The sequence below is a fragment of the Panthera onca genome, chromosome E1, assembly GCF_046562875.1.
Source record: "Panthera onca isolate mPanOnc1 chromosome E1, mPanOnc1 haplotype 2, whole genome shotgun sequence".
In the NCBI taxonomy this organism is placed as follows: Eukaryota; Metazoa; Chordata; class Mammalia; order Carnivora; family Felidae; genus Panthera; species Panthera onca.
Genome location: NC_138352.1, coordinates 4,866,441 through 4,988,448, shown reverse-complemented (window position 1 = coordinate 4,988,448; position 122,008 = coordinate 4,866,441). Strand labels below are relative to the sequence as shown.

General features: G+C 42.4%; 1 protein-coding gene across 6 annotated transcripts; it reads left to right on the top strand.

The window, feature by feature from the left end:
• The first annotated feature begins 5,833 nt into the window (after nt 1–5,833).
• On the top strand, nt 5,834–97,407 carry ABCA8 (ATP binding cassette subfamily A member 8). 6 transcript variants are annotated; one of them, XM_060645586.3, is made up of 42 exons: nt 5,834–5,996; nt 9,090–9,210; nt 11,738–11,858; nt 15,163–15,429; nt 33,708–33,809; nt 34,850–35,054; nt 38,350–38,514; nt 42,191–42,297; nt 43,200–43,426; nt 45,488–45,629; nt 45,935–46,120; nt 47,137–47,284; nt 50,213–50,381; nt 52,487–52,545; nt 53,526–53,636; nt 54,686–54,861; nt 55,307–55,426; nt 55,672–55,810; nt 56,622–56,712; nt 59,858–59,997; nt 63,314–63,433; nt 66,951–67,149; nt 67,836–68,002; nt 71,691–71,824; nt 72,622–72,759; nt 75,472–75,579; nt 79,840–80,013; nt 80,205–80,318; nt 82,567–82,689; nt 83,516–83,581; nt 84,032–84,123; nt 85,773–85,893; nt 86,538–86,655; nt 87,337–87,428; nt 90,468–90,628; nt 91,834–91,909; nt 91,984–92,078; nt 92,734–92,853; nt 93,053–93,193; nt 94,933–95,012; nt 96,804–96,859; nt 96,991–97,407. In XM_060645586.3, exons 5-42 carry the CDS (start codon nt 33,714–33,716, stop codon nt 97,087–97,089), a joined length of 4,875 nt encoding a protein of 1,624 aa, XP_060501569.3. In that variant the 5' UTR covers nt 5,834–5,996; nt 9,090–9,210; nt 11,738–11,858; nt 15,163–15,429; nt 33,708–33,713; the 3' UTR covers nt 97,090–97,407. The 6 variants fall into 6 exon arrangements, 5 of the variants coding, with proteins under 5 accessions (XP_060501569.3, XP_060501568.3, XP_060501565.3 ...); XM_060645585.3 differs by lacking the exon at nt 5,834–5,996 and adding an exon at nt 6,127–6,356; XR_013552218.2 differs by lacking the exons at nt 5,834–5,996; nt 9,090–9,210; nt 11,738–11,858; nt 15,163–15,429; nt 96,991–97,407 and adding exons at nt 26,635–26,745; nt 93,279–93,387 and having other exon boundaries at nt 96,804–96,863.
• Nucleotides 97,408–122,008: the final 24,601 nt, after the last annotated feature.

Below are 122,008 nucleotides of genomic sequence, written 5' to 3'. Positions count from 1 at the left end.
GGAAACCACATTTCCTGGAAACTATCTTGGGAGTTAGCATTTGGAGATGAGCTGCCTACAGAACCATCTGGACTGCACAGGACCGAGCCATGAAACACACACCACATACTCTAAAACGAAACCAAAAAATGGAACCACTACAAAATACTTTCTGGTATTGTGCTACCAAGATTAATGAGTTTATCGGGTTGTTTGTTACAACAGATAGTCACTTATATGTTCACTAACACAGATCGTGCCAGGAAAGGTGTGGGGACAAAAACCTGGAGTAAATTTGATCAGGACACTGATGCAATTGCCAAAGACCTTGAACTCGTCTAAGCTGCGTGTCCCCAGTCTTTGCCTGGATCAAGATCCTGCAAGGGTGACCCCGTCTTGACTCTCAACCCATTTGGGCCACACCATCCTCAAAGTATAGCCAAACAACAGTAGCTTCCAACCCAAGATATGATGCCTTGGGATCAGTCTACCCTTCCCCATATTGTAAAACATCAGGAAGGATGACCTAACTTAGATGTTATATACAACAAAGTTATATTGAGTGAATGTTTGCAGTATTTGAAGTGGAAAGTAAGCATAATTTATTCCAAGGGCTTGATAAGTGAATCACTACAGGGATTGTGAATAATTAAAAAAAAATTTTTTTTAACATTTATTTATTTTTGAGAGACAGAGACAGAGTGTGAGCAGGGGAGGGGCAGAGGGAGAGGGAGACACAGAATCAGAAGCAGGCTCCGGGCTCCAAGCTGTTAGCACAGAGCCCGACATGGGGCTCGAACCCACAAACTATGGGATCATGACCTGAGCTGAAGCCAGACACTCAACTGACTGAGCTACCCAGGTGCCCCAGTAAATAATTTTAATGACATAGGGTTCATTTTTCTCATACTAGATGTGCGTTTCTCACATTTTATGCCAGATAATTCTTCGTTGGGGGGAGGGAGAACAGAGGGGCTGTCCTATGTATTATAGAATATTCTATGGCAATCCTGACCTCCACCCACTAGATGCCAGTAGCAGTCTTCACCTCAATATAACATTCAAAAACTTCTCCAGACGTGGCCCAGATCACCCCATCGCATTACAGTTGTAAGCCTTTAAACCAGCGGCTTGGTAATTTTACCATTTTGGAATGAAGTAAAAAATGAATGAAAAACAGTCTTTTTCATTTGGGGGATGTGGTTTCTTGCATTGAATACTCGGGACTAACCTGCAAAAATTGTTCTTTTTGCAGACATCTAGAAAATCAGCATTAAAAATGGTCAGTAACACATTTTAAAATGTGTGGGCCTTGGTGTAGCTTCTGTTTGAAGTTCACGTCTCTTTGAACTTTTTAGAGAGCACAAGCTTCAGTGCTGTATTGCACAATGGTCTGTAAACTATTTCAGGGAGGGAAAATAAAGAACTCAGCACCCTGGTATGTCCTGAATCAGTGCAGCCTCTGAAAACACAAGCATGGCAAAAAATACTGAAAACTAAATGAGATTTCTCTGGTGTATTTTAATTTATTTTTTTTAAGTTTATTTATTTTGAGAGAGAGAGACAGAGAGAGGAAGGGGCAGAGAGAGAGAGGGGGAGAGAGAATCCCAAGCAGGCTCCACACTGTCAGCACAGAGCCCAAAGCAGGGCTCGAACTCATGAACCATGAGATCATGACCTGAGCCGAAATTAAGAGTCGGATGCTTAACTGAGCCACTGAGGTGCCCCTGGTTTGGTGTATTTTTTAATATGCTTCCCCAGGTATAGATGGAAAGCCTTTCCTTTGGGTGGTATCTTGATAGGAAAGGTAAATTTTGAGGCAGACACATCACCATATATGGAAAAATATCCTTATTCAGCACTGACTCCTGGCCTGGGGTTTAAAAGCACATTTTAACCATCAGGGCAAATTAACAGTAAAATTCGGAGCTGAACATGACCTCAGAGATCCTACCATCATTTGCTTATTTTATAAACGTAGGAAGTGACAGATTACATGGCTTGCTTGTAGAGCATTCAGAGAATTTGATCGTTGGTTATCATAAATTTTTATAGACTTAACTTTTTGAAAATGCATGATAGGATGAAAACTCACTGTTTATATCACTAATTCTATATAATGGAATATAGGATTGTACTGGTAGGTTGAATTCTGGTTTGCAGCTCTTCTCTCACTAATGGACACCAACTATATTGTAACCTGTTTGGCTACAAGAAAATTCTTCTTTATGGATTACTTTGGATGTTCAGTCTCTTCTGCGTAGTTCGTGCTGATCTTGAACTACATTGCCCGGTTTTCACAAACTGACAAAACCGAGTGAAGAAGTTGAAAACCCTTGATACTGAACAAAATTTTAAGGTGGAACCCATTGACTTGTGATGTTGAGTTCAGAAAAGGATGGGCTGGAAAAGTGACAAAGACTGTCCCCAAAAAGAAGGAAAAAGTAAGCAAAAAAAATATTCCTGTCCCTTAAGGCAGATTTTCTATTGTCCTTCTCATCATTCATTTCCAGCTATTGGAACTCAGGTGCTATCTATCACTTTGCTTGATCACCTTGTTCTATATTTGCTTATTTTCTCACTATTTTCAAACCCTGTCCTAGAAATTCTCTAGGTCATTTATTTGGATGATCATAAGATAATGTATAGTTTCAAGGCCCGCCCATACTTTGACCTGCCTTCCACCCACCCCTTTCTTTATCATTTGAATCACATTCATTGGGCAGTTTTCCCTTACAGCCATGCTTTCCTAGCACACCCATTCTAAACTCCCAAACCTGGACCCATGAGCCATCTGGGAGACTGAGCACTGCCAGAGAAAATCAGTTACTTTGCTCACCAAATTCAAGAGAACAGTGTGTATACTCATTCCGCTTATGTCCCTCAACATACTGTAGACTCAATATTCTTGGGCATTCCAGACATGTAAGAAAATTGCATATTTTCATGTTGTTTTAGCGTTGAAAAAATAGACCCTAAAATCTTGTAAAAACTCCTCATGGGTACATGTTTCTCAACCAGGACTTTGATTAAAATTTGGATCTATTACTCGAATTTAAAATCTTTCTCAATACTCTAAGGTGCTCTGTGTTCCTGATTAGAAGACTGATACCCTATATATATATATATATATATTTTTTTTTTTTTTTTTTTTTTGAGAGATAGAGAGAGAGGGTGCGGTGGGGGGGGGGGGGGGGCAAAAGGAGAAGGAGAGAGAATCCGAAGCAGGCCCCATGTTCAGTGCAGAGCCTGATGTGGGGCTCAGTCTCATGACCGTGAGATCATGACCTGAGCCAAAATCAAGAATTGGGCACTTTAACCGACTGAGCCACCCAGGCGCCCCAGAAGGCTGGTATTCTTAATGCCCAACTGAACACGTGCTACGTTTATGAACAGTAAGATAACGAAGAAATAGAAAATATGCCCCACTTCTACCCGAAGGAAGACCGAGACCATAGGGAATTTTAAGAACGCCTCTGGAGTCACATGCGCTGCAGGTCAACGCTGTTGCTGTGGTGTCATTACTCTACTGCCACGAGACACCTAAGACAGTCCACTCAAAGGCAGTAATTGAAACCGACTACAGATCAATACTTTCCGAAATACCAAAACATGTTATGAGAGGTTGTAGAAATGTTAAATTTCTATAAAAGCTTCTAAAGCATACTCTCACATCCTTTGCTATTTTGACCTTGAGTAGTATCGCCTAAGTGCATGACATACAGTGCTTGAGGATGGTGTCTATAGCAAAAAGCACCCCTCATCAAGGAAGATTATAAAGGAGCATATATGCCTTAGTCTGGCTCATATCATACCTTCATCCCCAGTCTTGCTACTAACCAAGACTCCAAAATAGTAAATAACATTTCTCCCCACATCCAGTTTCTCCTGCCCAAGCATGCTCAACTCGATTATCTTTAGTATGCCTTCCAGACTCAGATTATAATCACCCACTTTATAACCACGCCATTGTGATTCTCCCAGATGATCAAAGACAGGAAGCTTCAGGAGACAGATCAACAGGTCTTGGGTATTGAATCCAGCTAAAATGTGTCTAAATCTCCATTTCGGGGGGAGAATTCCCATTCCCTCAAGTATATCACGGCCTTCCCATGGCCACCGGTGACGGCCATTCACGCATCAACTCAGTTTCTGATTTTAACAAACCATCTCCTCTTGTGTATTATAAACAGAAAAGGTGGGACTCAAATTCCATGCAGCAATAGCACGGATGATGGTGATTGGAACTTCCACAAAGAGTTAAGGTATGTTGGAGTTGCTTTCTTGTACAACAAGATGACAAAGACAGTAAGTAATGTCAGGCTTTGATAGAACAAGTTACAGGTGTGAAGGAACATTCCAAAATGTCAGGATTAAACACTGAAGGAATGAGATGATTCATTACCGAAATGTTCCTAAGATTTTTCTTGTCGAAGAAGGTTTCTGAGATGTTAAGATCTGGAAGATGTGGAAAGGTATATTAGGACAAGTTTGGCTGCGATATGGGATCAACCCAGAAGAGTAGAATGGCTCAAACAAACGAGATTATTCTTCCTCACAAAAGAATCCCAGGTGGCTATTTCTGGCCCACGGATATCTCTGCTCCAGCGGTGATTTCAAGAAGCAGACCCGCCCACCTGTTGGCTCAGTCATCTGCTGTGGTATCCAGGAAAACAAGGTGAATTGGGCAAACCCCATTCATAAAAGGTTGACTCAAAACTGTCCTGGGTGGATTTTTCCTTTGTGGAAAAAGCTGCCACGGTTTTTGGATTTTAAACTGCTTGTGGCATCTATGTTTAAAACACGGGATTATTTTCCTTTAAGCTCTAGATGATTGTTCTCAGAAAGATACCATCGCTTGCCTGGCACCTGAATTCTCTTAAAAATGTTCTTCAGGATAAGGCACAATAAGAAAAACACAGAGCCCAGCGGGAAAGATAGCCTTTGTTATACTTTGTTTCTTAAGAAAAGCTTCCTTCAGCTGTTTTTAATTTTTGCGTTTAAAAAAAAATTTTTTTTTAACGTTTATTTTTGAGAGAGAGAGACAGAGCGTGAGCAGGGGACGGGCAGAGAGAGAGAGAGGGAGACACAGAATCCGAAGCAGGTTCCAGGCTCTAAGCTATCAGCACAGAGCTCAACGCAGGGCTCGAACTCATGGACCGTGAGACCATGACCTGAGCCAAAGTCAGAGGCACAACTGACTGAGCCACCCAGGTGCCCCTACTTTGGTGTTTTTAAAGTAGATTCTTCCCACCCGCCAATCAAGGAGCTTAGCTATGAGGTGAGAAAGCAAGGTTAATCTCCCTTTTTTAAACATAAAAATATTTTCAAAATTACGAATATTTCTCATTTTGGAATAAAATACCATTAAACTCTAAAAGAATAAGAAATTTTATAAAAGTGGAAGTTTAGATGAGTTTTCCAAACTTTTTTAACAAGTGAGAACAATTATCTCGCACTATGTTTTCACGCAGGTGCGGGGAAAGCTCTGGGGGTTCAAAATCACCTCACTGGACAGTAATGAGGTTATGGGGCTTATAGACGATATAACCGAAGGCAGCTAGTGAAGACACAGAGTTAGTGCTAAGGACAAAGTGATTAATTTCTAAAACACATATATGTTGTGTTTTTTCAGAGCACGTCCCTAAAAATCACCCCTTCGTACGATGTGCTTGTCATTTACAGACACTGGTCATTCTTGCCAGCTGCCTGCAAAGGAGCATACCGACCAGAACGATATTTTCCAGCACCGGAAGATATTTCTTGTCGCTTCCACCTTTGGCTAGAAATTTCCTCTGCGAGTTAAGGTCCTTGAACAAAGAGCTCCACGCTCTCAGAAGCTACTGCGATCTCTCATGTAATGTGCAAGCCTGTCACCGACTGTTTCTTTTCCAGGGAAATTGTCTCCTCGACCAGGGACCTAGTTACCGTCGACACCAAAACCACAAGCTTTCTTTTAAAAGAAACCATGGAAACCACAGCCTTTCGACTTCACTAACGCAATTGACTCCCTAATGGTCAGTACTGCCGTTAAAAAACTAAATTCAGTGGGTAAATGTGAAAGTCTAATTGGCCTTATTAAACAATTCATGAATTGGAATCATCGAACAAGTGGAGGGGGGAGGGGGAAGGAGCCTTCTGCTGAGCTAAAAGAAAGAAAGCTTTCAAAGGCAGAGAGGGGACATCAAGAAAAGAAAGGAAAGAAGGAAGGAAGAAAAAAGCAAACAAAGGAATTTAGTAGCGAGGAATGCCTTGCTTAGGAGAGGCTGCCCTCTTAAGGAGAGGGGAAGGGGCCTGTCAGTAAATTTCCGAGCCCGGACCGAGAAATTCTACGTTGACTGCTTAAAGGTTACATTCCGGGCAAGTTGAAACTGCAGGTAGGTTACGGATTAAGTCTGGTTTACTGGGAGACAAACCATCAGAGACTCTTAAATACAGAGAACAAAATGAGGGTTGCTGGAGGGGAGGTGGGGGTGGGAGGGTGTGGGGGGGAGGGATGAGCTAAATGGGGGATGGGCATTCGGGAGGGCACTTGTTGGGCTGAGCACTGGGTGTTGCGAGTAAGTGATGAATCGCTGAATTCTATTCCTGAAATCATGATTACGCTATAGTTAACTCACTTGGATTTAAATTAAAAATTAATTAATTAAGAGAAAAAGCCTGGTTTTCTGTACATGCCCTAAGGGGCACTATGTGGGGCCTGTGGTTTTCTTCGGGCCTGTGGTTTTCTTCTTAGCACTGTTCACGAGGAAATTGCCTTGAGGCCTTGCGAGTACATGCTGAAATGTTGACCAACCTTTACAAGAAGAAAGAGCCTATTTTGCTGACTTCTGCCTTCCTCCGTTCAACAAAGCTGGCTTTGCAAATGTGGCTGTCATTCCCCAAGTGTGCAAACTTGGGAAAGTAATCCTAACCCTGAGAGCTTCTGTCCCCAGATCTGTAAAGAAGGGATCATACGGGCGCCTGGGTGACTTAGTTTGTTAAGCATCTGACTCTTGATCTTGGGGTTGTGAGTCTGAGCCCTGCATTGGGCTCCATGCTGGGCATGAAGCCTACTTAAAATAAGTAGTAAATAAGGAAAGAAAGAAGGAGAGAAAGAGAGAGAAAAGAAGGAAGGATCGGAATCTTACCTCTCAGCTTGACAACTATATGAGATACTAACGGCATTTGCCACATACTGAGACTTGTAATCTTTAAATTATCAATATATTTTTTCCAGGAGAGCTTTTAGGGTTATTAGGAAAGAAAGAAAGAAAGAAAGAAAGAAAGAAAGAAAGAAAGGGAGAAAGAAAGAAACAAAGAAACAAAGAAAAGGGAGAGAGAGAGAGGAGATCATAATTACACCTCTCAGCTTGAGAACTAAATGAGATACTGTATATAAAGCACGTAACATAGCTCTTGCCACATACTGAGACTTCTAATCTTTCCATTATCATTAACATATTTTTTTCCAGGTGAGCTTTTAGGGTTATTAGGACATAACAGAGCCAGTAAAAGCACATCCATTAGAATGTTAACTGGAGACACAAACCAAGTGCAGGACAGGTAGATGGATGAGATAAATAATATGTAATCTAACAACACCCAGGATAAGTTTATAAGATATGACACTCTAAAACAATGTTGCCACTCGGGCACCTGGGTGGCTTAGTCGGTTGAGCGTCTGACTTTGGCTCAGGTCATGATCTCACGGCTTGTGAGTTCGAGCCCGGCGTCGGGCTCTGTACTGACAGCTCAGGGCCTGGAGCCTGCTTCGGATTCTGTGTCTCCCTCTTTCTCTGCCCCTCCCCCACTCTTTCTCTCTCTCCCTCTCCCTCTCCCTCCCTCTCTCTCTCTCTCTCTCTCAAAATAAATAAACATAAAAAGAAAAAAAGGCAATGAGGCCAAACCATCAGAAAGCTCAGGGTTGCCAGAGGGACAGAGATCACAGGACAGAGACAACATATTTTTCCCCTTGTTAAAAAACAAAATGCAAGGGTAAATTTGGAGATCTAATTGGCTTTACTGGGCAGCATCCCATCCGGCGGGAAGAGAGATACTCTTCTCACCTCTGGGGACAGTATCTGTGGTCGCTGTGACACCATTGTCTTCTCCAAACTGAGCACCCCGACTTTCTGGGCCATGTGGTCATTTACAGCACTCCCCAGATTGACGCTGAGACCACTCTTGGCCTGGGACGTGTGGCGGCACATTTCCGATCTGCTGGGCTCCTAGAGGGACCGTACCTGCACTTGCCTGTCTATTTTGTTAAACTCCAAGGATATTTCAACTCGATTAGGGGCAAGTTGTAATGGCTTTTGGGGGAAAAAAAAAAAAAAAGCCCGAGAGTCATCTATCTGTTCCTTCGATAGCCATAGCGGTCTTTTATAAACTTATTTATTTATGTATTTATTTATTTTTTAATGTTTATTTTTGAGGAAAAATAGAGTGTGAGTGGGGGAGGGGGAGGGACGAGACAGGGAGACACAGAATCCGAAGCAGGCTCTGCACAGAGCCCGACGCAGGGCTCGAACTCACCAACCACGAGATCATGACCTGAGCCAAAGTCGGAGGCTCAACCGACTGAGCCACCCTCTCTGCAATCTTCTGACGCTTCCCTTTTCTACGTGTCGTTTCCCCCCTTCCTTCCTTCTGGCTGCCGTGTCAGCTCTGCTAAGCACTGGCTCACGTGCGGGGACGGAAACCTTGGGGCTGTTTCCCCCCTTAGAGATCTCAAAAAGTGGGCACCACGCAAGCGTAACACAAGTGCCTTCCATCCCCCAGACCTAAGCAGACGTGTGTCTGTTAGCTAGAAGATGTGCTCACTACCGGGGTATGTGGGTGGCTCCGTTGGCTAAGCAAATCAGCATGCTCTTGATTTCGGCTCAGGGCACTATCTCACGGGTCCGTGGGCTCAAGCCCCGCGTCGGGCCCTGCACTGACAGTGTGGAGCCTGCTTGGGATTCTCTCTCTCCCTCTCTCTCTCTCTCCCCCACCTGCGCCCTCTCTGTCTCTCTCAAAATAAATAAACTTAAAAAAAAAAAAAAATACATTAAAAACAGTAAACTTTGAAAGATGGGGTCAGTCGCCTCACCTCATTTAAGATTTGCCCGTATTTTCTGTGTCCTAAGGTGATGTAGTAAACCATCCAGATTTAAAATATACGAACTCCCAAAGCGTGCCCACCCTTCCGCAGTTCAACGGAGCTTCAGCCTGGAGGAGTACGGCCTCTCGCAGCCCACCCTGGAGCAGGTGGGTCGGTCTTCGTGATTTCATTTATTTGCTTATTAATTTTTAAGCGTTTAGTTTTATTTTGGGGAGCGTGCACGCAGGGGAGGGGCAGAAAGAGAGGGTCCGAGGATCCGAGGCGAGCTCTGCACTGACTGTCTGAGAGCAGCGAGCCCAACACGAGGCTCAAACTCACGAACCTCGAGATCGTGACCTGAGCCCAAGTTGAATGCTCAACTGACTGAGCCACCCACGTGCCCCAGGATTTGTGATTTTATATCAGCCGTGAATATTAAAGTACCGTCTGTGAGTAGACACTGCACTCAGTCCAGAGCTACTGGAGGCCGTGTGGCCTCCTTCTATTCTATTCGTTTCCAGAAGAGGTTTTCTTGGACCTCTCCAAAGAGCAGGAACTGGATGATTTGGAGGAGGAACTTCAGCCCTCAGCCAAGTGCAAGCTTCTGCTGGAACAGCCCGGAAGCCTCAAATACCCTCTGTTTCTAAAAAAGAATTATGCTGTTTTAACTTACTGAAAATGTTTTGGAATGATAAAGCTGCAATATTATAATTATAATGTTATAAGTTCTCCAAGAAACACAGCATAGTTCTTCCTGTAGTGGAGAGGCAGAGCAAGGGCTGGGCAATGGCAGTGACCACGTGAACAGAGGCACATGGCTGAGCCCGCCCCAGGGTCACAGCCTCTGTGTTGTGTCTCTGCACATCATATTTTTCCTTCTTTTTTTTAACTCAACATTATCTGTGAAATCGGCATGGCAATGGGTCACTTTTATTTGTTGTCGTGTGGTATTCCACTGTGTAAATACACCATAATTTATGTATCCATTCAGGCTATTATGACTAAACCTGCTGCGAACATCCTTTTATAGGTCTTTCGATGGACGGCGGCACTCATTTCTGTGTATCTATGCCTACACTCCCAAGTGCCGGTCTTAGAGTAGGCACTTCCCTACCTGTAGTAGATACTATCAAACAGTTATGAAAAGTGGTCGTACAACTTTACAGTCGTCTCAATAGTATGTGAGAATTCTGAGCCGCCCGCATTGTCCTCGGTTTAATAACAGGCATTCTGGTGCGTGTACATGATTTTAATTTACGTTTCCAGACGACTAATGATGTTAAACATCTTTTCATACGTATTGGCCATTTGGAAGTTCTTTTGCTGGAATACCTATTGAGATCTTTTACCCATTAAACAAATCAAATTGTATGCTTTTCGTTTATTGACTTGTGGTATTTCACATATATTATTAATATGAATCCTTTGCTGAATAGATAGATCGATCTACGGTGGAAGTACACAATGGGTGTGTTCTCTTATTTTGTGATTTTTAGTTTCTCACTCTTCCTTTTCACAAATGGAATTTCATTTGTGGATAGTCCTGCTTTATTTTTTTTAATGTTTTATTTTTGAGAGACAGCGCAAGAAGGGGAGGGGCGGGGGGGGGGGCGTGGACAGAGGATCCGAAGTGGGCTCTGTGCCGACACCAGCAAGCCCAACGCGGGGCTCGAACTCACAAACTGTGAGATCATGACCTGAGCCAGAGTCGGACGCTCAACTGACTGGGCCACCCAGGCACCCCTAAATGGTCCTGCTTGAAAAATACTTTGTTTTTCCCAAGGTTATGAAAATATTCCTCTGAATAAGTTTTAACTTTTCCTTTCTAAAAATTATGACTTCTAAGTCATTTTTCTCCATTTGTGAACTGCTAAGACAACAATGCTGAATGCCTATATTGATTGTGGACATCCTTCTTTTTCCCACTCACAGAGGTAAAGCATTCTCTATTTCACCATGAAGAGCGATATTAGCTGTGTTTTTTTTTTTTAAATCCTTCATCGTATTGAAAGATTCCCTTCTTTTCTTAATCCGCAGATAGTTTTTATTATGAATGCGTAGGTAACGTTACGAAATGATTTTTTTCTTCTAGTGAAATAATCATTCATCGCTAGTGGTTATGATGATTAATTAAATGGTTGGATTTTGGAATGCTAGCCAGCCTTCTCGGACCAGTTCATGGCCAGTTAAGCCATGGTCACCTGGATTTGATCTGGTAACATTTGGTTAGGACTTTGCATCCATGCTTATGAGGCATGTTGCTCTATCATTTTCATTTCTTGACATGCCCTTGTCCGACTTGGTATGCAAATAGTGCTGGCCTCCTAAAACACGTCGGAAACTTGGGTGGATCACACCAGGTCAGATGTCGGAAGGGACACTCAGACTCCTCACATAAGCTGTTAAAGGTAAAGGATATGCTAGATCAGAGAAAAGCATAGGCAAGCATTGGGCTCTGGAAATAGTGCCCTGGGCTTCTTTCTCAATCACATGGAATATGCTTCTTGGCCTGAAGATCCACCAAGATGTGTGCAAGAAATGTGACATCAGGGAAGTCTGGGAAAAAGTTTCCAGCAAGATGGTCTATACCTCACTGCTCATGACGCCAAGCTATCTTCAGGAGTTGGGCCAAGAGACCCTGGCCCTCCCATCGGTCCGGATCATAATTCTCTCCTTTGTCTCCCACCATATCAGCTGACTCTGGCTTTGCAGGAACTGTAGATTCCTCCTTTGACTACTCATCAAATATTGAAAAAGTCCCTGATGGCAGCATAAAGAGGAACCTTCACCGGTTCAGTTGCAGCTCTACAGGTTGGTGGAACATCTGGATCATCTACTCTCTTTAGTTTTCCGCTAAAATGTTAGCAATTACTCTATTCATTTCTTCCACTTTCAAGTCATTTTTAATTAAGCTTCTACACGGTCGACGGCCTCAGAAGGAGTCTTCCACTTCCTATGTATGACTGGCGTTGTACAATTCTTTTTTCATTATGCGTTATACAACCCCACATTTACCCTGGCTAATAAGCTGGGGATGGGGAGTCTGTCCCTTTATACAAATCTCTGCAAAAGCTGCTGCGACCTGACGGTCTGGTTGAGACCCTAACCTTCCCTTCCACTTGGGTGTATCTTTGACATTCGTGTGTAAAATCCGCTTCAGTAGAGGGTCCAAGGAGTTCCTTGGGGCCCCTGGGTGGCTCAGCTGGTTAAGCATCTGACTCTTGGTTTCAGCTCAGGTCATGATCTCACACTTCGGGGGACTGAGCTCTGCATCAGGCTCTGTGCTGATGGCGCAGAGCCTGCTTGGGATTCTCTCTCCCTCCCTCTGTCTCTGCCTCTTCAGCGTTCATGCTCTCTTTCTCTAAATAAATAAATATAAATAAATAAACAAATAAATAAAAAGAGGGGGTTCCTTAAGATCGTTCACAGAACACCCTAACTCTTTGACCACATCTCCCCATGTTTGGGTAGTCTTGATTGTCCTCCAACCGCCTGCTACCTATATAATCTTTTTGGTGATCATTGATGGGACAGGGACCCAAGCCATCAAAACAGATTTCCCCCAAACTCCTTACGATGTTATGTCCCTTTCTTACAGACTGAATCGCCAGCCGTAACTCAGCAATTCTGGTGGCCCACACTATTTCTCAGTTACTTTCATTTTTGGTGAATGAACCCAAAGCAGCCAGGGTACCATTTTCCTGGCTGACCTCAGCCAGAATTTCTTTTGTAATGTACTTGTAATTCATAGAGATATACCAACACCAAAACCCCAGATAAACTTTTCCTTTTGTCCATGGCTACGGTGCTTTAGCGACAACCCCCAGGGATGGTTACAAAACCCAGCTGGCAACGGTAGTTCTTCAACAGGTCTTTCTTCTGCAAACTTTTGTATTTGTCTCTCTCCCAAACAGAGCCACGGCCATTATTAAAACCGTGGAGCCAGAGAGACTTTAAAAAATCTTCTACCACGGTGCTAATTCCATAAATTGTATAGAGGCAGATAATTGAAAGGACTCACAAGACCCTTTGGGGTGTGTATTTCTGTAAGGTACAGCAGGAGAAAATAAAGGAGGGGCAGGGAAAGTATCGGGGGCCTGAGAAAATTCCAGAAGTAGATCCCCATCATCCTTTTTCAATCACACAGGTAACTGTTTGTATTTGAATCATCAGCCACCAAGATAATGTGCAAGGAATACTCGTTCCAGGAAAGCCCAGGTGAAAGTAAACAGAGGCATGTGTACCCCCCCCACCCCCCCACCCCCACTGGTGATTTATCCAAACCAGGCTGTGTAACTGGTTAAATTAGAAGTAAACTATCAACCCAACATCGCTATACAATGAAGACAAGGTGGCCCCAGGTACTGGCAGGGGCGTTTCACACTTTAAGCGGCACATTGTAAATTACTAGCTGGCCCTTCTAGTGTTCTCTTGGCCAAGTGTCAGTAGTTAACTTCTTAGAAAAATTTTCCATCGAGACCTGGATGTGTCCCTCTTCTCCTCCAGGGAAAGGTTTGTGGTGATACATTCAACTCCTTACATTGTGAAAGAATGATTCAATTTTGAAAATATCTTCTTGCGTTACTTTGGGTAAGTGTGCGTGTGTGTGTTTTTTAAAGGATTTCTCATTTAATCCAAATTTTCAAATTTATTAAGATATGGTAGTTTATAACACCCCTGTTCCTTTTTTTTTTAATGGAGTTTGTTTATTTGTTTTGAGAGAGAGACAGACAGTGCAAGTGGGTGAGGGGCAGAGAGAGGGAGAGAGAGAATCTCGAGCTGACTGGACACTGTCAGTGCAGAGCCCCATTCGGGGCTCGAACTCACGAACCGTGAGGTCATGACCTGAGCCAAAATGGAGAGTCAGATGCTTAACCAACTGAGCCATTGGGCGCCCCCTTGTTCCTTTTCTATATTAGCAGGATTGATAAAGAAACTTTCCTTTTCATTCCTGATAAGTAATTTGTCTCTTATTTTCTTAGTCGACCTAGTAGATTATAAAATTTTATTATTATTTTTCAAGAATCAAATGCTGACTTTGTCGGTCTTTCTCTTTGGGGCAACTAAACTTCTCTGTCAGGTTGAACTTACTGTTGTATTTCTGGCTTCTTAAGACTGAAGCTTCAATCACTGATTTTCAAACTTTTTCTTTTCTAATATATCCATTTAGAGCTACAAATTGCCCCCTAATCATTACTTAGGATATAGTCACAAGTCTGATATGTTGTATTTTCATTATCATTGAGAAATAACGTTGGGGCACCTGGGTGGCTCAGTCAGTTAAACATCCAACTTCAGCTCAGGTCATGATCTCGCGGTTTGTGGGTTTGAGCCCCGCATCAGGCTCTTTGCTGAGAGTTCAGAGCCTGGAGCCTGCCTCAGATTCTGTGTCTCCCTCTCTCTCTCTGCCCCTCCCCCACTTGTGCTCTGTCTCTGTCTCTCAAAAATAAATAAACATTAAAAAAAATTTTAAAGAAATAATGTTTTCTAATTTTTCATTTTGATATCTTTTTTAGTAACACTTTGATTTTTTTTTTGGTACCATTTCTTATTTAGAATTGCATTACATTTGTGCAAACACATACATGTACATATACACATGTGCACACATTACTATTATATTTTAGAAAATATTTCATTTTAATCTATATTTTCTTTCAGGCCCCCCCAAATAATTAAGTTAGTTAGTGGTTTACATCTTTAAAAAAATTTTTTTTAATGTTTTTATTTTTGAGAGAGAGACAGAATGCGAGTGGGGCAGGGGCAGAGAGAGAGGGAGACACAGAATCTGAGGCAGGCTCCAGGCTCTGAGCTGTCAGCCCAGAGCCCCAAGCAGGGGTAGAACCCATGAACTGGGAGATCATGACCTGAGCCGAAGTCAGACACTCAACCAACTGAGCCACCCAGGAGCCTCAACATATTTTTAAATATTTATTTATTTAAAAGTTTCGGTTAATTAGTGAGATCTACTGTCCTCCTGTTGTGGCCTTATTAATTTTTACTTTTGTTTTTTTGGCTCTTTGATTTGGCTTTCTTTTTCGTTTGTTTTGTTGTTATTTTTTCTGACTTTCTGTGCTGGACATTAAATTTGTATTTTATTTTATTTTTTTTTCATATAGGAATATTTGTTGGAGGGGGCTATCAGGAAGACCCCGGGGTTGGCCGCAGCAGTCAGAGGCTGCTCGCCCCTCCCCTGTCCCTGGAATGTAGGCCCCATCCACCAGAGCCATTTTGAAGGTCACAACCCTGAGAGAGCAATGTGCTGCTGAGACCATTTGCAGGGTTTACGTGATCGAACCCCGTTAAGGACTCTGGGTAAACATTTAAGATTCTGGCCTGGGTGCAGACATCTACTCGTCTGGAGGTGTGGGACACAAGCCTTATAAGTAAGTCCCTTTGTTTCTTAAACCTAATATATGCCACTGATTCTGATACGTAGTGTTTTGTTATCATTTCATTTTATAAAATGTTTAACTTCAATTTTTATTTCCCTTTCCATTCAAGAGATGTTTAATAAAAGGTTGGGCAGTTTCCATGTGGAATGCCTTTTAAATTCCGCTGCTAATTCTTAGTTTTACCACATCGCTTTTTGAGAATGTTGTTTATATAATATTTCTATTTGATATAGAACTTGGTGACTGATTTTTGTGACCCAGTGGAGGATCACTGTATGTGACTGGTTCCTGTGCATGAGAGGTGAAGCTGTATTCTCAGTAATCAGGGTGTAAAGTTACTTATATTGACGTAGGATACATTTTGACATTAATTCAGATTTACGGAAAGGCTGCAGGAATATTTTCACACATGCAAAATACACAAACACGAGCCCAGCCATACATGCATACGTACATACATAGTACATGCAGTAACTTGTTCATTGTGATTTTTAAAACAGATAGAACTTTGTATAGGAATGACTGTAGTTTTATGCATTGATATCTATATATCAATATAGAAAATGTATTTCTTTTTGAGAGGGAGAGTGGGGGGGGGGGGCTGAGAGAGGGTCAGAGGAGCAAAGCGGGCTCCGTATTGGCAACAGTAAGCCCGATGCGGGGCTCCAATTCACGAACCAGGAGATCACGACCTGAGCCAAAGTCCAGTCTCAAGCGACTCAGCCACCCAGGCGCCCCTGTATATAGTACCTTTTTAATTATGGTGTTCCCGTCTTCTGGATCCTTCCTATGTTTTGTCCATTTCCTCTGTCTTGTGCTCAAGGTGGTGTGTTAAAGTATTCTACTATTGTGGTGCCCTGTTGCTGTCTCCTTTGCATCTCTGTAATTTTTATTTTATAAAATTGGTTGCTGGGTTTTTGGTGAATAAATATCATAATTATTATACGGGGCGTCCGAGTGGCTCAGTCAGTTAAGCGTCCGACTTAAAGTCAGGTCATGATCCCACTGTTCCGTGAGTTCGAGCCCCACCTCGGGCTCACTGCTGTCAGCCTGTCAGCCCATTGTCCACTTCCGATCCTATGTCCCTCTCTCTCTCTGCCCCTCACCTGTTGGCGCTCTCCCCAAAATAAATATTTTTTAAAAATCATAATTATTACAAATTAATTGTCATGTTCAGTTTTTTTCCTTGAGTTGTATTTTGCTTGATATCAGTATTCCTACATAGGATTTCTTAATAATTTTTTTAATGTTTATTTTGGGGAGATAGAGTGGGGGAGTGGTAGAGAGAGAGGGAGACATAGAACCTGAAGCAGACTCCATCCAGGCTCTGAGCTGTCAGCACAGAGCCCTATGCTGGACTGGAGCCCACAAAGCACAGGATCACGACCTGGGTCAAAGTCAGACACTCAACCGACTGAGCCACCCAGGTGCCCACCTACATAGGATTTCTTATTACTAATCACCCGGTGTATTTTTGCCAATCTTTCATTCTTGCTAGTGACAATTTGCGTGTTTGTGTGTTTATTAATGGTTAGGTTAGCTAGAGCTCAACGATGTTATCAGTCTTCGCGAAGACTACAAATTCTAGTTTCATTGAATTTCTTTATTATTTTCCTATTTTATTCTAGTCACCAAAACTAGAAATTGTCCTCTAAGTACTGTTTTAGCTGCTTCTCACAAATTTTGATATATTGCATTTCATTTTTACCTCTTCGAAATATTTTTCTTTTTAATATATTCTTTGAAAAATGCATTATTATAAGTATGTTGTTTAATTTCCAATTATTTGGGGATTTTCCAGGTATGTTGCTATCATTATTTTCCATTTAATTCCCTTTTGGTCAAAGTGCACTTGTAAGATATTTTTAATTTATCAAGCTTATTGAGATTTGTTTTGTGTTTAATATATATCTACTATGATGAATAGTCGATGTGCATTTATTTTTTTTTTTAAATGTTCTGGGGGCACCTGGGTGGCTCAGTCAGTTAAGCATCCGACTTCGGCTTAGGTCATGATCTCATAGTTTGTGGGTTTGAGCCCCACATCGGGCTCTGTGCTGACAGCTCAGAGCCTGGAACCTGCTTTGGATTCTATGTCTCCCTCTTCCTCTGCCCCACCTCTGCTAGCACTCAGTCTCTCTCTCTTAAAAATAAATAAAATGATAAAAAAAAATCTTTTTTTTAAATCTGTTCTTTTTTTTTTTTTTTTTGTGCCTGGAGTGCTCAACAGGAGTCATTTAGTTTAAGAAGCTTGGTTGTATTCAAATTTCCTATATAGTTACTTTTTATCTAATGATTTTACCAGCTACTCAACTCAGCTGTTGAAATCTGCAGCTTTAACTGTGGGCTTGTTTGTTGGCCTTTTCTGTTCTGTTGTTTTTCTTTTCTTCTTTTTTTCTCTTTCCACTCATTTTTTTTATTAAATAAATATGGCTGCTAGTAGTCCTGTTTTTTTTTCATTCATGAGTTTTCAAGCTCTGCTCTTAGGTCTATATACACTTAGTTTTTCATGTCTTTTAATGAATTGACCTCTGCATGATTAGGAAAGACCCCTCCCTCACCAGCAATAATTCTTGTCTTGAAGTTAGTAGAGCCACACCAGTTTTCTGTGATGAGTCTTCTCATGGTGTTTCTTTCCCAGTGTTGGAGTTTTCATCTTTGGGTCTTTAAAGTGTGTTTTCGTTCTTTGCGGATCGCATGTATCTATGGCAGACTTTTCAAATTAAGTCCGGAAAACTCTCTTATAATTGGGATGTTTTCATAATTTGTATTTGGTGTCATTATTGACATTGGTTGAATTCAAGCTACCATGATTTTGTATTTCCTATCTACTCACCGATGTGGTTTTGGGGTGATGATGGGAATTTGGAGCCGAAGGCCAAGAAAGAATTCTTGAGACGTCTTGGGTGCAAAAAGATGGCTTTAGTAAAGCACGGGGACAGGACCCGTGGCCAGAAAGAGCTGCCTGGGGAATTGTGAGAAGTTACTGATTATATACCTGGGAGTTGGGGTAGATAAAGGTAAGGGGAAGTTTCCAAAAAGATTTTCACGTACTAAAGAAGACTCCCAGGATCCTGGAGGCCCAGCTGTTGTCAAGCCAAGGTTGTTTTTCCCTCCAGCAAAGCATTAACATTAAGACAGTAGGGAGTTCCTAGAGAAAAGTTATACTCGGACTGCCCCAAGTATTTGTCAATGGGCTGCAGGTTATAAGGAAATTTAATTTTCTTTTGTTTTTATTTTTGAAGTTTTTAATGTTTATTTATTTTTGAGAGAGAATGAGAGAGACAGAGCACGAGCAGGGGAGGGGCAAAGAGAGGGGGACACACAGAATCCGAAGAAGGCTCCGGGCCCTGACCTGTCAGCACAGAGCCCACAACACAGGGCTCGAACCCCTGAGCCACAAGATCGTGACCTGAGCCAAAGTCAGATGCTTAACTGACTGAGTCACCCAGGCGCCCCAGGAAATTTGATTTTCTACCATTTCCTTCTGTCTTTGTTTTCCACATCAGTCACTAGGTCCATTTGTTACTACTCCTACTTTTTTTTTTTTTTTTTACTGATTTTATACCTTTGGTATTCCACTTTCTCTACACACTTGTCCTATTAGTTATATTTATCTATTTATTTTTAGTGGCTGTTCTAGGGCTGACATTATGTACTTTTCATTTTTGTTTTGCAATGGTTGCATGGTTTCTGATAAGAAATTAACCTGCCTGTTTTGCAGAGTTGTAGTAGAAACAGTTCTCCGACACAGTCCCCTGCTTCCTGTCTAAAATCAGATGGGTCCAGCAAACTTCTGCTTGAAGTTCGTGAGCCCACGAGTATTTGCAAAAGGACACAGGACTCAGAACTGAGTGGCTCGATCACCTGTAAATCATTCACGCATGAGAAAGGAAAGAACCAAAACAAACGAATAGTGGCATATGCTATTTGTGTGATCTCTGAAAATTGAATTGCAGCAAAGAATGGAAAACATGGAGGAGTCATGTGGTCAGCAGGAGCTACTCCATGAACAGCTGCAGAAGGCTCTCCTTTCAATAGTTTAGCCAGAAAAAGAATTATTGAAAAGTTATCAGGTGTTTACTGTGAGATAACGCACCTGATTTTAGTAGCCTGATTTTTTTTTTTACTTTTTTAAAAATGTTTTATTTATTCTTGAGAGAGAGAGAGAGAGAGACAGCCCGAGCAGGGGAGGGGCAGAGCGAGAGAGGGACCCAGAATCAGAAGCGGGCTCCAGGCTCCGAGCTGTCAACACAGAGCCCGCCACGGGGTCATGACCTGAGCCGAAGTTGGACACTTTACCGACGGAGCCACCCAGGCGCCCCTTTGGTAGCCTGATTAAATACAAACTCCTCACCTAACGGTTAAGAGTGCATTTTAGCCAGTATTAGAATATAGTCATTGTATGCAGACCTGAGATTGTCCGTAGACGTCATACCATCATTGGCTAACTTTACACGTGAAGAAACTTATCTGCATGTGTGAGAACAGGGAGACCTTTATTACAGGCGTGGGCTCTTGTGTGTAATTGAAGCGTCCTTGGGGCTTCCAGGCCTGGTTTCCAGTTGTGTATTGCTGGGCCCCAGCTCTGGTGCGTTAACGGTGTTTAGCGATAGCCATCCGATATCGTCATTCTCGTATTTACTTGCTGAGACACCATAATCTCAAATGCCTCATAGATATGTACTTGCTAGTGCCTTCGTTTCCACCAGTGCATTTCTTTTCTGGGACCATTTCTGCTATTAAATGTTAGACTCTCTGGTGCACGACATTGGAATTTTGAGGGCAAGATAATAAGAGACGAGTATCTCTTAGAAGAAAGAGGGTGGGAGTGGTGATGTAAGAGCAAGAAAGCCTCAGGCAACCTGGGGGAGAGCTCTAGACAAGTTCTGCCATCCAGGGTTGTCCATATCAGGTTGGGACAGTTGGGCTTTGTATCCTAGCCTCACTCAGTCGCCACTGGATGCAAGTGGCCCCGAGGAAGAAGGTGACCTTGTGCAGCGAAAGCAGATCCAGAAGGAACTGGCAGCCGAAGCAGCTCAGAGCCCGCTTTAGATTATCTGTCTCCTTCTCTCTCTGCCCCTGTCCCACCCATCCTCTCTCTCTTTCTCTCCCTCTCTCTCAAACATAAATAAACATTAAAAAAAAAAAAAATAAGTAATGGAATGTTGAAATTAGACTTTGGGAAGCAGAGAATTTCAAGCATTAAAATAATCCATGTATATGATCTATTGGATTTGACCATCATACAGCAAATGTTAAAACCTCAAATTGAGGGGTGCCTGGGTGGCTCAGTTGGGTGTCTGACTTCGGCTCAGGTCATGGTCTCACGGTTCGTGAGTTTGAGCCCCGCGTCAGGGCTGTGTTGACAGCTCAGAGCCTGGAGCCTGCTTCAGATTCTGTGTCTCCCTCTGTCTCTGCCCCTCCCCCTCTCACACCCTGTCTCTCTGTCTCCGTCTCTCTCCCTCTCTCAAAAACAGATAAACATTAAAAAAAAAACACCTTAAATTGAAATTCAAGAGCGTGAATCAAGGAGGTGAGGTATTCTGTTCATCCATGTGTACGTTGTCATTGGGATGGCTTTGTCTCTTGCTTTGTGCTTTTTGTTTTGAATCTGATTTTTCATTGTTTTGCGTATTTTTTTGGTCCAAGATAAGACAAAACCCAATTACATACCTGTATGTATTTTTTTCAGAGGAGATTATCTTTTTTAGAGCACAGACACACACACATTATGGACAAAATATAAGATACATCCCTTTGTTCCCGATATTATTTTATTGGTTTACACTATGGATTAAGAAACAGGCCATTCATCTAAGCGTGAATAACACATTCTCCTTTGGTTGGTCGCACTTTACATCTGGACATCCTGCATCATTCCCTCCAGCTCAGTCTTCTGCTTTTTTGTGTTTCTTGCTCCTCGAGCTCATGAGCTTTGCTGTTCACGACTTCCTCCTTGTGCTGTTTTCCTTCTCATTGTTCGGTGGAATCCTTGCTTGTCACCTATTCCAAGGAAAATGTTCAGGTTTCCTGGTCCTGGGAGACTCTGATGACTCCTGTTGACAGCAGCTGGGGTCACAGTGACACATCTTGTCTTCATTCTTTAATTAAGCTGAGCACCTCGACTTTCTCAGTGACGTGGTCATTGGTCACTCTCCGACTGGCACTGTGGCTAGGACTGGCCCACGACTGTTGGTGGTGTCTTTTTGGTCTGTTGGGCTCCACTTTGGGTTCTCACTGCCCTACCGAGCCAATATTTTGGTCAACAACAAGGGCGTTCAACCCAGCTTAGGGCAGTGGTTTCTCGAAAGAGACAGAGAAGGGTATCTGTTCCCTAGAAAACCACAGATATCCAGCTGTATGATCTTCTGATGTAAACTTGTCCAAATGTCCCTTCCTCCTGCTTCCTACTGTTTCCTGCTGCTGTGCTGAATGTGTTAAAAACACTGGGTCATGTACAGGGAAGGAGCTCCCTAAGCAGTATTTCCTTCCCTTGATGTGCAGTGGGTAAGCACTTATTATTTTCTCAAACGTAAGCAAACGCATTATACATTTCAACCCTGAGACAAACTCAGTCCGTGAATGTTTATTACTTTATCTTGTTCCTTGACTTTGTTACTTGTACTTGGTCGATTTTTCAGACCATCTGGATATAAGAATGTACCAAGACGTACAATAATTCTACCCTTTTGGAGTTAGAAATTCAACCTGGAAGAGGACAGCAGGGACAGAGCTCTCCACATAGCAGGACTTGGCTAATTTTGATGAGGAAGTTGATTGCTTGGTGAAGGGGAAGCTCCCGTAGGAAAACCCATAAAAGCCCATGTACCCTATGGTTTTGTTTAAGTCTCTGCCATTTTCTAGGAGAGTTATTTTCGTAGCTTTAATATTATGCCTTAATGTTTAACAGTCATACCAATTATTTGGTATAAACTATCATGGAACTCATGTTAGAATTTTACATGGAAATGCTGGAATGAGTCTTCATAGCAGAAGAAGGGCAAGTCCAGAAGTAAAGTCAGTGATGACATTGAGAAGATTTCTGGGGCATAGCCAAGATGGATAGACATGGATGGGTGGGGAGAGAGAGAAAGAGAGCTAACAGACAGACAGATAACAGATAGTTATACCTTTATATATAGTATGTATCTTTGATAACATGTTAAACTGGGAAATGTACAGGGACTGGACTGTAAAAGCATTGCAGCTCTCATTTAGGCCAATGTTGGATCTTGGCCTGATTGTTATACTCTGTGCCAAATATAAAAACTAAACACCAATTCTGGTTATTTCCTGGACACCCTTTTGGTTTATGATAAGAGCAAAAATAAAATGAACGGTGATCAGTTTTGAGTACAACCCTCAGTGATCTATTTGCTAATGCAGAAGATTAAGCATCTAATATGCCTTTGTGTCATTTGGGAAAGAGGTTGGAATTTGGAATCCCAGGTCATCTGAGACTGCATTGGCTTCTCCGGAGATGCGTGGTTGAGAGTAAATCCCGTAACCTTACCGAGCCTAGGGGCCTCTTAGTCCTGTTTACACGCTAGGTTGTATGGAAGTCAAATGGGAAGCTGCAGGTGGGAGCTTTTATAAACCCATAAGGCTCTTTATGCAAATTATCTACAGAAGCAGAATGCACGTTCATACAATGTGTGAAGTTGACTGAGCAAAATGATTTCCATTGACTCCTAAAATCTTCATTGGTAAAGAGGTCACAGACTGGTAAGTCTCTGATGTATTCCCCAAGGACCGGAAGCCCACACAATGGAACTTTCTCATTTTAACAGAATTTTCCCGCCCTTGACCCCTCTCATACCATAGGGCCTGTAGATCACGTGACAGAATGGCAACAATTTGCAGGACACTACGTGCCTGCTGGAAAGTCCATTCCTACTCCAGGCCTCACTCAAAGATGGCATCCTTCCCTGTCAGGCAGTGTACGGGCCAGAGAAGTATTACTAGGTGTTGAATGTGTTGCCTCCAGAATCCAAAGAGACATACTAGGTGCTGGTCTTCTATCGGTAGGGGATACAAGATATGTCAAATTGTCTTTTACTTTGGAGGAGATACGTAGAGCGCCCCTGATCACTGGAGCCATCAAGCCTTCAAGTGATGGGTCATGGGTGATGGGTTCCTTATCCTCCACGGGATTTGTCCCCTACTCTCTGGAGCATTTGTGTCTTACCCATGTCATCTCTCGGCCTGATAGATCAGTTATCGATGTATCAATATGATGTTCTGTGAGACACTCTAGGTCTCTTACGACTATAACAGAAGCGAGAGAGTTAACATAGCCCTGAGGCAAAACTATAAAGGAATATTATTGTGTAATTCACCTGAGTGTGAACTCTTTTCTAATCAGAATAGAAAACAAGGCATCTGGTTAGTCACCAGCTGAATGTCATGGACCTGTTCTAGAAACAGATACCATGTCTGACAGAGCAGCTGTCACTACCTGTTTGAGTTTACAACAATCTGGTTGTTGTTCAGGACCCATCTGGTTTCTGGAGGGATGAGACTGGCAAATTAAATGAAGATAGATACACTCTCTTTGTATTCTTTTTTTTTTGGGGGGGGGGGGGACAAGTGAGAGAAAGTCAGAGAAAGAGAGAGAGGAAGAGAGAGAGGGACAGAGAGAGAGAGAGAAGCAGGACTCACTGGAAGCAAGTCTCATGGAACTTGAACTCACAAACCGTGAGATCATGACCTGAGCAGATGCTTAACGACTGAGCCACCCAGAAGCCCTCTTTGTATCCTTTATGTCATTAATGGTCTCTACTTTCCCCCTCCTCAGGATACAGTATTGTTCTTGATTCAGTGTCTTGGCTGGGAGTGGGGTTGAAGGAATTATCAGAAGTATCCACTTTCTCTACCCCGTTATGAGACTTCTTACCCATAGGCCAAGGACCCAACATGGGGATTATTCCAAATACCAAATATATTAGTTCTGATGCCATACCTGGTGTTAGAGAACTGGCCACTGGGTGTGTTTGTGTTCATAGACTCAGTGGGACCCCATAAAGCTGGGTTTTAACCGCAACTCCACATATTACCTTAATTTCATGCACCGATTCTAACAATGGGGCCATAGTGACATTTTGGTTTTCTAAGTATCAATGTCCATTTAGGCCCTATGCCCAATAGCTCTTGAAGTGTCTGAGGATTTTTCTTTCTCCAGTGCACAGTCATCCAAGTAAATGGCTGTAGGTCCCTTTGAGTAAGGCCCAGGGGAAATCATCAGAGTATATACTTGTCAAGATGTTTGGGGATTCTTCTGACTGCTTCTTCAGACAATAGATTCTGGACCTTAAGATTAGCTCAGAGCCGGGAACTACACAAGTGATAAGAACTTTTTCCTGGGGTGATAGTGACTGCCCTTAGCCTCTTACTCTCCATTCTTGACTCCCGGTTTTAGCTATTAAGCAACACCCTGTTGGCTGCCTACCTGTTTTGCCCCTATGTGATGGTAAGACTTGTATATTCTACTTAAAGTGGTAAAATATTGCTTCTTCTAAGTAGACTGTGTAAAGTTAAACGTGTCTTTTATAATCCCTAGGGCAATCACTGAAATAAATATACAAATATATGTAGTTTGCCATCGCAGTGGGTAAATTGGAAAACTAAAAATGTTCAGAGAAGACAAAAGAAGGCAGGAAATGGGAAACAGAAGGATGAAAGTCAGAGAAAACAAATAACAAAACAGGAGACCTGAATCCTAAAATAGTAGTAGTTAGATGAAATGTAACTGCTCTAAAGACACCCATTAAAAGACATATATTATCAGGTTGGAATTAAACAAACAAATGAACAAAAAGGACCTCACTTGAGCTGTCTAAAAGAAGGTCACTTCAAATATAATGATATAGATAATTGAAAATTAAAAAATGGGAAAAATATACCATGGAAACACTAATCAAAAGGAAGTGGGAATGGTCCTATTAAAAGCAGGCAAGGTAGACTTCAGAACACGGAAAGTCACTAGGAATGAAGATGGGCGTTATTACATAATGATAAAAAGCCAATTTGCAAGGAAGACATACCAGTCCTAACTATGTATGCACCAAACACGACAGCTTCAAAGTGCATGACACAAGACCAGTTAGACCTGAAAGGAAAAACGGAAGAGTCCATGATTGTTGTTAAAATCTTCAGTACTCCTCTCTCAGTAATCAACAGACCCAGTAAACAGAAAACCAACAAAAATATAGAAAAACTGAAAAACACCATCGACCTACTAGATCTCATAGATATTTATGTAATACCCCACTCAACAGTAGAACACACCTCTCTTCAAGTGCATAAGGAATATTCACCAAGATAAATCATATCCTGGGTCATAACACAAGTCCTAACAAATTTGACATACACAGCAAATTTTCTGACCGCAGTAGAATTAAACTGGAAATCAGGGTGCCTGCGTGGCTCAGTCGGTTATGCGTCTGACTTCAGTTCAAGTCATGACCTCACAGGTTGTCAGTTCGAGCCCCGCGTCGGGCTCTGTGCTGACAGCTCAGAGCCTGGAGCCTGCTTCGGATTCTATGTCTCCCTCTCTCTCTCTCTGCCCCTCCCCACTCCTGCTCTCTCTCTCTCTCTCTCTCAAAAATAAACATTAAAAAAAATTTAGAAACAAAAAAAGAATGAAACCAGAAATCAGTAACTGAAAGATAATAGGAACATCTCCAGGCATTTGGAAATTAACACACTTTGAGATGATTCACAGGTCAAAGAGTAAATCGTCAGGGAGACTAGAAATATTCTGAACCGAATAAAAATGAGACACAGAGAAATGAAAACCCTGATTATCCAAGTGATGATGTCAGTCAGGCAGCATAGAGCCGTGTAGACAGGAGCTTTTCTCTGATTAAACGGTTGACTTTCTCTTCAAAGGCACTGCTTTAGATTTTGATATTAGCCCACAGTTATCTTGGCCATACCAGACGAAAGCTTAGAAATATCGGACCTCCTTGATAAGATTGCTCTTCATAATATGATATGTCCCGGAAACAAAATGTAAATGTTACTCCCTGCTCTACAGGAACTGGCTGAAAAGAAGTGAAAACACCCCAACAGTCCAAGAGAGATCATGTGAACGTGAGGTTTGGCAGGACCTGCGGGACTGAGGTCAGAACTTCTGAAGGCTGTCTTCGCAGGAACTTTTCACAGAAGTCAAACAGTTAAAGCAAATTGCAGAGAGGTGGTAGAGACCGGGGGTGCGGGGGAACATGTGAACTGTTTTCTTCTAAACAAGGACGTCAGTGGATAAAGTGTGATTCTGGATTCCTTGGTTCAGATTTCTCAAGAGTAAGTTCGTTTTATTTTTTCTGGTCTGTGACTTGTGTTTCGGGGTTTTCTTTCTTTCTTTTTTCTTTTCTCCTTATCACAAATTTATAAATTTGGATGCTATCCCTCTGTGGAGAAATTATTTTGAAAATTAATGGGCTGTTTTGATGTTTTGAGTACTCCGTGTTTAACGTGATGGAAGCAACGGCATTGAGTTAAAACACAAAGTTGTAAAAATCATACAACTGTTAATATGATTTTTCACCAGAAACTGAGTGTGGAAATAAGCTGAACTTTGCTTAACATGTTGATCGGGAAGAAGTAGGGATCTTGAGAACGGATTGGTAAACCTGAATTGTTTTTGAAGTGATGGTTCTTTGCTTTTATTGCATAATAATTTGGGGCTATTGTGGATAAACTGTTCCACGACTGTTAGACTGTTGACCAAAAGCATTTACAGAAATATTTTTATTGTCTCTGGCTCTCTTACGCTGTGAGAATTTTGGAAGCGAAAGATGCTTTCTGTGCACACGGTATGTTGAATCAAAATTGACTGCAGCATTTCCTTATCACAGTATTATTTCAAATGTGCATTACTTCTGTAAACAGAGATTTCAAGCTGCTCTGGTATAAGCGTTTTGCCCTGAATTTAACAACCATATAAAAGGAGGAAAATTAGAGCCCTTACAAAATGAAACTATCTACTGCATGTATAATGAGGAATTCATGTTATTGTTAGTCTTTTGATAAACTACAGAACATATGTGAATCGGGGCGGTGGGGGGGGGGGGGGGGGGCGGAGGGAAGTAGGCAATACTAATTTCCAGTGGAAAATCTAAGGGATTGGAGCCACACTGACGTTTCCAGGCTGAATTGGGCTGCAGCTGATTCCACAGTGAGATCACTTTTTGGCCAGCTTACCCTCCTACGCAGCCATGCACAGTCCCCTTAAAAGTGTCCACACTGAATTCTCTGCACTAGGGACAGCCTATGGGATCCTCATTCCTGTTATCACTGGATACCTGACCTAATGCTTCCCCCAGCCCCCCCGCCCCACCTCGGGAACTGTCTTCCTCCCATCACCTGCCATTCCCTGGGCTTTCTAACCTCTTCACCCAACCTGCTTCCACCTAGACTAGCCCCTCAGGCTCATTAGCCTGATGTGTAGGGTTTAACCCCGGGGCTCTCTGAGGCTTTCTTGGCCTCCCATTGGAACTGGCTTCTGGACATCTTCTATGAGTTTGGTCTCTAGGAAATAGCACAGCCTTAAGCGTCATCCCGTGGCATGAATGGAATGACAGCTTCGGGCAAAGGCACAACCATTCCTCATCACTATGGAGAAGTTCATGGCAACCGTGTGGTTTCTGTCCCTGGCCAGCATGAGATGCACATGGGAGGAGGAAAATGCTTGCACCAAATTCAGGACTTAAGAGCCAAATTCAAGGTGGAGGTGCTGACTCTGTGTTCTCAAAAGTCTCGACTCATTCTCCCAAGTCACGTCCCTGGCATGCTTTCCAGAAAACTGATGATCATTCCAGAATATCTTTACTCTCTTTAATCCAGCTTAGATATACTGCTTGCCCCTACAGTGAGGACCTTTTGAAAGCCCTCAGTTTCCACGGTTTTCGGGAGAACCTCAGCAAATCGTATTTGTGTAGTATTGGCTGATTAGGGCTCTGGAACGATGTGGTATTACTATTACACACTGAGAAGCTTCCTTCTGGGAGGTATTTTGGGTCACTGCAAAAAAAAAAAAAAAAGCATAAATTTCCCTGCCTAATCCTCACCACCACCACTAGCTCTCACATATGCACACAGGTGCACACACACACACGTACACGTTCATATATGCTCTTTGCCCAGGGGAACGGCCTGGTGTAATGCTATACTGTTCTCTGGTTGCTGATAGGGTATGTCGGGAAGAATACTGCCCTCTGCAGGCAGTTTTAGGTAGAGTCCATGGGCTGTTTTCACAGTGAACTAGCCCACGTGCAAGTCAGAGCCCTGGGTTCTTAATCTGGCTAAAGTCTATCCAAGCCTCGTTCAGGTGGAGTTTCTATCCCCCACCTCAAGAATAAGTTCAAATACATCACAGCCTTCCCATAGTAACCTTATGCAATCCATTGGCAGCTTTAATTAACTCTGGGTGGCTAAACTCAATCCACTTTATGTATCCTTTAAATTATATGTATTCTTTATATTAAAAATTGAACCAAATTTCTATAGCAGTAACCAGAATGATAGGGTTTGAAATTCAGCTGAGAGATAATTGTCTGGAAAGTGTCTGTTTGTAAGAGGGTCGTGATAATAAATGATGTGGAGTTTCCACTTGAAAAAGAAAGATATTTTCCTAGGAAAGTCCAAAAATTAGTAGTCATCATTAAAAGAATATAAATATCTTTTATATCTTTGGGACAGGAAAGGAAACATGGTGGGGGGGGGGGGTACCTTGATAAACTTCAATAGAAGGTTATTGAGACAGAACTAGAAGCAGACAATAAAACACAATGGAAGATCATCCGAAACAAACATTCATACGTGACTAAATTCACCTCTTAAAAATATAGTATCTATGAGTTTGAACTTCAAAAAAAAATGATGAATCTTTCCTACCTTAATCACACATCTTAAAATTTAGCAAAAGGCTAAAATAAAGAGAAGGATAAAGTGACATGAGGCAAAATATTAAGCTAAAGAAACTTCATGTCCCTATGCTGCTGTCAGAAGTAAAAACAACCTACCATTAAAATAAGAGCAGGGGCACCTGGGTGGCTCGGTTGAGCGTCTGACTTCAGCCCAGGTCACGATTTCACGGTTCGTGAGTTTAAGCCCCGCGTCGGGCTCTGTGCAGACAGCTCGGAGCCTGGAGCCTGCTTCGGATTCTGTGTCTCCCTCTCTCTCAGCCCCACCCCTGCTCATGCTCTGTCTCTCTCTGTCTCTCGAAAGTAAATAAACATAAAAAAATTAAAAAGATAAAATAAAAAGATCCATAGAGCAAGGTTTTATGCACCTAACCACTTAGCCTTTAAATGCACTGACTAGGGGCACCTCGGTGGTTCAGTCAGTTGAGCATCTGTCTGACTTGATTTTGACTCAGGTCATGATGCCGGGGCCAGGGAATTGAGCCCTGGGTCAGGCTCCACGTTCAGCGCAGAGCCTGCTCAAGATTCTCTCTCTCTCTCTCCCTCTCCCTCTCCCTCTCCCTCCCTCCTTCTCCCCTCCCCCTGTCCCTCTCCCCCACTCACACTTGCTCTCTCTTGCTCTCTAAAATACTAAATAAATAGGGGCGCCTGAGTGGCTCAGTCAATTAAAAATTGGACTTCGGTTCAGGTCATGATCCAACAGTCTGTGTATTTGAGCCCCAGTTTGTATATTCAAGCCTGGGCTTTGTGCTGACAGCTCAGTTCCTGGAGCCTGCTTTCAATTTCAATTCTGTCTCCCTCTCTTTTTTTCTTAAACTTTTTAAAGTATTTATTATATATTTTTAAGAGAGAAAGAGACAGAGCATGAGCTGGGTAGGGGCAGAGAGAGAGGGAGACACAGAATGTGAAGCAGGCTTCAGGCTCTGAGCTGTCAGCACAGAGCCCGACGTGGGGCTTGAACTCATGAATAATGAGATCATGACCTGAGCTAAAGTCGCACGCTTAACCGACTGACTCACCCAGGCACCCCTGTCTCCCTCTCTTTCTCTCTGACCCTCCCTGCTTGTCCTCTCTCTCAAAAAAATAAATAAATAGGGGCGCCTGGGTGGCTCAGTCGGTTAAGCGTCCGACTTCAGCTCAGGTCACGATCTCGCAGTCCGTGAGTTTGAGCCCCATGTCGGGCTCTGGGCTGATGGCTCCAAGCCTGGAGCCTGCTTCCGATTCTGTGTCTCCCTCTCTCTCTGCCCCTCCCCCGTTCATGCTCTGTCTCTGTCTCAAAAATAAATAAAACGTTAAAAAAAATTTGTTTTAAATAAATAAATAAAAATAAACAATTTTTTAAAAGTTTAATAAACAAAATAATAAATAAATACACACAGTAAAAAGTAACAGGGGGGCACCTGGGTGGCTCAGTCAATTAAGCATCCAACTTCAGCTCAGGTCATGATCTCACGGTTCATGAGTTTGAGCCCCACATCAGGCTCTCTGCTATCAGCACAAAGCCTGCTTTGGATACTCTGTCTCCTTCTCTCTCTGCCCCTACCCTGCTCTCTCGCTCTCTCTCTCTCAAAAATAAGTAAACATTAAAAAAATTTTTTTAATGTAACAGAGACACAATAAAAAATTGGCAAGTCCATGATCGGTGGAAAAATTTAATAGAATTCCATCATAAAATGATTGCTCTAGCAAATAACATTCAAAAGGGTGCTGAAGGTTCGAAGAACACAATTATGAAAGATACGTACAAAACAAACTAAAGGGTGACATATGGCTATTTCAAGCATACATGGAGTATTTCCAAATATTAAAATATGCTGAACCACCAAGGAAGTCTCAAGGAATTTCAATGAAACAATATCTTACAGAGCAGCACTTCCTCAGACTACAGCATGATCAAGTTAGGGACCAAATATTAAAAAACCACTAAAACCAAAGAAATGCAATATTGTAGGGGCTAAGTAGGGGATCCTAAGTAACATATCTTGTCTGTAGCTGTATTTACATTTCATAGCAAAACTAAAAAAAAAAAAAAAAGGCAACAAATAACACACATCAATAAACATTTACGGCTGGGATGTGTGGGGTAGTTTTTAGGTGGTTCTGCTGATCTTGGATAAGTTTTCTCAGATCTCTGGGGTCTGGCTGGCCGTCCTTTGATGTCGGCTACTCTATACTCGGATGACTGGGATGAGTCCGCTGTTTCATGTGCTTTTCATCCCAGAGGCTAGCCCAGGTATGCTCTGATAGCAATGGCAGAGCCACAGGAACAAGAAGATAGATTCAAGGTCTCATAAGGTCTAGGCTCAGAACTGGCACAATTCTGGTAACAGAGTGCTCCCATTCCTCTCTACAGTCAAAGTTATCGTCTGCCCTCAAGGAAGGAACTCCAGAGTTCTCAGACAAAAGGTATGGACAAAAGTAGAGGTGAAGAATTGGAACTTCTATGTTGAATAGGAGTGGTAGGAGTGAGTGCCCTTGTCTTGTTCCCGATCTTAGAGGAAAAGCTTTCAACCTTTCACCATTGAGTATGATGTCAGCCACGGGCTTGTGGTATATGGCCTTTATCGTGCTGAGGTTTATTCTTTCTATGCTTACTTTTTTGAAAGTTTTTATCATGAAAGGATGTGTATTCTGTGAAATGCTTTGCATCTATTGAGATGACCGTATGATTTTTACCGTTCTACTCGTGTGCTGTATTACATTCATTGATTTGCATATATTGAACCATCCTTGCATCTTGGGGGTGAATCCCATTTGGTTGTGGTGTATCATGTGTGGTTGTGTTCAGTTTGCTAAAATCTTGTTGAGGGTTTTTACATCTATGTTCCTTAGGGATATTGGTCTGTAATTTTCTCTTCTTATAGTATCCATATCTGGCATTGGCCTTGGGGTAATGCTGACCTCATAGAATGATTCTGCAAGTATACCCTCCCCTTCAGGTTTTTGAAGTCTTTGAGAAGGACTGGCATTCATTCTTTTCTGATTGGTAGAATTCAGTGAAGCTGTGTGGTCCTGGGCTTTTCTTTTTTGGGAGGTTGTTTAATTTTAATTTTTTATTTTTTTATTTGAGGGAGAGAGGGAGAGTGTGTGCACATGAGCAAGTGAGGGGCAGAGGGAAAAAGAGAGAGAGAGAGAGAGAGAGAGAGAGAGAGAGAGAGAGAGAGAATCTCAAGCAGGCCCCATGCTCAGTGCAGAGCCCACTGTGGGGCTTGATCCCACAATCGTGGGATCATGACCTGAGCCAAAATTAAAAGTTAGACGCTTAACCAACAGAGCCACGAAGGCACCCCTGTTGGAAGGTTTTTGATCACTGATTCGAAGTCCTTCCAGCTTTTCTTTTGTTACTCATTTCTAGTTTCCTATTCTCATGGTCAGAGAAGAAACTTAGTATAATTTCAGTTTGTTGAGACTTGGTTTGTTGCTTGTTGTACGATCTATCCTTGTATCTGTTGGGAGGTCTTGGATATGTGAAAGCATCCTCTCTCCTCCTTGGATGATAGCCTGTCTCTGCTTTGTATCAGTGCTGGATTCCCAAGCAAACCTCAGCAATAACTCACCTTTGCTTAAGAACGGGGGCAGAGAGGTTTCCCACCGCATTCTTGATGGTAGATGGCCATTGCTAACTCCATGCAAGGGTCGTGTTGTGCCAAATAAGGTGTGTTTGGATGGATGTTGTTGCAGCCCACGGGATGACAGGGAAGCCTGAATGTCAAGCTATGGGCACAAGGACTGGAGTGCTCTGTCTTTGCAGTGGAGAGCAGAAGGAAACAAAAGTCTGGGGGAAAGGCTCCAGCTGTCTCAGGCTCCCAGATGCATTACCGCTGTGTGGTCAAGAGCTGTTGGAAACCCCCAGTGAAACCTGTACCATCCAGATGCTTTGTGCTGAAGGAAATCATTTCCTCTGAGCAGTGGGGGGGTGGGAAGGAAAATGAACCCCTCTGACACCAAAAAGAAGAGTCTCTTCTTCCCGAAATGCCTCTTCAGTCCTTTCTCCTGACAGTTTTACATCATGGCGGCTGGCAAAGGAAAATATGTCTGGGGCCCAGATCTGCTTTCACAGAGCGGGCTGCAAAGGATGACTTTTGAGCTGAGAGGCGAAAAAATGATGATCGACACAATGCATGATGAACAAATGAGGGAGTAAAGAGTTTGGACGTGGGAGGAAAAGAAAGCCAGGGCAGCGGGTTATGAAAAGCTAACTTCGGAACTCTCAATTCCTAGTGCTTATGTCTAGCACTGCAACGATCAGCCTGCTCTGTTTTGATTGTTTGTTTGTGGGGAGATTTCTTCTCATTAAGGCCATTGCATTTACGTGATCGTCTTGTCTTTCTTATTAAACAGGGCAAAATGATTAAGAGGGAGATAAGTGTGTGTCAACAAACATGCGCATTATTATGCAAGAACCTTCTTAAAAAATGGAGAATGAAGAGAGAGCCCTTAATGGTATGCCTGTCCCTTTGCATTTACAGGACGAAAATGTATATTCTTTGGGAAATAGCTATACTTTATCTCCCCTCCCAAAAACAAAACACAACAACCTTTCTGTTGCAGAAGAAGCTGTTCCTCAAACTGCAATCTCTCTGCAGACATTTCACTTGACATAGACCCTAAATTGAGGTCTTAAAGCACTGAAGCTGGCCAACAATACAAAATCCAATAAATGTTTTAAAAGTCAACGGTCACGGGGCGCCTGGGTGGCTCAGTCGGTTGAGCGTCCGACTTCAGCTCAGGTCACGATCTCACGGTCCGTGAGTTCGAGCCCCGCGTCGGGCTCTGGGCTGATGGCTCAGAGCCTGGAGACAGCTTCCGATTCTGTGTCTCCCTCTCTCTCTGCTCCTCCCCCATTCATGCTCTGTCTCTCTCTCTGTCTCAAAAATAAATAAATGTTAAAAAAAAAAAAACATTTAAAAATACATTATTCTCTTCAAACAAGTGGAAAACTTGGAAATGCCATTAGTGCCAAGAACAAAATTAGTATTAGCCCCTATAATTCTACCATACAACCAAAATCCTGGTTAAACTCCAGGGTCTTTTTAAAATCAGGTAGTTACAGCTTCTCCGGTTGCCTGAATCGTATGGAGTTTCCAATACCAGACTCTTGCCTTGTAGCCAATGTATTATTGCTAAGGAAGAGGTGTCCTTGAACTGTCTCATGTAACACTAGGCTTTGAGCAGAATCAGATACAGCGTGAGTAGTTCCTGCCCACTGGTAATAATTTATGATAGGTCGCCACTGTTGTCTCTCATACGTCCGTGATCAGTGCATGCTTTAGACTGGTGCTGTGGATCGATACATTTGAATTCCTACGAATAACTCATTGGAATTAGACTGCTGACATTTGTAAGGTACATATTTTAAACAGTTCCTAATGTGGCATACATTGAGATCAGAAAGATGAATGAGACAAACTGTATGCCCAAATGATTGTGGATAACTGATTCAAACTCATAATTTTCTTTATTCTTTGTCTCGGATTGTGTAGGAATGGCTAAGCTCATTGCTCCTACTGCTTTTTTTGTATGAATATCCTATTTATCATGAAGCTCATGATTTTTCTTCACTGCCCGCCATGGACCTGGGACCGGTAGATTCATTCAATGATACTACATTTGCTATTGCATTCACACCGGTCACCAACGTAACCCAGCAGATCATGGACAAAGTAGCCTTGGCCTCCTTCATGAAAGGTGAGTTTTCTGGCAGCCAAAGAGAAATATTTCTGATGGCAATATTTGGTTCAAGTGACTTTAGATGCATGCATTTAATTTGCATTTCAGTGGATAAACCACGTTACTTGTCAGATTTTCTAGATTATGTGAAATTGGAGTGCACAGTCTCTCAAGAGAGAACTCTTGATCTCGCATAGGATTTGGGGAAGCATGGAATATAGAGTTTGGCAGACTTTGAAAAGCAGGAGTGTTTAGGAAATCGTTGACATTGCCGTGGAAGCATTATTACTAAAATGAGGCTCTCCCTCCAGCGTTTGCTTGTGATGAGTGACAAAAACAGCTAGTCTCTCCTTGAGTTTGATTATAGGAATTCTTTCTCCACCGTTTTACTACCAAAAAACAGCTTTACTATATTTGAGGATTCTATGGAGGAGTGAGTATTCATTGTGTGTTTCAGATTTCCACGCTTCCGTGTTAAGATACTTATCAATGAAAAATAAGAGTAAATATGTGGATCCTGAGAAACTTAACAGAAACCCATGGGGGAGGGGAAGGAAAAAAAAAAGAGGTTAGAGTGGGAGAGAGCCAAAGCATAAGAGACTCTTAAAAACTGAGAACAAACTGAGGGTTGATGGGGGGTGGGAGGGAGGGGAAGGTGGGTGATGGGTATTGAGGAGGGCACCTTTTGGGATGAGCACTGGGTGTTGTATGGAAACCAATTTGGCGATAAATTTCGTATATTAAAAAAAGAAAAAAGAAAAATAAGAGTATTATTACTGTCAGGATCACTTCCCTGAAAACTAATTTTTTTAAATCAGAGGAGAAGCAGCCTGGTGCAGAGGCAAGAGAACTAGTCTTAGAGTCAAAGAACGCTTGACTAAAAGTGTTTCTATGACTGGGTTTGCATTGCGTTTTGCAAGTCATCAACTTCTCTGAGCCACATTATCACCATAGTCAAGATACGATAAACAATGCTATGGTTTTCATGACTATTTCAGTTGAGAATGAGAGAATCCCAATTCAGCTTGTCTCAAAAAAAAGGGGGTGCTAGACACTTAAAGGAAAAGAGTATGGATAGAGATGTGTCAACAACAAAGGAAGAAATACGTCTCCAATTCTTAGGTCTGTAGTATTATGTGCTGGCCTCATTCTCAGGTTGGCTCCCCCCAAACAGAAGCTGACTTAGTCTGTAGAATCTCCAGATTTAAGCCCTACCACAAACAACCCCTGTGAAAAGCGTACAGAAAAGTTCAAAATAATTTCAGAGATTAGACCCGTTGGAAAAATGGTCTACTGTGGATTAATGTTGGTCTCGGTCCACCAAGAACTAATCTCATTGGATAGAAGAATAAACTATTGTCATTGCCCGTTGGCTGAGTTCCTACGTCACTTTGCAAACCACATCCAAACCACGTGGTATGTGAGTGGGAGAGTGGCAGTATCCCAGATGAATTTTGGAGTGTTTACTAGAAGGGGGACTGAATGTCAGGCAACTAAAAACAATTCTTTGCAAATATAAATGCATACCTCCAAGGGAAATCTATGGTGATTGCCCTATAATTGTGAGTTGAGTTATAATTTAAAAATGGATTAGAGCTTGCACAACTTTGTGAATATGCTAGAAATCATGAAGTTGTACAGTTTAAAGGATGAATTTTATGTTCTATGAATTATATCTCAATTTTTAAAAAGAACATAAAAATGTGCCTTGGAAGGTACTTCATGTTAATTTTGAACACCATAACTCTCCACCACGCGTATTACTGTGAGGAGAACTTTTGGATCTTTTTCTGCCCAGTCCCTGGAAATCCATAAAATGTCTCTTCTCTTTGTCACCTTATGTCCATGATGCTAGTACAGCTTATGTAACCATTAATTTTGTGCTTGGATTCTGACTCCTTAACTGTATTGAGTATCCAGAAGTCCACCTGTCTGTAAGCTATATTTGGAGGTTCTGTGGTCACAGTTCCCAAATTATGTTGGGCTTTTCCTTCCTGTCCATGCTTCGCTGCACACTTCCAGGACAGGTGGATGGTTTACAGCCAAACTTGTTTTCCCATCACGCCTCACCAACCACCTCCGCCTTACTTCCTTCCAAATTGGAATGTTTACACTGTGCATCTTACCTGCAAACACTGACCCCACTTCTGATTCAAGATCGTAGCCTGATCGCTCTCCACCTAAGGTGTAGTCTCCTTGTCTATCCCAACACATGTTTGCCTTGGTTCACAGATGTCCTCCTAGGAAGTCACAACGCTATGAAAATGTGCCTCTCAGCAACACCCTAGTTCAAAGTCCCCCGCAACAGTTAATACATATTCATTAAATGACTACTGCGCACAGGGTCTTTACATCAAGTTTATCTTTACAATGAACGCGTTGTTATCTTTGTGTCATAAATAATGTAACTAAAATTGTAAATATTCGTTAAATGCTATCGTGTGCTAGATTTTTATAGAGACTTTATTCTGTAGTAATAGAATATGATTCTATCATATTGTTATTATGTATTTTACTTTTTTATACTCTAGTAATATTCTGTACTACTAAAAATAGATATTATTATGTTTATTTTACAAACAGTGAGATTCAGTGATAAAGGTTATGTGACTTGCTCAGGATCACATGGATTTAAGGAATAGATTCCAGGAAAAAAAAAGTAATTTTATCAAAATACATGCTGCCTTCTTTTTTGCCTTCATCTTCAACACTCCCATCCAACCCAGGACTTGCTTTGTATTCCTTCTCATCTTTTCAGTCTTAATGAGACATCTGTATGGCGTTGAATACACTATCTGCAGAAAAGAGAGATTATTTTAGTGATGTCAACATAGTCGACATATTTTTTAAATTTCTCACTCTTGTTTTTAGTCTATTTAGCATACTGTCAGGATTATTAAAGGAAAAAGAATTTTTATAATCATTTCTACCTGCTGTAAACCAGAGACTAAGCCAGAGACTAACTGTGATTTTAAAAAAAGATATATGCATGTGCTTACTACCATTGGAGATTTATTGCAAAGCTAATTCTTATGTGAATAGTTTAATTGGAATGGAGTAATATTATATGTGATTGAAATTGGTTCAAGAACTACAAATGAAAATAAAATAACTAATTTTCATGGAGTCCTTCCGAATGTGTCTAGATGAACGTTAGCAATGTCTGTTCCCAAATTTTACTCCTCCTGACTTAACAGTGATATTTGATTTTGTTTTATTTCCAGTGAAAGCTCTAATAAGCAATTTAACATGGCCTCCTAAAGTTGATCTCTTGTAATTTACTAATAAATATATTCCTTTCTTGTAATGGCAGGTAGAGAAGTCTTGGGACTGTCCAGTGAAGAAGATATTCAAGAATTAAGGACACATTATCTTGCAGAAATAATACAAGTCAGCTTTTCTAATACATTCTCGTATCATTTGAAATTCTCACTGGGATACAGAATCCCAACGATCAAGGAACACAGGGACCATACAGGTAACTAGCTAGCTACCCAGTTCCACTGCTCTCTATTACAATTATGTTATAGGCTGTACATGGGAACATATGTTAGCACAACAAATGTAAAAACCCTTGCCTGTGATGTGATGTCAGTAGGATAATCAACACATTTTAAAAATGTATAGTGGTTTTGGGGTTTATTAACATACTGTATTAGATGGTTATTATATATGGTTATACATATGTACATATATTTATACATGTATTATACACATGTATTATATGTACATATATGATATACATATATTTACACAGATACACGTATATGTATACACATGCATATATATGTATACATATCTATTATATGCAATATGCAGTTGTAATATATTAATTTTAAAGGAAAGTATATTTGTTTATGGATAAAATAGAATAAACTTCTCTTCAAGTGTCTGAGTAAGCTTATTCTTGAGGGCCCAAAATGAAGAAGTCACCAAATCCAAACCGATTGATTATTATTAATGCTGTATGATTTTGCCAGTCTCAGTAACGAAGAGATTTAGGTTTTAGCTGCATGAGGACAAGTGAGAAGATCTGGGGTTTAAGTGAGATGAAAATTTCTATATTAATGTGGAACTTGAGGAGACTATATACTCAGCGAAGAAGTGGACAAGAAAAAAAGCCAAGATGGTCTTTAAAAAGAGTGAAATTATAAGTAATTAACACAGTATGCTATTGCCGTAGTAAAAGACCAATAAAACAGAAGGAAACCTGGAAAACTCTCACCTAAACATGAAAACTAACATATGACTGAGAAGACGTTGTGATCAGTGCTGGGAAAATTCTCTCTGCATAAAGAAGAAAATGAAATTATCTTATACTTAACAGCCAATTCCAAGTACGGAACTCAATGGAAAACAAATTACTATAAACTGTCTAGAAGTCAATATAGGAGAGTATATTTATAACTGTTGGATAAAATAGAATTCTTAAAGCAAAAAATGCATCAACTACAAAAGAAAAGACAGCTAAATTCAACTAGAGAAAAATTAAAGAATTACCTTCACCAAAAGACCTCAGAGAGAGAGTGAAAAGTAAAGGCAAAACTTGTGATGAAATGTTTATACAAATAAAACTAACAATGGGGCGCCTGGGTGGCTCCGTCGGTTAAGCATCTGACTTCGGCTCAGGTCATGATCTTGTGGTTTTTGAGTTCGAGCCCTGCGTCGGGCTCTGTGCTGACAGCTCGGAGCCTAGAGCCTGCTTCAGATTCTGTGTCTCCCTCTCTCTCTGCCCCTCCCCTGCTCACGCTCTGTGTCTGTCTCTCAATAATAAATAAAACGTTAAAAATTTTTTTTTTAAAAAACAAAACTAACAAAAGGTCAATAACCAGAATATAGAAAGATTTTCTTTGGATAGATAAGGGGGAAAAAACGTAGAAATAGGAAAGAAGTGAACGATATAAATAGGAACTTTGTAGAAGGAGAAACACAGATCCAGAATAAACACATGGACAGATGTTTGCCTCCATTAGCATTCAGGCAAATGCATTTTGAAACCACGTTCAACCAGATTGGCAAAGAACAGTAAATAGAACAATACAAAGTATTGACAAGGATCTGTAACAAAGAAAATCCAATTGTTATAAAGTATTTGAATTCCACAAAAATTGAGAAATTTTATTTTTACTTTGAAGATGTGTATAACCTGTAACCCAGCATCATAGAAATTTTATTAGGGAAAATCTCATGCCTATTGAAGATTTGCAGCCTATTCTCCTCTCCCTCCTGAGGTCATAGAATAATTGTTTTTAGCTATAATTAGATACCTAGACTCAAGGCATTGAAAAGCAGATGTGAGTTCTCTACAACCTTTCCTCACATACTTCTGCAAGCTAGATAGAAACCCTGTCACCTTGGGACCCTTAGATGTGAAACAGAGGACCTTGCACCCCTCCTTCCAAAGATCTGTGCTGAATCTATAGTCTGAGAAGTAAACTTTTGCTGTGAAAAGACATTGAGATCTGAGGGTTGTTTGTTACTAGGCATATTGTAGACTATCCTGACTGATACACGCATATTATGAGAAGACGTATATAAGGACTTTCATAGCAGCAAACTTTTTTTTCTTTGCAATAGTAAAAAGAAAAAAAAACCTAACCAAATTATCAATAAGAGAATGGATAAATACATTGAATTATTTTCTTTCAATGTGGTTCTACACAATCATAAGAAGAAAAAATAAGGCCATAAATTTCAAAATCATAATATAGAATAAATGAAACAAAATACAGAACGATCACTGTAATGAGATGCAAGATATAAATAATTTTTAAAAATTTTTAATATTTATTTTTTTGAGAGAGAGAGACAGATTGCTAGTAGGGGAGAAGCAGAGAGAGAGAGGGGGAGACCCAGAATCGGAAGCAGGCTCCAGGCTCTGGCTGCCAGCATAGAGCCCAATGCAGGGCTTGAACTCACGGGTCATGAGATCATGACCTGAGCAGAAGTCAGACATTTAACCAACTGTGCCACCCAGATGCCCCAAAAGTTTTAAATTACATGTATAGTTTTGAGATACATTGTAAAAGCTTAAAAGCATATGTGAACACAAAGTTCAGGAAAGCAGTGAGCCAGTTAGAAACTTGGTGCTAGGAAAAGCAATGAGATCCTAGGCAATATACTGGGGTTTGCAATTGTATTTGTAATGATTTATTTATTTTTAAAATTTGGCCATGGGTACATATGTACTCTGAGCTTTTCTGGGCCTGAGCTATTTTGAAATGATTTTTAAACGGTTAAAATTTTAATGAAACTTACACATAATTCCAATATTCAATTTTAATTTTTCATATTAAATAATGTCTGTCTCTTTTTTTAAATGTTTATTTAGTTTTGACAGAGAAAGACACAAAATCCAAAGTAGGCTCCAGGCTCTAGGCTCTAAGCTCTCAGCGCAGAACCCAATGCAGGGTTCAAACTCACTAACTGTGAGATCATGACCCAAGCCGAAGTCGGACGCTTAAGTGACTAAGCCACCCAGGTGCCCCATAAATAGTGTCTCTTTAATGCAGTTTCATACTCAATGGACTGATAGGCTTTTTTTTCTTTTTCTTTTTCTTTTTCTTTTTTTTTTTTTTTTTGGTAAGAGTTTTTTCTTCAAAAGATGTTCCGACTGACATGATTTAAACATAGTAGGTCATGCCCTCCAAACGCCCAGTTGCTCATTACTGCCTGTGGTGTATTTAATGCTAGGCAAAGCTTTAGTTCTCAATCCGTATGAGACCTACTAATCTTTGGAAACCCAAAAAGATTTTGTTTTGACAGTACAAAATCGTGAAGAGAAGAGCTCAACAAGATTCTTTTTTTTTTTTTTTAATTTTTTAATGTTTAGTTTTGAGAGAGAGGGAGAGAGAGAAAGAGAGAGCGCAGGGAGGGGCAGAGAGACAGAGGGAGACACAGAATCTGAAACAGGCTCAAGGCTCTGAGATGTCAGTACAGAGCTGATGCAGGGCTTGAACTCACAAACCACGAGATCATGACCTGAGCCGAAGTCAGACACTTAACCGACTGAGCCACCCAGGCGCTCAACACCCCCCCCTTTTATATTTTCTTAGGCTTTGAGTCAAAATAACATTTGGAATCTGTAGCCATTGTAAAGTGCACTGTCTCCCGCGATCAGAGCTGAAACCATCCATCATCTTTTTTCCTTAAAGGTCATTGTTTTGAAATGGGTACTGAAGAGGTTAGCTGCCAAGTTTCACAATACTGGGAAAAAGGTTTTCTGGCTCTTCAAGCCGCTATCAATGCTGCTATTATAGAAGTGAGTACGAATGTTCCCAGCTAACTAACGTTCCATGCAGATTAACGGTATGAGAAGCCTCAAAAGTTTCATGGAAGAATACAGAAATGGGTAGCCTTATTCTTTCGCTTGATCACTGGTTTCGTTTTCTTTTTTTTTTCCTAAGTTTTATTTATTTATTTTTGAGACAGAGTATGTGTGTGCAAGCGGGGGGAGGGGCAGAGAGACAGTGAGACTGAGAGAATCCCGAGAAACCCAGGAGAGAAGCCCACACTAACAGCATGGAGCCCAATGAGGGACTCGAACCCGCAAGCTGTGAGCTCATGACCTGAGCCGAAATCAAGAGCCTGATGCTCAACTGACTGAGCCACCCAGGTGCTCTGATCACTGGTTTCTTTAGATCGAAGTTTATTTAAGTTGATATGCCATGGGGGCAATAGACATACATGGAAGAGAAATTTTCTCTCCCAAGGACTCAACCTTGTCAGGAAGCCAGGCATTTAATAAGAATCTTAGTAGAATGGGAGAAGGAGATATAAAGAAAGTCCCTGTAAGTAAACAAGCAAAACTTCTCAGCCTAGAATGCCATGGAAGAATTCCTAATCGAAGTAACATTAAAACTGAAGCTTAAGGTAAGATTTGCCAAGTACGTAAGGTCATAAAGGCACTTCAAGCACATTGTAGGGCAGTGTTAGGCGGGGAGGTGATAAAACACACAGTAAATTTGGAGAACTGTGCGAACCTCAGAATGCCCGGAATCAAGGCTCCAAGTGGGCCAGTGGTGGAAGAAGGGAGTAAAAAGTTAGGCTAGCGTCACAGCCAGACTGACCGGTTACGTATTCAGAGGAAAACAGACGATTGAAAAGGAAACGAACATGCTATCCATTAAAATACAGATTTTGTTTACTGACGTATTTCCTCAGACCACAACAAATCATTCAGTAATGGAGGAACTGATGTCTGTCACTGGAAAAAATATGAAGATACATCCTTTTGTTTATCAAGGAGGTGTTGCCACTGATTTCTTCATTTTCTTCTGCATCATTTCCTTTTCCTCCTTCATTTATTATGCATCTATTAACGTTACAAGGGAGAGGAAGAAGATGAAGGGCTTGATGAGGATGATGGGTCTTCGAGATTCGGCCTTCTGGTGAGTAAAGGGTAGCACAAATGAGTAAATGTCGGGATTCGGGGAAAGGGGGCTTCTTCAAAGCATCAGTATTCACACTTAATGATTTTCCAGCTCTTCCCTATGAATGGGGTAAATTCTCCTTGATGTAACGCTTGTCAGGATAAGGCTGTGGATTACTAGGCTTTTTGGACTGAAGAAGAAACATCAGGGTTGGGTTTGTGAGGTGGCCGTGACGTAGAAATAGTGAGGGATGGCCGTTGAGTCTACTGGTAAGAGACTCGAGGTAGATAATGGTAGATTTGGGTATCTAAGCCAGGCGGCAGTGGAATTCAAGCCAGGATGGTACTGAAAGGGGAAAAAAGTCAAGGATTAGTAGCTCTCTTGAGACTAAAGATCTAGCATGATCGATATATTTGAGGGAACAAGTCAGCTGTATGAGATGGTGAATAGGGGCTGTGTAGTTTGAATTTAAAATCTTGGAAGCTGGGTAATTCCAAGGATGGACAAAGCCCTGTGTTGAGAGAGAACCTGAGCATGACTGAAAAAGCATAGACGTGATGTTCATCACGAGGAGAAGGTAAAATAACAGAGACACTAGGAGGCCAGGCGGAATACGGTAAGGGCGACAAATTTGGAATCTGGAAGAAAATCCTATAGATTAATATTGAACTCTTTTTTTAAATAAGTTTGTTTATTTTGAGAGAAAGAGAGCATGCGAGCAAGGGAGGAGAGAGAGAGAGAGAGAGAGAGAGAGAGAGAGAGAGAGCCTGATGCCGGGCTTGAACTCCATACCGTGAGATCATGACCTGAGCCGAAACCAAGAGTCTGATGCTTAACCGAGCCACCCAGGCACCCCTATTGAACTCTTTATTGAGTTAATATTGGAGGGAAGCATGGCCAAGCGGTGAAATCTGATGACTCTAGAGCCGGATGCCTGGACTTGAAACATAGTTACTTAACATCTCTGTTCAGTAAGTTCTTTGTGTATAAAATGAAGGAAATAATGGTGTTTCTGCATAGAGCTGTGGTGGGCATAACGTGATTTGATATTTGCTAAGTTTGTAAAACACGGTCCAGCATGGAGTAATTGCCCTATGTGTGGGCTATTATTTTGTTGGTTTTGCTGCTATCTTTGTCTTTTATTATTTCATTATATCCTTCAAAGAATATTAATCCACATGAGAAAAGAATTGAAGAAAGGAAAGTGAACTATCCTAACAGTAAATGGATGGAGTTAGAGACCTAGTATGTAGACTTTTTGGTGTATGCATCCAGAGAAAGAAGAAAGCTTCCGCAAAGAGAGAAAGTGACAGCACTACACGTAAGGAGGAATTTTTTTTTAACTCTGAGGAAATTCATAAAGCTCCTCACCCCTAGACAGGCCCCAGAGAGGAGAAAAGATCTGAGATTCAGGGCGCCTGGGTGGCTCAGTCAATTAAGCATCCAGCTCCTGATTTCGGGTCAGGTCATGATCTCACAGTTCATGAGTTCAAGCCCCGTGTTGGGTTCTGTGCTGACAGCGCCGAGCCTGCTTGGGATTCTGTCTCTCCCTCTCTTTCTCAAAGTAAATAAATAAACTAAAACTAAAAAAAAAAAAAAAAAAAAAAAAAAAAAAGATCGGAGATGCATGGAGGGGTTACTCTGTACTAGGACAGGGTCCCGCATAGACATGACTTCATTGATCTAATACTGTAATATTATTCCTATTGTCCAGAGCAATAACAAAACAATGAGGGGTTACAAAGTTTGCCCGAGGTCACAGAGTATGAGTACAGCAGAGAAAAATGTTTGAACCAAAATCAGTCAGACTGGAAGACTATTTTCTCCTTTTCTCCACAATGCTACGTGTGTGTGCATGTATTTATGGGTGTGTATTTACCAAATTAATTTTAGGAAGACGAATATTCCTGATTCCTAGAGAATTCTCCCCAAAACATTTTCCTTGTATTTACATATCCTAAAACTCAATAAATATCTACCGAAAGGATGAGTGAATCGATGAATAATGTTAGGATCGATCCCAGGTCCTCCTTTCAATGAAACAGGAAATACTAAAATAAAATCTTGTTTCCACATTAGGCTCTCCTGGGGTTTACTCTATGCCGTCTTCATCTTCATTATGGCGCTTTTCTTGGCACTTGTTATAAAATCTGTCCAGTTTGTCATTCTGACTGGCTTCGTGGCGATCTTTATCCTTTTTTTCCTCTATGGACTGTCTCTGGTGAGTTGGTGAATTAAATTGCTTTCCATTCAACTCTGACCCTAAGGATCAAGTGTTGGTTTCCAATTAGGTTAATTATTCTCCCTATCCCTTTTCATCACTGTCGGCTGTTTGCCTGAGAACATCTATATATGTGATTTATAGTGTTTTGTAATGCCAGCTTATAGTGCAATTTGTAGAGAATAGTTTTGTGTTATAGACAAAAAAGATGTAACTCTAATTTTGTGTATTAAATCCCTTATTTTGTTTTTGCTAATGATAATCCTTAGAGAAATATCAAGCAAATGGATCTTCTCTCATTTTAGATAGCTTTGGCTTTTCTCGTGAGCGTCTTGGTAAAGAAATCTTTCCTCACTGGTCTGGTCGTGTTCCTTCTTACCGTCTTTTGGGGGAGTTTGGGATTTACGGCATTGTACAGGCACCTTCCTACATCCTTGGAGTGGATTTTAAGTTTTCTGAGCCCCTTTGCCTTCACGCTTGGAATGGCCCAGGTGAGAAACAGTCTAATTGTTTATTGATGGCATTTCCTAAGCATCTTTCCCCTCTGGAATTCAGTTGTCTATAGTCGTCTCTATGATGAGCATTGTAAGATTTAAAGCCCCAGTGCACAACACTTGGAAATTGCAAAGGTGAACTTGTAAAGCTTTGGATACACTGAGCTCAGCAAAATAAGCCATTTGGTGAGTGAGAAAATGGAAGATCAATATATAATTCATTAGAGACAATCTAAAGCATTTCCTTTGACTATTAATTAAATATGTATCTGATGCTGCAAATCTAAGTCTAAATCATTATTCCAGTTTGTACTTTGACTTAGTAATCGAATAGCTTAGTGATTGATGGTCCAAAGCACCATGTAAAAGAAAATTAAAAGTTAAAAACCTCTTGAAAATACATAAATTGACCAGTGAATTACGTTTCTGCTCATCAAATGTCCTTTGTCTTTATCTGATTCTCACCGTGAACTCACTTTGCTGTCCCTCCAATTAAATGGCAATGTTGATCATTACATACATAATTCTTAAGGAAAGGATTATTAATTATAGAAGACCCATTAACTTGAACATTATAGACAAGCCCACTTTTTCCACTGGTTCTCCTTAAACACACCAATTTTTTTGTGTGGGTTTCTTTTTTTTTTCCCCCAAGAGCATGAACTCCTTCTCATGTAGTAATTTTCGAGCAGGACCACACCTTTGTCCTATTTGGTAAAAATTTATCTAAGGTTAAGCTCAAATGTCATTTTTTCCCATACTTCCCTTCCTCCTCCTAATGCTCCATTTTCACTTGGTACATAGTTGAATCACAGTAATTACTAAATTTTGTTTTACTTGGTCACACACCTATGCCTTCCAAAGATTTGAGAATTTTAACGTATGCAGTTTCATTCAACTTTGTACTCCCAGGATAGGGCAAAAAGTAGCTATTTTATATTTCTGCCAAACTGAACTGTTCAAAATTTATCATCAACCTAAGTTCCTTAAATTAATTTCTTTTTAATTTTCAGCTCTTACGTTTGGAGAATGACTTGAATTCTAATGCATTTCCTGATCCATCAGACTATTCAAATCCTATCATAGCAACAAATTTCATGTTGGCTTTTGATCTTTTCCTCTATATGGCACTGACGATTTATTTTGAGAAAATTTTGCCAAGTGAGTAGTGACACAACGAACATGGTTTCCTAAAACAAATCTCCTAACACATGTGTTATTTCTATTTGAAAAACTATTTGGGGCATCAACAGGAAGGAAATAAACAAGGTCATTGCCAATGGCCCAATTAGTTATTTCTTGCTACTTGACTGGTCAGAACTACAGCTTAAATTTTGTTTATAGGATCACTGATCTTTGAACTCCACTATGGTTTAAGCTTATAGTTTGTTTCTTTTTAAAGACTTGCTTAGAAGGCTATTTCCTAAATGGGTCTGGCGTGATACTCACTTAGCTCAGCAGTTCTTAGCCCTGGCTGTATGTAAAAAGGACCTTGAGAACTTAAAAAATACCAAGCACAATTCAACTCTGAGAGATTCTGATTCAGTTCACTAGTGGTGGGACCAGGGCATCTATATTTTTAAAAATCTGCCCAGGGTGTCACAATAGGGAAGTCAGTAGGTTGTAAATTTTTATTTTTATCACCTTGCAAGTTAAAAGAATATGAGTTCATAAAAGCAGTGATCTGTGTTATTCACAGAGGCAGCAAAGCACCCACCCCAGTATCTGACGCACACAAGGGACTCATAAATAGTTGGGGTCGAAATGCTAGCTCATTTTCTTCTCCCTCCTTTTATAGTCAGTCACAGGCGGGGTTTGTGTCTGCACCTGTGCATCTGCTGTTCAAAACCGAATGCCAAGGCTTTCTTCACCCTACATAATCCAGCATTCCCACTTGTGGTTACACATCCAAAGGAAAGGAAATCACTCTCTGCACTCCTGCACACATTTTGGCCATTATTCACAGTAACCGAGATATGGAAACAACCTAAGTATCCATCAGCGGGGGAATGGATAAAGAAAATGTGAGATACAGGGAATCTTATTTAGTCTTTAGGAAAGAAGGAAATTCTGCCATTTGCAGCAACGTGGATGAACCTTATGGAGGACATTATGCTCAGTGAAAGAAACCAGACACAGAAAGACAAACGCTGCATGATCTAACTTATACGTGACATCTAAAGAAGTCAAAGGAATGGTACCAGAGAATGGAATGATGGTTACCGAGGGCGGGGGGAGTAGGAGGAATGGGAGATGATAGTCACGGGGTACAAACTCTCAGGTATAACATGACTAAGTTCTGGACACCTAACATGCAGTGTGGTGACTGTAGTCAATAATAATGTATTGTATGCTTGGAATTTGCTAAGATAATAGGTCTCAAGTATTTTCAGGACACACACACACACACACACACACGCACGCAGAAAAATTGATAACCATGTGACGTGATGATATGTTAATTAGCTCGATGGTGGTAATACCTCACAATGTATGCATATATCAAAACATCACATTGTATATGTATACAATTTTTATTTGTCAATCATACTTCAATAAAGCTGCAAAAATTATGAAAGTTACTAATGAAATCAACACATCGAATAGGTTTTTAAAAAGTCAAGGGGGTTGCCTGGGAGGCTCAGTAAGTGAAGCGTCCAACTCTTAATTTGGGCTCAGGTCATGATCTCGTGGTTTCATGGGTTCGAGCCCCGGGTCGGGCTCTGCACTAACAGTGAGGGGCCTGCTTGGGATTCTCTCTCTCCCTCTCTCTGCCCCTCCCCCGCATGCGCTGTCTCTCTCTTTTAAAAAGTCCAGGATTAATCACTTGTACAAAGGGACAAAGGGGAAAGAATGGGCAAAGGTGCAGAGAAACATCTTGAGGCAGTGAATTGATCATGTTGTTGCTCTTAGATAATCCCTTAATAACAATAACTGGCTCTGCCCTTTAGAAGAGTCCAGAATAGTAGATGCCAGGATCTACAATTTTGGCTAAAACATTTGTTATATGGTTAGAATTATTTGCATCATCATTCATTAAGCCTGAATGTAAGCCTGAATCCAAATGGTGACTTTGTTCAAAATTCTTTTAAAGATAAGAAATATGAATGAGAGAAAGGAAAACTAACTGGCTAAAATGACAGAATTCTGTAATAGTAAATCTGGTGGGAGAACGAACCCAATACAGCTAAGTGTTTTCGTTGGTTAGATTTCCTAATCAAAGGAAAGAGATACGATTAATTATATATCAGATGGCAGGTGAATAGAGAGTGTTTGTTTGGTCAATATTGAAGGAACGAATGAATGACAACGCATGAAAAGTACACATAATTTGAAAGCCCATCATCATTACACTGGAGGTCACTTGCAGAATATTAGGGAAATACAATTTTTGTATTTCATAATGTCTCCTAACACGTAGGGAAACAGAGGTAATAATTAAATGCAAATACACTGTGGATTAATTTCCAGAAAGAGGTTCGTGAATAGTAAATTTTCTTCAGAGGAAAGTTATTATCTGGGGATGAAATAGAGGATAAACCCAAAGTAGCTTTTTGAAAAATTCCACTCTGTTAAATTTCAATAAATTGTTTTGCCCCTTTTCTCGCCCTTTCTTACAGTGTGTCCCTTATTTTCATTAATTCCTATAATCCTGTTCTGTTTTCTCTTGGAATATTTGTATCCAGTAGTGGCTTCCGAATCTCTTCTCCCTTTGTGGGGGGCATGGGGGGCACGATACCCGGACTCTTAACATAACATTCAGGATGCTTAGCATATCTCGCATTTGTATTCTAATATCTGGCTTTCTGGGGATTAAGAAAAGTCCTCACATTTACTTAAATTCCTCCTGGACTTTTTCAAATCCCAGTTTCATTTTCTCTGATGGGAACAATTATCATAATAGAGACATCTTTGTGATTTTCTTCTCCTGATGAAACTACACATGTCAAGGAAAATATGTTCATTACCTGTGTTGATGACACGTTCAGGTTTATGGGCAAAGGGGTCCTATTGCTCTGCTTTATTAGGGTGACTCTTTCCCTTAAACTGATGACTGACCCAATATTTAATTGTCTCCTGGCCATGTAGATAAATATGGACATCAATATCCCCCCTTGTTTTTCCTGAAGTCTTCCTTCTGGTCACGGCAACCAAAAGCTGATTGTGTGGCCCTTGAAGATGAAATACGTTCTGATCCTTCATCTAATGACTCTTTCGAGCCAGTGTCTCCAGAATTCCATGGCAAAGAAGCCATCAGGTAACAAGGATGCAAATGAACAGGGCCAAGACGAAGACACTAACAGCACCTGAAGCAAGCACAGTTCTCTTTTGTGCCCTCTAGACGGCTCCGACCTAACCTCCACGCTACCTTCGTCATTTCCCAGTTCACGTTTAAAGAAAAATTCCTTTAACCCTTTTTATCTTATGTCGTTGGCTTTTACATCAAATACTAACTTAGGGGGCGCCTGGGTGGCTCAGTTGGTTAAGCGTCCGACTCTTGATTTCGGCCCAGGTCATGATCTCACGGTCCCTCAGTTCGAGCCTCGCGTTGGGCTCCGTGCTGAGCGTGGAATCTGCTTGGGATTCTCTCGCTCCCTATCTCTCTCTGCCCCCCCTATACTCTTGCTAGTGTGCATGCACACTCTCTCTCTCTCTCTCTCAAAAAATAAGTAAACTTAAAAAATTAATAAATTCGAATTTAGATTGCACCAACAAAGATAATTCAACGAAAACCCTGCCTGTGTTCTCCATCTTTTATCTGTTGTTTCTCCCCTCCATCTGTAGCCTCTCTCATTTCTTTGCCCAGTCTCATTTATTCACACTTTGCCCTACCTCATTTTTTATACTCCTTATGTTTTTCTCTGTTCTTTTTTCTTGTTTAAACTTCTTTCCTCTTCTACGTATGGCCTTTTCAAAGAGAATGGAAGAGTAGGGGAGAGGTAGGGAGAAAGGATCTGGAGATAGACCCAAGGAGAATTGAGGAAGATGTGCCTTAGAGCATCCTACACGTCTTCATTCCCAATGTGTGTTTTGCTTGGTGCTAGCAACTTTTCTTTCCAAATAAGAAAATAGGAAGAAAGTCCTCCAGATCCCTGACTGTTCATATCTTACTCGTCCGTCAGTGACCCCCCACCTGTTAGTCCTTCGTGAATGGTCTCAGATGACCTCAGCCTACAGAGCTTCTAGAACCTGTTCCAGTTTTTATTTCAGCCTGTTCCATTTTTATCTTCTATCCTTACATCTGTCCTATGGTTTAAGCTGGGTTGAACTTCCAGCAGAGCGGCTGGGAGGGAGCAGAGCAATGGCTTTATTTAATCTGCTTAATTTAATCTGTTTTCTATTTGTTTAATCTTTATTCAATTTCTTTTTGTATTTCTTCTATCTCTTTGGCATCTCACCCAACTACAAGTGCTGTGGAGTGATAGTAAATGGGGTGAAAATAGACATGAAGAAGCTAATCAAACAATTCAATATGAATGGAACCCGAGTCACTTGAAGAATCGTAGATGATACAATAAGAAACATAAATTTCATTGAGTTGATGGATTATATATTTACTACCCACTAGAATAAAACAGATAAAGTGCCTAGCGTTCCAGATCTGTAATAGCACCCAGAATATGTTGATTCTATTCCTTCCTATTATCATAATCAACATAATCTAACCGATATCATTTTATGCTTTATTGACCGTTTACCATGAATCAAGCACAATGCATGCAAGATGAACTATGTTACTCAGCCTCCACCACAACCCTAAAACACTCAAAAGTTTGAGGTTGCAAAAGCTGAAACTTACCTGGAACAAGTACGTTGACTAAGGCAACAGCTACTAAATTCTGTGTGAGACTGTAAAGCCCATGCCATCACTGTTACAATCTTTGCCTGTCTTCCTTCCTCCACCCTTGTGCCTCTTAACCTACTCCTGGAGACCTTGACCTCAGATAACCAAAGATACCTATAACCTGTGCCAGTATTGCATAATGAACCTTTCAGTATCAGATGCCCATGTTACCTGTCAGTCTAACTTCCTTGGCTTTGCAGTTTGGAGATGATCCCTGTTTTCAGTACTAATGTCAGGCCATACCGTGATCTTTGAAATCAGAAGGACTGGTAATGGGATCCAAGCATAGGTAAATGTATAAAACTGCTCAGGTGAGGCTCATGTGCAGCCGGGACTGGGAAGCAGTATTCTAGCCGATTCTCTCTCACACAAGCATGACTTTATGAGGGTGAAATCTCATACCTTCCTGTACCCTGAAGATAAGATTCATCCAGTCCCGGCAACCAAACCAAGAATGACAAGCTGAAGAAAATTGTCACACCTTGAAATATCTTTTCTTTTCTTTTTTGTTTTTCCAGAATCAGAAATGTTACCAAAGAATATAAAGGAAAGTCGGGTAAAATAGAGGCTTTGAAGGGTAAGAAAAGAAGAACGCTTCGTTCTAATGTTGATACTGATTTCCTCCTTTTAATTCAGTTTTGTTGGTTGTGGTGGTGGTGGTGGGCAATCACTGGTGGCATTTCAGATTTGAAATGAGTCATTTGAGGGGTGCCCGGGGTGGCTCAGTCGGTTAAGCAACTGACTTCGGCTCAGGTCACGATCTCATGGTTCATGGGTTCGAGCCCTGCGTCGGGCTCTGTGCTGACAGCTCAGAGCCTGGAGCCTGCTTCGGATTCTGTGTCTCCCTCTCTCTGCCCCTCCCTCACTCGCGCTCTGTCTCTCTCTGTCTCAAAAATAAATAAAATGTAAAAAAAAAAAAAAGTAATGAGTCATTTGAGCCACACGATAAAATTTCCCTTCTAACACATTACTTTGCATAAAAGTTAGAAAAAAGATTGATGATACATTAGAATATATGTACTTGAAAGATGTATTGTGTAATACTGAGGTACTCTAAGGAAATCCTGGGGGTTTTTTTTCCTACAAATCCAAACGTTTCTAATGTAATTCCAAAGCTGTTGCAGGGATTATATATTCTTCTGCTGTGCAAACAAAAAAGCAATGTATCTCAAAGGAACATTAGTCACATAGTGATCGACTGAATGATTAACCTGTTGTTTAGTCCATAAATATTCACATCCACCTACTTTATGCCAGGCAATGTCAATAAACCTAGGAGTATGAGACATGTTTCCTGCTGTGAAACCAAGTAATTTCAAAATTTCAGAACAGGGTAGACCTATAAACTTCCAAATGCGTCTTTTATTATTTTTATTTTGAATGTAACAACCCAGAGCATTCATATTTAGAAAACATGGCCATTCAAGGAAATAAAAAGGCAGTCCATTAGTTCCATAATATAGTTTTGTTTGTAATTTTATTTTCCTTCCTGTCGCCCTACTTTTTTCCCTTCCTTCCTTTCTCCCATTCTTTTTCCCTTTCTTTTTTTCTATCTAGGTCTGGTATTAGACATATATGAAGGCCAGATCACTGCAATACTTGGTCACAGTGGAGCCGGGAAATCAACACTGTTAAACATTCTTAGTGGGCTATCAGTTCCCACCAAAGGTAAGAGGTTTTTCCCAAAGTCAGGTTGACGTATATATATAGATATCAGCTCTTACTATGAAGTCCTTCTGATTGTTAATCACAAACACAAATAACTGTGGACAAATGGAAGTTAGTTCATAGTGTTAGTCTACAGAGGTATGCGATACTGGATTGATACATATATGAAATTTGAGTCTTTCGTGAGAATCAGTTTCTTGATCGTAAGTTACCCTTTGGCATTCGAACTTGTACCTGTTAGCTTTTGCTGCATAACAAGCATCCTCAAAATGAATGGCTTAATATAAAGATGTTTTATCATTTCTCACGATTCGGTGGGTTGACTGGCTCGTGTTTCCGCCTGGACTGAGTTGTCTGGTGCCGGATGTTTTGGCATAGCCTCACTCACGTATGTGGGGCTTCAGTTAAGAATGCTGCTCTTCTCTGTTTACACGGACTTTCATCTTCCAAGAGTCTGGTCAGGATTCTTCAGCCAGGGGTCCATGAGCCCAGAAGCCAAGAGAGGGCAAATACATCCCAGGGTGGAGGCAAATTCACAGCCTCTGCCTGGATCACATTTCCTAAGATCGTTTATTATATCGCCAAGCCTAAATGTGAAGGGTGAAAAAATAGATAACATCTTGATGATAAAGCTGCAGATGGGACTTTCTGTTTTCTTCCAGTATACCACACGACCAAAACAGAAGTTCATAATGCCTACGTTATATAAACCTTGGAGAGAAAATCGTGTATCTAAAATGTAATTGATAAATATATAGTGATTTTTCATCTAGATAGATCTTTCTTTTCTTAAGTTTTTGTTTCATTTCCAGTTAGTTCACATACAGTGTAAAGTGAGTTTCAGGTATACAATATAGTGATTCGACACTTCATACAACACCCAGTACTCCTCACGGCAGCTGCACCCCTGAATCCCCATCACCTGTTTCACCCATTCCCCCCCACCTCCCCTCTGTTAACCATCAGTTTGTTCTCTGTAATTAAGAGTCTGTCTAGAAAGATCTCAATTCAAGCATTCCTCTGATATTAACTCTTAACCTTTATTATAGGTTCAGTCACCATTTATAATAATAAGCTTTCAGAAATGGCTGACCTCGATAATATCAGCAAGCTCACTGGGATTTGTCCGCAATCCAACGTGCACTTTGATTTCCTCACCGTGAAAGAAAATCTCAGGCTGTTTGCTAAAATAAAAGGAATTCGGCCGCATGAACTGGACAAAGAGGTACAGAAACATGTTAGAATTAATGTATGGGTCAAAAAGAGATTGTGAACTCTATTTGTACTGAGTTCTTTATGCTTTCATTAAATCATATTGGCGCAAATCACGTATAAGTGTTCGACGAAATCGAACTTAGATAACATCTAACATTTATGTGTAACTTACAGTGTGCCAAGCAGTATCCTTAACTTCAAAGAGAATAATTGGCCGATTCCTCACAACCACTCTAAGAAATAAGTACTGTTACCATCCCCATTTTATACACGTGGAAACTGAGGTTCAGGATCAAGATTATGCAGCTAGTTAAAGTGGAGTTGTATTCAAATCCAGGCAGCCTGCCTCAGGTTCCATGCTTTGAGCCATTACACCTTACAGCCTTGCGTTTTCAAATTTAACAAGAAAAGAAACAAAATCTTGATTTGTGACATAAAGCTTCTTATTCGGTTAGATACAAAGAGTTTTGCTGGAGTTGGAGATGAAAAACATCCAGAACGTCCTTGCTCAAAACTTAAGTGGCGGACAGAAAAGAAAACTCAGCTTTGCGATTGCCATTTTAGGAGATCCTCAGGTAAGTAAGTCAGACTAAATTTGGAGATGAATTCAAAATTTCAAAAATGAAACTTTGGTAGTGGTCCAAACCTTTTATTTGCAAAGGACATCTGTGCCAAGGGATTGATGATAGAACATGAAATATAAGAACAAAATCTTAACTACTGTATCCTTTTAAATATGTAAGTAATGTCGTTTCTGCGTGTTTTCTGGAAGAACTGTGCTTTACTGGAAACACACTTTATATACATCCCTCCTCGGTAGGTTTTCCTATTGGACGAACCAACTGCGGGACTGGATCCCTTTTCAAGGCACCTTGTGTGGAACCTCCTGAAGGAGTGGAAAGCAGACCGTGTGGTCCTCTTTAGTACCCAGTTCATGGATGAGGCTGACATCCTGGCTGGTAACTGCCGATTTCCTTTAAGTGTCATCATGAGGTCTTTATGAGACTTGGGAAATATGGATTTGTATCCTGAGCAGCTGTATTTTATAATCTGGTCATCTAGTTGTACCTAGCAATCCAAACAGCTGGTAATGATATGAACTGGGCCCGATGAGTCTCACTCCCAACCTTTTCCATGTGTCTCCTAGAATTTTCTATCATTTGATGTTACAAGGGCATAATCTGCCAGGAAACTCAATTATTGTGAAGAGAGAGTCTGTATTCTAATACATTAATCCTTTTACTCAAAGTTAAGGTACACTGACTTGACATATTCGAATAATGGTTTGGTCCATTAAAATAGATAGTGCCACAACAGTCTATACTAGAAGACGTATTCACATAACCTCCCGGAGTGGTTAGATGGCAAAACAATAAGCTAAAGTCTACAAGTAAGATTAAAGTGTGCCTGTTTCAATGAGTTTTTATGAAGCGCTGTATTTGAAAATGCAGGGGTGCCTGGGTGGCTCAGTCCGTTAAGCATCCGACTCTTGATTTCAGCGCAGGTCATGATCTCACGGTTCATGAGGTCAAACCCTGCTTCAGGCTCTGCTCTAACAGCGTGGAACCTGCTTGGGATTCTCTCCCTCTCTTGCTGTCACTCCCATGCTCTCTAAACCAACAAACCAACAAACAAATAAACAAATAAACTTCAAACACACACAATAAAGAAAATGTGGAAGCTCCTAAATTAGAGTAGAATCGTGGTTACCTCTTGGGAAAGAGGGGACGACTTCTTACGAAACTTTCTTCTTTGCTTCTTCCTTTTCAGATCGGAAAGTGTTTCTCTCCAGCGGGAAGCTGAAGTGTGCAGGCTCTTCTCTGTTCCTCAAGAAGAAATGGGGCATTGGATATCACTTAAGGTAGAGCCACATGAGGAGGCTGGGAAACTGAGAAAGGCACATGATGTAAGCACGATGTTTGATGGAATGAATACATTACAGCACAGGTGAAACTCTTGATCTGTCCCACACCGATATTTGCATGTGCATATGTGGAGATATTTACACACATATATGGAATTGGTCTGTATATAGGAGAGAGGTTGACGGGTAGATTTTAGAGACTGAAAATACAAGGTAACAAAAAAGCCGAGATAAATGTGATAGAAAATCCATCCACAGCACGCTGTTAAGGAAGGTTTGGATTGAGGGAACTTTCATGGCTGACACGTGGTATTATCCACCCTTCTCCCCCCTCACCCACGTGTTAACATCGTTTCTTGAGTAGGCTCCTTGCTTCTACTTGATCTCTCAGTGGTGCTATTCATGTGCTTGCTCTTCTCTCCGTCCTCTTCATTTTATTTTTATCATTATTTTCAATCAACTGGGGTTGATGGAGTCATTCAGAGAGAAGATGCGTACCATCATTTTATTTAAATCTTGAGACTTTTGAGATAGAAACTATTGCTATTTTTATTCTATAGATGAACATAGAGTGCCCCGAGAGAGCCAGGAATTGAATCTGGATATTTTTAACTTTGAAGGCTAATATCCAGATCTGTATTTTAAATTGATGTTTATTTATTCATGAATTGGTCAGTTTGTCAAAAGTATAGCTCTAACATATGGCATCTGTAACTTAAATATATATATAAATATATATATATATATATATATATTTACATATATATATATATATGACACAAGAAACAAAAAAAATTAATGGCTCCATTTTATCTATCATAATCCAAATTTTGTTGTCATATGAAACTGGTGTGGCCCACCCTATTGTGACTTCCATATTACTCGCCTTTAGTTAAAAATTAAATATGCGGGGCGCCTGGGTGGCTCAGTTGGTTGAGCGTCTGACTCTTTATTTTGGCTCAGACTGATCTCACGGTCATGGGATCGAGCCCCATGTCCGGCACGGCACTGAGGTTGGATGGAGCCTGCTTAAGATTTTCTCTCTGCCTCCCTCTGCCCCTCCCCCACTCCTGTTCTCTCCCTGTCTCTCAAGAAAAAAAGAAAAAAATACACATTGTTCATTGCACACGCCTGTCGTGACCTACATTTCCCCTTGTCCGAGCTTATTTCCAGAGGCTGGCAGTTTTCTTGGGTCGATTCCCTCCTGTTTTCGTCCTATGGAGTTATTTGAATGCTGTCTCGTGTAGCTTTTGCTAATCTTCCAGCTCCGTGTATCGTCCCGGTGTTTCATTTCCCCAGGCACATTGTTTGAGTTGCTTCTTGGAAATGAATTAAGCTCTCTGCAACTCGGTTTCCTCGCTGACAAAGTGGGCATAACAATTCCCAGTTGCAAGTAAAGGTTAGAGAAGAGCGAATGACGTCGCGCCTGGTACAGAGCATCGAAAGAGAACGTGTTCTCTAAGTAAAAAACGATGGTCAGGATCCCTGCATACCCAGGTATTTAGGTATCGCCCGTGGCCTGCTTCCACGTTGCAGCAGCAATGTTGAAGATTTGCAGTAGAGACCCACTGGCCGCAAAGCCTAAAACATTTACCACGTATTCCGTTTTCAGAAACGAGCCTACTGCCCTCCATTTCTGAGCTATAGGCTCCCCGAGGAGGGTACATTTTCTGCTCCCTCAGTCCTCTCTGGTGCCCAGCACAAGTTGTTGTAAGTAACCAAGAAGTATCTATTAAATTGTTTTTATTTCAGGGGGCAGCAGCACCATGGAGAAGAGTTACGATTTGGGGGGTGTTATTTAGTGTTGTTTTTTTTTTTTTTTTTTTTTGCTTCATTCTCTCAGTGAGTTTCACTGCCGCTAAAAATGAAAGGGATTCTCATTTGTTCTTAATACGCACCAGTAAGCGTAGTTTCGATGTAAGCATTTGATCAAATAAAATAGCCATTTTTTTAAAAAGAAAGTTTATTTGTTTATGTTGAGATAGAGAGAATACAGGCAGGTGAGGGGCAGAGAGGAGAAACAGAAGCCCAAGCAGGCTCCGTGCCGTCAGCGCAGAACTTGGTGCGGGGCTCAAACCCACAAACCGTGAGACCGTGACCTGAGCCGAAATCGAGAGTTGGATGCTCGACCGACTGAGCCACCAAGGTGCCCCTAAAGAAGCCTTGTTTAAAGGACTTACTAAGTACAGACATCACTATTACCCAGTTCTTCAGACAGCCTTAAACGTCAGGAATCGTTATTCCATTTTGCTAATGAGCAGACTGTCCAGATAGGGCAAGCAGCACACTTCAAACAGCAAAACCGAGTTTAGAAGCCAAGTCACTACTGGTATTTGTCTATTGTATACTTTAAAGCCTGGATTCATACGTTTTTGTTTGTTTTTCTACGTTACGGAAATACCCATGGTATTTTTTAATGGATAGACTGTTCTTCTCTATGATTCTGTGTTCTTGGTCAAAGTTCTGGGGTTAGCACTGCAAAGAGAGCAAAAATTAGTGATCTCAACGACTCACATCCACATTCATCCACAATTCATTTCTGTCTATACCCCATTTCCTTCAGAGCATTTACTCCTATTGCATTTACTACTAATCATTTATTTTTCTGTCTGTTTACTTGTTTTCTCCCTGTCTCCCCACCAGACAGTAAACTCCGTAAGAACAGGGCAGCACTTTTATTCACCGCTGTACCCTCAGCATTTAGGGAAGTTTTTGTCACATACTAAGAACTTAATAAATCTGTATGGAAGAGCCAGTTGAATAACGGAAACTGTTTTGTCCCTGCCTATCAAAATCCCCTTCTGTTTTCCCAATACAGTAATCCTATTCAGCCAAATTAAACTCCCTTTGAAAAATCTTCACCATTTTCCACTTTGTGTAGTCCTGCTGTGTCCCTGCTGTCTCTACTGTGCCACTGTTCTCCTTTTAAGGACTTGAGTCAATATTAACTTGCTCTGGGCATCATCTCTAAATAACCTGACCAGTGGTTCTGATTAGCTCCCTCTGCCTTCTCCTATTACATTTATACGATCTGAGATTTTTTCCCCTTTATTTCAAACATGAAATAGAAGTCATTGTCTTCATGCTATTGAAGACTGTGTCAAATAACATATATCTTTCTTTTTTATTTTTCAAACACCAGTTTGCAGTTGAATGAAATGTGCGTTCAGGAAAAAATAACATCGCTGGTTAAACAGCACATCCCCGATGCCAAATTATCAGCAGAAAGTGAAGGAAAACTTGTCTACACATTGCCCTTGGAAAGAACAAGTAAATTTCCAGGTAAGCACACTGTGAAATGAAATGTGTAAATAAAATTTATAATCATAGTGATAATTCTTACAGCATGTATTGAGAGCTTACAATGTGTTCAGGCATTTGAAACATGATGCAAATAAGACAGTGGTTGGATGTTTTTATCAATTGTAGGAAATATTATATTTCAGTAGTTGCACTGTAATGTCTGGGCATTTTAGGGAACTCTTTAAGTCATTCATTCCCTCTGTGGTGCATAGCAGAATCTTCTAGTGTTCGTAACTGAATGAACACAAGTGGTTGAAAACGTCTGGCTTAGCCATTACGTTAAACAGCCCCGTGATTGGTCCTTTTCGTTCTCGACAGGATTTTTGTGATATCTTTGGGGTTTTTATGCCAATACATAAAAGTTTACTTTAGGACCACCATTTTGAATTCTTTGTCGGGTAAATCATAAAGCTTCATTTACGAAGGTCTGTTTCTGGAAGTTTCTCTTGTTTCTTTGTTGGGAGCATCTCCCACTGATGTCTCCTCTTCCTTCACACCCTGTGTTGATGTCTGCACATTACGTAAAGCGGGCACCTCTCCCAGGCTTCACAGGCTGGCTTTCTGCAGGAAAGGGGACACCGGCGATCAGCCTGGTCAGAGATTCGGAGGGCTGCCATCAACTCTTTTGAAGCAGGCAGCTGTGGTTTTTGTCTGTGCTGAGCCAGAGAGTGAGTAATGGCACCACGTAAACTATAATAATCAGGTTTGTGTGATATTGGCACAGTGATAGACACGTAGACAGAACGGAATAGAGAATCCAGAAACAGACCCACAGAGATACGCCAGGCCAATTTTCGACAGAAGTGGGAAAGCAATTCAATGGAGGAAAGTTAACCTTTTCAACAAATGGAGCAAGTGGACCCACAGGCATAAACGTGAACCTTTATCTAAATCTTCTACCTTAGGAGCGCCCGGGTGGCTCAGTCGGTTAAGCAGCCGACCTCGGCTCAGGTCATGATCTCGCAGTCCGTGAGTTCGAGCCCCGCGTCGGGCTCTGTGCTGACGGCTCAGAGCCTGGAGCCTGTTTCAGATTCTGTGTCTCCCTCTCTCTGACCCTCCCCCGTTCATGCTGTGTCTCTCTCTGTCTGAAAAATAAATAAACGTTAAAAAAAAAAATTAAAAAAAAAATGGAGAAGGGATTAATAGTTGCCATAGGGTTGGGAAAAGAAGGAATCAGGAGAGATGGTTGCAGCTGTAAATGGGTAGCATGATCTTTGTGGGGATGGGAATATTCTGTATCTTTTTCTTAAATGTCTATTTATTTATTTTGAGAGGGAGAGATATCGAGCACGAGCAGGGGAGGGGCAGAGAGAGAGAGAATCCCAAGCAGGCTCTGCACCGTCCGTGCAGACAGGGCCTGACGTGCGGCTCAAACCCGCGAACCGTGAGATCGTGACCTGAGCCAAAACCGAGAGTCGGACACTTAACCAACGGAGCCCCCAGGCACCCTGGAAATGTGCTGTATCTTGATTGTATTTTCACTAGGGTGGTTGTGATCATTGTACTGTGGCTTTTTAAGATATTACCGTCGGTGGAAACGGAGTGAAGGGTACAGATCTCTCTGTATTATTTTTTTTTTTTACAACTGCTTGGGAATCTAAAATGAGCTCAACATAACAAGTTGAATTAAAAGAGAAAGAAAAAGTGCACTTATTATGTATGTCATTCAGAAAACCTGCTCCCTGGTAGAGAGGCCCTCTAGGAGGGCCACACTGGATGGTGGAAGAAATTAACTGGGCCATACGTGTGGTTAACAGACACATAGATTAACCCCACAAAGTCAGTCACATATTCATTTTATGGCGACAGCACAGGCGTTCCTTAGAGCCATGGGGCGAGATGTTAATCAAATCCTGATTAATGTGTTTTCACAGTCGTTACAATTTGGAGGAGGTTTGTCCAATTTTAGGGAAAGTGAAGAATGACACAAACCACTCATTAGCAGTTTGAATCTCACCTCTTTCCTGCCTTTCCATACATAGGACTCTGATCAAGACAGAAAGCTTTTTTTTTTTTTTTTAATTTTTTTTAACATTTATTTATTTTTGAGACAGAGAGAGATGGAGCATGAACCGGGGAGGGTCAGAGAGAGAGAGACACAGAATCTGAAACAGGCTCCAGGCTCCGAGCTGTCAGCACAGAGCCCGACGCGGGGCTCGAACCCACGGACCGTGAGATCGTGACCTGAGCCGAAGTCGGCCGCTTAACCGACTGAGCCACCCAGGTGCCCCAAGACAGAACGCTTTTAACTTCTGCTTTTGCCCAGGGAGAAACTATAGGTGGAAGGCTCAGGACTTCTATAATCCTGCTAGGATTTAAAATTAGGTTTCAATTCAGGCTTCATTTAATTAGCTGCTATTATTCAGATCCAGACAGGCAGAGACAGTGTTCATTATGTTAAGAACAGTGGCCGATGCAAAAGTGGCTTTGGTCAACGAACTAAAGGGTACAGGGACAGAGCATCGCGGGAGGAGGCACCAACCTCCAGTTTCCCACTACGACAAGATGCCCTGAGTCCATTCTGCGTTCTTGATGACATCTTGTGAATTGTTTCTTCCACAGTCAAAAGCAGAAATAGAAAAAATTTTTAAAAAATAAAAGATTTATTATTCGTGTCCTTCCTTTAATATAGTTTTTTGGAACTGAAGAAGGTTCTGTACCATCGTATCAATCCTCAAAAAATTAGTTCTCTCCGTTTTGTTGGCTAAAGCACAAATGGCCCTGAAAAGAGTCTTCAGTTAATTAGAGTTGAAAAAACCCAAAGGTCCCCTGTTCATTAAATGTTAAAAGTTACCATAATTAAGTTAAAAACAAACCTAAAAATTTTTTTTTAAATTTTTTAATGTTTATTTAGTTTTGAGAGAGAGAGAGAAAGAGAGACAGAGCATGAACAGCAGAGGGGCAGAGAGAGAGGGAGACACAGGATCTGAAGCAGGCTCCATCCAGGCTCTGAGCTCTCAGCACAGACCCTGACGCCGGGACTCGAACTCAAAAACCACAAGATCACGACCTGAGCCAAAGTCGGATGCTCAACTGACCAACCCGGGCACCCCTAAAATGAAATTTTAACATAAATATAAATGACTATAAATTATTATTTGATCAAAGGAGGTTAATATATGAGCTGTCACAATATAAATTTTAAAATACAGTATTTGAAGAGTAAGTACGTACTATGAAATGTTAGCTTTTAAAATGTATACTTTTATTTCATACCTTTGTGCTTTGTCGCATGAAAAGTTGTCTTCACTTGTGATTTTCATAGTTTGGATTTGCTACTGTACGTGTTCTTTAGCGCTTTACGAGGATCTGGATAGGTGTCCTGGCCTTGGAATCGAGAATTACGGTGTTTCCATGACAACCTTGAACGAAGTGTTCCTGAAACTAGAAGGAAAATCAGCTGTTGATGAATCAGGTAAATAAAATGCGTGACTGATCATGTCAAGGTATTCACAGCACCTAGTGCAGTATATATTTCCGTAAAACACTGTTACATAGATGTGATTACAAAATGTGGGGTTCCGTGATGATCAGGTCCTTTCCTAGACAAGGATACATGGAGCCAGACTGCATTCCTGTCACATTATACCTGTCCTGCCAATATTGCCTTATTATTAAAGCTGGCCCATTTTCTTCTATCCAAGGCTCACTGCTGCCTTCATCCCATTTCCCAAGAGCAATTTCAGACAAAACATGTATTATTTTTTAAAACTTTGTTTTTAATGTTTTTTTTAATTTTTTTTTTTTTTTACATTTATTTATTTCTGAGAGACAGAGAGAGATAGAGCGTGAGTGGGGGAAGGGCAGAGAGAGAGGGAGACACAGAATCCGAAACAGGCTCCAGGCTCCGAGCTGTCAGCACAGAGCCTGATGCGGGGCTCGAACTCACAAACCGCGAAATCATACCCTGAGCTGAAGTCGGACCCTTAACTGACTGAGCCACCCAGGTGCCCCAATGTTTATTTATTTTTGAGAGAGAAAGAGAGACACAGCATCAGCAGGGGAGGAGCAGAGAGAGGGAGACACAGAATCCGAAGCAGGCTCCAGCCTCTGAGCTGTCAGCACGTTTATTTTATTTATTTTAAATTTATTAAATTTATTTTAAATGTATTTAGTTGAAATCCCTCTCTTCAAGCATTCTGAATATGGCCTCCCTGGTTTCTGATGAGAAGCCAGCTTTAGATTTTACAGAGAATATCTTGTGGGCGATAACGTGTTTTTTCCCCCTGCTGCTTTCAAGATCCTTTTTTTTTTTTTTTTTTTTTTTTTTTTTGTCCTTGGCTTTGACACCTTGACTGTGATGTCTTTAGGTGTCGATCTCACATTTATCCCACTGGGAGTTTAGTGAGTTTCTTATATGTGTAGTGAATGTTTTTCATAAAATGTGGGAAGTTGTTAGCCATTATTTTTTCAACTATAATTTCTGACCCTTTTTCTCTAAACTCTGCGTCTGGAACTCCCATTAACCCAGTATATGTGGTCGTGCATATTAGAATGCTTGATCGTGTCTCCCATCTCTCTGAGACTTTTTTTTTTTCATTATGTTTTCTTTCTGTTCTTTAAACTAAATTATCTCACTTCTTTTGAGTCATGTTCACTGATTTCTTTCTTCCGCCGAAAGAAATCTGTGGAGCTTTTATTTTTTTCAGTGAACTTTTTTTTTTTTTTAATATTTGTTTATTTTTGAGACAGAGAGAGAACGGGGAAGGGTCAGAGAGAGAGAGGGAGACACAGAATCCGAAGCAAGCTCCAGGCTCTGAGCTGTCAGCACAGAGCCCGACATGGGGCTCCAACTCACAAACCCTGAGATCACGGCCTAAGCTGAAGTCGGACGCTTAACCGACTGAGCCACCCAGGGGCCCCTTCAGTGAACTTTTAAATTTTTTTTTTTTAACGTTTATTTATTTTTGAGACAGAGAGAGACAGAGCATGAACAGGGGAGGGGCAGAGAGAGAGGGAGACACAGAATCCGAAACAGGCTCCAGGCTCCGAGCTGTCAGCACAGAGCCCGACGCGGGGCTTGAACTCACGGACCGTGAGATCATGACCCGAGCCGAAGTCGGACGCTTAACCGACCGAGCCACCCAGGCGCCCCTTCAGTGAACTTTTAAAATCGGTTCATGCACTTTTCAGCTCAAATCTCTATTTGGTTATCTTAAATAATTTTTACATCACTAATTATATCCCCTATTTGATGAGACATTATTGAAATACAGTAAAGCTTTGCTTTGTGAGCATAATTTGTTTCGGAAACGTACTTGTAATCCAAAGCACTCATCTATCAAAGCGAATTTCAGGAACCATTGGCTCAGTTGTGATCATGTGATGCTTGGCACCACATTCTATTCGTACTGCAAGGCACCACTCATGTATCAAGTTAAAATTTATTGGAAACGTTTGCTTGTCTCACTAAACAAGTTACTTGCAGTCCAAGGTTTTCCTGTACTTGGTGATTTATAAATGCGTCGTTCGATGTACGAACATTTGTGGATTTCCTAGATGTTATTGCTGTTGACACATAGATCATATTCCAGCACAGGCAAAATTCTAGAGCTCCCTCTGTTATGCAAATTTCTCAACAAGAAATGATATCTACCTGATTTTCAGCTTGCTGTCACTTTTTGTTTACTTGTTTTGGGGGGGTTTCGGCTTTTCTGCTACTGGGGAGTCAACCTGACTCTCCATCCTTGACCATGGCTTACCACGCCTTGGGAGATCGCTCCACCTTTCCACCCTACACCCAGATGTCAGCATGCCAGTGTATTGTACCCAGCCAAGATCCATTCTGCCTCAGTATATCTCTTTCTGCTCATGTGTCCTGTAGCCAGCCCCTGGTGGATTTCCTTCACAGAGGAAGGCCCCATGTACCTTGACGATGTCTTCCACAAGTAAAGAGTCTCTGCACTTTAGCGTGGATCTTTCTCAGCTTTTCCTTCCCATCTCCAGCCTTTGGTGTGCTGTTCCCATGTATTTGGTGAAGTTCTCATGGGAAAGGGTTGGTAAATGATGTAAATTCATTTGGGGACGTGAATACCACGTGACTCTAGTCTGTCCTACCAGCCCATACGTGACCATAAGAGTTTGTTCAATGCCCTCTCCTTATTCATATCTAAAGTGGTTCTTTCCTTTTCCCATGCCTCTAGGATGAAAGGAGCCATGGGTATCATCTCCCTCGGAATGAGTCTTCCCTTTATGGAAAAAAAAAAAATTTTTTTTTTTTTTTACTTTCTTTATGCTCGTATCTGATGGGTTAAAAATAACTGGTATATTCTCTCGGTAAGAGAGGTGACAGTCTCTTGGAAGCAGGAGATCCCTGAATTATTCTTTTAATATACTGTTGACCCCTACCCATAAGATCTTTACATCTTCTTCAATAGTAACTGGAATGGTGTGTTTTTGTGTCTGTGGTTGAACATTTATGGGCGTGTGCTTTCTGAGGTTTGATATCAGGCTTGTTTTAACACCATACAATGGACAGCATCCTGAGTCTCCAAAGACTGTTGGGCATATACAAGAGTGCAGCCTCCAGTGGTGTGAACAGATTTGAAATCCCACCAGTGCCAACAATTAACGGTTGATCCCGTTTGTAGCATGTCAATTCGTAGGTTGTTTCTCTAGGCGAACACCTGAGGTTATTTTTCCCTTGCAAGTGACACCTCTAGGCACACTACGATCTCGCGTGTTTGCCCTGACCTCTCGAACGTGTTGTCTGTAGCCAAATGATCGAAGATCTCCTTTCTACTCCTTTTGTTCAAGGCATCAAACTTCCATTCATGTTTCTCACTCATGGCGGCTGCCAGAGCACCACACAATGCCCACAGTTACGCAGAAGACTCTAGCAGTGTGGACGACACAAGCTCCTACATGCAGTAGGCTCCATAACGTCCAGCTGGAGCCCAGTTTTATGAATAGCATTTTTTCGTATTTTGCAGATATTGCCACGTGGGGAGGAGCCCCGTCAGAAGGAGCTGGAGACACAGAGAGGCTTGTTGAGACAGAGCAAGTTCTCAGTTCGCTTAATGAGATAAGCCAGACCATAGGCGGAATGGCTCTTTGGAGACAGCAAATCTGTGCGATCGCAAGGGTTCGCTTCTTGAAATTAAAGCATGAAAGGAAAGCTCTTTTATCACTGTGAGTGTCAGAGTGCCACGGGGGGTTTTTTCAGTCGATACATTAAGAAAACAAATCTAAGATGTAAAAACGAGAGAAGACCATCAAAAAATAAAAAGAAGGTTGGGGGGGGCGCCTGGGTGGCTCAGTCGGTTAAGGGTCCGACTTTGGCTCAGGTCACCATCTCACGGTTTGTGGGTTCGAGCCTCAGAGCCTGGAGCCTGCTTTGGATTCTGGGTCTCCCTCTCGCTCTGCCCCTCCCCCACTCACGCTTTGTCTCTCTCCGTCTCTGAAAAATGAATAAACCTTTTAAAAAATGTAATTTTAGGGGCGCCTGGGTGGCTCAGTCGGTTGAGCGGCCGGCTTCAGCTCGGGTCACGACCTCGCGGTCCGTGAGTTCGAGCCCCGCATCGGGCTCTGGCCTGATGGCTCAGAGCCTGGAGCCTGCTTCCGATTCTGTGTCTCCCTCTCTCTCTGCCCCTCCCCCATTCATGCTCTGTCTCTCTCTGTCTCAAAAATAAATAAAAAAACGTTAAAAAAATGTAATTTTAGGGGTAGGCAAAGGGCAAAATACTCAAGAAAAGAGTCCAAGAGCTCTGTGTTGAATTTCCATAAATTCTTGATGGTATCACGTTCTAATCTGCTCAGGCAGCTTTAAAGGTTAAGAAATGACTGTGCATTCACACTGGCACTTTTCTCCTGGGTAGGCTCTTGATTCTCGGATTTGGAGTTTGCCCTCTTCTCACAGAGATCATCACCATGAAAGTGTATCAACAGAGCTACGCTTGGGAACTTTCTCCTCGTTTGTACTTCCTGGCTCCTGGACAACAGCCACGTGATCCTCTCACGGGATTACTGATCATCAACAAAACAGGTAATAATGTGGCGAATACTCCATTCCCAAGTGCATTCAAGGTTAAGAGAAACATAAAGCATGTAAGAGAGAAAAAGAAACTTTTGACTTCCTCCGTATAAAACTGTTTATGAGGCTTGAGGAGGGTGAATGCAAGTCCAGGAAGGTAAAGGGGACTAGGAAAGGACTTGCCAAGGAGACATAAACTTTCTGGTGGCTGTGGGCAAAATGAAAGCATTTGTATCAAAAAAAAAACACGTTTGTGGGGCGCCTGGATGGCTCAGTCAGTAAAGCATCCAACTCTTGATTTCAGCTCAGGTCATGATCTCACAGTTCATGAGTTCAAGCCCCGTGTTGGGTTCTGTGCTGACAGCGCGGAGCCTGCTTGGGATTCTCTGTTTCTCTCTCTCTCTCTCTCTCTCTCTCTCTCTCTCTCTCTCTCTGCCCCTCCCCTGCTCAACCTTTATCTTTCTCTCTCAGAATAAAGAAATAAACATTAAAAAAGACACATTTGTAACAGCTGGAGCTAGAATTCATGTGCTATTCCATTTATTCCAAGGATACAGTCCAGTGGTTTTCAGTGTATTTCACAGAATTGTGTAACTCTCAGTACAACTCATTTTTTTTGGAATCTTTTTATCTCAAAACTTTTTTTAAAAAAATTTTTTAAAGAATATTTTTATCTCAAAAAGAAATCCCATGCTCATGAGTACTCATTGCCATTTACTCTTCCCCAGCTCTGAGAAACCACAAAATTTCTGTTTCTACAGATCTGTGTTACCCTGGACATTTAATATAAGTAGAATTACACAACAGATGATCTTTTATGACCGACTTCGTTCACTTAGTGTGATGTTTTCCAGGTTTGTCTATGTTGTAGCATGTTTCAGTATTTTTTTAATTGTGGAAGAATTCCATTGTGTGAATATGCTACATTTTATTTTTCATTATATGATGGATAGTTTCTCCAAATTATTGGTTATTATGAGTAATGCTGCTATAAACGTCCATGTACAGGTTTTTGTATGAACATACATATTTTTTTCACTTCTTTGGGGTATAAAACCCAGAAATGGAATTGTTGGGTCATATAGTGACTATATTTAACCTTTTGAGGAAAGGCCTAAGTTCTTTGAACGGGCTGCCCCAATTTACGTTTATGCCAGCAATTTGTGAGGGTTCCAATTTCTACACATTTTCACCCAAACTTGTTATTTCCTGACTTTTTTTTTTTTGTCATACTCATCTTCATATGAATCAAGTAGTATCTTGTAGTTTGATTTGCATTTTGCTAATAGCTACTGACCTTAGGCATCTGCCCATGTGCTTACTGGCCAGTTGTATATCAGTCTTTGCAGAAGTGCCTTTTTTCTTCCTATTTAAACAATGAATCATATGTCCTTCTTATTGAATCCCAAGTGTTCTTTATATATTCTAGATACAAGTCCCATGTCGCATGCAATAGATCCTCATCATTCACAGGTTATGTACTTGCAGACTTCTCTAGTCAGTAAAACTTATTTGTGACCCCAAAACCAATACTCATGGTTCTTTTGTAATCATTCACACACATGCTCAGATCAGTGGACAGTTTGAGTCACCTGATACACACTTTCCAGCTGAGGTGATACTCTGTTTCCTTGTTCAGCTCTCATACTGTAACTAAATATCCTTTCTGTAGTCTATTGAATGCTACGTTTTCCACCCAAGTAGAGTGCACAAGTGCTTTCTAGTGTCCCTGAGTCAAGAAGGCCATGAGATACCTTCCAGAGGAAATATGTGTGTTAAATAAGCTTCGTTCAGATATACATTAGTGTCGTTGGCTTTGAGATTGCTGTTACAAGTCAACAACATATATACCAAAACATATATAAGATATGGCGATCTCTTGATTGGTCAAAGAAATTGTTGCAACCAGAGGCTCACAGGAACCTAAGCCATAATTAAGAATTCACTTGGGGCGCCTGGGTGGCTCAGTCGTCTGAGTGTCCGACTTCGGCTCAGGTCATGATCTCGCGGTTCATGAGTTTGAGCCCCGCATCGGGCTCTGTTGCTGACAGCTCAGAGCCCGGAGCCTGCTTCAGATTCTGTGTCCCCCTTTCTCTCTGCCCCACCTCTGCTTGTGCTCTGTCTCTCTCTGTCTTTCAAAAATGAATAAACACTAAAAAAATTTAAAAAATAAAGAATTCACTAATTCAGTGTTTGTGGTGACTTTATAGAATATATGTACCATGAATAATAAGAGTCAGTTGCAAGTTTTCTGCAAAAATTTTGCTTCGTCCTGTAGATTGCCTTTTCATTTTCTCATTAGTGTCCTTTGAAGCATAATGTTTTAATTTTTTTAAGTTCTTTTTTTCTTTTCTGAGACAAAGGCAGTGTGAGTGGCAGAGGGGCAGAGAGAGGGAGAGAGAGAATCCCAAGCAGACTTTGCACTGTCAGCGTAGAGCCCGTTGTGGGCCTTGAACTCACCAACCATTGAGATCGTGACCTGAGCCGAAATCAAGAGTTGGATGCTCAACCAACTGAGCCACCCAGACACTCTATAATGTTTTAATTCTTACAAGGTCCAACTTATTTTTTTCCCTGGCTTGTGCTTTTGGTCTCATATCTAGGTAAGCTTTACGTAACCCAAGATCACAAGGATTTACTTCTATATTTTCTTCTAAGGTGTTTTTACTCTTAGTAGAGTAAGAACTCTTAGTTCTTCCATGTAGGTCTGTGATCCAGTTTGAGTAATTTTTGTGTATGGTGTGAGGAAGGGACACAACTTCAATGGCTATTCAGTTCTCTTCAGGGGACTGAGTGGCCACCAACCTTTCTTATTCCTTTCAGTCCCATGTTGCATAAACTCCATCCCCCCAGGTAGTGAGAGGACTGGAGTCCTGGTCCATCCACTCCCTACTTATGAGATGAAAGCTCTATCATAGGCACGTGAGGCCAAAAATAAGGCCAAATCATCCTTATCCCAGTTCTTCCCAAGAAGATACTGTAGGCCTAGACGTGGCTTGATGAAGGATTCTTGAGTTCTTGGCTATATCCAGAGTGAAGCTTCTATCAAGCTAATTGAGGATAGGGACTAACGGTATGGATTTTTAGCTCAAATGCCAGTTTTTTAGTGTTCTTACCCAAACTTACTAGATTTTCTTAATTTTTTTTTGCACTTTCTGTGTGCCATTAAGACAATCAAGAGATTTTTAACTTGTTGGATTTTTAGTAATTTTTACAAGTTATGGTTGCTTTTCTGGGAGAAGGTCCATGAAGCTCCTCCTACCCTCATTCAAACAGCTGTTATCGAGACACATTTTGAAAGTCAATTAATAATCTAGCAGTAGTGAAGTGAGATTTAGCGATTTCCGTAGTTGATTAGTAGCGATTACCCGTGTCATTAAACCCTTAATGTTTATGGCCACTGATTGCAATATTCTAGATAAAAACATCATTCCAAATGCCATATGGTGCTCAAAAAAAGACTTTCACCTTTCACGTTAGCAGTAATCAGAAGCGAATAAATATATTATGAACTAAACTCCATCACAAGTGAATAGATTTTTCATTCACAGTAACAAGTATGTTCTTACGTGGAAAGCTATCCTGACAGTCCATATGGCAGTAAGGATCACATAATGACATTAATTAAAATTTTATTGTACAACTTGACATTGATTTTCTTAGTTTTATGACACACCTAATATATTTAACTGCAACGCAGGGGCAAGCATTGATGACTTTATACATTCTGTGGAGCATCAAAACATAGCTTTGGAAGTGGATGCATTTGGAACTAAAAATGCCGTAGATGACCCATCTTATAATGGAGCCATCATAGTGTCTGGTAATGAAAAGGTATGTTGGTCTCTGTTTCATAATTTTTCCCCAAGATGTGGAAAACCAATACGATATCGATGTACTCAGCTTTCCATTTCAGGATGTGAAATGAAAAACAAAGAATGCTTGCATTTATTACTCAGTGAATTGTAGTCATTAACATGATGAATAATTCATATTTTAATCATTGTCTACCAACACAAGCTGTGTGTATTAGCAAAATAAACACTATATAATACCCCCTGTCAAGTGCATATTTAAGTCCAAAGAACTCAGATTTCCTCTCAAGGATTTTAGAATACATATTTTCTGAAACTTCTGTTTTATTCTTAAACAATAATACTTGATGCTAGCCTTCACCCAGATGTCTGGTGTCCTGAAAATTAGATTCAGTCTATATGCTTGCTCTGTTTTACTTACACAGTGTTTGTGTTTTGCTTTATTTGACACCATTTAAAAAAAAAATTTTTTTTTACATTTATTTATTTTTGATAGAGAGAGATAGAGCACAAGTGAGGGAGGGGCAGAGAGAGAGGGAGACACAGAATCTGAAACAGGCTCCAGGCTCTGAGCTGTCAGCACAGAGCCCGACGTGGGGCTCGAACTCACAAACCGCAAGATCATGACCTGAGCTGAAGTCGGATGCTTCACCGACCGAGCCACCCAGGCGCCCCTATTTGGCACCATTTTAAAAACAGGATTTTTTAAATTTTAGATATTGAATTTTGACCTCTTTAGCAAAAAAAAAAAAAAAAAAAAAAAAAAAAAAAAAAAAAGACCTTTGAGAATTTATAATTTTGCTTTTTATATTTTAGTGTTACAGATTTTCATTAGTATGCAATACCAAAAGACTAAATTGCTTCCCAGTTCTCATGGATATTATTAGCAATGCACTGCTTGGAATGGTTAAGCCATCAGCACACATCCAAACTGATAGAAGTACATTTTCAAGCGTAAGTATACTGACTCTCTTCCATCAGGAATCTGGTCTCTCCTGCACCAAGAATGTCCCAGGTCACTCTTTTAAGTGCTGCAATCTCGTTCTTATTGAGTAAATGGCTGCATAATAAGTCACGACTTGGTTCATGCTAGCTCTCTGGTTTTAAGAAATCAGTACACTTTTTAGAGCTTCAGTGTTTTCAGTAATCTCTATACCCAGCAGGGGCTCAAATTCGCAACCCCAAGATAAGAGTCGCACCAACTGAGCCACCCAGGGGCCCCTGGAGCTTTTTTTTTTTTTAACTTTTTTAATGTTTTATTTATTTTTGAGAGACAGACAGAGACAGAGAATGAGCATGGGGAGGTGCAGAGAGAGAGGGAGACACAGAATCTGAAACAGGACCCAGGCTCTGACAGCTCAGAGCCCAACACGGGGCTCGAACTCATGAACTGCAAAATCATGACCTGATCCGACGTCGGATGCTTAAGGGACTGAGCCACCCAGGTGCCCAGAGCTTTAATTTTTTAAATGCAAAACAGAACTCTTTTTCAAAGGGAATGTGAGGTAATGAAAGTGAAGTCAGGAAGCACTGAGACTAACACAAAAATAACAAAAGTAGGAAGGAAGGAGAGAGACAGAAAGAAGAAAAGGAAAGAGAAGGGAAGGGGAGGGGAGGGGAGGGGAGGGAAGGGAAAGGAAGAAACTGAAGTCTTATGATTACTTTTAGAAACACTACAGAGAAAAAAATTTAGGACAAAGTTCAGACCAACACTGCAGGCTGGTTACACTAGAATTATTCCAGTTCCTTGTAATAAATATTCATTATTTGGGCCTGCCAGCTTTTTCATACCTGGGGCAAAAGGAAAAAAAAAAAAATCCCTATTTCTAAAAAAAAGGCCCATGTGATTGGATTGTGTACACAGCCTTGTAAGTTTGGAAACCAGAATACAGATTAGAGTTTGTAATTGTTCCTTTTTGATGATTTCCTAAATATATTGCTTCCACTTAGAGAGTTCTTTGAACCCAGAGACCGTGTATTTTTAACCCTACAGAATATTTTATACCTTGAGATAAGGCTGAGGACATGATAAGCACCAAGTAACTTATTTGTTAAATGTATAAATGAAAGTCAGAGGTCAGCAAATTATCTATATTCCATTCAAATCTAGGGTTTTAGAATAATATATATATGGCTAAAGACCATTTACCCATGTGTATATAAATGGACCTTGTGTCCATCATTTTCACACACTCCTGTAGGATTTTGAGTTGACTTCTCACGACATACCTCATGGTGCGTTCAGCAAATAAAAATTCCTTTCAGTAAGGGTGTGTAAGAAGCTTAATCCCTAAAGCAAAAAGTTTTAGTCATTCATCAAGGACTAATTTTAGACTATGCTATGGTTCATTTAATTAACCTCCTATCCATTTTCTGGTTTCTGAGGGAGGATACCATAGTTGAGCAAATTTCCATCAATAGAAACATTCCGTTTTAGCTATGATGAGTTCGATACCAACTAACTACCTCACTTGACCTTGTTTCACGTGCTCAGCATCCGAACTTTAATATCTCCAGCAACTCAGGTTATACTCTATTTGGATTTACCTGTTCGTTGCTCAGGTAAGAGTTTTTGGGAGTTTCAGACCTTGCTTCTGTCCTGCTCAAGTCAAAGGATTTACCACTGAGTACTGAACCCACCCCGCATGCAAGGTGTTCTTAAAAGATTCTGTCAATAACCTTAAATCTCACCTTTCTGTCGTGAGAAAGGTTGTCTCTGATGGCCAAGCTGAAGATGACCAGACTCTGGTTATAACTTTAAAAAAAAAATTTTTTTAACGTTTATTTCTGAGAGAGAGAGACAGAGAGAGCGTGAGCATGGGAAGGGCAGAGAGAGAGGGAGACACAGAACTCGAAGCAGGCTCCAGGCTCCAAGCTGTCAGCACAGAGCCCTATGCGGGGCTCGAGCTCACAGACTCGTGGACCATGAGATCATGACCTGAGCCGAAGTTGGCCGCCCAACCAACTGAGCCACCCAGACACCCCTGGTTATAACTTTTCTCAGCAATGTGTGTAACTAAACACCTTTGTGGATCACGAAAGTAACGTGGAAACTGTTTTCAGGGCAGTCAGTGCATCTTCTGTCGCTAAAGACTGTTCCAAACAGGAGCGACATTGTGTGTGAGCAACTGCGAAGGTTTTTCATGGAGATTCCACTTCCCTTTCTAGTACTGTGCTTTATCTCTACTTTGGAAGCCTCAACCAATATTTTTCTGGTCTCACGGTGTACCTAGAAAGGCACTTACCATCACTGTGCCCACAGAACATCCGAGAGGATTTTTGAGTCAGGCTGTCGCATTTGACATAATTAAATACCCGTGAAAAATGAGATGTTCCAACTGTGACTTGTCATTATTTACTGTTTTCACATCAGAATACATTTTAGAATCCTAAAATAAGAAAATGTAAAATCTTACTCCTCTTTTGTTTCCCAACGGTGTAATACTTATCAGTTCAGCCTCATGCTTGGAGTCACTTTCCTTATCCCTGTAATTGGGTATAAAGCCAAGAGTCATGCTTCATAATTGGATGGATAATGAAAGAGTTTGGGAACCTCAGTGGGGACCTAAGGAGGGAGTATATGTCATCAGTTTAATATTTTTTTTAATGTGTTCCAGAAAGCAAATTTTGAATTTGTTACTCAGCTCGTTATATTTGCATTTTCAGGAGTCACAGAGAAATTCGTTTGTATTTTGGGAACATACCATATTATGGGCGATTTTGGCATCCTCTTGTACTCCTTATATTGCAATGAGCAGCTTCGATGATTATAAGGTAATAATGAAAACTTCATTACTTTGTATAACTAGAAGGTGAAGGTGAAAGTCCTTCCACAAGGCTTTTATACAAGCCTTTTCACGAGGCTATTTATACATTTCTTAAATGCTTATTTATTTTTGAGAGAGAAAGCATACGAACAGGGGAGGGGCAGAGAGAGAGGGAGACAGAGGATCCAAAACGGGCTCCATGCTGACAGTGGAGAGCCCGACGTAGGGCTTGAACTCATGAACCGTCAGATCGTGACATGAGCTGAAATTGGATGCTTCACCGACTGAGCTACCCAGGTACCACCCTCCCGTCCATTTATACATGCTTCATAGAGCAGCCAATTCAGCAATAAATCCTAAGATATAAAAATTTTGTTTGATGTCTTTATAAATACAGAGATAAATAAAGAGGTTACAGATAGAGAAGATTCTAAAAGTTGCATGGATGTGCAGCACCTAGAATAGACCAAATAAATTTGAAAAAGAAAAAACAAAGTTGGAAGGGTTATGTTTCTGCCCTCAAGGCTTACTACAAAGTTATAGGAGTGGAGAATGTGTTGTATTTATTTAGGATCGTCATATAGGCGTAGGAAACAAAATAGACATTTCAGAGATTATCAGTTGATTTTCAGTAAAATCTGCCAGAGAATTCAGCAAATTGTACCGGAACGACTTGACATTGGTATGAGGAAAAAAAATAGTGTTCTCAACACTCACCCCCCACCATACACAAATTTTATTTGAAATGAATCGTCGGTTTTGTGGTAAGCAATTATTTCTTGCTTAGATGGGGCAGAATGAGCATATATACCATAAAGGAAAATGAGAACTTGAAATTCGTCAAAGTTAAAACCTTTTGCTCTTTGTAAAGCACCAATAAGAAAATACAAAGCTTCGGGCTGGGAAGAAAAAATATCCACAACACTCGTACATCTAACAAAAGATTTGTTATCGCACATAAACAAAAATTGGAGGGTTGCATGGTCCCTGCACAAGGAAAAGACAAAAATTTGTGAAGCATTCCATATTAAAAAAAAAATTTTTTTGTACTAAGAAGATAAAGAACTCTTACAGCTCAGTAGTAAAAGATAGCCTAAAATTTAAAGATGGGCAAAATATTTGAACAAATACTTCACTGAAGATATGTGGAAGGAAAATGCTCCCATGAAAAGATGGCTAATATCATGGGTAATCAGGAAAAGAGCCCCCATGAGATAGCTCTACACACGAACGAAAATGAGTAAATGAACATGACTGAAAATATCACGTTTGGGAGGATATGGAGAAACTGGAACTGTAATGCGTCATCGGCAGGAACATAAAATGCACAGTCACTTTGCTAAGCCATTCGGCGCTGTCTTACAAAGTGAAAAATACACTTATGGTGTGGCCCGGAATGTCTCTCCTAAGCATTTACCTGGGAGAAAAGAAAACCTCTTTCCACATACAGACTGGTACGTTCACGTTCTTGGCAGCTTTATTCATGATAGCCAACTCTCTGAAACAGCCCAGATTTCCATCAAGCTGTGAATTGATAGAAATCCTTGGGTGGCCAGACCAGGGGATGTTACTGAGCAGTACAAAAGAAGGAACAACTGATAAATGCATCAGTACGGATACGGGTCATAACCATTACACTGAGGCAATGAAGACAGGAAAGAGTAAATACTGAATGATTTCATTTATATGAAATTCTCAGAAAGGTAAAATAAATTCACAGTGACAGAAAGGAGACCTGTGGTTTCTTGTAACCCCTGATAAAGGCTATTAACTGCAAAGGAGCATGGGAAATTGGGGGGCGGGGTAATGTAAATGCTCTATACTCTGATTATGATTGTGATACAGGAGTCCATGCATGTGTCAAACCCCACGCAACTGAATACTTCATAGGGACATTTTTTATGGTTTCAAAATCACATTTCAAAAAAGTTAGAGAGAATTGAAATAAAGGAACATGGTATGTTGAAAACGTGAGAACAAAAAAATATTTAATGTGTAACTGACTATACATTTTCATTCACAGACACTCTTTCGTTGCTTGCCATGCATTTTTGATGTACCGACAGATATTTGGAGCATCTTTTAAGATGAAGACTGATTCAATAGTTCTGGAGTAGAGACAGATTTTGAGTGGCAGTCATAGGGTGTTGGATTCATATGACTCGTCAACCCAGGCCAACTCGCATTAGCTTTACTTGCAAATCTCAACAGAATGCCTTTTAATGGCTCCATTTTTGTAACTTGACTTCACAGAGTGACCCTGCATAAGGATCTTTATCTGTTCCTCTCCAAAGTGATTCTGTTGTCCAAGGGAAGGGAGCGCTGGCTGTTCTGTTCTCTTCCTAGTGTAGAACCTCCGGGGAATCTTGGGAAACACCATTTGCTGGCCTGAGGTAACTGTCAGGCATCTCGTAGTTAACACTGTCCTAACTTAAAATGACTCCCAGGGGCACCTGGGTGGCTCAGTCAGTTAAGCCTCAGACTCTTGGTGTCGGCTCAGGTCCTGATCTCCCGTTTCGTGGGATGGAGCCCCATGTCGGGCTCTGCCCTGAACAGAGCCTGCTTGGGACTCATTCTCTCTCTTTCTCTCTCTCCCTCTCAAAATAAATAAATAAACTTTAAAAAAAATGCCTCCCGTAGGAAATGCGGACATTTTCTTTCTCTGGTCTGTGAAATGCCTCAGTCCCACCATGTTCCTCCCAACCCTTTGGCCACTGTCTTTCTCCTTTGGAACTCCTCATTCTTCTCCATTGTCTCTAAATTCTGAACTCCTTACATCTCAGTCCTAGGCTCTCTCATCATTCTTGGTGTCATTCTGTCCTAGGCAAACTCATCTAACCTTATGGCTTCAAACCCCTTTTACCTACCCATCACTCAACAGACTTGATCTCTAATTTCTTTCTTCTTCTTCTTTTTTTTTTTTTTTTTTAGTTTGAGAGAGAGAGAGAAAGAGTGTGCCTGTGCGGGGGTGGGGGAAGGGGACAGAGAGAAGAGAGAGAATCCCAAGCAGGCCCAGTGCCATCAGCACAGAGCCCAGTGCAGGGCCAGTCCCACCGCCGTAGGATCATGACCGGAGCCGAAATCAAGAGTCAGACGCTTAACTGACGGAGTCACCCAGGCGCCCCAAGATCTCTAATTTCTCACGTTACCTCCAGTGCGGATCCAAACTCCCTTCTCCGGGGTTGCCACTGGGAGAATCACAGACTCTCCCAACTTAACCACATCTCCAAAGCTGAATTTATGATATTGTTGAACGCGTACCCCCTTTCCGCATTTCCTGCCCTCCAGAGCTGGCAGTGCTGGGCACTCACTCGGTCAGTAACCTGAAACCACCATTCACCCCTCTCCGGGCTTCACCACAGATCCGTCCATCGCCAAATCCTTTTCAGTCGTGCCAACTGACTGGGCCAGTGCTCAGAGATTTTGACACGCATCCTTAGGTAAAATTCCATCTCTGACAGGGGCCTATTTTAGCCAACCGGAGACCATCAGCAAATGAACTATTTTTGAAAGAAAAGAAACATATTCAAAATTGCTTAACCGTTTATTGCGATTGCTTCATTGGGGCCCAACCCCTCATCACTTGATAAGTAGTTTTAAAATATGTAATTTAGTGTGCTTATTCAGAGACGGGCAGGAATGCAAGACACGTAGTATTTACGAATGTAATAATATTCATGTACGTGGGCATAAATATTTGGATGGGTAATAAATATTTGCATGTGTGCTATGCCAAAACTACCCTAATGTATCCTTTAGTTAGAATGAAAGGAATAAAGCCATTTCATATGTATATAAGGTACATATCGTGTTATGTATTTATGTATAATAGTAACTAAAACATAATATTTTATGTATAACCTTGATATGTATATAGACATGTGTAGAGAGAGACAGCACAAGACTTCACAGTGAGTCAAAGCAGAATCACCCTGATGGAAGGCTAGCTGCTTAAATAAACCACCCTGTTCCCGTAGATTATTAATCACTGTTTTGTTTACTGCAGTGTTAATACCTTAATTACACTGAGACCTTCTTACACGTATTTCCACTGGGTGCGTGACGAACATCAATATTGTTCATGAAAGCAACAAATTGACCATCTGTGTTTGGAACTATCCGTATCCCTTGGTCCCCATAATGCTTCTGGCCATGATGCAGAATCATTACAAAGGAAAATGCTGATCAAATGTTTTCTTACATAATCCACGTTTTCTGGAAGCTCCAACTGAACTAGCGCTTTGTGTCTTTGCTGTTTTGTAATCAGAACAAAGCTCAGTCCCAGCTCCGGATTTCAGGCCTCTTCCCTTCTGCTTACTGGTTTGGGCAGGCGCTGGTGGATGTCCCAATGTACTCCCTGATCTTACTGCTTATGTATTTATTAGACTACGGCTTAAACTTCCAAGAGTCTGCGTTTGTAACTGTAAATCAGACTATACAAGTAAGTGATGATATTCATAGAACAAATACCGTTGAATGATTTCATGAAAAAAATTGAAGATGCAAATGATATTTGTATTGTCGTAAATTAAATCGCTGTAAAACTCTGTGCTACAACACTCTTTTGGCTCCTGATGTGTTTCTCGGATTGCATTTGCCTTTGACTGAACGTCACGTTCCTGTTGATTTCAGATCCCCTGTTCTATTGGCTATGCCTTCTCACTTATCTTCTTGACATACGTGATTTCGTTCATTTTTCGCAAGGGGAGGAAAAATAGTGGCATTTGGTCTTTTTCCTTCTTTATGGTAAGTATATTTTTTGTGTACAATTCTGAGCCAGTACTTAAAGTTTGCCCTCAGTAGAATGATAAATTAATATCATAATCTAAAATATTTTGTTTTCTTTATGCATGATCCTTTTCAAACTCTGCATGTTTTTCTCTTCCTAATTTCTAGCCTTGTCTCTCTCTCTCTCTCTTTTTAATGTTAATTTATTTTTGAGAGAGAGCAGGGGGAGGGCGGCAGAGAGAGAGGGAGACGCAGAATCCAAAGCAGGCTCCAGGCTCCACACCGTCAGCACAGAGCCCAACACAGGGCTCGAACTCACAAACCGTGAGATCGTGACCTGAGCTGAAGTCAAGATGCTTAACCAACTGAGCCACCGCAGATCCGCAGGCACCCCTACCCGCAGGCACCCCTACCCTCCTCTCTTTTAAAAGTAGCCAAATTGTTTCTAGAACCATAAAGTATTTGCTAGAAGGAAGCCAGGAAACCATTTGTATCTTCTTTACTGAAAAACAAAGAAGCCCACAGACCTCCACGAGATTACGAATGTTGTTGCTAGCCTGGTTAAAACTAGAAACTACTGCTCCAAATTCTACTAGAGTTAATTCCACAAAAGCAACATTTATTTTATCGAAATTAGGAAGGAAAAGTACATGTTATCTCCTATTACCTATTCTAATTTCCTGTCATTCTGGCTGCCAAAAAGTAAATTATTAATTCAACAAATACTAGTTGGCTTCAGGACACCTGGGTAGCTCAGTCAGTTAAGCGTCCTGTTCCCGATTTCGACTCAGGTCATGATCTCACAGTTCGTGAATTTGAGCCCAATGCCAGGCTCTGCACTAAGAGTGCAGAGCCTGCTTAGGATTCTCTGTCTCTCTTTCTCTCTCTGCCCCTCCCCTGCTCACTCTCTCTATCTCAAAATAAATAAATCGGCTTTAAAAAAATGTGTATTAGTTGCCTTCCAACAATATGTCAAAAAGTAAGACTGATAATAAATAAAAAATAGTTTCAACCCTGAAAGGGCACTCAGAGGGTAAAAGAGAAGTAAACAGTCACTTACGAGAACAAAGTGACAAGGAAAAGATGATCTCTTTTTTTTTTTTTAATTTACAAATTTTTATTTATTGCCTTTTTTTAGGGTTTTCGTAATAACCACTTTTGACAAAATTCCAAGGTACTTTAAAGGAATTCATATTTTGTCTATTTCATGATGGGCATAGGTCTGTTAAATGAGCACTAAAATCCTTGGCATTAGCTACAATCAAATGACAAATAGCAGCTCAGACTTCTTTTACTATACTAAAGATGATCTCTTTTTAAAAGATTGCCTCTGTGAAAACCAGAGAAGGGAAAGATGAACTCATGAAAATGAGAGCAGAAATTTCCTTTAGGAATTGAAACCTGGAGAATAAGATTTTACTAGCTGAAGAAGAATGATGCAGTGAAGAAAGAGAAACCCAGAGGGGAGAAAGTCCAGGCTTATCCTAGGAACTGATAATAATCTGGCTTAGGGAAGGGAAGAAAACACCGTGCAGCATGGGCGTGGCCTTAGTTATGGTAAAAATATTGGTTGGAACCATGCTGGCCTTTGGTGATGTGCTCCAGAATTGAGTCTACAGGCTGTGGGAAGCTATGGAAGCTTCTAGTATAGACATGAAATGTGATCCGAAATATACTTTTAGGAGGAACATGCCCAGTGCCATAAAAATGGTAGCTTGTAACACAAAGAAGCCGGAAGTACAAAAACTTTCAGGGAACTTTTATCATTGCAGTGTTTTAGAAGAAAAAGTCTGAATGTGTCTGTTGGACCTCTCACCATCTCTTATCCCTGAATTCTATTGAATTCTCCTGAAGCCACTCTGGGTTTTTCTGTGCCTCTGTCTCTCCATCAGTATAACTAACAGAAGTCTCTCTCTCTCTCTCTCTGTTGTTGTTATGTCATTCCTACTAGATATCAGTTTGTGTTCCCCATGATCATTGCTTTTCTACCCGTTTTACCTCCGAAAAGAAGGCCAACTTTCTTCCTTTTCCGTAACGAAAATATTCCATACGTTAGATTTACCCAGTCGTGTCTCACTCATGATACTCTAGGTGAAAGGAATTTGGCTAAGTCACTAAGAGAACAGGTCAGTAGCAATAATGCTGATTTCAGTTGGGTTTCTGAAGCTGGGGCTGAAATTAGGGTTATCTTCAAGATGAGCCATCTCAGTTTGGAATATATGTTGAAATTCGAAGTGTTAATATGCATGTCTGTTATCTTCTTTAGATCTCCACCTTCTCTTTGTTTTTATTTATGCTATTGGATTACTTTGGATATGGCGTGCTGTATTACATCACCTTTTTAATACCACAAGCCACCTTAATTGGCTGCATGTTCTTGTTTCTTTATGTAAGTAGTGCCACCATCTGCCCCAGTGTCCTAGAACTCTTGGCCAATTGTGAATGCTATGCTGGGGGTTGGGGTTCTACATCATGTTGAGTATACATGACATTGAAATATTTCTACCGCATGGATACCAGCTGAATTCCTCCCAGATAGGCCCGTGTGCTCCAGCTGAACTGCATTAGAAAACCTGCCCCCGGTCCGTGCATGGGGAGGGGGGGTAACAGGTGGTGGGAAACAGAGCAGTCTTTATGTACTCGTAGGCATGCTCAGCTTTAGAAGAAGGCAAATGAAATACCCCCGATCTTTGGGATCTTGCGATTCTCGAGAGGCACTCCATAGGAATAAAATCCTTTTCTTCTAGCTAATCGACTTCTACAAAAGGAAGAAAGATACAGTGCATGCATGAAGATGGGGAAAGGGAAGGGAAGAGAATGGGAGGGGAGGGGAAGGGAGGGGAGGGGAAGGGAGGGGAGGGGCTTATGAAGGATCAACGGGCACAGGAAGGTGTGTGAAGCTCTGCGGGATAAGGATAAACCCTGTTTCTCTCTCCTTCCTTGGAGAGGCTAACGCATGCCCAAGATCCTCTCACCAGGTGGTGAGTACTTGCTAAATCCTATTGCTTCAAATAAAAACACAGTGCCTCTTAGACCTTGGGAGGAAGGAATACAACCCTTTGATACACATTTTGGAATGGACACCTACCCAATACTCATGGCGAAATCAGGGGACATACCAGTAGGGCTGTTCAGTGGGCCAATTCACGTTTATATGGATAAAAATGCACAAAACCAAAAACCTTCCTATGTAACCATTGTTTTTCCTTTTGCAGCAAGTCGAGTCTTCTCTTTGGACTCAAGAACCAACAAGGGCAGAGCCATTTCTGGTATTCTTAATTGTAAGAACACACCTGTCTTTCAAAACTGTTGTCTTTTCCTATACGAACCATTTTAATCCCTGTATACAGGGTGAAGCTTTTTATTAAGGTAGATATATGGGTATGTGTAGCCCATGGAGATAAAATATTAGTAAAATATGGAACACATTTTTCTATAAAGATTCACTGATTAGATAATATGCTTCCCAAATTTTGAAAACACTATGCCAGTATTTAGACGAAATGACCTAAAGTAATGGTATTACCTAATTGTATTTGCTTCTAATGTTTCCATAAGCAAGATTGAAAACGAACTTGATAGTGGCACGATTTGACAGATAGATTATTGGAAATTTGAAATGGTTTTTCCAACCATACCTTTGGAGAAGTCCGACCATTCCTAGTTCATTTCTGATGTGAAACATTTCTCTTTGAGTGCTTCTAACCATGCATCTCTCTCTTTATTCCTAGCCTTTCCTTCATTTTATCATCTTCCTTTTTATTCTTCGGTGTCTGGAATGGAAGTTCGGAAAGACATCAATGAGGAAAGATCCTTTCTTTAGGTTGGGAGAAATCAAATTGGATTCTTTCATTTCAGTTATCAGTGGTTAATTTTTTTCATGCATAAAGTAACGATTTAGCAAAGAACTGCCAAGTCCTGGAACAGGCTGGGGTCGCAGCTATATGCCAAGACAAAATATAGAGATCAGAGTACCTAAATCAGAGGATTATAAGTAGAGGAGGAAAAGAGATCTGAAACACTCACTGTTAAGGGCTCTGTCTGACATGATGTGAAGTGAGAGGGTGGGAAAAGTTATCTGCTGCTAGTTCAGGTTTTTTTGTTTGCTTTTTAATGTTTATTTCTTTATTTTGAGAGAGAGAGACAGAGAGACAGAGACAACGAGCAGGGGAGAGGCAGAGGGTGAGAGGGAGAGAGAACCCCAAGTAGGATCTGCACTGTCAGCACAGAGCTTGATGCAGGATTCAAACTCATGAACCAGCGAGATCATGACCCGAACTGAAATCAGAAGCCAGGTGCTTAACCACCCGAGCCACCCAGGCTCGGGTGGCTGGTTCAGTTTAAACAACAATCAGTTTAAATAGATTGGTAGTTGAAGGAATGCTACCAGTCTAGGGAGGAAGACTAGAATGATGAATAAGCCAAAGACCACAATAATTATGCTCCTTTCCTGTGGTGCCGAGAAGCCCAGCTGGTCGATCGCAGACTGGTCCGGTCATAATGGGACTTAGAAGCTGAGATTGTCTTTTTGTGGCATACAAGGACACGTCCATAAGCATCTTATTCCCTGTCTTCCATGCCACATTGGTTTCATCTTTAACTATGACAGACAGTTGAGTGGGTGACTCACAAGGTAAAAGATGACCTTTAGGAAATCTAAGGTCGAGGCACCTGGGTGGCCCTGTTGGTTAAGCATCCCACTTTGCTTTGGCTCAGGTCACGATCTCATGGCTCATGAGTTCGAGCCCCGAGTCGGGCTCTGCACAGATAACATGGAACCTGCTTGGGATTCTGTCTCTCCCTCTCTCTCTGCCCCTCCCCCGCTCATGCTCTCTCTCAAAATAAATAATAAATAAACATACTTAAAAAAAAAAAAGAAATCTAAGATCGGTATGTGGGATTAGGGCAGAGGTAAGAGAGACTAAAATGACATAACTAGCTAGCTAGCTGGCTAGCTATGAAGGACCAGACTTAAAATAGAGGAGAAAGTGAATCTGGCACATATTCCCAAGAAATGGCCAGGTTCAGTAGGAGACCAAGCATCTAACTTGTATTTTCTGAGACCATCCTGACTCCAAATATGTCAACTCATTCTCCTCATGGAAATGCAATAATGCCAACATGGAGGTGGTGGTAAAGATAGGGTTTCTAGAAAAATTGCATCACTAAACTAGGATACTAAAGTCCTATGTTAGACAATAGATACTAAGTTGCCCAGCGATAATGAAAAAATAACGTCCCATAGGTAAGTAGAGCGAAAGATACGTGAGAAGCAATGGTCACTAAATATAGCAGTACCATGGACAGGAATAAGGTGAGGAAGGGCGGAGGAGTCATGGTACTAAAAGGAGAGTGTGACAATTTATTAAGTACCCAGCCTACTACTCAAAGCATCAGGTTTAAAGAATGCAGTATTCTGAATACAAGAATGAAGCTGCCAATCAGTGATTAATGGGTGGCTTTCGACTCTAGAATTTCTCCAAGAAGCAACAACGCGTATCAAAATCCAGAAGATCCAGAAGGGGAGGATGAAGATGTCCAAATGGAAAGAGTGAGAACAGCAGATGCCTTGAATTCCACGAACTTTGATGAGGTAAAACATACGTGGTAATGATTCCATCGAAACCACAAACATTTGTCGGTCAAAGTGGTCAGGCTACGAGTCTAATGCTCACAGAATTTTGAGTTTCTCTAATACATACAGGCAAAGACCACAACTCCAGTTTAGGAAGTGGTCATGTGATTACATCTAAAGAAGCAGATTAAGAGTCATGTCACCTCAGTTTGTCATTCACGGTTTAAAGAACCAGTAGAGAACAATGAAAATTGCAAAAGCCAAGAAAGACCTAGTGAACTTTAGAACCGGAATAAAGCGATAGGGTGGCATTGCTTCTTGGAGAAAGTGCACGGTGCGGACTTCAAGGCAAAGTCTGGTCCACAGCTTGTTGTTTTGGATGTTTAAGGATGACTCGGTACTTCTCCAAGTTTCTTTGCTCCTGTTCTGCAAAAAATAACGTGCTGCTGAGTAACTGCCTTTGTCAGGGGTTAACGTGACTGAAAATAAAGACTAGGATTGGAGAATGGCCAGTAAACATGTCACCTAGGAGAAGGTCTTCTGTGATGCGTAGCTTGTGCTAACCAACCCAGTGGGAAGACACCAACCCAGTGGGAAGACAGAGTTTCTTCAAAGTTAACGGAGAGAATTAAGGTCTGATGTGATTTATTTGTTATTTACAGAGACCGGTCATTATTGCCAGCTGTCTACGCAAGGAGTATGCAGAGAAGAGGAAGCACTGCTTTTCCAAGAGGAAGAAGAAAATTGCCACGAGAAATGTCTCTTTCTGTGTTAGAAAAGGTTTGCCCCCAGTGGCTCATCCCCTGTTGGCTTGGGGCCCTCATTAGCTTTATGGTTCCTGATGAGAATCTGATGCATCATCTCTTGGTTTCACACACAGACTCATCAGCAGGTGACTGTGACAGCTCCTTTGACCTGTTCCATTTCTAAGTGAAATTAATTAACTCACCCCACGGATGGGGCACAGTCACATCTACATGGAAACCATGAGCAGTCTATTAAAATGAACCACTGGAGCTGTGACATTTCTATGTAACGAACATGATTGATTTCCTAGTGTTCTTCTTCACAAGAGAACTAACTGGGGTTGTACCCATCCAGTCAGAAGATTTGACCAGCAGCTGTCAGATGACCTCATTTTGTGTCATTGTCATGGAGTGCTTAGGGTCGCAGGAGACAAGAGTATGATACACTGGTTTCCAAGAGTGGCTTTACCCCTTCCTATCAGTGTGACCGTGGGCAGCTAACCTAATCTCTGAGAGCCGGCCCCAGATACGTAAGAAAGGATTATGGTAACTTCTCAGGGTTGACAAGTACATGAGATACTGTGTATAAAGCACATAGCACGATACTTGTCACATAGCAAGACTTCAGACTCTGTTACATTTTTTTTAAATTTTTTTGTTTATTTATTTATTTTGAGAGAGAAAGTCAATATTAAGTGTAACCATTTTTTTTCAGGTGAGGTTTTAGGATTATTAGGACACAATGGAGCTGGTAAAAGTACATCCATTAAGGTGATAACTGGAGACACAAAACCAACTGCTGGACAGGTAAGTGAATTAGGCTAATAATTTACATTAATTTTAATACATATTATAGTTATAATTATGATATATTTTAATGTATCATATTTTAATATAATTATAATATATGGTTATATACCACATATAATTATAATGTATTATGTTTTATATAATTATAATATGTTATAATATAATTATGCTAATAAATTTATAAGATGTTGGGGCAGGTGGGTGGCTCGATTAAGTATCCAACTTCGGCTCGGGTCACGATCTCGTGAGTTCGAGCCCCACATCACGCTCCGTGCTGACAGCTCAGAGCCTAGAGCCTGCTGTAGATTCTGTGTCTCCCTCTCTATCTGCCCTCCCCCTGCTTGCCTTCTGTCTCTCTCTCCCAAAAATAAATAAACATTAATTTTTTTTTAATTTATAAGATGTTAAAACTTTGTAAACAGCAAATATCATTTAATCATTAGATGATTGAAGTAAACTAGCAGAATAATACATTCACAAATTAACATGTTCATACACAGAAAAATTAATCGCTGCCAGGGAGCAATTACTTATGCCTTCAGAGACATTTAGAGGGAATGTTCAGTATCCGATCAGAAATCAATATCAGAATCCGTACAAGTCTTATTTACAATATCATAAAACACACGCATTTGCACTTTGTTTTTCTTGACAAACTATTTGCTTCCATTTACTAACAGCAAGTGCAGTGTAACGCATTACTTTTTTGTTTTAGAGTTTTAAAATTTTTATGTATTTATTTTTCATGTTTTATTTATTTTTGAGAGAGCACGAGCAGGGGAGGGGCAGAGAGAGGGGGACAGAGGATCCCAAGAGGGCTCTGCGCTGACAGCAGTGAGCCCGATGTGGGGCTTGAACCCACAAACCGCGAGATCATGACCTTAGCCCAAGTCAGATGCCCAACCGGCTGGGCCACCCGAGGTGCCCCTGTTTTAGACTTTTTTAAATTGAAATATAGTAGACATACAGGATTTGCACATTCAATGAACAATTGTTTTCCCTGCATATAATGCTTTAACCTCGAATTAAAATGTTGAAAAAAAAACACCTTTATTAAGTAATTATATTCATTGTCCTGCACAACATGCTTGGACACTGGAATGTGTATTTTTGCACAGATCCACTATTTCTTGGGAGTATTTGTAAGGAATGGCTCAAAGTTGAGGGATATGAAGTCAACTTGAATCGTACATGCAATTGAACCGTATAAAGTGGTCTGAAAAAACAAAGGGGCTCAGATTTATCAAAGAGAGAGACAACATGACGTATAGGGAAAACATTTCCCCCCAAACTCCTTGGCAGAAAAAAAGAAAACTTTAAGAGCTCGCTCCTTTGGAAAGTATGCCCAGGGTTGTGGAGAACAGAATATAACGCAGAGGTCTAGGGGATTGCACCGTGGGAAAGGGGTTGGTGGTCAGCCTGGAGGGAAAAGACCTCCTGTAAAGTGATTGACAACCCACTAAAGACGGAAGAGAAAACATATCCACAATCCCTCCGAAGCCGAGCTGAGAGCAGGTGTCTGTGAAGGGGGCCACTCAGGGAGGTTGGTGGCTTGGTCAACTCTAACTGGACTCCTTCAGTTGAGACCACGCTTCAATTCAGTCACCACCTGGACCCTAAATCATTATTTTATTTCTCATCACACATGAGTACAAAAGGAGGAAGTAACTGTTCATAGATACATGGCGATGAAATATTTTCAAAGGTAGGTACGTTCTGGGGCACCTGGCTGGCTCAGTCGGTAGAGCGTGCAACTCCTGATCTCAGGTTGTGAGTTCGAGCCCCACGTTGGGTGTAGAGATTACTTAAAAAGGATAGGGGCGCCTGGGTGGCTCAGTCGGTTAAGCATCCGACTCTTGATTTCAGCTCGGGTCACGATCTCGCGGTTCATGGGTTTGAGCCCCGCATCAGGCTCTGTGCTGACGGTGCGGAGCCTGCCTGGGATTCTTTCTCCCTCTCTCTCTGCCCCTTCCCTGCTCTCGCTCTCCCGCGTTCTCCAAATAAATAAATAAATAAACTTTAAAAAGTATAATAAAATAAAAATCCTGAGAATAAAACATACTAAGCATTTTTTTTTAAAGTAAGATCTGAGTTACAAAGTCAGCTATTTGGGTGTCATGAAATTAGCTGTCATCAGATCAGCCAGTGTGATCTTTATAAACAATGTCATTGTCCTACTTAAATATTTTCAACAACCTCTTACTGCACTAAGGCTGAAGGACCCCCCCACCCCCACCCCGGACCCCCCACCTGCTGGCAGCTGCAGGGACCGATTATCATGTTCCTTCTCCATTCGCCTTTCTTTCCTTTCTCACTCGGCCCCAGGCCCCCAGCTTTGTCTAGGGTCGAAGAACATATCAAGCTTCATTATGACGCAGGGCTTTGCTCTGGCTCTTTCCTCTGCTCCAGATTCCTTTCCTCTGGGCTTTTCCATGGCAGGTGCCCTCTTGCTCTCCCCCCCACAATGGCCCCTCAGCAAACAGGCTTTCTCTGATGACCCTACCTACTTATCTCCGCTGGTATTCCCCAACCCAGCTTCCGGACTGCTCCCACTACGGTACCTTACGAGCTGCCTGTATTCCATCCATTCATTTTTCTAGTTCTTTATTGCCCGATTCACTTGGTAGCAGGAAAACCCCCAAAATAAGAGGGGTGCTGGCTGTTACATGGGTGGCTCTCAAAAAACATTGGATCACGGATCCAATAGTGAGTAATTAAATTCACCAATTCATATACTTTCTTCCTGACTGCGATGAGGAAATTGTATATCAACTGTTGGCCACGATGGCAAGACGGTCCCGTTGGTGAGATTTTTGATTTTTCGGCTTCGGTTAGGTGGGGCACTCACTTGTTTTCATGGGCTTGCTCTCTGACGACCTTTCTCCAATGCAGATTGAGGACAGGTTGGTCAACCCGATTAGGACTTAGAGAGTCTCTAGTTTTTCTAGGTTTGTAAGGAGAAAGATGCCATTGAAATATGCAGGGGAAGCAAACAAACCCAGAGGGCAGGCTCTGAGCGTGAACTTTCCTCTGCAGGTACTACTAAAAGGGAGCCGTGAAGACGACTCCCTGGGTTTCCTAGGGTACTGTCCTCAGGAGAACGTGCTGTGGCCCAACCTGACCACGAAGGAGCACTTGGAGGTGTTCGCTGCCGTGAAAGGACTCAGGAAAGCCGATGCGGCAGTCACCATCACAAGGTAGGCGGGAGCCACAGGTGTTCTATGCCTGAGGGTGTGGGACAGTTGGGAGTGACGAGCTTCACTGTCATTCTGGACAGAAGACTCCTCTCTCGAGAGGAAGAGAGAGAGAGGGAGAGCGAGAGGGAGAGCGAGCGATCAACCCCTGACCCAGACCACACTGGGTAGATTCCCCACTAGAAACCCGTTTCCTGTATTTCAAAGTGTTCATTTTCCTCTCATACTGAATATGAAAATTAAAAAGTAACCATCAGTGAAAGTTACCAAAAATACTAAAATTAAGCATAGGGCACCTGCCTCAGTTAAGCGCCCAACTTCGGCTCAGATCATGATCTCACGGTTCGTGAGTTTGAGCCCTGTATCAGACTCTGCTGACAGCACGGATCCTGCTTAGGCTTCTCTCTCTCTCTCTCTCTCTCTCTCTCTCTCTCTCTCTCTCAAAAATAAATAAACATTTTTTGGGGGCGCCTGGGTGGCTCAGTTGGTTGAGCGTCCGACTTCAGCTCAGGTCATGATCTCCCAGCTCGTGGGTTCGAGCCCCGCATCAGGCTCTGTGCTGACAGCTAAGAGCCAGGACCCTGCTTCAGATTCTGTGCCTCCCTCTCTCTCTGCCCCAACCCACTTGCATTCTGTCTCTGTCTCTCTCAAAAGTAGATAAACATTAAAAAAAATTTTTTTAATAAATATTTTTTAAAAGCAAAATATAAGTACAATTCAGTATAAAGTATTTATTTTGGCACAACTATTTAGAAATCATGAAATGTGCTTCTATTCTTTTAAAAGAGAAAACTATCTCTCTGAGGGGATCTGACCAACCAGTTTAAAATTGCCTGGCATGTAGGGCCGCCTGAGTGGCTCAGTCGGTTGGGCATCTGACTTCAGCTCAGGTCATGATCTCGCGGTCTGTGAGTTCGAGCCCCACGTCGGGCTCTGTGCTGATGGCTCAGAGCCTGGAGCCTGCTTCACATTCTGTGTCTCCCTCTCTCTCTCTGCCTCTCCCCCTGCTCACACTCTGGGCCTCTCTCTCTCTCTCTCTCTCAAAAATAAATAAAAATACTTTTTAAAAATTTAAAACAAAAGAAAAGATCACCTGGTGTCTATTTTCAGAACCGCATTTCTGAGCTCCGCTCTGCATCCTTGGGCTGCGGGTCTGCCCTCCTTCCAACTTCCTCACTGTGATGCCCCATCGTGTTTCCCTCCTTCAGGCTGGTGGATGCACTCAAGCTTCAGGACCAGCTGAAGCTGCCCGTGAGGACCTTATCCGAGGGAATAAAGAGGAAGGTAAGAGGGGGGGCTCAGCGTTCCTCTGCACACCCCACATGTCAGCCCCAGACACGCTGTTCCTCTCGTTCCAGCTGTGCTTTGCGCTGAGCATCCTGGGAAACCCATCGGTGGTGCTTCTGGACGAGCCGTCCACAGGGATGGACCCCGAGGGGCAGCAGCACATGTGGTGAGGGGGCACGACCCCGTCGGGGCCAGCTCCACTGCCCCGTAGGAAATCTGTGAATTGCTTTCCTGCTGTAAGAATGGCCCCTTAAACTGTCTCTTAAAGGAGACACCTCTCAGGATCGTTAGGGCCACCGATATTTGGCAAACCAAAAAGGAAACCTCTCCCCGATGATAGTCCATCACTGAAGAAAGAGTAGGCATCGTTGATCGCCGCGGTGATAACCACGCCAGGCTGGTGTTTTAGAGCGAGGGCCCAGTATTAGGTTGCCGAGGTGGGATCGGGTCCTCCGTGTCACCTTGTATATTTCTTAGGAATGCATTTTCTCCTACGAGGCTGTGAACACCTCTGTTGCTGGATTCTCCCTGCTCCTTCGCGCAGCCTTTTCGTAACCAGTCTCCTGCTCAGCATTTCTCTTTCAGTGCCACCTCGTGATCGACACGGTATTCTGTGCCCGCTCCTCTTCCAACGCCTGGCTCCCCCCCTCCCCCTCCTCCCACTTGCCTCCCTCCCCCCACCCCCCCATACGGGTCCCTCCCTTGCTTAAGCTCTTTTTGCAAATGACTCAACCTTCGTGCCAGTTACAAATTCTTCTCTCTGCCCACTTACGATTAACGAGAAGCCTTTCGCAATTGCACATGGTCCTTTGACGATTCAGGCAGGCAATCCGGGCCACCTTTAAGAACACGGAGAGAGGCGCCCTCCTGACGACCCACTACATGGCAGAGGCGGAGGCCGTGTGTGACCGCGTGGCCATCATGGTGTCCGGAAGGCTGAGGTGGGTGCCCGTCCACCCCCGCGCTGGGCGCCCAGGTGCACGGCCGGAGGAGTCTGTGGACAGAGGGAGGTCTCCGCGCGGCTGTAGCTACTGCATCTGGGTCCACCAGTGAGGTCCTTTAGACACCAAGGGTCTCAAGCGTGGTGTTTCCTGTCCCGTTCCCCTGTCTCTTACGACCACATCCTCCTCCCACCTCCAGGTGTATCGGTTCCATCCAACACCTGAAGAGCAAATTTGGCAAGAATTACCTGCTGGAGATGAAAGTGAAGGCCCTCGAGCAAAGGGAAAGCCTCCACCGCGAAATCCTGAGGGTTTTCCCCCAGGCTGCTCGGCAGGAAAGGTAAAGCTGGGTGCTTGCTGGTTTTGATCTGATACCAAACTTTTCCTTGCCGGTTTCATTGATGCATGGCCCTCGGAGTCCACAGTGAGCCCCAAAGGAAACCTCAAAGAAGTTATTTGCTGGACACCCAAGAACCTAAATTGGAGAAGAGAAGACCTGGTGTAAAATCAGAGGGACTAAGTGCTAAGTGCCCGGTACTGTCCTCATCTTGCATTATTCTACTTCATCCTCCCCGAGACTTGCCAAGGAAGACACCGTTTTTCCATTTTTCCTGGGATGGTTTCAAAAGAGCATGTGAGAGTCTGGCCACTACAAGGACCTTAATGAGTGGAACTGATTGTTACCTTTAAGAATAGGAAACTGAGGGGCGCCTGGGTGGCTCAGGGTTAAGCATCCGACTTCGACTCGGCTCATGATCTCACCGTCCATGGGTTCGAGCCCCATGTCGGGTTTTGCGCTGACAGCTCGGAGCCTGGAGCCTGCTTCGGATTCTGTGTCTCCCTCTGTCTCTGCCCCTCCCCTGCTTTCTCTCTCTCTCTCTCTCTCTCTCTCTCTGTCTCTCTGTCTTTCAAAAATAAATGCACATTAAAAAAAAAAGAATAGGAAACTGATAAGGGAGGTCACATGACAGCTAACAAGTGGCACAAGAATATAAACCTAATTATTTCACTTCAAATCTATTTTATAAACAGTCTAGTAATGGCACAGTTCTCAGGAGCATAATACAGTAAAAATCAAGAGATTAATTTTAGGGCCATTTTTATCAGCTAGACTTGATGACAGAAGACAGATGATTTAGGAGTTGGGGGAGAAAACAGGAAAGGGTGATAAGTCACAACAATACGGTGGGAAAATACTATTTCTACAGTGGAGTATAAGTATCACAGCAATGCTGTACCTTGTGTGCAGCCCACGACTGAATAGAAATAGGTCATGAGGTCACAAGGAATGAGAATAGATGAGAACGGTTGCCCCATAAAGCGAGCTAATAGCATCCTTTTTAAAATGTTTAAATGTTTATTTATTTTGAGAGAGAGAGAGACAGAGGGAGACACAGAATCCGAAGCAGGCTCCAGGCTCCGAGCTGTCAGCACAGAACCCCACGCAGGGCTCGAACTCACGAACCATGAGATCATGCCCTGAGCCGAGGTCGGACGCTCAACCGACTGAGCCACCCAGGTGCCCCGCGCAAATAGTATCTTAACAAAATGAAATCTAAATCCTCCTGATTTTCAAATGGTAAAAAGACAAGTGTTCATCTGAGAAACAAATTATTTTTAAAAAATGCGATTCAATTCAATTTCAGTTATATTTTCAGTTTTATATTCAGGATTCAATTATATTATCCCAAATTAGGAGAGCATAGGGCAAGGTCAGAGAGAGATGAGTTCTCTGGAGAAAAGACCCAGAGTCCCCATGTGAATTGGGTGACGTCAAGCAACTACCAGGCGTCAGTCCCTGGCTGGAAGGTGATGTTTGAGGAGCCAGTGTTCAGCTGAAAAGATAAGGTGACAGGTGACTCTGGCACATGTCCACGTTTTACCTGCACTGCACCTCTTATCTCAGAAGCCAAGGGCACGATCCCCTCCTGCCTCCCAGTTGTCCTTGTGGACGGCCTCAGCCTGGGCATTTCGCTGGCCCAAACTGACTCTTAGGAGGACAGCGACCGGAGAGAGGGTCGCAGCCAGCTGGCACCTGCACAGGTGGTACCGGCCTCAGCCCCGCCCCTCTCCCCCCAGGTTCTCTTCGGTGATGGTCTATAAAGTGCCAGTGGAAGATGTTCGACCTTTAGCACGAGCTTTCTTCATGTTAGAGAAGGGTAAGAGCGACACACTTTGAAATAAGATCCCCCGGAAAGCAGGTAATTCCGGATCCTAGATGAATCCGTCGGCACGACAAGAACGGAATGTGACCTAAGGTGTTCGTTTTCAGAGTTCAAATCTCCAGTTGAATTTTATGGGCACGGGATCAAAGAGGTGGACAGATTCTGTGTGTGTTGGGTGTTGGAGGAGGGGCAGGGGGTTAATGGGAGTGATTTTACCTTTGGTGGGGTTTTCCTGTGTGTGTGTCTACACACACACACACACACACACACACACACACAGGAACAACCTAAGTCAAAATTCAGTTGTGTATGCATTCAAGGAGGATGCTTTCTTTGGGAACATTGACACATGCATATTTACAATTCAATTTTTATATGGACTTGCATCTTATTTTATTGCCTTAGGCTGGGTACTAAGAAACTGGCCCCTGTCTGGTCATTAGAACAATCTTCCCTTGTCTGTTGCACTTCAAAAGTGACCACGCTGCGTCTGTGCTCACTGCCCCATGTTTTTCTTGCCATCAGAGCTCATTAGCTCTGCTTCTCTGAACTGTGCTAGCCGCAACTCCCTCCCTATGCACTTTCCATTGTCACGGCTCAGTGATCTTTTTGCTGGCTTGCCACCTTCCCTAGGGAAGACATTTAAGGCTCCTGGTTCGAGAAGACTTTTTTTACTCCTGCCGATAACATTCATGGTCACGGCAGTGCCCGCTTTCCATTCTCCGAGCTGAGGACCCCAACTCTCTGGACCATGTGTTCGTGCAGTCCCTTCCGGACCGACACTGTGGCCAGTACTGGCCTGGAGGTTCTGCTGGCGACCTATTTCCAGTCTACTGCCCTCCCATCGGGGCTGGGACTAGTCCCATTTTGGTTAAGGACAAGGGTTTTCAACTCAATTAGGAGCAAGCTGTCACTGGAGAGAGAGGCCCACAAAAGATATCTGCTCCCCAGAAACCCTCAAACATCTTTTCATATCATCTTCTGATGCTTCCCTTTGCCAAATGTGTCTTCCTTCCACTTCTTCCTGTGCTGAGTGTGCAAAAGCCTTGGATCACACACAGGGAAGGAGGCCTTTGCAGCACCGTTTCCTCCATTAAACAGACATCGCGAACACTGTGCTAAATGAGCATTGCGTGAGCACTTTTCTCCCCAGACCCAAGTGAATGCATTGGTGTGTTTCATTTTTAATTTTTTTTTTTTAATGTTTATTTTTGAGAGAGAGAGAGTGCAAGCAGGGGAGGAGCGGAGAGAGAGAGGGAGACACAGAATCCGAAGCAGGCTCCAGGCTCCGAGCTGTCGGCACAGAGCCCGGCGCAGGGCTCGAACCCACGAGCCACCAGATCGTGACCTGAGCTGAAGTCGGACGCTCAGCCGACTGAGCCACCCAGGCACCCCAGCATTGGCGTATTTTTAACTGAATGCAATCCTTAAACTAGGAACATTGTCACTGAAACTTTTTTATTCAACAAGTTTTTAAAAGTTGTTTGTACTGGATGCTGAACTGTCCAGATGTAAAAATATATGAACTCCTGGGGCGCCTTGGGTCGCTCAGTCGGTTAAGCGATCAACTTCAGCTCAGGTCATGATCTCGCAGCTCGTGAGTACGAGCCCCGCGTCGGGCTCTGTGCGGACGGCTCGGAGCCTGGAGCCTGCTTTGGATTCTGTGGCTCCCTCTCTCTCTCTGCCCCTCCCCTGCTCAAACTCTGTCTCTCTGTTTCTCTTCAAAATAAGTAAACATTAAAATATGTATCTATGAACTCCTCATGTGCACCCATCTTTCTGCAGTTAAACAGAGCTTCGACCTGGAGGAGTACAGCCTCTCTCAGTCCACCCTGGAGCAGGTGCGTCCGTTTTAGGGACTTTGTTCCATCCATGGGACAGAAGTGTACAAGCTGTGCCCGTGCTTTGCACTCGCTTGGAGCTGCGGGAGGCAGCGTGACCTCCCCGTCTCTTCATTTCTCGCCCCTCTCAGGTGTTCCTGGAGCTCTCCAAGGAGCAGGAGCTGGATGACTTTGACGAAGAACTTGACCCCTCAGTTAGGTGGAAGCTCCTCCCCCAGGAGGACCCTTGATGCGCCAAAACCTCTATTTCCTTTCAAGCCTGCGGTTGTTTTTTTTGAGGCATTTATTTTTATAGCTTCAATGTCAGATTTCTAGAAACTATATTGTAAACACAACATGATTCTTCCTGTGGTGGAGAGAAGGAGCAAGCGCTGGGCAATTGCAGTGACCGCGTGGACAGAGGCACATGGCTGAGCCCGCCTCCTGGTCACAGCCGCTGTGTCTCTGCAGGTGGCCCTGATTCCCTATTTCTGCATAATACTGAATAAGCAAACTCACTCTTACGAGACTGTTTCATTTTCTGAGTACAATAAACACATTGGGTTCAACTGTTTGTTTGTTTGTTTATCAAAACCTTAAAATACTCTCTCACGTAGACTTTGTGAAGCTGATATTTTAATAAGAATTTAAGTGACCATGTCAAAGGTGTCATACTTTTCAAAATAGATTTTTTTTTTTGTATATTCTTGTGGCTAAAAATATGACGGCATCATTCGTTCTAATATCTGATACCAGTATATTTGAAAACACATCCACTGGTAATGCTATGAGTAGCATACACACGTACTTGTGATTAGGAGTTTACTGAACTTTTTAAATCCTGGTAAACCATTGAAGTCCCATTTTCAATGTATTTTAAAATCGAGGCTTCAGAGTTGCCCGTTTTGCCACGGATCGTTCGTAGATATTTGCCGCCTGGTCTAAGAAAGTTGATAAATGACCAAGTTGGTGGAAAATATAAAATAAATCTCATATGTGCCATTTGAATTTTTTTTAATTTATTTTTTTAATTTATTTATTTTTTGAGAGAGAGAGCACGAGCAAGGGAGGGGCAGAAAGAGAAAGGGCCAGAGGATCCGAAGCAGGCTGTCGGCAGCGAGCCAGACGCAGGGCTCGAAGTCACCAACCGTGAGATCATGACCTGAGCCGAAGTCGGACGCTCAAGTGACTGAGCCACCCAGGTGCCCTGAAATATGTTTTCTACTTCAAGGATTCTTGCGTGTCTCTTTCTTGACTAAGTGGCTTATTTACAAATTCGTTGAAATCAAATTGAAAAAAAATTCTAACGTAAGAGCTGGTGTGCTATAATCACCGTGTTGCTAAATGCAAAGAAAGAAAAAACACACTGTGGTTAAGGAAGTAAACGGTGGTGGCAAACATCTCCTAGAACAATCTTTTTTAAAAATCCCGGGTATGGTGGGGCGCCTGGGTGGCTCAGTCGGTTGAGCGTCCGACTTCGGCTCAGGTCACGATCTCGAAGTCCGTGAGTTCGAGCCCTGCATTGGGCTCTGTGCTGATGGCTCAGAGCCTGGAGCCTGCTTTGGATTCTGTGTCTCCCTCTCTGCCCCTTCCCCATTCATGCTCTCTCTCTGTCTCTCAAAAATGAATAAGCGTTAAAAAAGATTAAAAAAAAAATCCCAGGTATGGTTACCATGCATAACATGTAGTTAAACAAGATTTTTCTGCGCTGTGGAGAGGCTTCCCTGAGCAGATTTCCCTGCCAGTTCTCTCTGCCTTATCTTTTCTTCCCTCGGGAAGCCCTGACCCTCCCAGACTCAGATCCTTTTTAGCAGCCCGGAAAGTTTTGTTCCAGGCGGCACCCCTCCCCTCCCTTCCCAATGTCCGTTTGTTCATCTTGTTCTGGTGCGCGGAATGTGCCGGAAGGCCGGTCGGTGCAAACACACCCCAAATCCCCTGCCAGTCACCGTCTTCGAAGGCAGGGCTCGCATTCCCCCTCTGTATTCCCATCAAGCAAGATAACATAAAACGTGCTGCTCAGCGTTCCAGGTCAGGGGCTCTGGGGGCGCCCAACCTGGAACACGTCCTTTGTAACCATGAAGGTCCACGTGACAGGCCCGGATCTCCTTGGACCGCTGGCCACGCAAGAAAGGGGAGAGGCTACGGGTAGTCACCAGGCCGGTTGCTACTCTGTCCACCTGCTACGTGTGGAGCCCCGCACGCAGGGGGACCCCGTCCCCACTCCTGGACGCCTGGTACGTAAGTTCCCTCAACCAACCACCTCCACCGCTGTCTCCGCTCATTTCTTCGGCCTCGCTGGGCCCTCTCCCACCCTCCGCTTAGAGTCTACAGAGCCACAGCTGGGAGCCACTGGGTGAACGCAACTCCACGCCTGCCTTCGGCAACCCGTTGCTGCGTGTCCAGACCACTAGTCTGGAGCTTGGCCTAAGTTCAATGTGGGGTCCACCATTTACTGTCCGCGCGCCCCTCGCTTCGAGACAGCAGAGCCCACCTCCGAAGGTTGCCGTGACCACCAAAAGTCAACAACAGTCCCGAGCTGCTGGCTGTGATCAGCATCCGGTGCACTCCAGGGGGCTCCCTCTTGTTCTTATCCCCTCGGTTCTCCAGGGCACATCAACCTGCTCCTGTGTCACCTCGTTTCCTAAGGGCCAGCCGAGGCGTCTGTAAATAATCCCTGAACAGACTTCTTGGCACGGAGGACTTCACGCTGCAGCCCAGGGGAGTAACGCAGGGGCGCCTGGGGGTGGGGGTGGGGGGCTCATTCAGTTAAGCGTCCGCCATCCCCTAAGGGCATGATCTCGCGGTTCGTGGGTTCGAGCCCCACGTCGGGCTCTTGTCTGCGCTGACAGCTGGGAGCCTGGACTCTGCTTCGGATTCTGCTAGGAAAAGCCTGCCTGCTCTTCATGTGGCTTCATGTGGGACCCACGTGTGGCGTTGGCTTCCCCTGATCCATCTGCAGAGGAAACCCAACGTATCGCCAGCAGGGTGTTGCCTGGAGCCTGGTGAACTGTGAAGGGTCTGATGACCACGTGGTAGATGTTGACATTTCGGAGGCCATCGAGGGAACCTAACGTCACAGACTAGCTCTGCGCATTTTACCCCCAACCTGTAACAGCCCCTTACATCCACAGGCCCCGGAGGACACGGAGCATTGCTGTGCTAAAAATAATTCTCTTTGTTACTTAGGGTCAGTCTTACCCTACCCATCCTTTTTCTAATCTCATTAGTATCCTCTAATAGTCTTCTAACTTCCTTTGGTTTGGGTTTGGAGGGTTTGGGTTTTTTGCCTCTCTTTTGGTCGTGTAGAGATCCTACGAAGTCATATTCAAGGGAAAAATATTCGGTTCAAGGAAATTCATTAGCACGGTGGAAACAATACCCCAGCTAATGGACCAATATCGCTATTTTCCAATCAGATGTAGGAGGTCAAGGGGACATGGCTCCCTGCCCCAGGCTCTGTCTTAGTCCAGTTTCCATGCTTGATTGCTTTCCTGCTCACTTGTTGGTTTCCTCTCCTTCTATCCAGGTCTATGCCTACTTATTTATTTATTTATTTATTTAATATATTTTCCTGCATCCACGCCTCCTCTAGTGATCTGTAGGGTTTTCCACACCTGTTTTCTTTTAAGTTTGTTTGTTTATTTTGAGAGAGACAGAGAAAGAGCACAAGCAGGAGAGGGGCAGAGAGAGAGAGGAGGACAGAGGATCTGAGGCAGGCTCTGTGCCGACAGCAGACGGACGGCCCCACGTGGGGCTCGAACTCACAAACTGTGAGATCATGACCTGGGCCAACGTCAGATGCTTAACTGACTGAGCCACCCAGGTGCCTCAGATCTATGCCACTTTCAAAGCCTTTCCTGAGATGTTGAAGTAAAACTGGGAGGGGGGGAGAATTTTTCCCACTATTAAAAAAAAAAAAAAAAATGTACAGTCTTCCAAGATCCCAGAGAGGACAAGTGATACATTATGTTGAGCAACAAATGATAAAGGCGTCAGGAAAAATAGACGATGACTTGAAGATGGTGGGAACCAAGTGTCTCAGGAGACATCCTTTGTCTACTTGACCCGTGGAGAACACACACAGCTGTGAAAGGGTTGGAGGGATAGACTAATGCAGAATCATCACATCACACACAGGAAATGGCAACACTTTGAAGGGGGGGAACCTTTGTATTCTTCTTATAAATTCCAAAATGTCCTTGTTTTTCCAGTGATTTACAATTCGTGTCTTCATCCTACTCTTCACATCCAAGAAAAGAAATACACGAGACCTCAATTAAATAGAGATTCTAGAGTTGAGGTCTTCACCCGTGGAAGCCCGAGTGATCTCAGTCTCGCTTTGGAGGTTGAGAGAGGTAGCTTGTACCCGGGTTCTAAATAGGTCGATGCTGCTGTGTTGTCAGAGAACTCATGAGGACAGAGCATACAAATGGCCCAAATTTCTTATTGTCCTAATCAGTTGAAATCGGACTCCCTGCACTGGTCAGGGTGGCCCTGAAGGGAAGGTCAAGGGGCCATAGCAGTTTAGATCTCCAGCCTTTACGATACTGGAATGTGCCCAGGAAGGAGAGTGAGGTCAATGTTGGAATCCAGTCTATCAAATGCAATGAAACACTCCAATGTCTCCACCCACACCTTTCCTTTGAGAACTTACAAACGTACGAACCAGTTGAGTGTCCAGTTGGAAACTCAAAATGTGTCCAAAGCAGAACTCCTAGCATTTCCCTTGGACTTCTCCATCTCAATAGTAGCAACATCCCAGTTGCCAACCTAGAGGGCCACCCTTGACTGCTCTGTGTCCTCCTTCGGGTCAGTTGAGCTGGTGGTTCTATTGACTCTAGCCCCAAATTGCACCCCAGTCCCTCCTCTTCTTTCCTTGTGCCGCTACACCCACTGCACGAGCTGCCATTGCCTCTCGCCCAGCGTTCTGCATCGGCCTCCGGTTGTCGTTCCCGCATCTGGCCTTGCGTCCCATATCTCATTTTCTGCACAGTGGCTACAAATTCTATCGTGTCCCCATCTTTTATGACGCACCACCGCACTCAAATAAAATTCAGACTCCCCGTTCAGACCTACAGATCCTCGTATGACGTGGCCTCTGCCCACCACTCTGAGACTCCGGCCACATGGAGACTTTCTGTTCCACATACACATCGAGATTACAGTGGGGCTCGGGACAGATGTGCCCTCTTCCCCAAATGGGCCACATCAGAATGTGGATTGTTTTGAGCTGGAGGCGCTTGCGTCCCCATGGGCTCAAGAGAAATTTTGTCTCCCCTTCACCACACAGAATCTAAACTGGGGGTCTTTCCAAGAACAAGGGTTATTAACAGAGATAAATTTCATCTGAGTGACCCATCTGTTTGGCAGGACAAATGTCTAATTTCCAAACATCTGGTCTTCTTATTGTCCTGTGAGGTGCATTTATTTCCTCCAAAGTCCCAGACCCCTACCCACCTTCTCCCCAGTTCAGAATGACCTATATACCTCATTTTGCTGGCCTGTCTTTGGGATTTCCATGTCTATGTGGATTCCCTGTACGTTTGCCTATTAAATTCCATTTTCTCCTCTTACTCTGCCTCGTGTCAGTTCGATTCTTACTCTAGCTATAAACACCTTTGAAGGGACAAGAATTCTTGCTTCCCCAACAATTGTTCCTACTTCAGGACCTTTGCATCTACTTTTTCCTCTGCCAAAACTTCCTTCCCCCAGACATTCACCTGCTTGGCTCATGACTGTCCTTCGGGCCTCAGCTCAAATGTCTCCTCTTCTAAAATATCACCCTGACCACCCAATCTAAAGTAGCTCCCAGTCACTCTCACTACTTGCCCTGCTCTATTCTTCAGAAATTAGGTAGCTTATTTATTTATTTGTAGATGACCCGCCACCCTTCCTCCCTACCCTCCTCCCACCAATTAAAGATAATCTGCGCAAGTGTAGGCATTTTATCTGTCTTGTTAACCCTTGTTTCCCCGTGGACTGGAACCGTGCTGATACCATAATAAGCCACCACTAAACAATTATTGGGTTCGTTAACTAAATAGAGGTCCCATTTCTCTGTTCTAGCATTTACTACTGTGAAATGCGATCATCGGCCACAACTTTTTTTTCCATCAAACTATCACTTTTTGAGGTGTGGGGGAAGAAAAATAATTTTTCCTCTACCTTTCTAGGTTCTTGGCTGAGATCCCTCTGTAATAAAAAGACAGATTCATGGGAGAAAAATAAACATAACATCTGTATCTCTTATATTAAATAGAGAGAGAGAGAGAGAGATACCCAGAAAAACTGAGTAACTCCCTGAAATGGCCCAAGCCATCACCCTAAGTGCCATTTCCAGCTAAAAACAAAAGATGTTGGGTGGTGAGGGAGAGCCAGGTATGGGAGATTTTCAGGAAAAGCACAGTAAAGAAGGTTGGAGTTGTGTAGCTTTAAGCCCATGTCTTCTCCACTGACAACAGTTTCTACAGATTTAGAGTACCTTCCTGGTACAGCAAGGGAGACACCCTTACACATGGAAATGTCCCTTATAAATGTAAATTTCCCTTACGAAAGGCTAACTTCTTAGTTTTCAGAGATTTTTCTGTGTCAGCTCTTTCTTAAAAATGAGCAGCTCAAAATAATCCCTATATTACAAAGGCATATTTTGGGGTAGTTTATTTTGCTCCCTGACAAAGGGGAAGGGCCACGTCTCTCGTTTGTCGTGGTATCCCCAGTTCCTGATACATGGTGGATGCTCAGTAAATGTCAGATGAGTACTCCAAGAGCAGAGAATATTTGAGAGAGGAAGGGAAAGATTATTGGAGACAAAGTGTTCCTACTTCAGAATAAGATATGTGGCTGAAAATAACCTGAACGTTGCTGGACCCAAGGGCTATGGACATTTGAGCAATAGTCACTGATTCTTTTCGTTATTTATGACCTGTGAGCTTCTGAGACCCAAACCACTTGAAAATTGAATAACAAATGAAAATTACAAAATTACTGGCTAGGAAAATAGATCAAAGTTGAGATGAGTGGTTTGCTTCTGTCAAGATGAAAAATACACGACGTACAATGTATTCTCATAGAGAGGTCTGAGTCATGTCTCCAATGCTGGATACTTATGAGCTCCTTATGTGCCAAACACTAACTGACACACTTATAGGAAAAGCAAAATAAGTAAAATACCATCAGGAAAGGGAAGAAAGAGGATTTATATTAATTAATCATCTTTCCTATGCCAGACATTCAGGCTACAATCTTTTCTTTCTTTTTTGTTTTGTTTTGTTTTGTTTGTTTCAGGCTACAATCTTAAGAGGCTGATTATTACCGTTTTACAGTAAGGAAACTGATCGGCAGTGGGAGTAAATCACCTATAATCACACGATTTGGTAGAGCTGGAATTTGGACCCAAGTTTTTCTGGTTCCAAAGCCCCCATTCCAGTGTATCTAGAATGCAAACAGAATCTGACAGATGCCATGCAAACATAATTACTGAAAACCAAAATGGTAGCATAGGAGGGTAATTGACTCTTGGGCCTTCCTGGTAGTGAGTTTAAAGTTGGAAGCAAAGAAAACTTCAAGGTTTCCTTGAAGTGAGGTCCTAATGGATGAGGAGGTAGGTCTATGCCAAGTTTCAAGGGGGAGGATAAAGAGCAGGTGGAGTGGTAGGGAGTCATGAAGGTGACTCATCCAGGTGCCATTCCAATTTGGAGAAGACCAAGCCCAATAACCTGTAAGATAATTGTTCTGGTGCCTAGAGAATTGAAGGAGGGCAATCGAGAAGGGGAGACCAAAAAAGTTCTGAGAGCCACTTTTTCAGACCTGAGCCCTGAACCCAAGGTCCTTTTGACTACTTTTTGTATCATGGCCATGGCCATGGTCTGTAGCCATTCAATGTATTTTCTGCCTGCCAACTGCAGCAGCTGGGCGTTTTGTGATAGCTGTCTAAGCAGTGACACATTGACTCTGTGCTTGTTGGGGACTCTGTAGATCCCCTTATAAATGGCCATTTCCTTTATTTCCTCTGAAGATTCTCAAGTACAAGATTGGGGCCCTGGGTGGCTCAGTTGGTTAAGCGTCCAACTTTGACTCAGGTCATGATCTCACGGTTCATGAGTTCAAGCCCCACGTCGGGCTCTGTGCTGACAGCTCGGAGCCTGGATCCTGCTTCACATTCTGTGTCTCCCTTTCTCTCTGCCCTTCCCCTGCTCATGTCTCTGCTCTGTCTCTCTCTCAAAAATGAATAAACATTTTTTTAAAAAATTAAAAAAAAAAGACTAGTGAGAAACAGCAATTAACACAAATGTCTTCATTCAAGATAAAACTATGTTAGCATTATTTTCATACTCAAAGCCACTTTGCAAGCTACCTCTGACTACCAGAACTTCAAAAATAACACTGCTTTTGTTTTTATTTTTATTAAATACTGCTCAATTGTATGCTCTAAACTTCTGGGCAAGAATTTTAGAAGGGCTTGGTCAGATACTGTTCCCGTACCTTCTGGTTGCAGTAAGAGGTGATTATACAGTTAATAGTAATAATGTCACAGATCATTTGAGCAGGTGGGGATCTGGGCTGTCTGCCCTTCTCCATGGATTCATGTTACATTTAGACCTTTGATGCTATGAAGTTAATTAGCTAATTTTTTTTTTCTCAGAGCATCTAATTACATTTGTGAATTAAAATAGAAGCTGAGAAGTGTTCTAACAGAATATTAAAACTCTATCTCCTCCACTGGGGTTCAAAGATATTTAACCTGGTAGATAGATGGATCCTCAAATTAGACAAGATTTTTTTTAATTTTTTTTTTGTAACACTTATTTATTTTTGAGACAGAGAGAGAGAGTGAGAGTGGAGAAGGAGCAGAGAGACAGGGAGACACAGAATCCGAAGCAAGCTTCAGTTGGTGAAGTGTCCAACTCTTGATTTTGGCTCAGGTCATGATCCCAAGGTCGTGGGATTGAGCCCTGAGTAGGGCTCTATACTGACAGCGTGGAGCCTGCTTGGGATTCTCTCTCTCTCTTTCTGTCCCTCAATAAATAAATAAACATTAAAAAAAAAAAGAGGGGAACTTGGTTTTAAAAGACTCTGAAAGACAGGTTACTTGTTCCTTGTCAGTGATATGTGCTGTTGAGATTTTGGTTCGTATCAGATGCAGGAAGCATAATGCCCGTATTTAACAGATTTTAGTTACCCATGTAATGAATGTGCCTCTTAAATGTCCAAAACTTTTAGAAGAAAACGATTGAATTGTTGAATATCATATTCCCAAGCATTATTACTTATTTTTCACACCAACTCACACCGATAAAAGGAGCTGAGATTGGTTACACTAAACAAAATACAATCAGACTATTAGGACAAGGGTAAAAGAACAGAAAAGCTAGAACAACAACCAAGAAAACCCAGAATACCAAGAAAATACACAGTAGGAGAAGGAAACGGAAGGATAAAAATGGAGGCGCACGTAAAATGATACGCCATTTCTGCAAATGGGCTTACAAGGGAACGGAACAATTTTTCATCATTAAAAATGGCTGCAGCTGTATCTCAAAGGAATTCGTCTAATCTGGCCAGCCAGATTTCACAACAAAGGAACACTTGAAAATACTGCAGCTGCAAAAGACCTCTGGGAGAGTGAGCTGTATCAGCCTGGAACATTCCACGAAACAAAGGGGAAAATAAATTGCCCTTGTAGATAGGTAAGAAAATACTTCCATAACGACGACATTCTATTAAGAAACTTTATGTTTTCTGTCAAAAGCGTCGACAGTGGTATATGAGAGCTTGAAGTCACGTGGAAATTCATTTGTCCTCTTTCATAAGCCAAAGAGCGACTGTAAGTTACTTCTAATAAAAGCTTCACAGATCAGATAATTCTCCTTCACAGAAAACAAGTATAAAACTGGATAAAATTGCTCAAAACAACGATTTTAAGTGAAAATGATGGTGAAGACAACAAATTATGAAGATTTGCCTCCTGGAGAAGTGCTCCTATACCTGCTAGAACAACAGTGAACGTAGCATTCTTGCCCAGAGGTGTTCCCACCGCTAACTGATCTATACAATGACTCGTGGATAAGTACATACCTAGCTTTGTGTCGTCAACAGCAACTCAAGAAGGGTCCCACTCACACAAGCCAAAACTTCATTCAAAGAATTGTTTTGTAGACTACAAAGCAGCCTTGGCTGATGTAGTAGAAGTCAAATCTGGCGGCGGTAAAATCCTTTCCTGTAAAGATATTGGTGAACTCACCGAAATGCCGGAAACGCTAAACACCTAGTCTCGGAAAGCAGTCAGGAACCAGAAGTTAGGCGGTAGGAAAACACATTTCGGGGCAACCTGGTTCAAGGTCACGGTACCAGCGCCATCACCGCGAGACAGCTGATGCCAAGAGCAATGGTCACAGCCACTGAATTCTTGATGTTGTCACTGCTGCTGCTGGACTCCCAGCACTGCCTCCGGGAAGAGTGTCTCTACTATGCCTATCTTTCTTTTTCTTTTTAGTTTATTTATTTATTTTGAGAGAGTGAGCAGGGGAGGGACAGAGTGAGAGAGAGAATCCCAAGCAGGCTCTGCACTGGCAGCACGGAACCCGACGCAGGGCTCAAACTCATGAACCATGAGATCATGTCCTGAGCCAAACCAAGAGTCGATGCTTAACTGATTGAGCCCTCCAGGCACCGCTCTACTATCCCTGTTCTTTACCTTGGTTCCCCTGGGTCCAAAAACTCAAGCAGGAGCATTTTACTGAATGCACTGAGAGAAAAGATTGGTCCATTTGGCATCCATAGTGGACAGCCAAATTCTGCCTTCCACCAAAGCTTAACCTTTATCAATTTTAGTGTTTGGAAGAGATGTCCTAAATTTAAGAAAGGTTGCAGAAGGATTAGAAAAATGGCTTTCTCTGAGCAAGTAATGCTTCACGTAAAGGAAAAGGCTGACTTTGCATGGAAGGAACATGTATCCCTTAAAAGATAAAGCTTCATAGGAGAGAACATCTGGAAGATCAACAGCTGTGAAAGCAGGAGAGGAGAAACATCACTCAAGGATGCACAGAAAGCATTAGATTTGTTACAGAACTTTCTTGAGCTATTCTTTCTTGTGGTGTTGTTGTTGTTGTTGTTGTTGTTGTTGTTTGTCAACTACTCCAGGATCTCTGTACTTTTCTAGATGCTCATCAATTATTGTCCATCTTCCATTTAAATATTTTGAATATTTGGGCTTCATATGAGATTTTCTTCCATACCCAAATAAAATATCCTGGACCAAAAGAAATTCACCATACATAGGCTCATAATCTCAGAAAATTTACGAGGCCAATACATTTGTGTATGTATTCGTATGACAGAGACAAGAATAATAAAAACTTGTCAGTGGTTGGTTCCTTAGGTGAACTGACAGTCCCCAACACGCTGATCAAAGGACCTCAGCGAGGGGTGGGTTCTATCGACTCTGTTGTAGTTGTAAACCACTATGCTGGTTGCTTTTGAAGCGTCCTCAAAATTTCAAGTCATTTGCTGCATGTTGACAAGACTGATGACCGCTTTGTTCTGGTTCCGATTCACTCTTTGATGGCACAGTGACAAGAGTTGAGACTTTCCAGAATCCCCCCAAATTTTATTGGATTCCACCTTGTTACTGAAGCCGTACTCTGGGGCTTTCCCGCCTTCTTTTCTCAAGTCCAAACTTGCAGTGTCTGTATATTTTTGAGCCAAACATGAAGCTCTTCCTTCAAACAAGGGATATTCTACAATTTGGATAGTTTACCAAGAGACAGCTATTCAAGGTCAAGAGAGAAACCTAAAATTTCACACACTTTGGAATCATTAAAAGCAGCAAAGGAAAATCTTTCTGGTACGGTTTTGCTTTGGAACTAACCGAGAAACTCTGTAGTCGTATCATGAAAAACTGAGTCTGACTGTTGTGTCTTTTACAGTCAGAAAAATAGGCTGGGATGAAAACAACCCATTGGGGCCCTTACATAAATTAGCTTTCAAAAAATCAACTAAAATCAAGTGCATTTTATACCTTTTCTTGAGACTTTGGTGCAGAGTAAATCCAGTTTTCAATATCCCATCTTGGGAGAACTTGAACTCACTCCTCACACACACACACACACGCAGTCAAGGTTTTGCTTGAACAGGACAACATAGCCTCACACTACTTTCAACAATCAGTTTCTCCAACTGTTCAGTGAAGTCTTTATGTAGAGCAATATGCCCACTCTTTCTGAAATACACTAGAAGGCGGGGAGTGTGTTTGGAGGGGAGGGGAGAACGGGAGGAGGCTGATGCTTGGTGCCCTTGATATTTGCTATCTCAATCTTAAATAGAAGATTTCTGTTTCAAGATAAACGACGACATGCTTCCCTCCCACCCCAAATCCGCAGAGATTATGAAAAAGTCGCAAAAGGTAAAGGCATCCAAACGTGACTATGGAAAAAGAGAGACATCTGGTAAACCGGCAACTGTGACGAAATCCTGAAAAAAACAAAAGCTACCAAAAGCACATTGGAAAAAGGAAACTTACCCCAAAATGCAGATCAGAGAAGAGTATAAGAAGCAGTGAGCGAGCTACCAAGAGTAACAGGAGCCCGAGGCCACAGAGCAGACGATTTTCTAGAAAAGCCCCGCACAACAACCTCTTTGGGGGTCAGGAGTGTTCAGGCCACATGGCTGCAGAACATCAGAGAGAAGAGGGCAATGGGAGACCAAACAAGACCGAGGGGCAGGGATGGATTTGGATTCATTCTGCATTTCGAACAGGCCGGTCCCGATTCCATCTTCTGGGAGCTTTTTGCCTCATTTGGTACTTAAATGGAGTCACATCTGTTCTCCATATGAGCAGGTTGTTTATGCGACATTAGAGATAAATTCTTCCCCACTGAAGTCATTAAGCTTTGTCATTAATTCTTTCCCCAGCTTGATTCTCCTCCCTGTTAGCCAAATCAGTCCTGTTTTGTCGAGGGTGGCTCGGTCTCTCAGGGATGTTCCAGCCTTGATTTCTCTGAAGAAGCAACTCAGGATCCATCACCTCCTAAGCTGGGTATGTGGATGTAGCACGTTACCCATCTTTGCCTGTGAGTGTCTCTTGCCCTGGCGTCCCCAGTGGCTCACATGTGTGAGTGCCATGTGTCTACAGCTGCCTTTTCCTCCCAAAGTACAAATTCTCAGGGAATTTCCTGTTATTGGAATTCTTCATGCCTCGGGGACACAACTAATGCAAGGACACAGATTTGAACAGAGCATCTATTGGGACATACAGACAGGAGAGAAATGAGCCAGGAAGACCAGTAATGAGTAGTTCCTGTTAACGGTGGCAATAGATTTGAAAGCTGTTTGTGGTAACAAAACAAAACAAAAACACCATATATCAGACATGGTATTTCCATCAAATATGGTCACTTTTGTTAGTATGTCAATTATCACATTTTAAAAATAGATTGGAATTAGGGGTCGCTGGGTGGCTCAGTTGGCTAAGTATCTGCCCTTAGTTTCGGCTCAGGTCATGATCTCACTGTTCATGAGTTTGAGCCCCACATCGGGCTCTGCGCTGATAGCATGAAGCCTGCTTGGGATTCTCTCTCTCCCTCTCTCTCTGCCCCTCCTTCTCTGGTGCTCTCTCTGTCTCTCTCAAAAATCAATCAATCAATCAATCAATCAATTTCAGGAGGTTCTTAACAAATCTGGGAATGGAAAACCACATCACGTGAAGTAGCCTTAGTCTTTATACAATGTATAAATTCAACTTTGGCTATTTTTTGCAAAATCACAACACAATTTTAAAAGTCTTCATGTTGGACCGTTAAGGTGGCTCAGTTGGTTAAGCATCCAACTCTTGATTTCAGCTCAGGTTATGATCTCACGGTTGTGAGATCAAGCCCCGTATCAGTCTCTGCTGAGAATGGAGCCTTCTTAGGATTCTCTCTCTCCCTCACTCTGTCCCTCCCCGACTTGCGTGCATGAGTGTGTGTGTGTGTGTGTGTGTGTGTGTGTGTGTGTGCGCGCGTGCATGCACGTTCTCTCTCAAGATAAAAAATAGAAATAAATAAAAGCCTTCGTAGGGGCGCCTGGGTGGCTCAGTCCGTTGACTGTCTGACTCCAGCTCAGGTCATGATCCCCCAGTTTGTGGGTTCAAGCCCCACATTGGGCTCTGTGCTGACAGCTCAGAGCCTGGAGCCTACTTCAGATTCTGTGTCTCCCTCTCTCTCTGTCCATCCCTCCTCATTCTCTCTCTCTCTCTCTCTCTCAAAAGTAAATAAACATTAAAAAAAAATTTTTAAAGCCTTCATAATATATTGAGCAATTTTTATGAGTTTCTTATTCACTGAAATTGTGGCTCTATTTATGCTTAGATGTACATATACTATTACTCTTACTTCTTCAATATTTCAACCATTCAATTAATTTGTATTGTGCCACTAACATAGTAAATTTGGGAGACACGAAGGTGAGTAAGACATACCCTCTGCCCTCAAGAAGCTCAACTGAATGGGGCAAATGGGAAAAAACTAGATGACTCCAATAAAATACTTTAGTTACTATGATGAATGTGTCTCACGTGTTGTGAAAGCAAAGAAGGGGCTAATAGTTCTTCCTGGGGGGCCTCTCCCCCTCCACCCTCCACCCTCCACCCTCCACCCTCCACCCTCCACTACCTCTCTCCTTACTGGCCATACTACTGAAGGTGAGTATGGATCTCATCACACGCTACCTTATGAAATACAATTCTTGAATGCTCGACCTAAATTAAAAGAAAAAAACTGCATTTAAAAGTTATGTTTTACTTAGACAAGTATGTGTGAGAACTCATAGCCTCGCATTAAAAAAAATTCCCCAAACATTCAGGGGTAGATCAAGTAACATAATCTTACTACCAGATATGATCAGCCTTAAATTTTATCTCCAGCTTTTGCCCGACAAGTTACCTCCCAGCTCCCATAAAATACTCTTATTTCAATTATTATAAGACAGTTAAAATACCAATTTTATTGATTTTCTTCTTCTTCTTTCTTCTACTTACATTCTTTCTCCTTTGTGTCTCTAAGCTAATACCACCTGATACTTTGTTGTATGGGAAATACCTACAACTCACGCAATCCACGGTTAAGATTCTCCGTCAGAATTTGAATCCAGTTAGAGTTGAGATTTGGCGTATGATTAACTGCTTGCTCAGGAGAAGGAGGAACAAGAACACAAGATTCCACGGCTGTCTCATTGGGTTCAGAAATCAATTACGATTTTAATACAGTATTAAATGAACCACTTGGCCTCTGACACCCGACTAAAATGGCAGGCAACCCTCAACTTCTGAATCGCTTTGAAAGGAAGAAGCTGGCGTCTGCTTTGATTCCTGTTGCTGGAATCGGAGAACATCCTGTTCGTCTCTCTCTGCTGATGTGGCAATTTACTGTTGCGGTCACCCTGGAAAGATGAAATATTTTTGACGTCTCCCATTAAGTTGTGGACTCCGTGCAGCTATGGAAAAATGTGTCATTAACAGCAGCTAGCAACATCAGAGGTCTGGCCTTCTTGTTAATATTTTGCTTCACAGTGCGGAGGTGATAAGTAAATCCACATCTCCCGCTGACGTGGGCAATTTGGAAGCTTGCAAATCCAAATTTACACCACTCTCACTAAATGGGGCAGCTGAACAAAACAACCATCCCGTTTCGCCTCAAAAGTAAGAAAGGTTTGCTTTGCACATGAGAAAATACGGCCTATCAGGCCATCCGACTATCGAGGAACGTAGGCACAAAATTAAAAGGTCTGAAGGACGTGATACGAGTAGGTCTTATTCAAGCCCTCTGGTTATGCACTCAAGGCTCACTGGAGCATCCCTTAAGGAAAAGCATTTCATTTGCAGTTGGCTACTCTTTGTTCCATAATGTCGACGACCAACCTTCCTGGGACCATCATCCTCTGCGCCTACTGCCCCCTACCTACCTTTGACAGTTCGATGTTCTTCCATATGTGGCACTCATGAATTTTTTTTTCAGTAATGAACTTCACTGACTCCTTGAAACGTGTGCGGCCTGGGTGTAACCCAACCGAAGTTGTGGCTATGGCTCGTTTGTCTTTGGGTCTCAAGCAAATGTTCATGAGTATTTAATACTGCTGGAGGAGACACTTGCTTGAGCAGACATGGCCATCACAACTCTCTTGAAGGATGGACACCCGGCAAGACATACAGGGAAAAGGACTGCAAACAACCTGAGTAAAAGGGGCACTGAAAATGATACTGTACAAAATCATTACCAGTTCCGCCATATTGTTGCCATGGCCATCACCCCTTGCTGCTCTATAATGTCTCTCAGTCCCGCCCCAGGTCACACTCAAGCTCTGACTGCCCTTTTCTTATGCAGAACATGGGCTTCCAAGGTCAGCAAACCCAAGACACTTTGGAAGTCTTTCCTTATTTGAAACCCTAAGTGTCATCCCGGCGGCTGTGGTAGAAGGATGGAGGTAGGAAAGGCAGAAAAGTGTCATCTATCTTGGGGAGGACTTGAGACCGCATTATTGCCATAGTTAAGTTTAGAAGGTTATTCTAGGATCAGAACGGGTTTTTTTCTTTTTTTTTTTTTTTGTTTTTCAGAAGGGTGCAACTAAATAATGGGCTTCGTTTGTCCAAGAAATATATTCAGTGACGTAATGGGATCCTGAGTTGCTTCTTAAAGACCATTTTTTCTTTCCTTACTTGGATTAAAACCTCATTATCATCGGGGGCACCTGGGTGGCTCAGTCAGCCAAGCGTCCGACGTCAGCTCAGGTCATGATCTCGAGATGCGTGGGTTCGAGCCCCGCGTCGGGCTCTGCGCTGACCGCTCGGAGCCTGGAGCCTGCTTCCGATTCTGTGTCTCCCTCTCTCTCTGCCCCTGTCCCACTCCCTCTCTTTCAAAAATAAATAAACATTAAAATAATTTTTAAAAAAATTAAAAAATAACCTTATTTCCACAATAGCCAGGTGCTCTGCTCTAGCTTTGTTGCAGGCTCAAACAACATTCCCTACTATTCCTGCAGATTTATTACCAGCTCTTACTCTCTTTGACTTCTCCTTAACTAGATATTCTTTGTTTTCTTCAAAATTGTACATTTTCTCCAAAGTCAAGCTCAAGGGTGTAACTTCCCATAAAAAGCTTTGTCAGTTCTGCCTAGCGCACGATGGATTTTTCTTCCTTAAATTCTCATCGATGGCACACTTGTTGGTCCTGGGAGGGGACACTTCTGATGGTTTGTTATGCTGCTCTCTTCCTTGGATCGCATTGAGTATCTGCGATTTGTCTTCTTTACAAAATTGTGAGGAAAGCAAAGAGAAGGCCCAGGTTTCCTAGGTCCACTCTCCCCTCACTCAGGGTTTGGCGAGTGTTCGGGCAGCTCGGGGTAGCGGGGAGACCGCCAGCTTGATGATAGGCCAATCTGCGTTTTCATCCCCGCTGGGCTCGTTAGCAGTTATGTGATCTCGGTCAACACATTAACCTTCTCTGAATATCGATTCGATATCCTGGAAAAATCATTGACTCAACCAGTCAATCAGGGTCTGAAATCTCTGCATGCACAGTGAGCTGTGACCTGTTTGACAGTGAAGTTTAGCTTCTGGTAGACAAGGCCTTGGTTTGGTCCCTTTCAGACCCCGCACGCAGCTGCATACGCCTTCTGCTTCTACAAACACCGAGTGTAGAGAAGATTCGGATTCAGGAGAGCACCTGCTGCAGCCCTTTGGGTTCTGCGGCAACCCAGCAGGTGAATGGATAGGAACGAAAAGCAAGATTTGGCAAGGTTGTGGGGTCATGAAGCTAGAAAGAAGCCACTCTCCGGTCTCCTGGGATCCAAATCCCCTCGACTGACTGAGACCCGGCAGAGGACGAATGCGAGGTGTTTCACGGTCACAGAACTTCACTTTTGCAAGATGAACGATTCGTTGCGGACACGGAAGGCAGTGATGCTTGCACAGCAACATGGGAATCTCTGAACCGTATGTGTAAAAAGGGTTAAGGCGGCAAATTTTATGTTACGGGGCGCCCGGGTGGCTCCGTTCGTTAAGCATCCAACTCGTGATTTCGGCTCGGGTCATGATCTCACAGTCGGGAGATCGAGCCCCACGTCGGGCTCTGCACCGAGCATGAACCCTGCCTGGGATGGTCTCTCTCCCCTCTCTCTTTGCCCCTCCCCCTCTCACTCCCTCTCTCGCTCAAAAATAAATAATAAACTTTAAAATTAAAAAAAAAAAAAGGCGGCAAATTTTGTTACCTGTATTTTGCCACAATTTAAACATCTAAGTGTGCATAGAGGATGTCTGGAAACTCATAGCATGTGCTGTATCTACGAATGAAGCGAGTCACAAAGGCTCGCATACCATAGGGTTCCATTTACATGAAATGTTCAGTATAAGCAAAACCATAAAGGCTGAACATGGATTTGCAGTTTTCCAAGGTCGGGATGGGCCTTGGGAATGGGTATTGACTGCAAATGGGTATGGGCTCTGTTTTTGAGGTGATGCAAATGTCTAACATTATACAGTGGTAGCAGTTACACTGACTCTCATAGCATGTGAATTATATCTGAATAAATTATATATATATATATATATATATATATATATATATATGGATTGCATCTGAAGAAACTTAAAAAAAAAAAAAAAAGATTTCTTTCTTCTCAAACTCTGAGCAAATACTGACAGAGCTAGTATGGTACAAGAAAGTTGGCCTAGGCTACTGGCCCGGTTCCCAGAAACTTGGTCTTTAAACCTTCCGAGTGACAAAGCTTTATACCAAAGAGCAATGTAGCCTCTGTGTTTGAATTTCGAAAGGGACAAAAATCTTATAAAAAGGTGAGGAAACGCAACACAAGTGGAAGACTTTCTTTAGTTCCTCTTGATACAGGAAAGATGATTCTGACTCCTACCAAGTGATATATACTTTATATTACGTTAAGAGCGTTCGAATATTACTTTGCCGACATCACCCAATAAGCAAGAGTAATTTTCCTCCTTTAAAGATGAGTAAACTGAGGCTCAGCTCAACAAGGTTTCATCAGCGTTTTCCCTACGCTCAAAAGTAAAGTGACAGAACCACATACGTATTCAATTTCAAATCCCTTCCCATTTCCTGGGATTTGCGGACATCGCCCAGATGTTGCAACTTGTAACGCATGACCTCTGCTCTAACGAACACAAAGATAAGCATTATTCTCTCCGCCAATGATATAGTTTTACTGTTGCAAATTTCAAGAACAACTGAAGTTGTGATCTTTAAGGGGGAAAAAAAAACAGTTCAGCACAAAGTATGCCAAATTTCAAACTAATGACCCTTGGCAGATCTATACCACCATTTAAGAGAAGTGAGCAAAATTAATATAGTGTTATTTTTCAAGATATTTACTGTCTCTATTATCTCCAAATGCATGTAATATAAAAGACAGTGCTGTGGGCTGAATTATGTCTCCCCTCACCCAATTCATATTGGAAGCTCTAACCCCCAGTATTTTGAGATAAGGCTTTTAGGAGGGAATTAAGTTTAAATGAGGTCATGAGGGTGGGGTCCTAATCAGACAGGACTGGTGGCCTTATAAGAAGAGATCTCTCTCTCTCTCTCTCCCTGCACGAGCAGGTGCCAAGAAAAGGCCATGTGGGCACACGCAGAGATGACTGAACTAGCTGGGAAGAGGACCCTCACTAAAGCCCAAGCGACTTTAACGGATACTCAACTCAGACTTCAGTCTCCAGAATGAATTTCAATGGAAAATAGTTGCGTCAAGTGAAAAAGCTCTCACAGAGAGCCTCAGGGGAAAAACAAAACAAAACAAAACCAATGAGAAATAAAATGAAACTTGGTGGGGCTCCTGGGTGGCTCAGTCAGTTAAGCGTCCAGCTTCGACTCAGGTCATGATCTCACGGTGCGTGAGTTCGAGCCCCGAGTCAGGCTCTGTGCTGACAGCTCGGAACCTGGAGCCTGCTTCGAATTCAGTGTCTCCCTCTCTCTATATACCCCGCTCCCACTCCCGCTCTGTCTCTCTGTCTCTCCCGAATAAATAAACATTTAAAAAAAAAAGGAAGATCTACAGGGGATGTCCTCAGTGGCTGAACTCCTCAGCAGCTGCATGTCTGTCCAGAATGTCCCAATCGACCTCACTAGGATTGGGGTCAGCCTCCACTGGCACGATGGGGGCAGGAACCCCGGGCCTGGCCCCTAACACTTCGGCATATCAGCACACTTCTGAGCTGAGCGACGCCCAGGCCATATCTACGGGTGTTTTACGTTCAGAGAGGAGCTTGCTAACTTCCTGGGTGTTTTAGAGGCCGTTGGTGCTAGCTGCTCAGACTTTTATATCAGCCCATTAGATCTTAAGCCACCATACTCCAGGGCTGAGCCCTACATATTTGATAGGGTCAGGGGACAGGGTGTGACAGCAGCGAGATCTGCAGCCACAGAGGGAGTGCAGATCTTGGCTGCCACCACCACCGTGAGGAGTCCTGACCTCCCCAGCAAGGGTGCCGCTATCCGACAGGTTAGGGCTTCGAGTCTTGGCATTGCCATAAACACAGTGCTCAGGAAAGGGGAGTCTCGTCTCTTCCTTCAAAGTGCACCGGCCAGCACCTTTATCCGCTAGCCCACATTTGGGCAGGAGCTGGCATCGTATGTCCCAGGCGTTAACTAAGATGCAAGGAGACCTTAAGAAAATGTTAGCCAATTCACCTGACAGCAGCAGTGGGGTCAGTGTTTAGCGTCTGCGAATATATCCGAAAGCTAACACCCATGGTGGGGACTCATCCTCCGTGGGGCATTAACAGGCAGAAGACACAGCCATGTCCCCACAAACCAGCTCCTAGAAGCAGTGCCCCAATCTGAGGCCAGATTGGTGGACTCAGACCAAAAGGGTGGGATTTTGTTAAGCTCCAAGATGTCTCATCTAAGGGGTGTCCAAAGGGAAGGCCCTGGGTGGCAAGAGAGACAGTTGATCACAAGATCTGTTGGGAAATCATATTTAGGAACTCATATCTGCAGGGCGCCTGGGTGGCTCAGTCGGTTAAGTGTCCAACTCTTGATATGGGCTCAGGTCACAATCTTGTGGTTTGTGAGTTCCAGTCTCGAGTGTTGCACAGAGCCTGGTTGGGATTCCCTGTCTCTGCCCCTCCCTGCTCATGCTCTCTCTCTCTCTCTCTCTCCATCTCTCAAAATAAATAAGTCAACATTAATTTAAAAATGGAACTCACATTTGCTTCTGAGTCTGCAGGCCATTCCCCAGGACATTGGCTTGCAGGAGGGGGCCAGTGTGGCTGCTTGGCCAAACAAAATCAATGCCAAGGCAGCAATGCCACGGAGGAGCTTGGCCAGACCCACAACAGGAAGCAAGGGAGGTAGGGCAGAGAAGAGGAGGAAACTAAGCAAGGAGTGGTCTGAGCTGGAGAATAGTTGTCAGCCTCTTCCACGAGGGGCTCTGGAGAATGAATTGCACAAGAGTTGGTACATTGGAGGCCAGTGTGTCAGTGCCTCTCATTGATTGTTGGCAGCCCCAGGGGGTGGAGAGGTGGCTCCCATGCGGCCAACAGCAGGCAATTCTTGGGAGGAAAGAGTAGCTGTGAGCCAGTAGCAAGCAAAATCCACTGCGAGGCGAGCGCCACGTCTCAGGGAAGGAGACCGAGCTGCGTCCCCTCGGCAGCCGCTGCACAGGGTTTGTAAGAGCAGAGCCAGGATTCCAGCCCAGGACAGGCCGGTCCCAAAGTCCCTGCTGGTTGCACAGGCTACGTGTTGCCTCATGTGACCGCAGAGGACGGATCATGCTGATCTCTTAATTTTTAAAAATTATGATACCGTAGCATTATCTCTAAGTTCACTTTCAGTTCAAAGCTAGATGATGATTTTGGATCTTGGACCAAAATACACTCGCTTGCTTAATGTTGAGAGTCACCATTCTCTCCAGCTCCCACTCTTAGGTTCTGTTTTCCATAACAAAGAGATCCTGGCCACTCAGGAACCGCCTTTCCTGTTCCTCTGTTGTGGAAAACCCTTTGGATCCTTGTGCCATCTTGTAAACAGTCAAGAAGAATGAACTTCAAAAATGGTTATCCCGGGGCACCTGGGTGGCTCAGTCGGTTGAGTGTCTGACTTCGGCTCAGGTCATGATCTCACAGTCTGTGAGTTCAAGCCCCGCATCGGGCTCTGTGCTGATGGCTCAGAGCCTGGAGCCTGCTTCCGATTCTGTGTCTCCCTCTCTCTCTGCCCCTTCCCTGCTCATGCTCTGTCTCTCTCTGTCTCAAAAATAAATAAAAACATTAAAAAAAAAATGGTTATCCCATGGCCTAAAAATATTACTTCCAATGGAATGAACAATAATTATTGCTAGCATTTTTGCATGATTTCGGTCCATGAGTAATCACAGTAAAGGACAACTAGATGGGGATGTGCCTGCTGGGGAAACATGAAGGGGAGGAAGAGGGAGAGAGAATGAAAGGCAAATCGAAGGCAAATGCTTTCTTTTTAATGTTTATTTATGTATTATTTTGAAAGAGAGAGCAGGCACGAGTGGGGAAGGGACAGAGAGTGAGAGAGAGAAGGAGAATCCCAAGCAGGCTCATTTTGTCAGCACAGAGCGCCTCCCGGGGATCGAACTCATGAACCGTGAGATCAAGACCTGAGCCGAAGTCAAGAGTCGGATACTCAACCTGCTGAGCCACCCAGGCGCCCCAATCGCTCTTTCCACTAGAGAGGTTTGAGTAGCTCTCATCTGGTGTGATCTGGGCCAAGACTTGAAGACGGTGAGGAAGGTAAGCATAATGGAAAAGTCTTCCCGGCAGAAAAATCAAGGGCAGGGCGAGGGTGTGGGGGTGGGAGGCTGCCTGGCAGGTGCGAGGAACAGAAGACAGCCGGAGGGGCTGAAATGAGGGAGCAGCGGAGGCAGAGGTGAGGAGCTAAGGTCAGGACAATTACAGGAGGAGGCAGGAGTCTGCAGTGCTCCCACTTGCACCCAGAGCGGGAAGCAAACTCGCCGGGGGAGTCCCAGCCCTGAGACAGCGTGCGGGGTAGATTTTGACAGGAGCTCTCTCCCCGTGGAGTGGGCATAACTTCAAGTCTCAGAATGGACAACTGAATTTCTTTGAGATCGGAGTCAAATTAGTTTGAAATCATTAGACAATAACTAAAGACTCAGAAAATTGCCTGATATTCATGGGAAAGGAAAGAACGTATTCCCCTCCCAATCCTATTCGACAATAAACCCTGGTAAAGTATGGATGTGAAATGATCTTGTGGTCACGCTCTAACCGTCCCACCTTGAGCCAGACAAGAGCCTAAGAAGTTCCTGCCGCTGTGCAAGCCTCCAGGCATCTTACAAAACCTATAAGGCATTCCTGAAGCCCAGAGAATTCCTCCAAGCTCCGCCTTCCATTCTTACCCGTTGAACTCTATCTTTTATCTCATAACTGCATTTCCCTTCCCATCCTTGTCTTTGGAGATCAATAACTAGGTTGGACCATCTGCCTGGCTTTCCTTTTTGGTCTCTTCTTAAGATAACTTACCATCTCCACAACATGCGCTTCAGGCCATGAACAAATGTTTCTTTGCTCCCTGGCGACAAACCACATTCATTTGGGAAAATCGGGTTAATTTTTAACCGGGATTGATAAAAATAAAGATGTCATTTCAAAAAAAAAAAAAAAAAGATACCATTTTTTTCCCCTCGCTCAAGCCCACGGACCCCCGAATTGTATCCCTGAACTCTTTGGTTCCGTGGACCTCTGACTAAGGATCTCTGTGCTAAGTGGAAGGGGCCTTAATCCCTGAGTGTTAAATCAATGTGATTTGTGTATCTGTATTATAATCGCCAGCCTGCCCTCATTAATATATCCCCTCCACTGTAAATGCTTTGAAATCCCTTCTCCAACTTACTGATCTCAACTTTCTATCTAACTCCTACTATACTAGCTGGTGGTGGGAAGTAGATGGGGGAACACACGGCCCTTCAAGACCAGCAGGGAGAAGTTGGCAATCACCCCTATTTATCTACTTTTGCAGATCACTGCCACCCTAGTTTACCTCCAACCCCGACAGAGCACGTAGCTACTGGTGGCATCTAAAATCACGAAATCTTGTATAAAGAGCCCCCCCCCCCCACCTCAAATACAATTAGGCAAGTCCCTAGCCCCCAAAGTAGCATTTCAGAGTTCCTGGATCCATCTTTTTTTCCAAGCTTGATCTCTTCCCGAATAGTGAAAAGTACATCCGTGCCTGTGGATTGAAACGGTGGCTAAACAGCGGGGCTTGCAATCGGCATATAATTAACACATGATACATCAAAATCAATGGATAGACCTGCAAACTATTTTCCACCACTGTAATAGCAATTAAACCTTGTAGTGCTCAAGTGAAGTTTTATCGCACTAAAAAGTCATTAAAAACATCTGGAACTTCTTACAAAGGTCAATGTCTATCAACTGAGATGAGAACAGCATTAATACAAAATACTTTCAAAACCCATGGGATGAAAATACAAGTATAAACAGGCTTTTTTTTTTTTTAATGTGTATTTATTTTTTGAGAGAGACAGAGACAGAATGCGAGTGGGTTAGGGGCAGAGAGGGAGACACAGAATCCGAAGCAGGCTCCAGGCTCCGAGCCATCAGCACAGAGCCCAACGTGGGGCTCGAACCCACGAGCTGTGAGATCATGACCTGAGCTGAAGTCGGACGCTCAACCGACTGAGCCACCCAGGTGCCCCAACAGGGTTTTTGATTATAAAACAGATCAAGAATTCTGATCAAGTTTTAGCACATATTTTTTTTTTGAAAGACAGGGTGCCAGTGAGCGAGGGGCAGATAGAAGGAAAGAGAGAGAGAGAATCCCATGAGGGACAGAGAGAGAGAGAGAGGGAGGGAGAAAGAGAGAGAGAAGCTGGGCTCATGCTCACCCGAAGCAGGGCTTGAGCTCACCAAAGCACAACTCGAACTCACAAACCGTGAGATCACGACACGAGCCAAAGTTGGATGCTTAACCAACTGAGCCACCCAGGCAACCAGTAAGCACATATTTCTAATAAGATCCCTTTTAATAAGATTTAGCTCAGCAAGTCAAACCATCAGTCAAACCAAAATTAAACCATTTAATTTTTGAATTTTATTGAATTCCATCCATGTTGTTGCTTGTATTGGCCATCAGATCATCTCATCCCAGTGTCTATACTGGGACTTGA

What these genes read in the sequence shown, in the direction of transcription:
- ABCA8 (XM_060645586.3), top strand. Translation starts at nt 33,714, where the DNA reads ATGATTAAGAGGGAGATAAGTGTGTGTCAACAAACATGCGCATTATTA. An exon ending in CGCATGAACTGGACAAAGAG is followed by an intron (nt 54,862 to 55,306) that starts GTACAGAAACAT and finishes TTATTCGGTTAG; the next exon opens with ATACAAAGAGTTTTGCTGGA. An exon ending in ATTCCACGAACTTTGATGAG is followed by an intron (nt 85,894 to 86,537) that starts GTAAAACATACG and finishes TGTTATTTACAG; the next exon opens with AGACCGGTCATTATTGCCAG.